General features: G+C 37.6%; 1 protein-coding gene across 1 annotated transcript; it reads right to left on the bottom strand.

Annotated features, from left to right (window-relative positions):
- Positions 1 to 14020: 14020 nt before the first annotated feature.
- Positions 14021 to 114573, bottom strand: FCHO2 (FCH and mu domain containing endocytic adaptor 2). Its single transcript, XM_059834235.1, has 26 exons — positions 114542 to 114573; positions 102463 to 102554; positions 97140 to 97214; positions 95682 to 95823; positions 95440 to 95592; positions 91192 to 91296; positions 84854 to 84952; positions 83630 to 83726; positions 60467 to 60511; positions 58581 to 58653; positions 54205 to 54229; positions 45498 to 45564; positions 42830 to 43014; positions 42218 to 42229; positions 41780 to 41804; positions 41004 to 41046; positions 40096 to 40190; positions 34222 to 34325; positions 32066 to 32195; positions 27403 to 27514; positions 26628 to 26783; positions 24319 to 24451; positions 21363 to 21562; positions 19105 to 19169; positions 16439 to 16603; positions 14021 to 16204 (listed from the first exon to the last, which is right to left on the bottom strand). The coding sequence occupies exons 1-26, from the start codon at positions 114569 to 114571 to the stop codon at positions 16182 to 16184; spliced, it is 2451 nt and encodes an 816-aa protein (XP_059690218.1). The 5' UTR covers positions 114572 to 114573; the 3' UTR covers positions 14021 to 16181.
- Positions 114574 to 126112: the final 11539 nt, after the last annotated feature.

Genomic DNA, 126112 nt, shown 5'->3' on the forward strand with positions numbered 1-126112 from the left:
TGGTAGCTGGTGAGGTGTGAGGGAAACGATTTGGGTTTATGTGAGTCAAAATGAGAGGAGCCAGAACAGGGATGAAAGGTGGAGTGATGCCTAGGAAATAGATGGCAGGAGGAAAACAGAGTGGATTGAAGTCTTGCTTGATAGGGAGGTGGTTTGGTTAGACAATGAGATCGGGGGAAAATGGGATGCGTAGGTTTTTGGAGGGGATCTGGATTTGCGTAGAGAACTAGGGAAAACTTGGAATTGGATGAAGAACCAAAGATGAAGAAAATACATGTGGGGTGTAGGAAGGAGCTTGTGATAGGGTAGAAGGCTTCAAGCTTTCCAGAGTTGTAGATTCCTGGATGTTAGTGACCCTTTGCTGTCTTGACTGTTTTATGTCCCAACTTGGCTACCACTGACTGGAAGGTGGGCCTCAGTTGTAAAACACTCAGATACTGCTGTGAAGAGTCTCACGGTAAGGAGAGATTGGGAAGTGGATTCCGGTATTCTGTGAAGAGTGAAGTGTTTCAATGAAAAAAAACCCCTGGGAATTAAAAAAAAAATCTGAATAGAACAAAAGAGGATGAGCACTGTTTGTTATGAACACAAGCTGAAGCTGAAGTCTTGCAAAGAGTGAAAGAGTATCAAAATGTATAATCAGACTATTTTATAATGTGTGACAACAGTGACACAAGGAGATTTAATTATGTTTATATGGCAATTTTCTAATATCTGATTCTGGTTCTGTTGTTCTTCCAACATAGAGCTTTAATAATTTAAAAAAAAAATGGTGCTCATTTCTGTATGTAGTATTTTGTCAGACTAAGCTTTCTTCAGTTGTCCCATACCATTAAATGATCGGACCACTGCTGTGATATGTTCTCTCTTTTCCTGTTACGTAAGTACTTTTTTCCTTTTATGTAAATACTTCTTGTACCAAAACTAACATGCCTTAAGAATTTCACCTTTTTAAAAAAAAAAAAAGTCAATCTTGACAAAAGTTAACAGGCTTGTTGGCTAGCATCTACATGCAAATGATTTCTTTCCAAAGTTTGTCATCAGCTTTTCCCCTCCATAGACCACTTGGGTTTCTCATAGTGTTGGACTTCAGCTTTTGACACCAATGATGAAAGAAGGGATTTCGGGCATATCATTCTTCAGTTCATGAGACTTAGCCTGGTGTGAGTTTTCAGTGGATTAAGTGTATGTTGATTCCTGTCATATGACTACAGTCATAAAACTGTAATCTTGTGCCATATCTTGTGATTTAAGATAAGAATTATTTTTTTAACTCTTTTTTTTTTTTAACTTTTAACATAGTAACTGTTTAACTATGAGTAATGCCTATTTTAATTCCGGACCCTGAATGGTAATAAGTGGCAAAAATGGAGCTAAAGTGTTTTTTGCCATACAGGAAAGTACTGAGAGAGTTGTTTGTGTTAAGTCTGTATATAGTTGTATGACAGTGTTTTTTGGATGTTGAGGCTAATAGAGAAAATAAAGTGTTTTAGACACTGGCATAGAAAGCAGTCCTAGAGCTATGGAAAGCTACAATACATTCGCACTTGAAGTATGACAGAGAACCAGAACTACCAGAAAGTCATTGATTTTGAAATTATTTCTGTAGTCTCAGTCAGTAACACCTGTGAATACACTGACAAGAAGATTGCCATTTGGGATGATGAGCAGAGAAAAATAGTTGTTCATACTTTATTGGTTGGGAATTAGTCAAGGCCGTTTTGATGGAAGCCACTACTTAATAGCAATAATCTGATGAAATATAAATGAAAATTACTAACTTTGCAATTGTCTCTTTTTTTTTTTTTTAATTAGCAAACATGCTTATAAATGGCAAAGCCATTTGTGTGGTTTGGATTGTTTGCCTAATGATGATGGTCTCTAGAAATGAGGTCACAAGTGCAGTAAGGCAGACTAAAATGCTGGTTACTTCCAGGATAAAATTCCACTGTGCAGAAGAGATATTAATCTGTTATGAACAATATGAGACTGGTCAATAAAATCACAGCTGTTAAGAGTAATTTTTCCCTTTTGAGATTAGACATGCGAAATACTGGATGTGCTGAGATTGTGCTTCAGTTCGAAACACTAAATGTGATCTGCAGAACCTGTTCAGATGTTTGAAAACACAGTGAGAGAATGAATCTAGGCTGTCCTAACCTGTGCTGATGAGAATGTAACCACTAGAGAAATATTTAGTGTTTATAATTCACAGCACACTTGGAAGCTTTTCCGTTCAGTTTTTCTGAAATTGTACAAGATCCTTGAGTCAAGGCTAGTGCTACTTGCTTTGTTTCAGTGAGAGCTGACCTTTTATTAGCGTACTTTGAAGCAAGAGCTGCTGAAGAACGCATGGAGATAACCTGTAGTAAATTTTACTTTATAAATTGCAAATTGCTTGCTGTGATGGTGTGGACCAAATGAGATGATGGCACAGAAGACAAGAGTGATTCAATTCTCCAACTCCCATTAAGTTCTGTACAGCCAGTTCACAGCAAGCACGTGGTAAGCATAGAAACTGCAAAGCTCAGTTGAATAGCTAGCAACTGTGTGTTTTGGTTTAATTTCTGGTAGACTCAAAAGAGTTATACTTAGAAATACGAGGATATAAAAATATTTGTTTTATTAGAATTGTCAACTCATAGGCTCAGAAATGACAGGGGCATTGCTGCCAACATTCAGTAAGCTTTTGAACCAAACTTAATTAACCCTGAAATAGTTCTTCTTTGCAGTTTGGCAGATAGCTACAAAAGAACCACAGAAAAGGGTATTGTGCTGGCTGTACTGGGAGGGTGAACTAGGCATTGACCCCCTCCCCACCACACAGCAGCCTACTGGGTCTGTGGCATTGTGCTCGTGCTGTGTACCCTAGTGACGTGTGAAGATCCCTCCTCCAGGAGGAACTGAGAAAGACCCAATAACAAAACCAAGATGACTGCTCTCTTCACGGCTGGGCATGCCAGGGGTGTTCATGACTTGGCTGGCGGTCACTGCCTCCTCTTCATAAATCTTACTTTCCATCCTTGCCTCCTGCCCCTCTAAAAAGTATGTGAACGCAACAGTCTCCTTCAGTATTCCTGTTAGTAAATCATAGAATCATAGAATAGTTCGGGTTGGAAGGGACTTTTAAAGGTCATCCAGTCCAATCCCCATACAATGAGCAGGGACATCTTCCACTAGATGAGGTTGCTCAGAGCCCTGTCCAACCTGACCTTGAATGTTTCCAGGGATGGGGCATCTACCACCTCTCTGGGCAGCCTGGTCCAGTGTTTCACCACCCTCATGGTGAAAAATTTCTTCCATATATCTGCTGTGAATCTAACCCGTTTTAGTTTAAAACTGTTACCCCTTGTCCTATTGCAACAGGACCTACTAAAAAGTCTGTCCCATCTTTCTTATAAGCCCCCTTTGAGTACTAAAAGGAAATTAAGATGTTTAGAGAGAAGTGATTAAAATTAATAAAATTCAAAGAGGTTATGCATTAACCCTAATAAAAATCAAATAGCTTTGTTTTGGCCAGGAGAGGTAGACTCATATCTCACATCTGCATCTTAATTTGTTGGGTTTGCTTATCATGCTTGCATTTGATTTTTAAGAGAAAGGCAGGGCAGATACTTCAGCTGGTGGTGTGGGTAACCCTTGGCCTGTTGCACTGCACCATAATGGCACTGGTATCAGGAAATGATGGTAAGCCCTGTGAGTGGTCCTATGTGTTGCACCCATCAGTATAGGGGGCTGCAGCAGATACCGCTTCCCTGGTTGAAGGCTGTGCTGCCTCTCACAGTCAGGAATTGAAGCCTGGAGGAGGGCAGCTTGGTTGTGCTGAGGAAGGAAACAAAGAGGGGTGCAAAGCAGAATGCAAAGCTCTTCCATTTATAGTCTTCAAGTGCACACAGAGACCCAGTCTGGACTTGAAGAAACCTTTCCCTGTGTAAGCTGCATATTTCTAAAGCAGTCTTAAAAAAGCTGTAATTTTCTTTTAAGAGTTCATCATCAGTGCCTTTATTTAAATGGAACACAAGGCTAATAGGTTGGGTATGCACTTAACATCAGGAGAAAATGCACGTCGATGGTGTGTCATTGACTGAGTTAAATTAACTTTTAAATGTAAACGAGTAAGTGGCCTCAGTCCAGGAGAAAGGACTCCAAGGGCTGAGTGTTAATCTCTAGGCTACGAGGTCAGACTGCTTACTTTCTGTGACCTGGGAGTCTTGTATTTTGGTTTGCCAGAGGTCTGCATCCATGTGTTTCTGTCCTCCCATCCTGTTATATTTTCCAGAGCTGTAGGTGCTGGTTTTGTGTTTGCTCAAATTACAGCAAGAGTTTGAGTAGAAGAGAAACCTTGAACTTCTCAGACCAAGGGCAGGTCCCAGCTGGGAGGTTATGATCCATTTGGAAGTACACAATGAGATCTGCCATTTGAGGTTCACACTGCCGAAAGTGCTTGAGTTGAGTGGTCAAAATGAGCTGGTTTACATCTGTCTTAGTGAAAGGATCAATATTTAAATGAGAGAGATGGTGACACTATGTCATCAGTGTGTGGTATCAGAGCTAAGGATGCTGTACTTAGCCCTTTCGGATTGATACGTGTTGAATGTGAAATATCTCTTTTAAGGTTGTAGAGCAAAACCTTACCAGGTTGTGTGCCAAATGTTATTGGCTTGATAAATATTTTGAGCACTCCTTTAATTAATCTTCCTTGGTTAGTATTAATCAAAATTACCTTCTAAGTACAGATTTGGAAAATACTTTCTGTATCCAAATGTTCAAGTGGTGATGCATAGCTGGTCATATTGCACTTTGTTTCTTCTTCTGTCAGTAGAGCAATGAAATTATTAACCTTTTGACTAGACAAATTTATCTCTGTAACACATACCTGTACAGCTTTTTCGCTGGAGAACTATTTGCAAAGGTAAAATTTTGTGTTGTAGTATGAAAAGTGCAGGACTTACTGTTTGTAGTGTATTGGAGGCTCTCTGCGCATTTGACACGTTCCTTAGCTAAGACTAAATCATCTCTCAGACACAAAAAAATAGTGAATTTAATTTGATGTTGTGATTCTGCAACCTGAGGAAGGACAAACTTCCCAGACTATGAAAATTTTTTCCTGGGGGAGGGGAATAACAAGTCTTAATGAATTGTGATTGGTTCAGCAGTCTTTTTTTTTTTTTTTTTTTTTCTTAATACTTGTAATGAAATCTCATTTCTTTTTAGATGGAAGTTACCAGGCTATTAGATCAGCTTTTACTGCTTTTACCATAGTTGCCTGTACATTTTCTATCTAGATTCTCACTATTTCAGCATCTAATCAGTTCTTTCACTTTCTAAGCAACTTTTATGTTCTGAGCATCCTAGGTGATATTTAGCTTTGTTTTGATAGTTTCACTTATATAGGAGAAAATCCTCTTTGAATTCAGTTTCACTTCTCTCAAAGAGTGGGACTTGGATATATTTGAAAAGATAAACCTGGCCAACAGTGAACTGTGGTTGGGCAAAGTAATCAAGTTGTTCTTGCTGTTGAAGTAGCATGCCCCTGCTCTCACCCTGTAGCTGAAGTGGGTGCCATTTAGGTGCCTAGCGATCATGACAGCCAGGTAATTCAAGAAAAGATTTAGATGCTGCCAGAAGTGTAGCATGTGAGTGGGACTTGAGGGATATGCTATCTTTAGACTTATGAACAGTTTTTTCTCCAGCTCTTTACCGGACTACTCCTTTTTTAATCTAATCCTCAGTATTCAGAGACGCACTTTTAAGTAGAACATACAGAATATGTTGGAGGCACGTCAGTGCAGATTAAAAACCTACAGGTATTATTTTTCTGGTCCTTCAACAAAGAAGTTACAGACCTGGAAGGATTATTTATTGGAATTGCATTTAAGGTGGTTCCCAAGAATTGTTCAAACTTACAGCTTATAAAGCACTGCCATTTTCTAGTACAGCCTGTAAAGTGCAGGCGATGGAACATTTCTATATCACCTCCTCCTTAAATTAGAGCACGTCTTAAAAAGTTACACGGTCTTTGTTTTAAAATCAAGTAGCTAAAGAATCTAGCATAAGCCCTGTTAGTCATACCCAAGTTCAGTTCACCTTTCCCTTACAGTGCTGCTACTATATGTGGAGTGCTGTTTTTCTACCTGTGTTCCTGTCAGCTGTGATGAAGTCACTCCTTAGACTTTGATAGTATAAAATAGACTCAAACAGTGTCCTGTTCCACTCATTTTGCAAGTCCCAAGGCTTTTTTTTTTTCATACTCTCCATATTGGCTTTAGAGTAAGTTAAATGGAATAATATTAAGATTATTTTTAATGTCTCTACCTCTACATTTTACATTTTAGTGCATCTTGTTAAAAAACAAGAAACAAGGAGTGTTAGCTTAATCATGGCCAGTACTTTCACATATAACTATAAATGCAGTAGTTGGGTTTTTTTGTAGAGGGACCTTGCCTAAGCTGATTTTTTTGGTAACGTTTTGCTTGCTTTATCTATTTTGCCATTATAGAAGATGAGAATTCATTTCTGTGCAATCTCAAATTTTGTTCTCCTATATTGTGGAATTCTTCATCACAGAAGAAAGGCAGGTTACTGATTCTTCCGAGTGTTGCAAGTGCATGCCTGTACATGGATGTATCCAGGCACGGGAGCTGAAAGCCTTTCCCTAACTAATGGGACCTATGGGATGCTATTGCCACACACCTAAGCTACTTGTCCCCCAGTGTGAAAAGTGATTTAAGTGGCTGTTCGGCACCACAGGTGGTGGATTCTCTCAAACTCAGATTTTTCTTTCTTATTCAGGAAACTTGTAAACAGAGGTAATTTCTGAAAGCCTTGAGATGGAGAGAAAGGGAGAGGGTTAGGTTATGTGCCACAAAGAAGAATTTCTGAATATTGATAGTATCTTTTTTCTGACATATGGTCCATAGGCCTTTTTACACCATGAGTGACTCCAGGCAGGGAGTCACTGATAAGCCTTGGATTGTCTGGACAAAGATTCCAGAAACATAAGAAGAAAGTGACCAGGAGACTGCTCCACCAAGGTTTGTGTCTTCTCCGCATCGTACCTGACTATACTATAGTGTACAGAATTTAGATCAGCTTTGTGGGTAGAGCTCTTATTTAAGGGATAAGGATGTTTGACTTGGTCCCATAATATGTGTTTGAGTCGTATCAGACAGCTTAATTGTCTTTAAGGGTCGGGTAGGATCTGACATGGACACTAGGAAAAGATGGGTGGAGTCTGCAGAAAGATCCTTGGAGAAAGCAACAACAGAAATGTCCTCTATCCAAATAAAGAAAATCTAAGCATGTTAGTATACGGGGTAGAGAGTGTTGCTCCTGTTGTGGATGAACAGTATCTAGGACAGGATGTAGAGAGGGGTAGTTTGGACTAGGTGAAGCTCAGAAATTACCTTTCAGTAGGAACTTTAGATCAGTCTGCCTCCAGAACTCTTTTGTATAGGCAGATCTGTCACAATGGCCTGTGTCTTTTCCAGTCATTCTAGCTGAAGTAAAAGATGCCAGATATCAAGTTTTATTGAGGTGGAAAACAAAGGCTTACCTCACTATTCCATTGAGGTCAAGAAAGTAAAATCAAGCTTTCTTCAGGGAACTTGTTTCTTTGTTAGAAGAAAAATTCGAAGGAAGATGCTGAGAATGGAGCTTAAGTCGAGTGGGTGTGAGTAAAAGGAGGAAAAGAATAAGGTAGGAGTGATAGTTAAATAGATGTTCACAGAACTAATGGATGGTCCAGAAAGCCAATATAGTCTGGAGGAGGTTTTACTGGTAAATGGGGGAATGACTGGTTCCACAGAAATCACTCTGTTTTGGACCTTTTTGTTCTTAAAACTCTCATTTTAATATCTGAAGAGTTCATTAGTTTGGTAAGACTTTAGGTCTTTGCCCCTGCTTTGAGCAGGGGGAATGGCTAGATCATCTCCAGAGTTGCCTTCCAGCCTCAGCTCTTCCATGATCCTGTAAGATCTGTAGATTTTTTGAGCAGTTCTAGCCCTGGATGTCTTTTAAGAATAGTTCAGAGAAGTCCTTAGTTATCCCAAAGTGATAGGTTATTTGGTCCTTATTTATTTGATCCTCAAGTCTCTTCTTGCCATTTCGTGTGATGTTTAAGGGGTAAAAAGTGTTTATACATCACATCTAACTTATTTTTTTCCTCCTCCAGTCTTTTGTCATCTGCAAAACTTCAGGTTTTTTAGCATCAGGTAACTGGAGAAATATTAAATATTATGAAGTCTGAAGGAATCCACCAGAAATGTGCTTCAAGTTGATTCCCAGTTTAGTTATGTCTTAAGACTCATTTTTTAATCTATCATGTTATTGCATTGCTCTAGTTACAAACCAAAATGTTGCGTACTGCTAAATCAGGTATCTTACATAAATCTTTTTTTCTTTTGACCCTATTACTCTTATGATCCAGATTTTCAATGTAATCCTAAATTAGTTTAAGACCTCTATTCAGTTCATCCATGAGTGATACTAATTATCTTAACTCTATTTTAATTTTCTTCCCAAGTTCTATATTAGTTATTTGAATTGTCACCTTTTCTTTTCTTTTTTGTAATGGTGCAGCATTAGCTTTCTTCTGATCTTCCAATACTTTCCAGCATTTTAAGTCTCACTGAAATAAAAATTAATGCTCCATAGCATGGCTTATTTAGCTTCCTAAATTCTTGGATGTCGTTTATCTGATCTGCTGGTTTAAAAATATTTGGCTTTAGTAGATGGCGTGTTAATATCTCTCTTTAGATACTGTTGGATTGCAAAGTATTTTCACCATGTGACTACATAATCCAGATAGTCTTTAAGAAATGTGGCAAAATATTCATGGAACACTTTTTTCTTTCTCCCTGTTTTGTGTTCTTACTGATTCTAGCATTTCCAGCTCGTCTGGGTCCAGTAACACAGTGGAAGTGAAACATTTTTGTTGTTTTACAGAACAAACTCCTTTCTGTCACCCTCAGTTAAATCATCTACATGGACTTTCCTACCCCCTGTGTTTATTTGTTTTTCTTATCAATCTTTTACAGTTTATGACTTCAGGGTTTATAGCCACTATTAAGAGAAGTCTTCCATTGTGTCAGTGGAGCCAGCTGCTTTTAGTTCCCCTCTCTGGCTGTAGTTTAGTGAACAGCTGAGCCGGGCTGATGATGGGTTGCTGCCAAAAGGGGGAGATCTCATTCCCTGCCCCTTCCCTGCTCTTAGGCTGGGAATTCCTGTGCCCAGTGTTTGCCAGACCCTGCTGCAAGCTGGTTCCGTTGGCTTAATTTAGCATAAATATTTTCTTCTTTTTTTTTTTTTTTCCTGAGTTCCATGTATGTCTGGTTGGTGATGTACATTGACTCATAAACAGATGTGATGCATGCCAGAGCTGGTACAAGGTGTGGTGAGTGAAGATGGAGACCATGGCCTATGTCTTTTGGCAATATTGAACTGTTCAGCTGGCTCATCATGAAGCTGTAGCCTAAGCCAGTTTGGTTGGTTTTAATTAGCGTGGGCGTCTCAATCGTGGGATTATTGCTTTGTGAGCATCTAGAAAATCTAGAAGCTGACCTTTTGAAAAACCACCTGCCTGTACTATTTGAAGCTGATTATAAACAACAAATTCAATCAAGTAAGGGTGACGGTCCCGAAGGGCAAAGGGGTCCAGGAAGGCTGGACCTTCTTCAAGAAGGAAATCTTAAAGGTGCCAGGAGCAGGCAGTCCCTATGTACTGTAAGAAGAGCCAGCGGGGAAGACGACTGTCCTGGCTGAACAGGGAGCTTTTGCTGGGACTCAGGAAAAAAAGGAGAGTTTATCACCTTTGGAAGAAGGGGCAGGCGACTGAAGAAGAGTACAGGGAACTCGTTAGGTCATGCAGAGAGAGAATTAGAAAGGCAAAAGCCCAGCTAGAGCTCAATCTGGCCACGTCATAAGGGATAACAAAAAATGTTTCTATAAATACATTAACAACAAAAAGAGAGCCAAGGAGAATCTCCATCCTTTACTGGATGCAGGAGGGAACATTGTCACCAAGGATAAGGAAAAGGCTGAGGTACTTAATGCCTTCTTTGCCTCAGTCTTTATAGCCACACCAGGTATCCTCAGGGTATCCAGCTCCCTGAGCTGGAAGACAAGGATGGAGAGCAAAATAAACTCCCCATAATCCAGGAGGAAGCAGTTAACTACCTGCTGTGCCACCTGGACACTCATAAGTCTATGGGGCCTGATGGCATCCACCCAAGGGTACTGAGGGAGCTGGCGGAGGAGCTTGCCAAGCCACTCTCCATCATTTATCAATAGTCCTGGTTAATTGGGGAGGTCCCGGATGACTGGAGGCTTGTCCATGTGATGCCCATCTACAAGAAGGGCCGGAAGGAGGATCCGGGGAACTACAGGCCTGTCAGCCTGACCTCGGTGCTGGGGAAGATTATGGAGAGGTTCATCTTGAGGGTGCTCACAGGGCACGTGCAGGATAACCAAGGGATCAGGCCCAGCCAGCACGGGTTCATGAAAGGCAGGTCCTGCTCGACCAACCTGATCTCCTTCTATGACCAGGTGACCCGTCTAGTGCATGAGGGAAAGGCTGTGGATGTTGTCTGCCTGGACTTTAGTAAAGCCTTCCACACTGTTTCCCACAGCATTCTCCTGGAGAAGCTGGCGACTCGTGGCTCAGACAGGTGCACTCTTTGCTGGGTAAAAAACTGTCTGGATGGCCGAGCCCAGAGAATTGTGGTGAATGCAGTGAAATCCAGTTGGCGGCCGGTCACAAGCGGAGTCCCCCAGGGCTCAGTTTTGGGGCTGGTCTTGTTTAATATCTTTATCGATGATCTGGATGAGGGGATTGAGTGTTCCCTCAGCAAGTTTGCAGATGACACCAAGTTAGGTGGGAGTGTTGATCTGCTTGAGGGTAGGAATGCTCTGCAGAAGGATCTGGACAGGCTGGATCGATGGGCCGAGGCCTATTCTATGTGGTTCAACAAGGCCAGGTGCCGGGTCCTGCACTTTGGCCACAACAACCCCATGCAATGCTACAGGCTTGGGGACGAGTGGCTGGAAAGCTGCCCTGCAGAAAAGGACCTGGGGGTGTTGATTGACAGCCGGCTGAAGATGAGCCAGCAGTGTGCCCAGGTGGCCAAGAAGGCCAATGGCATCCTGGCCTGTATCAGAAATAGTGTGGCCAGCAGGAGTAGGGAAGTGATCGTGCCTCTGTACTCGGCGCTGGTGAGGCCGCACCTCGAATACTGAGTTCTGTTTTGGGCCCCTCACTACAAGAAGGACATTGAGGTGCTGGAGCGTGTCCAGAGAAGGGCGACGAAGCTGGTGAGGGGTCTGGAGCACAAGTCTGATGAGGAGCGGCTGAGGGAACTGGGGTTGTTTGTTGCAGAAGAGGAGGCTGAGGGGAGACCTCATCGCTCTCTACAACTACCTGAAAGGGGGTTGCAGAGAGGTGGGTGCTGGTCTCTTCTCCCAAGTGACTAGTGACAGGACAAGAGGAAACGGCCTCAAGTTGCACCAGGGGAGATTCAGACTGGATATTAGGAAAAATGTCTTTACTGAAGAGAGTGGTGAAACACTGGAATAAGCTGCCCAGGGAAGTGGTGGAGTCACCATCACTGGAGGTGTTCAAGGAATGTGTGGACGAGGCATTGTGGGACATGGTTTAATGGGCATGGTGGTGTTGGGTTGATGGTTGGACTTGATGATCTTACAGGTCTTTTCCAACCTTAGTGATTCTGTGACTTGCTTGTCACAAATACTGGGTTGTGCAGTCCAGCCAGGCAGCTTAAGATGAGGTATAACTTACGATTCTTTGCATTAGAGAGTGTTTCATTTAATTTCTTTCCACAACCTCTGTGCTCCAACCTCCAGTTTTGAGCTTAGTTTGAGGCACTATAAATGAATTGCCCATAATCTGCTCACAGCCAGCAAGCGTGGGAGCTTCTGCAGAGTTGGGGACCCTCCTAGAGGAAAGCAGCTGCTGTACAAAATGATCAGAGCACAGCATTTCTTAACTCAGGAGTGACAAGCCAAAGGGAGTCTCCAAGATTAGGTATGGCTGACAGCAGGTAACTCGAATGCTAACAGCATCTCTCTAATTCAAGGTCTAGGCAGACTGTAAGTAGCTCCAGTACGGTCCTTACCAGGAGTCCCATGTGTTTCTGATTTAAAAGTACATCTTGACTACAGCAAGGAGTTCTCTTGAATCTCAGTGCAGTGTGCTTTATTCTGGAAGGATAGCACCAGTTTATTCACTACAGAAATACTCTCACATTATTTTTAACATATTCCTTGCCTTGACCCGATTGCCCCAATTACCATAGTTGGGTAACAGAGGTGACAGTGGAGTGTGTACAAGATACTGGGAGTATTCTCTGTAGAGCCAGTGAAGTCTGGGGTGAACACTGAAAGACGTACCTGATGTGGTCTAACATTGATTTGAATCATTATTTGCAAACGTCTGGTTAGATCTGGTTGTGTATCTGTTGTAAACATACAATTCATGTGTGTCTTTAAATACAGCTAATGGCAGCAATAACAATAAAAAGCCCCTACCTTGCTGGGAGAGAGGTGAAGAAGGCAATTCCAAGAAAACAAAAGGTACACAGATACTAAGATGCCTATCTTAAGCTTACCAAACACACAACACTTGAAATGAAATGTAATCCTTTTTGGCACCATACAGGACCTTCCTTTCTAGTTAGATGGCAAAACCCACCGCACTTGTAACTCCCACACTGTTCCAGTTGATAATCAAGTATCTCAGCTCCTTCAAATCCCCTACATAAATATTATTTGGTAGTGGTAGAGGTAGTCATTTATCCCTGAAAAACTACCTGATCATGTACTTAGATAATCACAAACCTGCTTGAGCAGTATAAATCCAGTTTACAGTAGTTCTGAGTAGTATGTGGGCACTGGCTTACAGTAACAAAAGTCAAATGTTAACAGAAGTGCCAGAGCAGTGATCTCTGATACTTTAAGTTCAATGAATACTAGAAGAACTGAGCAGTGTTGTACCCTTTTTCATCGCTAACCAATAACTGAGGATGCTGGGGCAGTAGAATGGAAATGGCTGTGAGCTCTCCGTGCCATAGTCTGTTTGTTAGCCGTTGTTGATGATGGACTACTGGGCTAGATGGACCATTCGATCTGATGGTCGGGCACTTGCATTCTTCACTCCTGCCTTCCAGCAGAAGATAAGAATCAAGCCCTTGGACTATTGCTTTCCAGCATGACAAGAATGGTACTTACTGCAATGATACCCAGCCAGCTGAGAAAGTAAATTTAAGAAGTCATTACTTACTAAACTTCTACAGGCTATGGGGTTAGCAGGAAAGAAACAGATTTAAACCCATTTGTTCAGTTTCAACTTTTCTTTCTGTGCTCGCAGCTTAGAAGGACTATTCTCAGTCTGCTGAAGTAGTACTTAAATCATCTACTTTTTTGGACTGGTGGAACACAAGAAATCAGAAAGAATTACTTTAATCTTGCCACTGATTTTTTTTTTTCCTGTGCACTCAACAAAATACAGGCTTGTTAAGGAACATACAGCATTTGATAGCACTATTTACAGAGAGCAGCTCACGTCGACAAAGTTGAGATTTTTCTGATAGACATATCTGCAATTTTGCCTAATCTAAGTTATTAGTTAAGCATATCAATTTAGTAAAGGCATAAGCCATTGTAGACATCTCAGGCATTCCAGTTTAGTAAAGATGCAATTCTTTGCAGAAGTCACCTTTCCACCCACCTTCTCTGTGGTGTTTTTTAAATATATTAAAAAGTTTGTATATTAAATCTCTACCCACTATCAATTCAAAATCAATTAACGCTTTTAGAATTTTTAATACAGGCATGGTTTTGTTCTATCATTGCTTAGAAGCTCTGTGGGACTAACTGCAAAAGTATAGGCAATATAAATCAGTATTTAAATTATATATTACATGTTTATTATGGGTGCAAATTTTTTTAAAATTTACATTTTATGAAAAATCAGAAGTATTTACAATTTTTGTAAGATAAACTTGTATGCTCTAATTTACAGTCTGACGTAGTAACAATTCATAAAAATTCAGATCCTTTAGAGTTGTGTTTACAAATCAATTTTCTTAGGAGGCAGCTACAAAGGATATTGCTGTATACACAAGCAAGAACCAGCTTGCTACATATGTTTTTTTTTATGAGATAGCTACATGTACTTTTTACATTGTTTTTGAATTTCTTTACAAAAAGTCTATATAAACTTGTATGGCTTCAAAATTGTAACCTGCACCCAATGCAAATGTATGTATAATCACCTGAATGAAAGCTAGTTTAAAAGTGCTGAAACATAACTACTTCATTTAACTTAGAAATGAAATACTTGATTAAAAATAGCAATACAGTTTTGGGTTTTCATTAATAAAATAGTCATGTTAAACACAGTTTGATTGCAAAGCAGATTACAATTAAGACTCCAGTAAAAAGACTGTACCATTTTATGAGCTAGAAATTTACCATTCAATAAGATTAGAAAATTAAGAGCCAAATATACTCTTCCAATCAAATCTACAGTACAGTATGTGCTTAGTGCTAACAATGGAACTCTCATCTGCAAGAGTGTGTAGTTTACATTAGAGTTTATGTAGCCTCTACAAAGCTTAGTTTATTGTAAAGCTTCAGCAGTCCAATTAATTACTGGTTTTGCATGAATTAGTTCAAGCACATTTTATTGTTTTAATAGAGGATTTGAAATAGATATTCAAAATGGTCATATGAAATTTCCACGTTTAGGTTATTGAATTATTTTGCCCCAATACTTTTGATTTCGGCATTAAAAAAAAATATTTGAGAATAGAAATACATAGAAGATTTTCTAAATTAGTGACTTACTTTAAAAAATGTTATTAATGGGTCACTTCCCTGTGCTTAGACTGTGGCAAGCAGATTAGATGACAATACAAATGTTAAAATTGGTGGTTATAGAAAAAATTTAAACTAATACAAATGGCAGTACTTGTCATCCTGCTGCCAGAAAATATGCTTCTAAAATGCTATTCCTCCCAAAGTACTATGTTATACATTCATGTCACATAACCCCAAAAGCACTCAAAGTCCAAAGACTTGCAGTCTAAGTGAAGGAAAATGCTGTATGCTTTTAAAAGTTTGCTTATGCCATCTTCGGTAATTTTTCAAGATTCTCATCTTTGGTGACATTAAAGTTACCATCTCAAAGTTTCAAAGTCCTGGATGATGCATCTCCCTTTACTACAGCCGCATTTATTGCAATTACCCCATGAGGAAGTAATCCAGTATTTTAAACCTCTTAAAACAATCTCCAGTTTTTGCAAATCTGCCTTCTAAACAAATCCCAGTCAAAGGAATTTTTATCAAGTTGTGTGTATTATACAAACACCGTGCTTTCTTGATGAAGAGCCAAACTTTGAAAAAGGAAGTGAGGCACGTGAATAACAAATTGGATAGGCACAGGCTTTTTTCAAAGGCACAAATGTTATACAATTCATATAAAAATAAATTAAATCTACAGCATTAATTCAAACAATCACAACGCCCATAAAATTTACTACTGCAGAAGTAAATCTCTGCTGTCTTTTGCAATTTTGTAACACATTGCACTTAGGAAAAAAACCCCTATATAAAACAACTTACATGTTAATAACATATGATACATGGGCATCAAGTTACATTTCTTTTATACAGCTCTAACTCAGCTGGTTTTGTGGCATGAGTGGATAGAAGATCTACATGAGACTTTGCCTCTGCTTTCCTTAAAAACTGGCAACTAAATATCTGAAAAATGAGTATTACTTATGGAAAGCTCAAGTATTTCTTGCTCTCTTACATTTTTAGGTTTAATGTTTACAGTATAACGTACAATTTCATAACTTTCATTACAACCATGGGTTACTATTTTGAGTTCATCTATACAAAGTTACTACGATCTCAACCAATTTTCCCAAATATTGCAGTTGATCATTTACAGACAGTGTTGAAGTTAACTTCAGTGCTATTATAAAGTAATAAAAAGTTTGCAAAATGACTTTTAAAAGTGCATTTTCTGTTCTGTAGTTCAGCCTCAAAGAAGGTCAACATTTTGAAAAAATTAATGCATGTTAAAATAGTGTTTGAAAAATAGAGAGGGCAGAGTGAGCTTCTTGCACTCCTTTGATCCAATGACTTTCACAGGTACATCAGCAGTCTGCCATATACCGTCCTGAAAAATAAAGGTAGGTTTTTTGCCATCAGTAGATAAAACAGATTTTGTCAGTATTTTCCTGGGAGCAGTTTTGAGTAACTATGGAAAAAAAAAAAAAGCCTGTGAAACAGCTTTCAGCCATGTTTTAATGAAGAGTAACCATTTATGTATCACTTACTTAACAGTTTCATATTTTATAATTTATAGAATATATAATACTAATTTGAATATAGAAGCACGTCAGTGTCTTACCAGTGGCAAATCTCTTCTTAAGGAGGGAAAGCCGATAGCCAGTGCCTACGAGCTCTACATCTACTCCTGAAAGGGTGCTTCCTTCACTAATGAATTGCACTGCAAGTGTTGCTGGTTTACTGGGTCCTTCTGAAAGTTCAAATTTTGCCCTGAGGGATCCAGAACCTATAAAAATAACAAAACTGAAAAGCTGGTTGTTTTTCAAGAACAAGATAATCTCCCAAAATTTTTAGTAGTAAGAAGTGAAACTAACATGGTGACCTTTGAGATCTATTCCTAGCAGCAGTCCTACAGTCTTCAAGAGAGATGAGAGTAGAAGTCTGTTTTTTCCAATACTCTAAGACAATGACTAGTGAATAATTTAAAGGTAAACGGTATGCATTTCTGCAAGATTATATAGAATGTGTGTATCAGATAGCCTGGTGACCTCTTATTACTTGAAATATCTGATTGGTCCCTATAAACATCATTTATGCTTTGTGGTCTGTAAGTACTTAATACTACCTATCTCGTACGTAGTACTTTTCATTAGCAGATTTGAAAGTACGTCAGAATATTTAAATGCTGTCATGATCTGTCTGGATGAATGTATGTGAACAAAACCATTGTGAGAAATGCAGCTATACAGTAATTTACCCAGAGGAAATAAATTCTTATTTTTCTCACGAAGACAAGGTCTGATTAAATACTTTTCCCCACAAATTTCTGTTGCTTTCTAAGAGACAGTGGAGAAGTGTCATCACTTCGATGCTATTATAAAGCAGTGAGTTCAAAATTATTTTAAGTACATTTCTGTAGTCAATGCAAGGCATTTAAAAAACCCCACAGCATTGTTACTAGTCTCTTTTTCTAGTTCTTAAACAAGTCTTTTCTTGTTCTTGCAAAATATGCCGGGAAAAATTAGATTTAAATAATTAACAACGGAATAATGAAAGCCAAGTATTTTCACTTCTTTAAAACCACTTGCTATTCCTAGTCAATAGGAGCTGCTAAATGACGAGGACAGTGACTGAAATGTTACTGGGGTAAAAGCGGGAATTAATGAATGAAATTGTTCTATGCAATGGCTTGTTCTTGATAAATTTGGCTTAAGGTCCATTTCGTTTCTTCAGTAGGTCTGTCATAGTTTGAGTAAATTGGAACTTTTTTCCACTCTAAGTATGGAAACGCAGTATTCAAGTGCTTTGAAAGGTTGTTCTGTGTTTTATCTCTGTCTGCAATTGACAGCTCACATAATGTGTTGGACCATAAAAAAACCCCAAAACATTTTACCACCCTGTACACCAGAATAAAAAAGACTTCAAGACATTTGTCCTAATATTAACAGTGTTTGTGCAACTTCTCCCTTTGTTTCTGTAAGACCAGCATAGTATTACTTCCTCTTAAACACTGAATTGTGAGTACTATGTATTTATACTCAAAGAAAAGGGGAAAAAAGATGGTGGGAAAAGAAGGGAATATAGCAGAAGCAGTGGGATACGTGCAAGTCTGCTGAACACACACGAGACTCAATCCGCATCACTGGCAGTCCATTTTATGCTGCTCTGCAGGTGTACAGTAGCTCTTCATCTGTCTGCGTTTGTGTTTTAGTATCATTTTTTCTTTCAAAAGAAGCTCCACAGCTTGGAAAAGGGGAAAAAAAATGAAAAGAGGGCTATCCCTACGTAATCGTAATGGGAGACAGATGACAATGAACTGTGAGGTCAGTGAATGACCAGACTACAGCAACAACCTCTGTCAGGTAAAGTTACCTCTGATTTTGTTTGAATGATGATCACAACTTTGCAAGCCTTTGCAGGAATAGAAAAGGTCTTTCCTTTCCAGGCTTGTGGTTTGTATATGACACCAGTCATATTTACAAGGAAATCTGCGCTTTAAGAATTTTAGTGAAGGGCATTATGAACAGAGCTAAAGGCCTTTCCCTTAGACCACAAGTTCATTTCTCCACAGAGGCTTTGAGGATGAGATACCTCCCTTTGGCGCCCGTTTTTCTGCTTCAGAAAAATATTGCACCTGCAGAGGCTGCAAGGGCTGCAACATCAACTGGGCCTCAGGAAGGGGCAGCTGGGCAGAGGACAACTATTGGTACCTTGCAAAACGCTATATAAATTACCACTCTGAGCAGATGTGCACAGGTTTTTTTTTTTTCCTGGAGTTGTATATGGTCAAAACTAAGACCTTCAAAACATGGTCAAGAATCATCTACTGTTGAGTCTATCTCAGCACAGGACTTTTGGATCTTCTGCCCCCCCCCCCAGTTCTTCCAGTTAACTCTAATTTATTTCAGTTGTCAGTGTCTCAAAAGACACAGATATTAAACATATTTTCCTTTGAATAACTGCTCATTTCCAAACAGCATTGATGCAATAATTTCTTACCCAGTCTAAACTCTATTTTAGAGCTAATAACTGCTTTCAGGGGCTTCACTATTTTACTTTTGTAGCTAAATAATAGCTAAATAATAATAGCTAAATAATATAGCTTTATATTTTGGCATCTCAACGTTACTGGAATCTCTCAGGAGGAAATTAATTGAGAAGGTGAATAGGTAAACAGGATACAGCATGAGAAGATGTGTAAATGGGCATGGGGTCGTAGAGGCTAAAATGATCACCTTTTTACTGTTACAGTTTTTCAGTACTAGAAAACAAAAGAGTGCAACTTGCCTCCATTCTCAGACTTCTCTGAAATGCTAGATATTTTCCAATATGCTTTCATCTGGTCTGCATTCCTGTAAGAGAACAGTAGGTTAGTTATAAGCACCAGTTTTAGCATAGTATTGCCCTAGATTTACACTGGTATGTTACAGACATCTCTAAACAGAGGTTTATTAAAACACTTGATCATTTTAAGGTAAGTTTGTGTAAGACTATACAAAGCAAACAGGAAAAGAGAAGGGTGTGTCTGCCTTGCCCTAGAGTGGCAGAGCTCAGAAGTATGCACCATCTTTTTATACAGCTAACACTGCCTGTGCCCCAGCTCTGGTTCCATACCTCAAAACCCTCTGTAGTCTCAAAGGGTAAGGACAGGCCAAATGCCCTGGAAGTGGTTTGAAAGCTTTTGTGAGCATAAAGCAGTCTTTATGCTTCATCACGATGGTATGAGGGGGAGCAACGTTGATTGCGCTCCCCTATGTGAGACTCCTGGCAGCATGAATTTTATTCCACTTCTATTCTAGTAAAATTAGTGGGCGTAAGTGACACAGGGTTTAAGCTAACTTCTGATGCTGTAAAGGGGCAGAAAAGGGCACCAAGCACTGGAGTCTCAGCTGACAGGGCATTTCAACTCTGGGAGCAACTCTGCAGCAGTTCCACCAACGGAAGCCAACAACTTAAAGCTGTGAGCAGCAGGAAGTGCTGATTGATAGGTTTGAAATGGCTTCTGGCATTTGTGTAGCAGGAGTGAAACGCTTACACAAGAAGCATAGATGGTAGCAGTCACTTGCAGGAGGTCAATTTATGAAACATTTATTTTTAAAAAACCAAAAACCCACCACACCAATCCACTAGACCAAACAGTTAGCACAACACAAATACTAGAGCTGCCTGGGACATGACTATATATTTTTTTTTTTGGTCAGCTTTCCAGGCTCAAAATTCTGGCTTTGGGTAGTTGCCTATGTGAAAGAGAGAGAATCTAGGCTCAAGTCCCTTAATCTGATGAATTTGTAATGAAACTGCCACTAAGATTTGAGTCTTAGCTAACACTGGGTGTGTTCTGGGTGGGTGTTCCTGCTGTCACTCAGGCTTCATTACAGCGGGGTTTGTGGAAGAAGCCTGGGCCTGGAGTTGTGCTTCACCAGACGTTCTGGTCACATTGTTCAGGTAGGATACTGAACCCGCCCTTGCTCAGAATAAGCTTAAGGTGACTTGGTTAGAAGTCTTGCTCCCTTGAAATACCAAGTCAAGAAAGATTCGGTCTTGCTAGGCTTTTTTCCACTGAAAATGGTCTTGTATTACTACTTTGTCCAATTAACGCATTTAAATGTATTGCCTCCAGAAACATCAGAACCTATCTAATAAATGCATCAGGTTTATTTATCTTCTGAACCTTGCTTTATAAGGTAAACTGATCTGTAAGTAACAAGGTTAACAAAGCCTGACTTCCTTCAACTTGGTGTTCTTTTCCTGCTTCACATTAAAAAGACCCTCTTGGAAATAAACAGTCCAGGAATTATGTTACAGCTGGGCAAGTACCTACGTGCTGCCAAACCACAGGCGCAGCCATTGAATTCTGCTCACCTGCTGCTCCAGGGATGTACTGCTCTGCCTAGTCCCACCACCCTCTTCTTTTTTTCACAAACTTGTAGAAACATAATTACCCGAGATCTGTGTCTCACTTTCAAGTGCTACTGTAAATGCAGGCTTAGAAGATGGTGGCAGGTAGCTGCTAGTCAGATAATAGTCTGCATGACGCTTGAAGTGAGAGACAACACTACCTGGCTTATGAAGAGCTCCTCAGTTACTGAGGTTTGTTTTAAAACCATTTCAATTAGAAGCTAATTTTAAGCTAGAAGAATCAAGAAATGTTTTTAAGAACTGCATTTCTTCTACTCGCTCTATATAATGCATATATATGGATATATTTATACCCACACGCAAAATGTTTTTTAACTCATTAAGAGGTTTTCGTTTCAAATTACTGTATTAAAAATGTCTATTCTGTCTACTGGCCAAAAGAAAGCAAATATTGGAAATTTCCTGAAGGTTTGTATTGTTACACAGCTGGAATGGGTGCATATTGTCTCAGTTTATGTGAATTGGCTGCACATGATCTGTTTCAGACCAGAAAATGTCCTAAACATCTAATACTACGCATTTTGTCAAGACAAAAAAAATTAGCTGTTTCTTCCACTGAAATTTTTCAGACTGTCAATGACACTAATGAATACTCGACATGAATCTGAAATAATAAAAAGTATTACCATTTTGCAGGTGGAAGTGATTGCATGTTTGTTACTCCTCCATCTACTGGTACCACAACCTGGACATTAGATAGCATACTAGGCACATTCATAGACTCTGGATTGTACTTATAATCCACTCTCACATCAGTAGTGCTAGCATTACATTTCCAGTAAGTTGCAAGATTCAAGGGAGTGGACCGGATGCCATTTGAAGATACCTGTAAAAGAATAAGCCATTGAAAGCAGCTCAATTAAGATATTCCCCTTTTGGGCAGAATTAGGGAATGATGGTAACGAACATAACTCTAAATCCTGACAAAAGGTAAGAGAACAATTGACCTCTGAGTCCTTAATCACAGAATTCTGAAGACTGTTGCAGCCTAAAATAATTTCTGTTCTTTTAAACTAAAATCATTAAAGAAAAGGTTTGAACTGCCTCTGGCCCACAAGGCTTCTTCCTGTTCTGGCTTCTGTAAGTCAAAACAGTTTTGTTCTAGTCTTGTGTTCTGCCTCAGACAAGAAGCATGCATGCTTGTGGCAAAATGACTACCTCCTTAGCAGTAGTGTCCATACCAATTCAGCTGCCCAAGCACCCAGCAGCAGAGGGCAATACCTGTCATTATGGGACAGACAGCCAGCAAAACAATTCTTACCTATTCAAAGCGTTATCTTCCTGCTGCAGGAGGGCTGGATGCTGCCACTTCTGCAGCTGAGCTTATGCTACTGCCCTGCTGCATCTCTACCACCTTCCTAGTCTACTTGAGGAATCTTCTACGTCCTGGTGCCCTCTTCTTGACTTTCCTTGGCAGCCCAGAACCTTTTCTATCTGCCAGGGCTTCTGCATGCCAATGCCTCATTTTTCCCTGACAGTAAAGGTCATAAATAGATAAAATTCTTCCACAGTACTCATTTCTGCAATGCAAAGAAACGTTTTGTTCCTTCCATCTTTCTCAGGAATTCTGTGTAGCTAACATGCTTTTTATAGATTCAGTATGCCAAGATTTTAAACTATATTGGTAAAATGTGGAAACTACAATGGTATTAATAGCTGGACTGACAGGTTCTTTTGTTTTTTGATGTAGACAGTTGTCTCAGGTGTTCAACCATTTCAATGCAGGTCTAGCAAATCTCTGTTCTGCCTTTGAGGTGAGTCTGTCTGTCTTGAATTTTCATGAAGATTTTTTTATGGACAGCCAGAACATCTGTTCACAGATTCACAGAATGGTTGAGGTTGCAAGGGACCTCCAGAGGTCATTTGGTCCAACTCCCCTGCTCAAGGAGGGCCACCTTGAGCCAGCTACCCAGGACCATGTCCAGATGGCTTTTGAGTATCTCCAAGGATGGAGACTCCACCATGCCTCTGGGCAACCTGTTCCATTGTTCAGTCACCCTCGCAGGAAAAAAGTGTTTCCTGATGTTCAGAGGCAACTTCCTGTGTTTCAGTTTGTGCCCATTGCCTCTGGTCCTGTCAGTGGGCACCACTGGAAAGTGCCTGGCCCCGTCCTCTTTACGACCTCCCTTCGGGTATTTGTATACATTGGTAAGATGTCCTCTGCGCCTTCCCTTCTCCAGGCTGAACAGTCCCAGCTCTCAGCATTTTCTCATGGGGGAGATGCTCCAGACCCTTCATCATCTTTGTGGGCCTTTACTGGACTCTCTCCAGTATGTCCATGTTTCTCTTGCAGTGGACAACCCAGAACTGGACACAGTACTCCAGGTGTGGCCTCACCAGTGCTGAGTAGAGGGGAAAGATCACCTCCCTTGAGCTACTAGCAATACTTTGCCTAATGCAGCCCAGGAGACCATTTGCTGCCTTTGCAGCAAGGGCACATTGTTGGCTCATGTTCAACACAGCGTCCCCGTGTTGGACACGGGGGGACCTCCGGGTCCTTTTCTGCCAAGCTGTTTTCCAGCTGGGTGGCTCCCAGCATGTATCAGTGCATGGGGTTGTTCCTCCCCAGGTGCACTTCCCTTTGTTGAACTTCACGAGGCTCCTGTCAGCCCATTTCTCCAGTCTGTCGAGGTACCTCTGGAGGACAGAATGACCCTCTGGTGGATCCAGAGGGTCCTCCCAGTTTGCTGTCATCAGTGAACTTGCTGAGAGTACACTCTGCCCCACCATCCAGATCATTAATGAAGATGTTAAACATGACTGTAAACTCAGTATTGACCCCTGGGGTATACTGCTAGTTACTGGCCTCCAACTAGACTTCATACCACTGACCATCACCTTCTGGGCCTGGCTGTTTGGTCAGTTTTCAGTCCACCTCAGTGTCTGCTCATCCAGCCTGTACTTCACCAGCTTCTCTATGAGGATGCTATTGGAGACATTTCAAAAGCCTTCCTGAAGTCTAAGTAGACAATATCCACTGCTCTCCCCTCATCCACCAGGCCAGTCATTTCATCACAGAAGTTCATCAATTTGGTCAAGTATGACTTTCCCTTGGTAAATCCATGCTGACTACTCCACATGACCTTCTTGTCTTTTTCGTGCCTGTAAATGGTTTCCAGGATGAGATGTTCCATTATACTGTGAGACATGAGAACATACGACGTTCTCCTATATTACAATTCATCACCTACAGCATCCAAAGCTTAAGCAATTACAAAATCAAAGACAGTACAACTACAAACTCAAACCCCCACCAAAACCCCTAAATTCAAGCAAAATTTGGCTTTGCTAAGAAATATCTAAAGAAGCAGTGTCTGAAGCTTGCACACGTGAACTGGAGTGAAGTGTGTGCAAGCTGAAACAGGTCATGAATTGAAGGGAATGACATGAAGCATAGTAAGAATGCACTAAGCCTGGGCAGAGCCTATGCACTGTAAACAATAACATACGCAGAATTGGTGTAGATGAGGGATGACAGTTCATCTACATGCTAGCAGGCAAAGAACAATTCCTTTAATTTCTGTATAGATATCAAATCTGCCAGAGTTCCTTAAAAATATCCATAGGGAAAAAAGTATTTACCTGATACTTTAAAACATCCACATTGTAATAGGATGCAGATGGATTCTGCTCTGATAATTTCTTGAGGTAGACAGTTACAGCTTGCATGTTCATCCAAAAATCCTTAGTACTGGAGTCACTTTGTGACTGATCACTAGAAAGAAAAAGAAAGGTAGAAGTCAGAAGGCAACACTGATTTTTATTATTTTGGATGTCTAAAAATTAAGATTAGATCTTCCCCCTTCACTATTTCAAGCAAGAATTTGCTCTACTGCTACACATAATTTTTCCTTCCTAAATATTAAAACAAATAACTGCTTGTTGCATCTGCTAAAAATTCTCCTTCCAGGCTGTGGAGCAGTGAGTATCCTCAACTGATGAGCTCCATCACAAGTTGGAGTTAATGCTGAATTTGTATTTTACATTTAATAAAACACTATTTTAATGCAATTACGTGCTGTTGAGGGTGTGTGGGAGGTGGGGATGAAAGTGGTATTTGAAAATGAACATTATCTAATTTGGAATAAATCCTAAAATCATAATTAGCTTTGGTTACGACATAGCTTTGCTAATGCACTGAATTAAGATTGGAGTGTGTTAACTGTATTTTCATATAATTAAGACTGGCGCCGTATGTGTTACTGTATTTTAATATATTTGTAAAGAGTGTAAGCTTTCAAAATATTTTCAATTAAAAGTGATTTTCAAATTATTATAAACAAATGTTTCTCAGATACTTACAGCTGCAATTCAATCTTAGTAACAATTTATTGTATCACTTCTATATGTAGGTAAGAGTGCACATGACTGCAGAAGCAAAATCCTGTTTAGGAGCTACTGGAGCATGGTCTTCTGCAGATCAAGAATATTTTCAGCTCTGGCTGCCTCAGGTTTATTTTGAATAAGGATGAAGCTTTTAAGAAAACTGATTCAGAACCAAAATTCAAATCACTTAATGTCTGTGGATACAGTGAGGAACTGCATACACTCCTAAGGAGGAGTGCAGAGTGTGCCTGCAGAGTGAAAGCTGACAAGGAGAACCTGAACACAGTAAATGGGACCGCAGTGGGTTGAATGTCCTAGAACAGTGACTTGCGTACCAGCAGCCTCTCTCCAATTTACTTAGAGTTTGGTTCTTAAGGCACTGTTGTGATTAATGAAATTTCCATTTTCAGTAAAATACATAGATAAACACTTACTTACCACTAAAGAGGCCTTCCACAATTTAAATAAATGAAACCAGTAGTAAAATCTTTCTGCTGCTCCACAACCAAGTGCAATTCAAATCAGAAATTCTGATATCACCACAAATATCACTCTCATTAAAAACTTTAATCTCTATAGGTACCAAGCAAATGATACCCTTTGCAGCATATGATGAGAAGTCAAATTATTACCATATGGGTTTAACTTCATAAATATCCATTACATGCATCCTTTCTAATAAGAGATGAAGTGTCACAGCACTCATACAAGAGTACCGGACATTTCCACTTTTTTGCAAAATACATTTTTTCAGTATAATTCACGCTGTCAGATACAGCTCTGCTAACATTTCAGTTATAAACTGTCATGTCAAAAAAAGATTAATTTTTTATAAATCGTTCATTACATTAAATATGAATGATCAAAATGAAATTAAATACAAAAGAATGAATGCATATGGTTTGATTCTTTATTTCAGTAATTTAAAAAATGTAGCATCTAAAAGCATTTAACTAATTTTCAAATAATTTCTCCAATAAATGAAAAAGAAACTACTCAGCTGAAATATCTCTGCTAAATATTTACAGCTTTTATAATTGTTTTTTTTTTTTAAAGATCTCCAAGTGCTGTGATTTCAACAATTATCCTACTCAGTCAACAGCCTTTTTTCTTAAGAATTCTCCCAAATATGCTGCTACACACCTGAGAGATACAGTTATGTAATGGATCTGATCTACTCTGGAAATAATACAGCTTAAAAATACACTAGTAAGTGACAAGTGAGATTAGGTGGAGCTCATACTCCTTGTTTTCCATTTCAGGCTACTGTTTCATCATTTAATCTTACCATTGTTACTACTGTATAGAGAAATCATTTATAAAATGCATGTAAAAACACAACTACATTTACGAACTATTTTTTATGACTCCTGTTATACTCAGCAGTCCAGTAATTACTGAGATTTTTAACAGTGGCAGTGGAGAGAACTGACCTGAACAAGATTAATTCAAGAAATTATGTATAAGCAAATCAATGAGACTGTAGAGAATTCTGATTTACATATACAACAACTCACATTTTACAAATCATGTAGTTTACTATTATATTAAAAAAAATACAAAACCTGTATACAAGTTGTGCATTTGGAAGAATCTGCTCTAGTTTGCTTGTGTTTTTTACCCTGAAGCAAAGCACTGCTGGAGATGGGTTGCTGGTGAAGACTTTAATAATCCCGCTTGGGAATGATACTGTCATGTCACCAGTAATCTTCACAATACATCTAGAAGAGAATGAAAACGTCAGTTTCATTGCAACTCATTAATCGCTTATTTTTAATGCTAATTTTAAAGCAATCACTGTACTTTCACAATCCGATGAACTGAATTAAAAACAGAAAATCAATTTCAAATGAGGCTAATGTGGCAATATGACAATATGCTATTGCTTTCAACTTGGAAGTCAGATGAAGTAAGTAAAGAAAATGTTTAGCTGGTTAAGCATACAGTAGTCTTGGTGGATTATTCTTCAGGCTTTGAAAACATGGCACAACTATGCTTAGGCAAGGCCTAAGTAGCATAGCAATGGATATGACAGAAGGAATGAGGTGCTTTTAGCTGCTCAAACTTACACGTAGCACCTACCTGACTATGATAAAAACCCTTCTCATTTTCAGTGTTCTCACTGAACACGTTTTTGTAAAGCAGACCTATATGAACTCCTAGCGGGATGCAGGCCAATACAGAGCAATAAGCCACTGTTGTCACTTAGACCAGGGAAAAAAACCCCTTTGAATCCCCCTTCTAATGCATATACATTTTCCCCCAAAACATTAAAAGTAAAACCAGTGTGTTTTCTTATTGTAACTTATTACATTCAAAACAATTCACTATTTAACTAACTTTGTGGGATCTGCTCCTTTAAAGTAGGCGTTAACAGATTCAGTAAGGGCTACTGCAACAGGCAAGGTGTCCTGGTTTCCAAGGCTGACAGGGCTGGGACCACGTGAAACACCTAGAATACATACAGTGTATAGGTTTAATTTTCAAAAAGCTTAGCAATAGATTTCAGAATGATTGACTACATCTGTAATTTTCACAAGAGGTTACCACCATCAAGGTCACAGTAGCATCTGAAGTATTACTTGAAAAGTGTGTAGAAAAATATGAACATAGTACAGTACAATTGCACCATCAAAACACTGCTTAGCAGCCTAAGAAAACAGGACTATCAGTATGACATCATGTAAATGGACAGACACAGGAAATACATGAGACAGAGGAACACTGCATTAAAGTGGCTACTGATGAAAGTGAAGTCAGCAGATCCAAAGGGAATTAGGCACTGACCAGAATACTAAAAAAAAAGAATCCCTACTGTATGCTTATTGTATGGAAAAAAGTACAATAAAATGGTCATGGAAAGGCAAAGAATTCACTTACAGTGTGCATGAACTTAAATGCAAATACATTAATACTACCTCACATAAGTGAACTGTTGAACATTCTTTTAAGTATTTCAGCCAACAAAGATTACAATTCCCCAGCAGAAACTGTTAGAGAAGCCTTCACAGATGCCTATGCCAACACAACACAGTTCCAATGCATAGCTATAAAAATCAACTCAGACCTCGATACTAAGGTTTTTTGAAATGCGTGTGTACAATTGATGAAATTGGTTGTTGTGGGATTTTACTTTTCACCAATTTTCTATATGTGTACTGAATATAAAAGACAACAGTGGAAGTTCTGTCTTTTTATTAATGCAGCAGCATAGTGGAGAGCATCTTACTAGTTTTTGTATCATGGCTGAAATGGCTTCTATCACATAGTATTATCTATCACAAGGAGGCACAATCTTTCTCATTTCATCAGCAAAATGAGAAATTTTTCTTTCGTACCATAAAGTAGAAACAAAATGCTTCCATATAATATTGCTCATGGCAAACTAATCCTATTTACTGTAAAACAGTGGCTGTGCCTTCTGAGCTCCTTCAGAAGCAAAAAGAAAGTTGGGACCTTGTTCTTTCTAATATCTCATATTAGACCTTAAATTCAGAGATAAGTGGAAGAAGTAGTAACAACAAGAGAGTAAAAAAGACAGGAGTTGGTCTAACTCTGCTACCTCATACCTCACTGTCCATCACGATTACTTCCCTAAGGTAGTAAAATGTTCAGAATACTTCTCAGCACTATGAAAAAAATCTTAGTGCAACATTTAGGCCTCCTTAGATCGAAAGTGACACTCTAGTCACAAGTGTTCAAACCCAGAAATTCTTAGATTAACGAAATATTATGATGCTGGCTACAAAACACTGCTTTATTTATTTTTTTCAGTATGAACAGTAGGTTGTTTGTATTTATTCTTTCAGACAGTGCATGGGTCATGTTTCCAAAGTTTTCTTTCCCCCCTGAAAACTACCAACAAAAGCTGTGATTCTGAACAGTCTCAGAAATCCAGAAATCATGATTTCAAGAAGCAACTGTGCAATAAAACAATGAGTTAACAACCACCAGAAATTCTCTTTGGTGAAATACTGAACTCCAGAAGTATTCTCCACCAAAGCCAAAACATGCACTCAATGGGTGTGCCACTACGGTTGCCAGGGTGTTTTACTGTCTTTTCCCCCCAATTTACTAAGGAACAACTAACAATTGCAGAGCACATAGGAGGTGATTACCCTGTATTAATTACACCAGATTGTGTAAATTATTTTTGAATCTTTTACTTATAATGGCCTTGTGTATATTTTTATATTGATATTTGAAAATCATGCAGAGTAACGCAAATACATAAATGATATTCCTATTGGTAAAAGACAAATACTGATTTCTTGACTGGAGTGAAATTTATTAGGAATAGTAACACTGTTTTTACTTTTTTTTGAGAACACCAAAGCAAATATGTATCTGTATATACATTTCTCTGAGATGTGTTTGAGGGACTACCAGTGAGATAGCTTCTCTCTCATCTGCTCTGCCCCCACTGTTCGTCACCCTTTTGACTCATAAAAATCTACGCGTTCCACTAAAAACCAATAAATGCAAACAAACACAACTGCTTAACCTAAGTCTGGAAGTCATCATTTTGTTGCCTTGCTGCTGAAAATACAATGCAATGCAGCGATATCCAGCTTCAGGGCCTTCCACGCCTGCTGCGAGCTCTCAGAGGTATGGGACGTCACAGAGCTACACCAAGGCAGCCTTGCTGCATTTCAGGCTGCAGCCCAGCTCAAGGCTCCACTTCTAGCTGGCTTTGATGCCCTGCCATTTGCCTCAGCCCCGACCACCATTAACAGCCCCTGAGCTGTGCTGACGCAAGAGCTAGTGACATAACCATGCAAACAGTTGCATTGACACTCAAGGAGGTTGCCAAATTGCAGAATAAAAGACTGCATCATTGGTCACAAAAAGGGCAAATAACCAAACCCGATCAAATAGTTTTAGTTCGGTTTAGGAACAAAGATTCAGACCATTATAATATCAGCTAAACGGCTGTCATGAAAATAAAATTTAGTTTGAAAAAAATTACCTGTATTATGTGTATCTTCAAAGATTTGTATTATATATAAATATAGAAACATTTTAACCTACTTGTCTTATGAAAATAAGGACTGTCAAAGTAAAAATGTATTCACTTTACTGCAAAGAAAGTAGTAATGACAAACCGAATAAGCAACACCAAGTTTCAGCTGGGGGGGGGGGGGCGGGGGGGATGGCGCAGAATAGACAGATGATTACATTATATAAAAGCAGTTATATCAAGTTTTGGTGTTTTCAGCAACATAAAACTCCTTAAGTAGTTGAGCTTTCAATCTACTTGTATCTGCCAGATACCAGAAATAGCTGGAGAAACTTGTTTCAAAAGAAATACCATTTTATTAGGTGTAGTGTATTAGGATGAGTATTTAACTCGTAAATCTGCTTTGAGTACAATACCTGGTGGTGTCTCACAAAGCTTTTCAACTGTAGGAAGATTTCCAATCAAAAGAGCATCCTCTATTACATTTAAATGAAAAAAAAATTGCAAGAAAACAAAGTATTTCAAGCAAAAAGAAATGTTAAAAAATTAATATATATAAAAATACGTCACAAATTAAAACAAGGCTAAAGCATAAAAGAAATATTCAATTATGCATGCCTTAAAGTTTGCTTGGAAAAAGATAATTAGAGTCAACTCTACATTATTCAGAACAAATGGGGTAAGGGAAACAGTGGATTGTGCAAAAGTCAAAAGAATACAGACAGTAGTGCAGAGTATATTCTCATGTCCCAAAGTCATTCAGCCGTCTGCACTGTCCTTCCCAGTTCTCCAGGACTATTTAATTCACACAGTGCAGATGCAACTGGCCTTGTTTATTTTTGCTAGGCCAGTTTAATAACCATGTCAAACCACAGCGTCAGCACACACCTCCTTACCTCCTCCCTCACCTCAAAATTTCACTCTGTCACTGTCTCCAACAACACACCCACTCAGAGCTGGGGCTATTGATGTTGCTGCCACCAACTTTTGGTTCCTTGGCACCAGTGCTGAGGCCTGAGGATGTATGCCTGGATGACTTTGGCAACCAAAATATCAGTTACCTTTCTGTGATGCTTCTCAGCATTTGGGAAACTGGTGGACACTGAACCGTAGCAGCTAAGGCTGGGCAGACCTTACTAGCTTTGATCCTGCACAGGGTGGAAACAGTTGCACTGCTTTCAGTGCTGAACTCCCACTAGAAGTTGTGCAGATGCTCTCCTGAGCTGCTGAGCCTGGGCAAGGAATCCTTGGCATCAGTAACATTCACAGATAACTGCGTGTTAACTCAAGAATTAGATTTAACTTGGGACTAAAGTGGTAATAGTGTATAGGAATGAAATACTTCAATTCTGCTAAAGAAACAAGTTAAAATGTCTTTAAAAAAACCAACAAACAAAACCCCCATAATAAGTCTCTTTTTAATCTGTTATAACCAAATATCAAAACTGAGGGACTTTCCTTTAAAAATATAAGAAAACCTTCTGAAATTAGTGGCTTTTCATCTTCACCGTTTTTGTTTGGTTGTTTGAACACCTCTGTTTAGCTTATATGCTTCATTAACTTGACAAAAAAAATGTGATAGTTTCATTTTTTTTAGAAACTGCAATCGCAGGATCACAAACAAAATAAAGAGAACATAAAAGAACTCAATTTTGTGAACATTTATATTAATTCAAATTTATCAGTATCCCAAAATATTTCTGCAACTATACAATAACATCTTCTGAACGAATACATGATAACACGTTGTGCTTGATGAATGGATATACAAGCATACCAAGTAAGAATTAATGGAATATTAATTTTGAAAACTATTGCCCTAAAAAACATGCCATAATTGGATCTATTGTCTAATCTAATTAAATCCACTGTCCTGTCTCTCAGACTCATTTAGAAACAGGTATTGCAACGGATGCTTGAAGTCCCTAGACTGAACTCACATACAGAACAACTAACTCCAACAAATGGTTTTCCTAACATGTGGGAACTAGTGGCAGAATAATTCTATTTCTAAAATAAGTTAAAATTGTTACTTTAACTTACCAACTGTAGGTGTGTTTGCTGCACTGAGGGAAGCAGAAGAGGATATTGAGGAAATGCTCTCTGCACGTGCCAAGGGAGCTGCAGGAGGTGGACTTGAGTTAGAGGTCAAAGGAGGGCTGAATGGCCTAGGCTGAACAAAAGAGATTACAAGCGTATTACACAAAGTGGTCTTAAAGAGATGAAAAAAAAGACTGTAAATAGAAGAGTATTTCATTTCATGCCCCAAACAATTTCATAGTCTTTCTTAACACAGTTCTGTTAATGCTTTGTCTATCCTAGTTTTTAGCATAAAACGGAGAACCCACATTTTCAATTGGAATCAATTCCATAATTTCATAGATTATCATTATTAATTTTTTGCCTAGGTAGTTAAGTCTAATTTGTTTGATTAACTAGCAGTTTGTCAATAATTGTGCTATAACACAGTAGCAGAACCTAAGCCTTCAGCCCTGTGTGTGTGTGTGCAGCAAATGTGGATTTACAGAGCTAAAGGAGAGCTACTAACAAACTGGAAGTGAGTCCAGCAGAGGGCAACTAAAATAGTTGGGACTGGAGCACATGAGAGAGAGAAGAGAGGCTGAAGGACCTGGGTTTGTTCAGCCTGGAGAACAGAAGCCTAAGGAGGGATCTACTGGCAGACTTTTACTAGCTAAAAGGGGGTACAAAGAAGGCAGAGTCAGGCTCTTCTCAGAGATGCAAGAGCTACAGCAAAGGAAATTCCAGCTGAACTTAGGGAAAAAATTCCTTCTTGTAACCTTGTGGTTAAATCCTGCGACAGGTTGCCAAAAGAGATTCTATGATCTCCCTCTCTGAAGATTTTCAAAACTCAGCATGTCCCTGAGCAACCTGATGCAATTTTGAAGTTGGCCCTTCTTTGAGCAGGAAGTTGGCCTAGAGAACTGCAGAACTCCCTTCCAACCTAAATCTCTGGATGGTTTTAGGATTCACTTAACTGTTAAAGTATTAAACTAACTAATGATCATTTTGGGATTAACTATCTAAAAGGTCCTGGAACCCCTGAAGCATTTATTTTGGCTGGGTAACTGTGGGTTTTTTGTTTTTGTTTTGGGTGGGGTTTTTTTTTGTTTTTTTTGTTTTTTTTTTTTTAATTTGGTTCTACCACATTTGTTGCTGGGTATGTGGCTTTTATACAGACTGGGAATTGCAGGAGTTGATATATAATGAAGACAACGGACAATCTTCCACTTGTATCCAGATAATAGCCAATTTCTAAAACAACAGTATAAAATGTATGTAGCTTTGTGCAGAATCATACTTTATAGCAGAACAGCACCAGCTAAATTCTTCTCTTTGATTATGATGACATGAAAAACAGATTCCTTGGTCTAAGAGCAATTACTACAAATTTATATATAATTTACTACAAATTTATTTATAAGACCAGAATTTTGTCCATAACAAGAATATGGTGAAAATATCTTTCTACTTTGAAAGACAGTAAGAGGATCTTACCACGGTAACATTTTTCCAAGTCAAAAAGTCAAATGAAACCCAAAGAATCCTAAGTTCACAGAAGAGATCAAGCATGGCTTGGTTTGATATGCTGTCTGGGTATTTGCATTCTTTGCCACATTCCTTAATGGCAGGTGGACCTGCACTGCAGGCAGTGAGCAGAGGTGCAGACAGGGTGTAACCTCTCACTATCATGATGGACAGCCGCTGCAATCTGCCACCTCCCTTCTCCACCAACCAGCACCTCTTGTGTCAACACATGACTGATAAAGATCTACTTAATACCATTCATTCCTCAAAGCTTTGGTGACATCCCTAGATCAACCTAGATCCCTAGATCAAGTTGTTAATAACTTCAGTAGTATTTCACATTTTGAAAACTTCAATCTCATACACATGCTATCATATCATTATCAAATTATTGATTTGTTCAATTAAAAACATTCAGCCAATGCAAAGATTATGTTTTGGACCTTTTTAGTTTTGTTAAGAATTGTTTTGTTATGGTAATATAGTTATCACGAACAACTTCCATGCCTGTCTGGCAATGGTGAAAATCTGCTTATGTGATTCCTTGAACATTGGCTGACAAGTAACTCCACGGTAACAGTGTAAATGAATGGTATATCTGAAATAAAATTACAATGGAGAATTAAAAAAAAATTAAAAAATTCTATACATACTATTTCAGTAATCCCACTAAGTTTTCCAGTAGACAGCTTTGGTCTTGAAGCAGGCCTTGGAGGGGGTACAATGGTGCCTACAGAAAGAGGAGTTGTGGGCCTTGCTGGAAGAAAGCAAATTTAAGGAAGTAAATATCAGAAAGGTCACACTGATCATAAATACATACTCACTTGAATAGAATAACTGGAAGTTATGTTTCTATTAAGAGTTCCTATTTTACAAGCTCCATTTTGTAAGATTTACCGCTAATCATAAATGCTTTTAAAATAGGGCCATGTGATATCCCAAAAAGTGACTCTAAAAATGGCATCATGGGCTTTCTCATTGCTCTCAAATGACTTTATACCAACTATTCTTGGAGGTTTGTACATAAAAAGATGGTTTTACCCAAGTTTCCTTTTGTGTATAATCTGTATGGATTCAGAATACAGGATGGTCTTTCAAGTCTTACCATAAATGGAAAATTCAGTGGAAATTCATATTTGGTCCTGGCTGACAATGGCATAACTCTGTTTACACCAAATTTTGCCCACTGAAATCCCATTTACTTCAATAAGTATACACCAGTGTAACAGATAAATTACTCTGCTGATTTTAAGAACGCACTAACTCCTTATTATCTCTTAGCTGAGCTATCAGGAGTAAAAAGCAGGTGAAAAAAAATAATGCCCCCATGTCCTTGTAAACCTAACAGAAACAACAGATGGTGACAGCAGTACAAAGATGCCACTTTTACAAAGTCACTTTTCTGATTAGAGCAAATAGAACTGTATTTCAAAATAAATGTTAGATGCCACCCAATGAGTACACCAGATCTAAAATTAACCTTAAAGTAGACTGAAATCCTAATATACGCCTATGTTGTTGCAGCACATCCTATTATCTCCCTCAGATTATTGTGTATAGTTCTTTCTTAATTAAATCAGTTAATGTTATTTAGTACGGAATTTTCTCAGGCATTCAGCATAACTGCTGTTGTTTAAGTACGGGAGTTTCATCACTGACTTGGGAAGAAAGAAATTAAGCTAATACTGACCACATCCACCTTAAGAGTTGCAAACTCAAATGTCCTCAGATAAATTAACTTCTCAAGTATCAGTCATTCCTTTAAAATTCTTATTATGCCCCAAGATGACAGTGCATGCTAAACACTGAGTAGCCTGCTGCAGTACCACAGGCATTCAGTGAGTTATGGCACACTTGCCCCAATGCAGTTTTCCTTTGCACTCTTAGTATGTAGCATTACTGTGATATCATCCATGCTTCAAAATACTGGGTGTTAAAAAGGAACAGTTTTAATTCCAATTTATTTAACTACATTTAATCTGAAAATATCTATACAAAGCTATTTAGGAATGGAATTTTTGCAAATTCAATCACTTAATCTTTGAGATCTCACTGCTATGTGACATCCCACAAAAATAAATTCCTATTTCTAGAAAAGCAAAGCTCTTAATAGTTAAGAGAAAGCAATGCCTTTAACTGAATAATTTGAATTTTTCTTCTTATTTCAAGCTCAATATTTACTACATTGTCCTAACTTTCAAGGAAGTTGGTGCTAACAAGCAGTTTAGTACATTCTAAGTAAGAAGATGAGTTAATTTTAACATCAGGTGAGCAATAAGAACAAAAAGAAAAAATGAGTCCAAATCTTGCTTTTTGGAGTCAGTTATTAGCAAAAAGCAATACACAATGCATGCTTGCCATACCCTTATTTGTATAAGAACAAGAAGACACTAAACTATAGTCCAGTAGTGCTGAAGATGATGTGGAAGAAATTTCAACAGCCGTGCCAGTTTCTTCAATGAATAATTGTTCATGGCATATAGTTTTATTGAAAAGGTCACTTTGATCCTCAGAAGCACAGCTGTTGGAAGAATTCCCAAGCAAAGCAGACGAGGCAAGGCAGGCATTTTCAGTTTTTAAATACAATCTTTGGGGTTCCTTCTTGTCTGCGCTTGTGTGTCTAATTGTAAGATGTTCATCAGCAAAGGAAATCCAGTCACTCTGAGACCGTGAAACACAGGATAAAGTACTGGTACTCCCTGACGGCGCTGCTGTAACACCAGATTTGCACAAAGTGCTAATAGTAAAGTCTGGTGAGGATGGGCTTTTAGACCCAGAATCTGTCTGGTGTCCAAGCAAAGACTGAGATACTCTACACCCAGGCAAGTCAGTGGTAGATGAAGAGGAGCTCCTGTTGTGCTCTTTTAGTGTAGCTGAAGGTAAAGGGAAGAATTGAAACTAGGACGAACAATGAAAAGATGAAAATTTCAATATTCAAAAAAGTATTCAAAATCCACTGCATGAGGATTACTAGCCAGCATCAAAAATAACTGCTCTACTAGGCTAAAAATCCCACCACTTACAAATAAAAGAAAAAAACCCTCACTACATATTGCATGTACTTCTTTCATACTGCCAACCATGTCACTTTCCATTTTTTAAGTAAGCCAGAAAGTAATTTATTTTGGTTTTCTCCATTTAAGGCCCTACTTCTCATGACTTTACTTATTCCTCTCTTTCTCTCGGTTGTACTTTAACTCCCTCTCATCTTTGCCTTTTTCTTCTTGTGTCCTATTCCATTTTTGTTTCCTTCTGTTTTCATTTCTTTCAAAGTTATTTAATCAAACATAACCTCTCATGTTCCTTCCACACATTTTTATCCTCTTACCCTTAACATTTGTAATGGAAAGGCCCAACATAATGGCTGGCCTGTGAATGAACAAAGACAATGCAGCCATGAGACCCTGTTTGATATTCTTCTGTCTGCATCAACCACTATCTAATCAGTAACTATATGTATGAGGCATCATCCACCCCAGTTTATTTCTTCTCTCATCCTATAGTCTTCAGGCTGCTGGAAAACAGGAGTTTTCCACAAGGATTCCCTGCACTTGGCTGTTGCTTGTTGCAGTAGATGACAACAAAAGCAGAAAATGCAAGGTTAGTCAATTCTCAACATCTTGCAGACTGGCAAAGCTAGGAGCAACAGCAGAGTGACATACAGAATGAAAGAAGAGAGCAACACATTTAAAAGTTCAGATCAAAAGAATAGGTGTCCTCTCTACAGTGGTCCTTTTGCCATGAACAAGTACATTCTCTAAGCCCACATAAACAGAGTTTTAACATAGCTTTCCTTTTCTAACAGATATTTTAAATATAATTCAAAGTCTTTAAAATACTACTATAAATCTAGTCAAAAAACCATGTGGAAATGTTCAAAACTATTTTAAAAATACATATGGATGACAATGAGAAAAATAAAAAGAAGCATCTTTACAATATCAATAGCTGGCTAAAAGACGTCTGTTGTGTTTGTTAAGTTAGCTTAAACTTCTAATAAAGCAGGATTATTCATGGATGACCAAAGTTTACTTCCATGCTGCATAAACCACTGTCTGCTCAAATACCATGGTAGTTTAAGCGTTCAGTGGTTAACACAGAATTACGAAACAGTATCTAAAGAAATGTTTTAACAGTAAAAAGAAGAAAGTAACCTGTCCTGTGGGACATGCTACATCATGATATGCAGATATGCTGTATACAAAACAACTGTAAATGTAATTTAAGTTTTGGATTGAGATTTTCAAACGCTTTAAGCATCAGCTTACCTGTATTAACCTTTAAGTTGAAGATATACCACTGATTTCAAGGAAAATACAATCAGATCAAAGTTGTGTATTTTTTAAAGTCTTTAGAACTAAGCTGCAGGTTAGTGAGCATCGGAGCTTGATTTAAACAACAATATGGCCTACATCAATCCAGTGGGGTTTTTTCCCCAAATGTATTAGTAATTTGTTATACTTCAGAACACTCACTTTCTACTTAACTCCACAGATCATTTCACAAGTGTAAGTATCTTAGTTAACTCCTGGAACAACAATCATTTGAATAATTATTTAGCAGATAAAGTTTGCCAAGGCACAGATATCTTATATGTAAAATTGACTTATGCCCACAGGACACTATATTCCACCAACTTAAATGAAATGTAGGGCTCTGTGCATACGCCTTTTTTCGGTATGAGGGCTCAAGTAGATGACTCCCCCGCAGATATGGCTACAGAGGATTTTATGGATCCCAATCACCTGTCACTACTCATCAGAGAGAGACTACTTTCTCCACAGTCCTGCTGCCAGGATGGGCTGTATGAACATTTCCTAACCTGCTCTGACTTCCCATCCAGACGTAGCAATAAACAATTGGATACAGTAACAACCACCAGCACAACAAATCAAGCATCCTCTCCCTTCCTCTACAGACTCCAACACCAGATCAAAGCTAGCAAAACAGATTATTTTGAGAGAGCACGACTTCTTTTTTGTCATATTCCAGTACTATTTATCTATGTATAATTTATCCTTAAATATGTCAAAAATTTGGATCCACTAGCCAATAATCTGGACTGGTTACCTAAGTGAGGAAGAGACAATGTAATGATTTCCGCAAGCTAGATTTGTTAAAAACCATCACTTTTTGAACATGAATTTGTAGTTCCACTTAAAACCCAAAGGGTTACATAGCAACGCTGGTTGCTGCTAAAGGGACATTACTAAGGCCAAGAAGAATTAACACTACTTGTGCAGAATTCCCCTATTGATACATGTACTCTTCTCCTTACTGTTCTTCAATCTGTATGCTCAAGCACAGAGGAAAACAGCTAGAAAGCCATAATTGTGAACAAAGAAGTGAGGTCTATTATATTTTTTGGAATATGAATACCTTGCTAAAAGAAACAGTGAACACTTCCTTTCTCAGACATGTAGGAGGAGAAAAGTCTCTACATTAAGACAGCAGGGGGTGGAAAATAGATATGCAGTAGGTAGATTGAGAAGAACTATGGGAACAGCGTATCTGCTACTGTTAGTAAATAGATTCTGCTTTAAATCCCCTGAGATAATCAACATAAATAAGAAATAATCTAAATAAATACTTACAGTAAGCAGGTCCTAACACAGCCATAATATCTGCTTTTGTTTCAGCCTCTCCTTCCTTTTTCTGAACTAGTTTCTCAACATCTCCTTTTCTCAGCCTCTTCAACACTTATACCCACTTGTATGCTATTTTGCCTCCTTCTCTTTCACTGCCTTTTGAATGTAACAATCAATATTGACTATCTTTGTGATTCCCCCTCCCCCCCCCCTCCAAAGACCAGGTTTCAGGAAAGCCTGACACTGTCCTGTCCACACTAATATCCTCCAGAATCCTGCACCCCAAAATCCCACGCAACATCTGCCTTCCCCTTGCCCCTCCCATATTCCTCAGCCCACTCTTTTCCTCCCAATACCCCTGGTCTCAGGTGGTGCCAGGAACTCCCCCTTAATTCTGCTCTCAGTCCTGTCATTTTTATTCGTCTCCCCTTGGATTATGCCTGCACGACTCCTAACCGAATCATGGTTTCCTATAGCAAACAGGTTCCTCACAGCAAAGCTCTGCGGTGCCTTTGTACTACATAGCTCAATGGACTGTCCTGGAAAGAAGAAACCTATCTCTATTCACAGTGCAAGCTCAGCTTGTCTCACAGTTGCTGCAACAACCTCCATTTAATCTCCCAGCCCAGGCAGGTGAAAAAATAGGATTATATTCTAGATGGTGATAATTTTTTGGAAACTGAGAGAAGGTGATAAAAAAAGGCAGAAGCAAGACAGAATTTTCCTAAGGTTTCTAGTGTTCCCTCTTCCCCCTTGCTCCCTAGCTTGAAAGCCTGATATACTGCACCCTCAGCTGTGTATTACTTATAAGACAGTATACCACTTTACAGAATTCTTTCATTTCAATACTCAAAGCACATCCCCTTGCAAGAACTTAAAAAGCAACAACAGAACATCCTGAAATATAGAGAAAATATTTTCTACTATCAAATATTTTACCTGAGGAGGATGAGGATGCCAAGGAAGCTGAAGAGGAAGATTCAAGAGAACTACTGAAGAGTGGATCCCATACCAGGAGGTCACTGTTCCCCTTTCTATATTAAGAGTTACAATTGGAATATAAACAAAAGATGTATATACTCATAAAAATCAAACTACAACTTCAGTAGTAGTTTGATAATATAATAACTATAATAATATGATAAATACATTTGATAAATTCTTCTTTATTAGTCACTCTTTGTATCTAAAAATAGAAAGTACTTACAAATTGCAGGTCAAGAAACTGATTTACATAATGACATTATCTGAACTGGCACCTTGGTGCAAGTTTGTTTGTGGACATACTTCATAATGTCAGTTAAATGACTGTCATTTTCAAGGAGATGTACATCTTCAAATCCATTTATTTCAGTATATAATGAATACGTGGACGAGGTGCTTAGGGACATGGTTTGGTTTAGTGGTGGACTTAGCAGGGTTAGGTTTACAGTTGGACTTGTGGATCTTAAAGGTCTTTTCCAACCTAAACGATTCTATGATTCTATGATATACTGAACATATAAGCAATGTATACAGACCTGTCCAAATCTGGGGCTTGTAATCTTAAACACTTTACCATGGAACACTATAGCATAAAAACTAAACCTGTCTTATTTAAAACCTGAGATTTTAATAAAAACCAGTATTTTGTAATCATGTAATTATAAATATCACCTGAGACACACCACAATGAAACAAATGCATTAGAAGGGGAAAAAAATTAATAGAAATCTCCATTTTTGCATAATTACTCCTTAACTTATCAGCAGTCAGCTGGTATTTCCAATGAATTTCTGAGTATCAGATATAAGTAAGACCAAATTCCCACAAAAGTGCATTTGATAGAATTTTAAATTTGAACTTACTCATTAGTTGGAGCAGAAAGCTTTGATTTTGTTAACTCTTCACCTAAGCAAAAGACACAGTATTATTACCAAAGCTGTGACACTCTAAAATAAAAATTTCAGCTTCAACATAAAAAGATAGTAAATATTAACACTTGCAGTTCAAAACTAATTATGAATTATTAAAACAGAAAAGAGAAAATGCATTATTTCTGATAATATAAATTCAGATATTCCTGAAATACCTTCTAATAGGATAGGACTACACAAAGCAATGCATTTCAAGAGGAAGTGTTGTTCACTTGAAGTGTCTTCCTTAAATTATACTGTTTACATCAATATTATTCTTCAGCAAATCTGGCTTGGTTTCCCACTGAAAAAAAACCCTACAGGATAGAGACTAATGCTCTGTCCTCTATCTCCATGGCCAGGTTTTATGTGTTTGACTATAAAACAGAGAGAGTGTGCTTTGCTGGTTTGTGGATCATACTAAACTTCATTGGGTGGAAGGGTTTTAAGAACTTGCACAGGAGTCTTTTCCATGGGGTCCCCCCCTTTGGCTCTTGGATGTGTTCCTCATCACTGTCACAGACAGCCTTATCTGTTTCCCAGAATAGGGAACAGCTGCGCATATAGAAAAAGAAGAGGTACCTAGAACTGACAGGATAAGTATTTTTTTCTATTTAAAATACAGATACTTAAGAAGTTTATTTCTTCAACAATTAAAAACCCTCCTATTTTCATGCTATGTTAAAAAACGTACGTAAACAGACTAAAAGTTAAAGATTCACACTTACTGGATGAATTTCGATTCATTTGTCCCTGAAACAAGAAAAAAAAAAAAAAGGAATAAATTCTTCTACTAACTGTCAAATAAAACGCTTACTAGTCCCCCCGTTCTTATTTCCACTCAAGTTTCTATGAGATCATTTGCTTTCAATGCCAGGCAAAACATTCTGAGCTTGCAGAAGACCAGAACATGAGCCAGAACAAAGCAACCAGTGCACATCTGCCACACCAGTAAGAAAAGGCAGGAACGAACACTGTAGAGCTGACAAAGGGAGCAGTATTACTAAATCCCTTTACAGGCTGGGGCAGTAAAATTAAACAGTTTATATATCACATGGTATATATGAAAAGAAACATTCCTAAGGTTTTGCCAGTAACTCCCCTCACATACTACAGTTACTTGTTTTCAATCTAAAAAAGTGAATAAAAAGCCATTTTGTACTTACAGGACTGTATCTCTGCTTTCAAAGTGTGCGGAAATAAAGAGAAAAATAATCATTATTATTTTAATATGTTATGCACAATATTTTCCTTAAAATCAGAGCTGTTCTTATTCTGATCTGAATATTGTACTAGCATACTTTAATACTATTTATTTGTACTATCATCTCATGGTATAAAGCTTCATTCTGTGGATTGGCAGGATACATCAATAAAGCTGCACTGTAAATGTTCAACATGTATCCACATTATATGATCAGTTTTAAAGGTTTGTTATCAAATTTATTATCAAATACTAATTAGTAAACTATGTTAAAAGCCATGCTCAGCTAACTCCACAATGTAGTCAAATGTCTTGTGGTGGCAACAGCAGAAAGACAAGGACCAAGCACTCCCAAGACTCAAAGGAAAGTTAAAATCTGAGAAGGAAGAATTACTTAATGTTACACTGCAATAAAGTGTACCAAAGTGTATCAAAGATGACCTAAAGCACAAGGAAAAAAGAATGAACTCGAACCTGTAATAATTTCTGAACAGTAAAATATATGTTTACACTAAAGGTTGTTTACCACTTTTCTCTTCTATGCATTAAAAGTACAAGGAACAAAGCAACTTACAGATATTGCTGGAGAAAGAGTGATGTTCCCTATAGATACTTTCAATTCATCCAAGGAAGGCATGGTATATTGAGAGCTATTATTTGGCTGGACAGGTTTTATTTCTACATGGAACCTCCTGGGTTCATCATCTTCAGAGTCAGAATCACTGGATGAATAGAAATGGTTCTCTTTGGTATGTTTTTCTCCGTTAAGGTGGAAATACTTCAAATTCTTCTGCTTAATCCATTTCATAATCATGGTCTACAAAATGCTTATATTAAGTGAACGCCACAGATAAACAATGCTGCCTAACCTCTTTGTGCACTTCCACAGACACTTCAAGTATACCCACAGTCCAAAATTCACAACTCAGAGTTAAAATTCAGTTTTTATATTCCATTTATATTCATAATGGTATTCTGTTCTGAAAGGCACTATGTCATGTAACTAAAAAATTGCATCTGTCATATAACTGAACAACTGTATATTTGAAGGCATCAGGATAAATTACAGATTCTACATTAGCAACACTTCTGCACATTAAATTTAGGAGTTGTAAGACTCAATCAGGGATTCTTGTTGAAATCCTTTTAAACCAAGTGAAGGAAAGCCCTAGCCTTTTTAATTAGCAGTGAAATGCCCATGGTACCTGTACCAAGCGTTAACAGTAGAGGAAGCAGCAGCAGCAGCCACCATTACTTGCCCCTTTTGCAGAGTGGCACTGAAAATTTTGCAGGAAAGGATGCCAGTTACACAGAAGGCTGCAGAGTAAACTGAACAACGTCATCTGCTTAAAGCACTGTCATCCTTGGCAAAGAAAGGAATTACAGTAACAACTCAGCCCTCAAAATAATCAAAATACACAGATGAATTTAGCAGTGGGTCTTTATATGCATAGGAGCTGCACTGAACAAAAGCTCTGAAAGGCCTATGCTAAGTCTTAAAAGATGCATGTTTTGACAAGAAAGAATTTGAAAATTTGCCTCTACCTAGGGGGAGCATATATATTCTATACCTCACTTCTGTTATTTTCACTTGGAAACATGCCAGCCATTGGCATTAAATCTCTTCAAACTATTCTCTGACAAAGATTAAAACCTGAATCCTAAAGACATTCCAAATGCACTCCAACTGAAAGAATCCCTGAGTCGTGGTGAGGAAGAAGTCAAATGTCATCATCTTACAGACTGTCTGTCCCCCAGAATGGATCATATCTAGAAAAGAAAGTTTCAAATACAAGTAATTTTTCATCTCATCAAAAGATCTCTTGTCTTGAAAGTTACCACCAAGTTTCAAGATTCACCTCCCAGGAATCAGGCAGCTCTTGTAAAATGCTTTTCCAACACTTAAGACTGGACTTACTGACTGCTGTTATGGTAAAACAATGTCCTCCAACAAATCACCTCAAAAGTTCCCAGCAACAGAACAAATATCCACTCTTGGAGGCTAAGGGAGAAAAAGAGGAAGGGAACTGATGACTTCCTGAATCTGGTCAAGATTTTCAGAAGCTGAAGTACTACCTGGCTGACAGGGATTGTAAATCATTGAGCTTTTTCACTGAATGTATGGCTTTTTCTATTGTTTCACAATAAAAAGGGTAATACAGAAAAGGATGTCCAGACAAATCATTTACAAAGCATGAATGTTGTTCACTCCTCTCTCCCTTTCATAAATGTATGCAAAGCATGAAATAATGCCCCTCTCAGAACTGGATAAAAGTCTTTCACGTTTATATCGATTTTGTAAATAGGAGATAACACGAACTGCTTTTATTGGTACAGGAATCCTCACTGGGGCAACAGAGGCGTATTTTGCAAAGCTGATGAAAACAGAGAAGCTATGATGATTGATTGGACCACTTTAAGGTGCTGTTAACTGTTTAAAAGTTTTCACAATTCAAAGTAATTGCAAAGTGTAAGTTTACATTTTATCTGCAGTACCCAGAGAATTCAGTGAATACATTTCCAAAAATGAGCTATCTTGCTAACATATTAGGTTTGCTTAGATCTGCAGCAATTATTCCCATCTCTTAAGTAGAGCTTCCCTCTGTTTCTGATGGGAGGGAAAAAGAGGACAAGAATTTTTTTCCTTCAAAGGAAGAGCAGAGAAAAATCACAAGCCTCCACAAAAAATGACTCATAACAAAAATCTGTTCTGCATATCAAAGCTATTATAAAAAGACAGTAATAAGCTAGAAGCACCAATTAGAAACAGCATGTGGTGTAATGACTTCATTAAGTAACAGAAATTCTATTTCTAGACTGCTGGAGCTCCCGATCTTTTTAATGGTGTTATAAAAAAGCAGGAGAGTGCAGGTATAGAACAGATAACCACTCCGTATGCTTAAAAAAGTTTACAGACTTTACTTTAAACTCTCTGAGAGCTTTTCAAGGAGAAAGATCTGCATGGTCACCTTAAAGCTTTTCTTCAGGCTTTGTTTTATTTTGTTCTTTTACTGTCAGACAACAACCATATTTTTAAACATCTGATCTAATCTTTAACATTTGCACACACACAAAATCTAAGATAGACAAAATTTTACACATTTTGCAAAAGCTATGAACATAAGAATACAAGGTTGCAACATAAGCATGAATGTCATCATCTTCCTTTACTTAACACTTTAATCAGTACTTCCTCTCTCCAAAGAATTGTAATAACATCAAATAACTTGGCACAGTAATACTAAAAAGGATATCCTGTGTTGCTTCTGGTTTAATGCTGTATCCTTCATCATCTACATCAGGAATGTTCTAAAAACAACAACAGAAACGATGATATTAACAAATAAGTAAAAAACCATGTTGTTCTTACATCAGACTGAATTTTATATAATTGACAATTAAAATTTGATTACGACAACTCATAAAAGTAATTGTTATTCACCATTAATTATTACAGTTATCTCAAGTTATGATCTGTAGTTCAGAACGAGCGTGACAAGGTACCTCAGGAACAGAATACAACAAAACAACCTCCAAATTTCCCGTGAAAACTGGGAAGTTTGAATGCATCTGCTTTTACTGGTACTCTATCAAAAAGGTCAGAAACCAACAGAAGGATCTTAGCTTTACTATTAAGTGTTAAATAAGCCTACCATTCTCTCATCCCTAAATATTTTCCCAATTTCTACTTCTAATTCTCTCAGTTAAGTCACTGGAGGCTCTGATGGTGCAGGAGCAAAACCCTTCCTAAGTACTAGTCAATACTTTAACATGTGAGTAAAAGCATTTCAGGTTACACAGGCTGCAACTTCCTCTCCCCCCCCCCGAAAAGGCAGCAAGCCTGCACTGTTGCTTTAGCAAAGAATATTGACATTAATTAAAAGACGTGGATGAAACTTAAATCTAAGTGCTCAAAATTGGGTTCCAAAGTTTTTCTTTACACATCTCCAGCACCATCCTGGATTTTCAAAGCTAATAAGCATCTGGGAACTTCAGACTAGTTCTCTTTTCCAGTTCTTGCAGGCAATTAGATATAAATTGAAGAGTATTATGTTAAAATCATTCAGCATGCTTAGCTAAGCACTTGGTTTCCTAAAAAAGCTTTGGGGCAGAGAGAAACAAGTCTCTAATGTACGAAACTAAATTTTAAAAATGTGCAAAAACCCACACTCGTGTATATTATATATAAAGGGGTAAACTTGGATACACAGATACTTTCCCCACTCAGAACAGAAAAGCCCACTCATGACTTCGCATGCAGTTAGTCTATGTGAACTGCTCAGACGCCTCAGTAAGTTTATTACAAAAAACCACAATTCAAGTGCCTTCAAAATGTAGTGATTTCACCAGTTACAAATTTCTTATAAAAATGACAAGATTCATCTAAAAAAGTGATTTATTCTAGTGTACCCATCAGTTTATTCTACCGGAAGGTAAGTACTGGGAGGCAGTTTGAGTAATAGATATATATACAGTATGGCCAAAATATACCTTGCTGTTATAAGCCACAAGATGTAATAAAATGACTTACACTGAAGACTTTAAGTGGACTAGTAAGGAACCACTTGACTTCACCTAAAATTTGAAGCCAAATTTAAAGAGATATTCACTTTTAATAGCTTTTGAATTCCAAAGGAAGATAAACATTAGAATGTTTATCTGAATTTCTTTTACAGGTACCACAAATGGGATGTCTGATATTTTACTAAGAAAGATTCTCCTCTGTACAGCGCTCTAAGTCTAGGCCTTCTGAATTAAATGGAATTAATTTAAACACAGATCAAACTTTCTGCTACAGAGTAAGAAATACAATCCTATATAGGAGATGTAATACTGTACCCAATTAAATAGTGCATTAAACTAAGGCCAAAAAATAATCCTTAAGCTCAAATCTTAAAATATGGAACATATAGATGCAATTTCTTGAAATAATTGTAAGATCTGGACTTCACTGCTATTTGATTAAAAAAAAAAAAGAAGAAAAAGAACTGAACAACAAAAAAAAAAGTAATAAGAGTGGGATCACACGGTCCAGTACCTTAGCTCTACTTGCTCAAATCAGGGTTCTTAGCTACGCTTGACCTCAGGCTGACCTTGTTTATATATCAAAAAACACTAATGAAACTTGACATCAAAGTAAACAGAACAAAAACATACAGCTAGAGGCTAGGTACATTTTCCTACAATACTACAACTTCTGAATTCTGAAATTATTTTAGTTGTCATACTAGGCAATTTTCAATAGATCAGGATCATACATGGTTAAGATGAATTGAAAACCAACACAAATCTTTAAATATACAACATTTGGTTTTTCTTCCAGCTGGGCCATATATGTAAAGGATATTATTACTGGGCACACACATCATGCACAACATAGCTGGCAAATCTGGTTATTTTGATATAAAATTGTGAAAGAATTTGCAGAAGTTATTTTCATTGCATTATTTTTAATTTACTGAATAACCTCTAGGATAAAGTAAATCCTTAGAAAGCACTAAAATCTTAAAATTCTTAAAGCATTAAATTTCTTTCTTAATATTTTCATGTTAATTATTTCTCATCTTGCAAAGATATTTGAATCATCTATTCCTCAGCAATGGCACTTTACTATGTAGCCTGTGTTCATAACTTTAGACAAGAAGTCAAAGTTAATACATACGTAACAGAGATGGATGCTGTACAGCTTAAGTTCTGAACTAAAAAATGCCTTGCTTCCTTTTTAGCAGGCCTACATTACCACTTTTTTCTAACACTGTGCAGAAAACTTAATTTGTAATTGTTTTTTTTCCTATTTCTAAAATTTAAATAGATGTAATTTAAAACATCTGACTCTACACAGTGTGTACAGATTCAGAAATAATCTGCTTTATATTTCCAGCTTTGTCAATGATTCAGATTGATCTTGTACCAATGTATGATCATTCTTAAAACACATTCTGCTTTCATTAATGAAATATTGAATTAACATTTGTGTGTAAGCCAACAGAAGAAAAGAGTAGAAGAGACACTTGATGTACCTTTGTATTGACAAAGACAAATTGTGTCACATACAAACAAAATGATACTTTAAAATCTTACTTACAAGTTAAGTAGTAATTTCAAAACATTGTTTTCAATATTTTGAATGGTTGAACAGGTAAACAGTTCTGCTTTCTGAAACATCAGAATTTTATTTAATAATCCACTTTTTGTAACAGTGGTAGAGGACACAGCCTTTTGACAGATACACATATTCACAAATCTGATGTTAATGAAGGCATTTACATTTACCTGACTAATTGTTACTCCCTTCTCCACACTGCTACAGTTACAGAACTATATGTTATGTCATGGATAACAGTGCGTCTTTTAAGTATCAGGCATACAAGACAGACAAGACCTGATTTACCTACCACGCAGATCAGAGGAGAAAAACACAACCTTCATGCATACATGTGTCATTTTTGAACTTCAACACAGAGGAAGAAGAACTTTGCAAACTTTGGGTTTCTGTAAGAAGTAGTTATTAATACGATGCGGATGAAAGTCTGGTCTAGCCCCCTACGCAAACATGTTACTTGTAGTCTCTGCAGTAAAAAAAAAGCCCAGTATGGATATGAATTGAACTCTACGGAAGTAACTGGAAAGGTGGACTTCCTTGGAAGAAGGTTTCACATTCTCAGAGGTTCTATTAAACAATTAAACATATAGCTATAAAAACCACAGAGTTTTATCTGTGTTTGCAGATGTAATACAACACATTACTAATTAAGGTATTATATGGTTTTAAATACACATTAAAAATCTAGGGCCTATAACTCTGTCTTTGCATTAGTATGTTTTATGAACTTTCTGGGGTGAATAATTTTTTAAAGAAATAAAACACAATGACATAATAAATAACAAAGTAAAACTGCCTATACAAAAAGCATAAGGACTAAGCATTCTATTGCCAAAATTTATTTTTTGAGTTTTGGTGAATACTTTGTCTCAGTTTCCTTGCTCTGTCCCATCTGTCATCAAAAAGCAACGGGAGAACCCACACCTTTACCATGTCATCTGCTTGAGGGTAGGAAGGCTCTGCAGAGGGATCTGGACAGGCTGGATCGATGGGCCCAGGCCAACCGGATGAAGTTCAACAAGGCCAAGTGCCGGGTTCTGCACTTTGGCCACAACAACCCCATGCAACGCTACAGGCTTGGGGACAAGTGGCTGGAAAGCTGCCCCGCAGGAAAGGACCTGGGGGTGTTGATTGACAGCCGGCTGAAGATGAGCCAGCAGTGTGCCCAGGTGGCCAAGAAGGCCAACAGCATCCTGGCTTGTATCAGAAATAGTGTGGCCAGCAGGAGTAGGGAGGTGATCGTGCCCCTGTACTCGGCACTGGTGAGGCCACATCTTGAATCCTGTGTTCTGTTTTGGGCCCCTCACTACAAGAAGGACATTGAGGTGCTGGAGCGTGTCCCGAGAAGGGCGATGAAGCTGGTGAGGGGTCTGGAGCACAAGTCTGATGAGGAGCGGCTGAGGGAACTGGCGTTGTTCAGCCTGGAGAAGAGGAGGCTGAGGGGAGACCTCATCGCTCTCTACAACTTCCTGAAAGGAGGCTGCAGAGAGGTGGGTGTTGGTCTCTTCTCCCAAGTGACGAGTGACAGGACAAGAGGAAATGGCCTCAAGTTGCACCAGGGGAGGTTCAGGCTGGATATTAGGAAAAAATTTTTTACTGAGAGAGTGGTGAAACACTGGAATAAGCTGCCCAGGGAGGTGGTGGAGTCACTATCACTGGAGGTGTTCAAGGAATGTGTGGACGAGGCATTGTGGGACATGGTTTAATGGGCATGGTGGTGTTAGTTGATGGTTGGACTTGATGATCTTACAGGTCTTTTCCAATGTTAGAGATTCTGTGGTTAGTTCCCCTGGGCTACATACAAAGGACAAGAGAAAAACATGTGGAGTTTATTGCAGTCTAGCTACTTCATTTGGCCTTTCCTCAGCAACTTAGCACTGCTTACAGGTTGGTCATCGGTCAAGAAGCAAAGAACCTTTGCTACCCTTCAGCTTGACTTCTATTTTCTCTTGTCCTGGGATATCTACAGTGATTATAAGAGTTCCTTATCAGTTTTCCTCAGGGTCTGTTTCAAGATACAGTGCAGCTGAACAGCTCACTCTTTCTTTTTCTGCCAGATCAACTTTCTACCACTTTATTGAATTGGACTGACTTCCTGTAATCCAGATGAGGACTGAAACGAACTCAAAGTAAGCAGTTGAAGCTCATAGCTTGGAACGAGAAAAAAGAGCATCTCCACTTTTGACATATTTGAGACATAAATTTGACTGAGGTATAGCCTTAGGTTAAAACAGAGCTATTACAGATTATCAGCCTCCTCTGCTTAGGGCTCCTTTTAACCCAAAAGACATGGAAGAAGAGAGTAGTCAGTCAGTTTCTTCCACTGCCAAAGATGCAGAAAGAAAAACAGGTATTCAAAGTGCCCGTCTCGTGCTATGACTACAAAGCCTCATACCCTCCCATCAATGGCAGCTATTCAAAACATGTCAGAACTAAACATTACAAAATGCAAATAAAGAAAAACATTCGAATTTCACTAAATACAAGGTTACACTTGTGTTCCACTAAGGAACGTGTGGACGATGCATTGTGGAACATGGTTTAATGGGTATGGTGGTGTTAGTTGATGGTTGGACTTAATGATCTTACAAGTCTTTTCCAACCTTAGTGATTCTGTGATTCTGTGTAATAAGAGTTTGATGGTTCCAAATTTAATCAGTCTCCAGCAATAAAAATGGTGTATAATTCTATACAGCCATAATTATGCTACACTCATATGGAAAGAGGTTAATGAGAAGTTTTGGATGCCTCGATATATTTGTTTGCATTCCAGTTTCCTATGAAAAAAGGTTTCAGCATTATGTTCTATGCATCTGTGGCTCCCTTCTTAATTACTTTTGAACTTACTGGACAATTTCAAATGGATTTGACAGACAGAACAGAGGACTCAAAGATAATTACATTGCTACAGTCTTTATGAAAATAGGCAGTCAAGTAGAAGAAGGAGAACTACAAGTATCCCAACCAAGGGAATGGCTGCAATCCAAATTCAGATCTTACTGGACACAAGTGGAACCTTGTAAATGCTTCCCCAAAAGAAAAGTTTCTACTAGAGTTCATATCTTCCTATAGACCATCACTAGAGACATGGCAAACCCATGGGAAACAAGACAAATAGTTCTGCCTTTAGAAAAACTTTCTAGGTAATAAACACATACAAAGCCAGACATCAGTTGCTGTCTCTTTCTAGTCTACACACAGTTAACTGTCTACTTTTCTTAATCATCAAGGCTTAGCTTAATGCAAGTTACATGTGTAGACTGACATATGACAACACAGGAATTTTGAATCTCATAACATACTGTCATCTATATTTAAACAGAGACTGCTTATTGAAGTGGTCAACCTTTTTAACAAATACCAGTTCTCAGTTCACAGCTGCCTTCCTACTCATGAGCACACAAAAGCTTCTTATAGCAGTTACAAAAAATTATTGATAGGAATTAACAATTTACTCAAATGCATCACATTTTGCAATACATATAATCTGGCACCTACAAAAATGATAAGCATATGTGGATGGCTTGCACAGATAAATTTGAGAACTTCCATTTTGGTACAAAAGAAATTTTTTAGGACCTTCTCACTGTTTTGTTTTCTGGAAACAGGCAATACAAGTTCGAATACACTGCATTATATATTTTGAAGTAGTGAGAAGGCCCTAATGGTATTGACTACATGCTGTATGTTCAAAGATCCACAATATCACGTAGAACTGGTAGATAAAAGTATTGAAGACAGTTCTTACTGGATCCTTAACTTCTAAAATTTCAATATATTTACCTCGGTGCTTAAAGTTATAAATAATTTAGAGTGGTTATCTCTTACATTCCTTTCACACAGTTAAAATTCTTGACAAATAAACAAAAGCCACCTTTTAAAAAAAGATCATGTTAATAATATAAAAGCCAGACAGAAATTTTCTGTGAGTGACCAAAGCTGCCCAAAATCATAATAGGGACACCTTAAATAAGTTGAATTTTCTGAGGGCTGGTCCTCAGTATTTTCTAGCAATCAAACACAAATGACAACTGCTTTTTTTTTCAATAATACTTTCCCAAGTTCAATTTCTTGAAATGTGTATTATTGCAAAGATCCATATAAAACAAATTCTCATGGAGATAACAATATAGATGGCTGTAACTATTTAGATCAAGTTTGAAAAACTAAATGGAAAGGAAATCTTAAAGTAAAAGACAAGAAAAATGAAAAACAATTGAAACATGACCTTCCAGAAGAGGACATCAACCTTAAAATGTAAAAGCACTCTGGGGCTCTTGTTTGTAAGGGGTGAAATAAATCTCATCTATGGTATGCTGCATCATTTTTGATGAGAATGGCAATAATGGCTTTTGCTATAAAAGCATTCTACCATTCAGAATAATACTGTAACTTGTAAAAAGCAAGAAGAAATGATAGACCAAATTTTTAATTCCAAATGCGTTCATAAAATGTTGGGCATTAAAAACAAAAAAGAGAATGCACCGAAAGTATTAGTTTTGTTGTTAGACACTATGAAAGTTAGGCCTTTTGTTTAACGAAATATAAAATTACATCTAGACTGAACAATTAACTTAGATGATCATATGGTGTGCCTCATGCAGCCAGAAAGAATGTCAGACACATTTACAGTTGAATTTTTTTAACTAATTATTTTTTAAAAAATGTAGAGACCAAAATAAGCAAAGAAGAAAATAAACATTGCAAGTCAAACCCACTTGTGGTTCACTTCAGTGACTCAACCTGAACTGTCAAAAGATATTATTTCCGTGAAAAGCCTCATAATTATAGGGATAATTCTAAAGTTACTTTACTTTAAATGTACCCAAGAAAAGAAATTTGCTCTAAATCAAGACTTTGCACAGGATAAAATAACTGTCTTGATGATGCTTACAAGGCTGTTCTTACACATATAGTTCCATTATGTGGCAAAATTTACTTTTCATTATTTAGAAGAATAGTTCTACTAGATTTTTTTAAACCAAGTTTCTCAAAAGAAGTTTTAATAGTAGGTACTAAAACTCCCAGATATTAAATGTAAAGAAGAAAATCCACAAAATAGGTGAACTTGGAAACTTAAATTGTTTAATATAATTGGCATCTAAATAAATAAACTGAAAAACAAATTAGCCTACAGAAAATCTCTTAAATTATTTTGTAAATTATTCCCTACTATAGCTATAGGGAGCTGCAATCGTTGTTACATATAATTCAAGACAAAAGACACATTTAAATAAAAAGACTCAATTAAGGAAATAAAATAGCATTAACATACCAATTTAATTTTTAACTGTCAGTTATTTGCATTTAATAAATAAAATTGTAAGACGTATCACAGATCAAACTGACAGCAATGAAAAACAGGCCATTAATAAAGTACATCTAAAGATACTGCATTTAAAGCCATATTTTAAAAAGTATAGTCCTATACTCTATTGCCAGTGATAAAGCAGAATGCCATTGATATTAGAAGGATTTCTCAAAGGAAACAGTAGTAAGCAGAGGAATATAATCTTACTCAGAATCTATTAGCCAAGCAATTTAAAATATTAACTTGAAAAATAAAGTAGCAAAAACTTGCACTAAAAACACCTTGTTTAAAACCTAAAATTATTAGGAAATATAAATGTACTACTGACACATATTTGTATATATTGCTAAAGACTATGTACTGAGCAAAATTAACACTTCAACTATGTTATCAAAATACTAAACCCTCTATCAGATAAATAACACATTGCGGGGACTGTATGTAAGTTAAGTTTCATCAGATCGTTAATTTTCATCAGATTGTAGTGCTTGACAATATTAGCATATGCATTTGTTTTGGAAATAAGTCTACTTACAACTGAGTCTGCATCTGGACACTCCCTATTAAAAAAAATAAAGAAAATACACAATTATAAAATGCACAAATTATTTTATTCATACAGTTCTGGTACTTCCTTTAATATTTTCAATCAATTTGAAACATTGCATTTGACCCTTTTGCCTCTCAGACTCTGTTAAAATTTTCACTATAGATAATCCACATTCAGCTGAATGAGATTTAAATAAAAGCTGAAAGTTTATGCTCAAAACACCGCAGAAGAAAAACTCAAAAGAAATGCTGAAAAAGCAAACTCACATCATAGTGGAAAAAAAAATTATTAAAAAATCAAGGGAAGCCAGGAGTATCACGCTATATCTTGGATGAATATACTTTAAGAGTCAGGTCTCTGTGGGTGATGTGCACAGTAAGTAGAAGTCACCAATCCTAATGAAATAGTCCACATGCAACTGCAAAACATTTTGGACAATAACCAGTTCCCAAACAAATTAAGATTATTCTTAGAGGAATTCAGAGCTTCCTTCTTTTGGAATTTCATTCTTAGTCTGTGTTTGTCAAGCACAGCTGCAGTCAAGCACTAGAAGATGCCAGAAAAAAATAACAGAGTATCCTCCTAATAAGAACTTTAAAAAAAAAGTCAAAAGCAGAAAGGCAGTGATTGCAAGTGCATTATTCTCAAGTGTTACATTTTTCCAACATAATTTTGATTTAAGCCATAATTTTTAAAAAAATGAATGACACTGATTCTCTCTGATGTCTGCAAAAAGCAGAAGCAATTACATTTGCAGAATCCAGGAATACTTGAGTAGCATATAAGTTCTCCCTAATTTGCATCCTGAGAAATAAAGCTATGCCAGTGAAACTGAACAACAGTGTTTCTATAAAATCAAACTGAACATTCTAAACATGCACTTATAGAAAAAAGAGGGAAAAAAATCAAATTTACTCCAATCTAAATAATCTTCTCTGAAAGGCTAAATGGGTTAAATGTAAAAAGTACAGTGTCTTCAAAAACAGGTACGAAAACTTGCTAACATGGAAGCATTTATATGAAATTCAGTACAGCCTGTTAAGGAATTGACAGTGACATGAAGGATCCTGTCTCCTCTGAAAGGCCTCCCATAAAAGAAAACACACATGACCAAGTTTCTAATTTACTTACGTCTTACCTCCCTCTGCTGGCTAAACTGAATTCATAGCAATTTAAAGAGCTATTTTAATAGCTGTTTCACAGCTTGAAGAGCCAAGGTATTAGACTTCTCTTGAAAGATATAACAAACAGATTTTCTGACATGTGGTTTTAAAAAGAGCCTGTACTCAAAGAAGTCAGTCTGAAGCCCACAAAAGTTAAGAAATGTGGAAGATGTGAGGCAAACTACAATGCAAGTAATTCAGCCCATGATGAAGATTTTCAAAATTAGAGAGCTAATAGACCTCAAAAAGTAATGGCAGATCTGGTATCATTCAGAGGAGCACCAACAACACCTCCCAGGATCCGTTCTCAAGATACAAAGGAAAACTCAAGTTTGCAAATGCTGGTGAAGTTGAAAATGAGGACATCAGGTTTTACACAGATGTGCCTTTACAACACTAGATGCATGAGCTTTCTTTTAAGGTTAAAGAACTAGGTCATGCTTCTAGTGTAAGGTAACATTTCGGCAAATGGGGATTCTGTAAGGGAATTTAAGGATTGTAGATAAAAACTAAAACAACCAAATCATGCAAAGCAGCGGTTAGAAAAAGAAGTGAAATACTTGACTGACCTGCATAGCAACATATAATAGAATACACTGTGTACAGTATTTCCCTGTGTAAAACCATTACTAGACACAACATCCAGTTTAGGTGTCAACACTTTAAAAACTGTATTGATAAACTGAAAAGCATACAAACCATGAGAGTTGTTTTAGATGTTGAAAGCCTGCCCTAGACAAACTAACAAGCTTACAGCCTAATTTAACAAGAGATTAAGAAAGGACTTGACCTCTATGGGCAGAGAAGTTTCTGATGATACAGAGTTTTATCATATACAGCCTATAAGAGGATCATCAGCTGAAGATGAAATCAGACAAAACTTAGACTAGCAATAGTTTTTTTTTTAAAGAGATCATAAATAACTATTGGAATATTTTACTTCAGCACACAATGAATCCTCTGTTGTTTATCTGTGATGTTCTATTTTATTTGGAAGTTATGGATTAATGCAAGAATCTCTGTAAAAGACTATGGCATGTGTTACATAAGAGGTCAATATCATGCCATCATATTTTTTTCTTTCTGACCTCAGAATCTATTCATTTTTGTATTGTGTGTAAATATAGAAACAAAGTAATATAAACCAAATTTCAGTCCAACTTGTTGAAAGCAAGGCAAATTCTTTTCCAACTTCAGAGTACCTAAGCTGATTTATATTTTCTGATGATATCATTGTGCCTTAAAAACAAATTTTTTTTCTAGAAAGAGGCACTGATATTATCTTTCAACGTTAAATAATTCTTTGTAACAAAATAGTATTCTCAGATTACTGCTGACCAAAATCACACTATATACAACAGTTCTCTCACCATTTACTCCAGCTTAATAAAGCTGTCTTTGGGAAAGAGCAGCTTTTAGAAAAGTATTCACATACTACAGTGGATAAGCATATAAAGGCAGAAAGTGTTTCACATAGTGTAGAGGCCAGTTTTCAGCCGTCAGTGCCTAGGAAAATTTTCTTTCTTTTACAGGTCAAAGAAAAACATGATCTCTTAGTAAGGATACACTGAGTCATACACCTGGGAAGAGGTAATTTGGAGCTTCCAGGTCTTTACTGGCTCCAGAAAACTAAAGAGCCCTAAACCTTTGCTGGGGCCAGATTACGTTTCATCATCTGCCAAGGAATGGCTGTAAGGAGATGCCTGGTTTGCAAGGAGGCTTATAACATACATGACAAGAGATTAGCTTGAGTAATAACCCATGTGGTGGAAAAATAATTATTTTCTTGGACAAGAAAAGCTGACAGCTACAGAATTCAATCATACAACAGTACTCAATACTATCAAAATCACTACTTTGCAATTAAGTAAATGCAATACACAAAAGACAAATGATCGAACATACTTTTTTTGCTGCTATTTGATACTGCAACAGTTTTGCATTACAAAAAAACCGTGTAGTAAATAACTTTCCAGAAAGAATGGATTACTTTTATAAAGGGCACTAAAGCTGTTTAAAACATGAATATCATCAAATATTTATAATATTTTAAACTAAAACTTCATCAGAAAAAATAATTCTTTGTAACAAAATAGTATTCTCAGATTACTGCTGACCAAAATCACACTATATACAACAGTTCTCTCACCATTTACTCCAGCTTAATAAAGTACAGAAGAGAGGATGGGGGAAAGACTAAATCACAGAAAGATCACAAATATAGAGGAATGACTTAAAAAAACAACACCTTGGAGCCATAAATGCATCATGACAGAGAGAAGAAAAAGCATGGTTTAGAAGTGTATCACTATTAAACACCAAAAGAAAAATACCTACACTTTGTATGTGTATATAATTAGCACCTGCCGTTCTTAGGTCATTAATTTTTCAGCATTATATTAAAAACTAAGGCTGGTGAAGTATTTCTTAAAAGTAATTTTTAAAAGTATGTATGCACATGTTGCCTCTGAGAACACTTCCATATTGCTAAGTTTGTCCAATTGCAAGCTATTTTCTGTTAAATCAAATACTTCTATTGAGAAAACACATCTAGAAATTATGAAAAAAATACACTGGAATATAGTGGCCATAACTACTAATAGATAGACTATGACTAATCCATCTAAGAACTTTTATTCAAACTCACTTTCTGGAGACTTTTAACTCCTGGGAGACAGATCACATGCAATGAATATGGCAAAGGGTATACCTGGGACATCAGTTACGAGTTAGAATGATGGTCTTTCAGAAATGAGTGTGCATATGATGTACTGAAAAAACAAAGATTTTTCTGTCCTTTGATACTGTACACAAGTTTTTCTAATAAAAGAATAACTGAAGCTTCACTTCTGCAAACATAGGCATCCAGTACTTTTTCCATATACTGAGCTATTATTTCATTAGGAGTACACATGGAATCACATTATCTACAATGTTCAAATGTAGAACAAGGGAGAACCGCTTACCTGTGCACAGGAAGTAATGAAACATGAGTAGACTACTACGAATACATTTATGTTATTTCCTTAAAATCCTTAGTTACAAAAATTTTAAATAGCTGTGATGTTTTTATATTCATAGCATTCCTCTAAACTACTGTTGCAAACGCATTTTTTTGTTAAACATCAGCTAATGTTTATCCCCATACTTTCACTAGTTTTCATACAAGACAAGGCTTCAAGATGGAAATATACTTACACAGATTCAGTATCTTTTTCTTTTTTCATTATTCCTGATAAACCAAAAGGCTTCCTCTTCCGTGGTTTTATGCCTATGGAACAAACACTTTTCATTTAAAGATCAAAGAGATAAGTACATATTTAGCAATGTCAAAGATAGGTGCATACCAATGCCAATACATTTTAAATACTGCCACAAGTGATACAAAAATCTAACAGTGGAGATAGGTATGGAGCCAAAGTAAGGGAAAATTATTCCAATTTGTTGTTGAGTAACATACCAATCAAAAAAATAAATTAAAATACGGTTCAACACATGTAACATAAGTCCTTATAAGACTTATTTGCATTGTACATCCAACTCTCCAAGCTGGGTATGCAGACTGTCACTTTTTTTTTTTTTTAATAGAAAATGGCTGTACTGTCAGTTTTGAGGAAAGGGACCCTGCTCACAGAAACCCAACAGGAGCTATTGCTTTCACTGATCCTGAATAGCCAATGCACTTGGATCAGAAACTGAACCCTGCCTCTCCCAGCTACTGCAGTTCAACATCCTGTTGTTATTTCCCTCCGTGTTCCTGGTAGCTGCAAGCCCCTGTCTTTCCTAAGAAGTAGCATCTTGGTCCTGTAAAAAAAGAGAACGTCTCTTGGTTTCCCAGCTGATGCTGAGTTCATGATTTCCCAGTGCTGTAGCCAGCTCTAAGGCTGGCTCTCACTGAGTCTGGAACCATGCCTCCCCTCTGTCATCTCTTCCCCATTTTTAGGGCTAGATACATATAGCTATAGTACAGAAAAAAGTTTGCTTTCGTACCTGTTTAATGTACTAAAATTAAAATACATTTAAATATTCCATCGGACTTGCTGTCACGTCTGCTTCTCTCCCCAATTTTTGCTAAAGCAAAGCAGACTGCCAAACAAAATGACTAAGTGCAAGCATCTGATCCAACTAGCCTACAATTTTGTTTTGATGTGTGATACTATTGACAGCATTCTTTTGAGTAAAACAGTGGAAATAATTTGGTTTCCAAAATTTAACAACTGACAATTCAAGCACATGATTAAAAAAACCATTCTATTCCTCTTTACAGAAATATATTACACAGCATATAAGGAATCTCTCCACTCTTAGAAATTTTCACTCATAATAACAACTCAACTCAAAACTTTTCAAATCAGGTAGCTGTAAACTCAGCCATATCTTATATTCTAATAGAGACAGAATTTGCTCCAAAATTACTTTTAAATGCTAGCTTGGTCCTTATTTTCTTTCTATGCCTTATGCAGCCCAAAACAATGACAAATGGAGTATGAGATTAGTTTCTGCACATGGATCCTCTCTGCTTCAGTCAAAACAGATTTTAAGTCTCAGCTGCAATCTTGGCAACTTAAAAGTTGTCGGCTGCTATAGCTATACTGTCAACTCCTTCTGTCCCAAAAGTAAATACATAGCTTATGAAAATAAAGCAGTTCTCAACTACTTAAAACAATCCCCTAAGCAAAATAAGCTACGCCAACAAAGAAAGGCTTTGTGACCATAACACTGCATTAGACTTGGTATAACTAACATGGTAACAATGGAAAGAGCCTGGGCCATGTTTTGACACTTGTAAATTAAGTTACAGCACAGTCATAAGTGAATCAAATCCAAGCCTCTGCAAAGACAGGGTCTTAGCCAAAGTGTATTTATAAGAAACATTAAAATTCTCTGACCTTTGTGCATTAGGCTTATAAAGTATCACAGGTCATATTTTCATTGAAGTTTCTTTCTCAAAAGGAAAACTGCTTTTTAGTCTACTGGAGTACTTTAAAGTTACACAGATTCACACACTGAATACCCTTCACTCCACAGTTTCAGGTCCTTAGCCACAGCATTCTTATGTAAATAACTATGCTACAACAACTCACCTTCAACTGCACTGGATGTATTACATTCTTCAAATTCAATAGGGCCTTAAAGAATTGACAATGAAAATAAACATTAGGTAAAATTTAATCTAAAGTATTTTAACGACTGTTAATATTTCCTGAAAATACTAGATAATCTAATTATAAATTTAGGTGGTAACTGAAAAGCACAATTAACCTGCCAATGGTCAAACAGATTGCAAAATCATACATATACAGCAAATCATTAAATATTTTCAGTCTTTCATACTGAAAAATTAAAATACTAGTGCACACTGACTAAATACAATTCAATTGCCTATGTTATTACAACCACATGAAACATCTCTAATTGGTGTCCTCTTCTCATTCGAAATTGCATCTATAATATAGTGCCAGTGTAAAGTTTTTGATTTATTTTCTTCTAATGAACAAGAGCTATATATAAAGAAAAATTGAAAAGGAAAAAAGCACAGCTATAGCTCTAATTTTGACATTCACATTTTTGCTAACTCTGTATTGTTAGTTCTTCTGTTTCTTCTTCATAGCCAATTACCTAGACAGTTAACAGTGGGTGGCATAGCAATAAAGAAGATAAAAAAAACTTTAAGAAAATCATTAAGACTAAACAGGACAAAAAAGCAGAGAACACTAGTAAAGTGCTGTATCTAAATAAATTCATTATGATGGATTTCTATTACAGTTGACACAAAGTAACAGCCAATTGTCATTGCAAGGTGAAGTCCTAACCTTCATTCCTTCTAATCAGGCCAGGTCTAGAATTTATTTAACCCCACTATGAGCCATTTTAGGGAGCAAATGTGCAGAAAAAACAGTGATTTTCCATAGGACCTTGTTCAGGGAATGGCAGAATCACACCAACACTTGTGCAAGTGCAAAGAAAACAGAGAGCACGTGCAGGTGGGCAGCATTACTTTCAACCCATACTAAGAATGAGCCCTTTGGCCCCTGTTTGAAACAGTACCTTGCAACTGCATTCACAGAAGAAAAAACAAAGTTTAGCATACCAGCACTGTGACACACGGGTTATTACTTATCTTTCTGTAATCATTTTGAGGGAGTGCACAGAAGTTTATATATAGGCGCATTACAGGTAAGATAGAGGGGAAAAAATTTCCATTAAAACCAACTGGAAGTAAAGCGACTGTGGAAACCTCAAATACAGAAACTACTTTCATTTCTGCCCCCAAACACATCTGCTAGTAAGTGCTCTGATTTATTTATCTTTATTAAGAAATTATGATTATTTGTGAGCATCCACCATAAAACGAAGAGCTTTTTTGGGTGTTTTCACATAAAATAAAAGGTCTACTTGAAAGCATTTTCCAGGATTTTCACTTGTACTCTTTCAAAAATGAGTATGTCAACTCTTAGTCTTAAAATAAATAGCTGAGATAAACAAATCTCAGATACAAGAAACATGGAGACTATAAGCTTCAGTTTGATTTTAAATAGTACACCATAGCAAATCATTGTGCTGCAATTAGAGATGCCACAACGAAAGTAAAAAATAATTTAGCTGGGAGTTAGCATTGTAAATTACACAACTGGGATTAATTTGTATTTGACTCATGCAGTTAAGTACCTCAAATGGTTCTACTTGTAATGTAACCCCCAGTATGCATATTTAACTCTTGCAGTGCAAAATTATGTTCAACTTAATATAAATGCTACATTTTGATAGCATTTCTCAAAACTGCAAATGGAAAAAATCTATGCTTATGTCAAACAAATAGAAAGACAATTGAGAAGCTGACCGATGTTAAGCAAATTAAATTATTTTAGACATATTAGATAAAATCTACCAGATATTTTCTTTGAAATTTGCAGACTTCTGATTATTTTCTTTAAAAATACAGGTGTGCTCAAAGTAAGGACTTGTATTTCTTGTAATTAAGCCCGAGTCTGCAAAATTTTCCCTGCCAGTAAAAAAAGATCTGCATGCTTATAAAACTAGCAGCAGGATGAGAATCTGGGACTAGAACCCATCAATATCCCATTTATCATAATGTAATGGTTTGGCGTCCAAATCATAGAATCATAGAATGATAGAATGGTTTGGATTGAAAGGGACATTAAAGATCATCTAGTTCCACCCCCTCTGCCATAAGCAGGGACTCCTTCCACTAGACCAGGTTGCTCAAAGAGCCATCCAACAACTTCTCTGGGCAACCTGTTCCAGTGCCTCACCACCCTCATAGTGAAGAACTTCTTCCTTATATCTAATCTAAATCTACCCTCTTTCAGTTTAAAGCCATTACTCCTTGTCCTATCACTACATGCCCTTGTAAAAAGTCCCTCTCAAGCTTTCTTGTAGGCCCCCTTCAGGTACTGAAAGGCTGCTGCTATAAGCACGCCCCGGAGCCTTCTCTTCTCCAAGCTGAACAACCCCAACTCTCTCAGCCTGCCCTCATAGGAGAGGTGTTCCAGCCCCCTGATCATTTTCGTGGCCCTTCTCTGGACTTGCTCCAGCAGGTCCATGTCCTTCTTATGTTAGGGGCCCCAGAGCTGAATGCAGTACTCCAGGTGGGGTCTCATGAGAGTAGAGTAGAAGGGGAGAATCACCTCCCTTGACCTGCTGGCCACGCTTCTTTTGATGCAGCCCAGGATACAGTTGGCTTTCTGGGCTGCAAGCACACATTGGCGGGTCACATGAGCTTCTCATCAACCAACACCCCCAAGTCCTTCTCCTCAGGGCTGCTCTCAATCCATTCTGCGCCCAGCCTGTATGTGTGCTTGGGATTTTTCTGACCCATGTGCAGGACCTTGCACTTGGCCTTGTTGAACTTCATGAGGTTCACACGGGCCCACCTCTCAAGCCTGTCCAGTTCCCTCTGGATAGCATCCCTTCCCTCCAGCGTGTTGACCGTACCACGCAGCGTGGTGTCGTCGGCAAACTTGCTGAGAGTGCACTCAATTGTATTGTCCACGTTGCCAACAAAGATGTTAAACAGCACGGGTTCCAATACCAAGCCCTGAGGAACGCCACTTGTCACTGGTCTCCACTTGGACATCGAGCTGTTGACCGCAACTCTTTGAGCGCAACCATCCAGCCAATTCCTTATCCACCGAGTGGTCCATCTGTCAAATCCATGTCTCTCCAATTTAGATGGAGGATGAAGAGACAAAGATTTAGAGACAAATGAAGCTCTTGAGAGCAGAATATCAAAAGACCAATCTCAAAGGGCAGTCTTAACTGCCCTTTAAATTTCAATTATTGAATAATTTAAAATGCAAGTGTAATTATTCAGTATAACAAGACGAAATACAAATTCCTAACAGCTCTCTCATTCTACTAAATATTGTAGACACATGGGCATTTTAAGCTGGTCTTCCAATCCCCTCTCCTTTGCTCTCTACTAAATTCACAGTAAACCAAAGTCAGCATGCTCAACAAATCAGCAAATCTGGGTAGGTCACAAAATAAAAACCAGCAAAAAAATCCAAAAAAACGGATTTAGAGAACTGTAGATGTCTACATCCCCACACTGATTTCATCAACATTTTATTTTAGGAATTTAAACTCTATTGTTCAAAATATATTGAGCAAGAAACCCAGAAAAATACCATAAAACATAGAAGCTGAAGAACAAATCCATTACTTCTTCAGCACTACACTTCAGACAATACATTTTTCATCGCTTTGCTAAGGATTCAACTGCTTCTGTTTCTTGCTTCTATATATACTACCATTTGGCCAGGAAAAAAAACCCCAAAAGCCAAGCCAACCACCAACAATCATCCCCAAAACAAAAACAGAAGGAAAAAACTGTAAACAACAGACTTACACATATTTTTAGAGAGAAACAATACCAAAGCTTTTTCAAAATACCATCTTTTTTTTTTTACCCTTTCCAGCTACCGCGACTGATCCTCAGACTTTGAAGACTTTTACACTGATGATTAAAATAAATATTCAAGGCTCAAGTAAAACTCATCCTTATTTCAGATCAGTATCTTTTACTTTCACTTCTAACACAAGCAGAAAGCAAAGATTTTTCTTGAACAACACCTCAAGTTCCTGTATTTTGCCCATAACACTTACCTAACACTTACCTTTGAAGGTGTGGTTTTTTACAGCTTGATAAACTTTATTTGAAGAGACAAACATTCATGCTTAGTACAGAAACACACAGATACGAAGACCACATTATAATTTTCAATTAGATTTTACAAAAGCTGGTTTACCCTCCAAAAAATTCTCTTCACTCTTGCAATAGTGTGTTCTTTTCTCATAGGGAAGACTATACAATGCAATAGGAAAAAATCCCAGCTACTGAAGAATTGCCTGAGATAGTGATGAGATGGAAGCTGCACAAAAAATTTCAGTAACCAGGTCCCACTTTTCTACTAAGGTCTATGAAGTTAACTTGGAAATTTTAAATACCCTTTCTTCTTAATGATACCTATTAGCTTATTTCATGCTTCACCAAAATGGACAGAGTTATCATAAGAGTCCCTTTTCCCCACAACTGCTCTCTTTCTGTTCCCTGCATCTACTAGCTGCTTTACTGCAGGAAAGATGAATAACAATCAGGAAAACAGCATTTTCTTACAACAAATTGTGTGAATCAGTTACAATTCAAAAGCATCTTTTGATCCCAACTTACTTTTCTTACTTAACTCAAATTTCTATAGGGCCCTTCATCCTTTGGAATCTCAGAAGTTCAAGATGACAGTGGCTGTCCCTAATGAATCCACAAACATTAAAAAATTAAGTTCACCATCTTCCTCCAATGCCGAAAGATGCTTGCTGGTTTTGTAAAGTTTGTATTTGACCCGCCCCCACCAATATAACACGTGTTGCATTATTTGCTTGCAGCAGAGGCAAATTCATACATTTTGCCGTTATGAGTGGAGCAGAGTGAAAGTTGTATCAGTTTTTAATTTTCTTAGAGCTTTGTTCTGTAACTTCAGATCTCCCAACAGTGCTGCTTCCTATATGCCTGCTGCAAAGAGCATCATGTTTTGCCTGGGGAGTAGTATTTTAAAACCAAAATAACATTACAGAAATAGACATTTTCTGTGGCACTCTATGCTGAACCAATTTAGAAAACAGGATAGCTGTGATGAGCTTTTGGAAACCCACATAACAGCTGAAGTCTCCTGTGGGCAGATGTCTTTGTGCCCAAAGAGGTAATAATACTGTAGCCCAGCCTGAAGTGTGTACTGTGACCACATTGTCTCCTGCTAGAACCAGCTGCAGTTTCCTAGCCAGCCAAAAGGCCTTAGGCACGCATATTGCTGTGGGAGCATAGCAACAATAAGGAATTCGGATGCTTTCTTAAGAAGTTCCCCTGCATTGTCCCCTGTACTTGTGTATATGCGTGGTAGTGCATTCCTTCCCCCCCGCCTCTTTTCCCCGGGTCGCCTCTTTTCCCCGGGTCATTCTCAGGAATTCCAGCTAGGCCTTGGCCTTTGTGCAATGAGTTGGGCAGTTAAGCATCCCTTGACTGTACCAGGAACTCTTGCATGGCTAAGGAGGGGAGCAGCACTGACTGTACCAGGCATTCCTGTTACCCAACTCAAGGTAGCTACCAAGAGCGGGAATAATCAGTCATTCCCTGACAGCCTTGGAACATCCCTTACCTGGACCGTAGCCCAAGTGGAACAGTACCAGTGTTACTGGAATTCCAGTAACTTTCCGATAACTTGCTGATGACTAAAGCCAATCATCTTACGAACCTATAAACAGCGGTCCCAAGTGAGACCCTTTGAGCTCTCCTGCACCACAGCAGGCTGTGACCAGCATCTCCCTCTGAGTGGGACGCCTCTCAGAGTTTCACGAACTCTCCAGTTTGTGAAATCTGGAGGACCGCTGCCAAAAGCTGGCGACAGGACCTGAGCTGAAACCCTCTCCTCCTCGAGGCTCAACCCTCACCTGTTGGAGAAATGCTGAGACATTTGAAGTGAGTATTTCACGGAACTCAAGGAGAAATTTTAACAGGTATACCTTTATCTCTCTCTCTCTCTCTCTCTCTCTCTCATTGTATCTGTGTGTGAGAATCAATTTGAGTACTCAATAGCAAGCATAATACTATCATTCCAAATCTGTAATCAAGCCACTGTTGTGATTGTAGTAGGTTCTATTAACTCACTTTGCAAATGTTAAACTAATCCATGCTTAAGGGTTGCTAAGATTTTATGATTTACCTTAAACTGTGAATGAACCTTAGATTGCTACTAAATACATAATAATCCTTCAGATATAAGCCGTTGACCAAGTTTGAGACTATGATTAGACCTAGCCGCACCTAGATTCCTCTCTGAGAAGGAGCTTAGAAAGCAAGGGGGTCTATTCTGAACCTTGCGACTCAACGGGAGGGTCTGCCCTACTCTTTGTGTTTCTTCCACTAAACAGTTGTCCAAGTCTGGGACTAGGAGTGGACCCAGCTGGTCTGTTCTGAACCTCGTGACTCAATGGGAGGATTTCTTTGTCCCTTGTACCCTTCCTTTCCTTTAGACATGAACCATTGACCAAGTCTGAGACTAAGTGTGGATTCAGCCACACCTAAACTCCTCTTTGAGAAGTTTAGAAAGCAAGGGGGTCCGTTCTGAACCTTGTGTCACAATGGGATGGTCCTTTCTACCCTTTTCTTTCTCTGGTCTCTCTGTATAAACCATTCTAATTTGATCCTAATTCAATTTTCCCTTTGTACGTTTTGGTAAGTAATAGAATGAACCTTGCCATCAAATTCTGTTAAATCACATTTTTATAAACTTCTGTTAAAATCACTTTTGCCAATATCCTTGACAGTGATTCTTTAAGCGGCCTAAACCACTCATTAGTGACAAAATGGAAACAAAAGCATCTGCACTATCACTGCAAAAAACCCTCAAAAAGCTTTCTTCTCTGAACCACCATAACATCTGTCTTTCTGATTCCTGATTCCTTAATCATTAGACAATATAGTCAAAAACTCCCAGTGGCTTGGTGTTAATGGAGATTGCCATACAGATGTAATACAAAGATGCAAGTCAAAGCGTGCAAACTCATGTGCTGATATCGCAGTAACTTTTGTAACGACACGAAGATTTTAAGGTGGATGCACTACCTCTTCTCTATGAGGCAGAAAAGTTTTCTTAACAGACTTGTGACCAGTGATTGAAGTATAGACAAAAGCTTAACATCAACAAGGACTTCAGCTCAAAATCTGTAAGATTATAATGGCCAAAATTTCTGAAGCAAGTACACAGAATCACTGTCTGTTGTAACATCCAAAGAAAGAAAAGCAGTTGCTTCACATTTAAGAACCATTGCTGATGTTGGGGACTGAAGTCATTCCCTGAAGCAGTCTCTAGAGTCCCTGCCACATAGTAGCCCAAAGCACCAAAAAGGACCACCTGGTGCTCCAGCACCATTGAGGTGCTGGAGCGTGTCCAGAGAAGGGTGACGAAGCTGGTGAGGGGTCTGGAGCACAAGGCTTATGAAGAGCGGCTGAGGGAGCTGGGGTTGTTCAGTCTGCAGAAGAGGAGGCTGAGGGGAGACCTCATCGCTCTCTACAATTACCTGAAAGGAAGCTGCAGAGAGGTGGGTGTTGGTCTCTTCTCGCAAGTGACTAGTGATAGAACAAGAGGAAATGGCCTCAAGTTGCGCCAGGGAAGGTTTAGATTGGATATTAGGAAAAATTTCTTTACTGAGAGAGTGGTGAAACACTGGAATAAACTGCCCAGGGAGGTGGCGGAGTCACCATCACTGGAGGTGTTCAAGGAACGTGTGGACGAGGCATTGTGGGACATGGTTTAAATGGGCATGGTGGTGTTGGCTGATGTTTGGACTTGATGATCTTACAGGTCTTTTCCAACCTTAGTGATACTGTGATCTAGATGTTGTCATACTGCAATAATGACAACGATAATGATATTCTGCAGTACTACAGTCAAAGCATTATTTCCTTTGTTCTTTTTCTTGTAACAAGTCAAGACAACAATGTGAATTGAGAAGGAAGCCTGTTCTCAAGCATTCATATGAACACAAAATAAAAGCAAATACTAGAACTAAAGGAGCACTGTAAAAATCAAAAATACATTTTAAGATGGTTATCAGAGTAAGTAAAAAATTACAGCTGAAATTAGTCCAACCCTTGCAAAAGTCTCTGAATTAATGTTCTGTTGGGTTAAGCACGGATAGTTTCAGGCTCAGGATAACTTTTTTACAGTCTGGTCTACCTGTTGTTACATTGATCCATAGAATGGTAACTATGGCTTAAGCATTTCAAATACCTGTACATAGACTTGAAAGTATTTGTTATTGTAAACACACAGAACAGAAAAAAATAATACAGTGCATAAATGAAGGTGAGCCTTTATAACTGAAAAGAGATATTGAGTATCTAGTGGGATTTCAGTCACTTAAGGATACATACCTAGCTATCAGGATGCTAATGGGAATTTAGTATTCTACAAAGGGAGCAGGCATCAAAAATCAGTAAGCTCCTTTAATTGCATGTAAACATTCCCACCAAGTGTCATTCTAAAGCATTTTCCAAGGCAAGCTGCTGCAGCTCACAGCATTCTACCACCTGGGACAGATACAGACACAGGCAAATGGATGATGGTTTAACAGACACATGACATGGAAGCAGACAGCTGCTATTTGACAAGAGAGTGAAGCAAATAAATCAGGATGTGATCAGTTCTTAGATTCTTGAAAATGAGAAAGCTTTGGTTTGCTAGAACAGAAAAGGCAAAAGGTGATTTGAATAAACGGAAATTTTAATTTTAATTAATCTAATAACTTACAATAAGTGACACTGGCATAAATTAAGCACCAGCGAGCCTGCAGCTCAGGGTGCATCTCCTAGACTGTTCAGAAAATACATGTACTGTTTGTCTTGTTACAAGAGGCATGTGAGTATGTCGGCTTTCATGACACTAAGAGACAAAGTGGATGGCTAGCAATAAGGAGATACTGATCTTACTCAAAGATGAATGAAGAAAATGTAATTGCACTGTAAAATATATTACAGTACCTACTACAGATTTAGCCCACGTCTATAGGAACAGTATTTTCAGAGTATACGCAAGGCAACTACAGAAGAGAGTTTATAAAAACAACCTTACACCTGCTACTTAATTTATCTACAAAGTGAAACTAATTATCTTGAAGACAGTCAAGTTTGTTGTCAACTGCCTTGAAAAGAGTTGCAAAACCTATCTCCACAAAACCCTAGAGGTAGGTTTTCTAACCTATCTGTACACCTCTTACACAAACCCTCTGTGAGGGAGACATTGGGATAATGTTTTGCTAAGGTCAAAACAATAAAATAATTTGCACTTTCCTCAATAGAGGGGAAAAAAGAAGTTTTATTGTTTGGATTCTTAAACAAACAAGGCAAATACAAAAGCCAGCTACTACTAGGAAGGAAAACATAATATTATATCATACCCTGAAAAAGAGCCCCCAGTAAGTATATCAATGAACTGGAAAATCCTGCAGAGCTAAAAAGGTAAACAAATCAAGAAGTCAACAAATCAACTAAAAACTGCTTTACGTTTGCATTCGCTTTTGGAAACTGCCTCCCTTCTAGTTTAAGGGGGCTATGCATGACAGAAAGAAATGTTAATCCACCCAAGCATATATTTTTATTAACTGCATTTAATTTTCAATAACTGGAAACACTGAGACACTCAATAAAAACCCCTGCCCTTCCCCCCATCCTGAGGAATCAGTTTACACACACACATGCACACGTATAAACATTAACATATCTGTTTCAAGCAAAAGCTTTAAAAAGAACTCTGTAAATCTGTACTTGGAGTTACAAATACAGTAACAAACCATATTCTTGTTTTTGATAAAAACAAAAGTTTGTCTCTTTGAGTGTAAATCATGCATGAAAGGAGGACAATTTTTTTTAAACTGCATATGCTTCACATGCTGCTTCAAATGGCAAAGCTTTGCGTGCCTGGCTCAGTGCCAGTTGACAGCTCAGCTGGATATCAATGCACATTCTGACCCCCCTTGCAGTGTGTCACTTCTGAATTGTTTCCGCAGTAGAAAGTTTATTCAACCTCTCTCTCAAATTCAGTGGACCGACCATCATTCTGCTATTTAATCATAGCAGAACAGGTTATTTTTCTGACAGCACTAAAGCCAGACAGCAATTCCTAATGAACAGCTTGATACAAGTGGAATTTCAACTGTTTTAGCCTCAATTAATTCTGCTGTCAAAACAAATGACTGCTTTTAGTGTTTAGATGTTAAGCTGCATCACAAAGGTCAATTTTGTATGTACACAAACATATAAGCAATCTTTTTCTTGCTATCATCTGATCCTGTGACATGTTTATCAAAAAAATTCAAGCTTTCAAATTTAGATGCCAGGAAGGCAAAATGTATTTTCTCAGCGTTACTGTTTCTAACACTAACTTCTCATTTTTATTGCCTGTCCAAAAAAGAGAAGTTATTTTATAAAAAGATGAGGAGAATTTTATTTTTCCCTGGAAAAGGACTTCTTATTCTAGATTTTAAAAAAGAATAAACAAACCCCAGTTCAAGCATAGCTTACTTGTAGGAATGCAGACTAAAGATGAATGGCTGTTACCATCTTTGAGGTAAATAACATATTTGTGATACATTTATCATGCCAGTACCAGACTGCTGCCAGCAAACGTTAGTTTGCGGATTCTGTCAGCTCTACTTTGCCAAAAAGAGGATAAGGGACAGAAAATACAACTGGCCTGTTAACAGGCCAATCTGAGGGAAAATATTGAAATAATACTGGTAAAACTGTACCCTTTAATTGAATTCTACAAATAGATAGTTCCACCACAATAATCACTGAATTTCTGACTAATCTTTTTTACATCCTCAGGATTATCTATCAGCCTAGCTGATATATAGCCTCTAGAGATGCTTAAGACTTGACCAAATCCTCCTTTTTTTTAAAATTCATGTTGAAAAAACTATAGCATTGTGATAGTACTCCTTTTGAAAAAGAAAAGATAGACATAATAGTGGCAGCACAGTAACTACAATTATCAGTAGCAATATATGTAGCAGTTGCAAGGAAATTATTTTTTAGGTGAAGAAATTAACATACAAGGAGAGCATTTACTAAACAAGCAATCGTTTCTAATGCTGATTCCGCTACCAGGTTTCCAGCCCTCCACTCAGTTCACCGATCAAAGGAAACATTATTCATCTCAGGCTCTTCTGGTACTGTGGGTATAAGCTCCATTCATACAGCAAGCACACTACTCTCAAGGGGCAGTATTTCCATGTGCTTTACAGAGCAAAACCAAAGCAGAAAAGGATCATAATTTGACTAGCTTTAAAATAATTATTATCAACTAAGATATTCATCAGCAGCAAGGACAGATAAGCTTTTTTTTACTCTAAACTAAAAAGGTGGCAAACATCTTCAGTTACAATGAAAATATTTTTTATTGCTCAGATAACACATGAATTTTCAACAAGAAACATTAAACACATGCCCAAGGCAATGTTTCAAGTTAAAGATCCAACTAGCCTGCAACACCTGAATATGGAAACAAACGCTGTTAGTTTCAGCCACGATTTATGAAAGCATGAGGTCTGTGAGCAGCAAAATTAATGCCAGCTAAGAGACCAATCTGCAGAATGCTATGTTCCCCAAGTCCCATCCTTCACACCGCTCCCAGCCCCTTTTCTCATCCTTTTCTACTCTTCTCCTGCTTTATACTTCAGCTTCACCCCATATTTCCTTTCTGGCTGCATAAACAACAGGATGTGAGATGCAGCTGTTTTTGAATTGTCCACAGTCTAAGTGGCTGGCCAACATACACACATATATACAAACACACATTCAGCTGCCTGCTGACTCTCCAAATGAGTAACTTACATCATTACAACTGCCTTTCCCTTACATAGCATGACTAGTTTGGGTCCTTCTTCTCTACCCAGCTCCTCATTTTTATAAAGGCTTTGAAACCTCTACCTTTCCATCAAATTGTGTTGAAAGTAGCAAAGTCTTGTGAAAGCTATATGGGTGTGTGGGGAAAAATACTAAGCAGCAATAGAACTGCATAGGCCTAGTCTATAAATACAAGTATCTGTAACAAATGGCTCTGCCTGACTGCATGGTGTGTGATTCACCTGCTGAAGGCAAACCATGCAAGTATGCAGTGATGAAAGAAATGCATAGACACATTCAAGCAGTTTTCTTCTTAAAGAAGAGTCAGCTAAGATTTCTGAACACTAGACATTGTAAATATGTTAAATTATAGTCCTCATCTTTAAAGACTTGTGGAATAATTGCTGGAAGTAACTTAGGAATTAAATTTATATTAAAGGTACAGCATTGAAGAAGTCTTCAGGGTGGAGTGTGGTGAACATGCAAGGAATCCATCCCACAGAAGTTCCCTAGGCAACCTTAGATGTTGGCAACACCAGGGGAGCTTGGTGTGCTGACTCTAAGAGAAACTACACGGAGGGTGGAGCGGAGTGAAGACACTGTGGCCAGGCTCTGCGATAAGACAGGAACTGGAAGGTACTATGGAACTGACAAGCTGCATATTTACTACCCTGAGCTGCGTATTTACCACCCTGAGCCAACGGTCTGTCATTTTTTGACAAAATACTATCCTTTGGGTGAACTTTGCTCATTATAATCTCATTATAATACCAGAAAACACACCTCCATTCCAAAGCTACCCACCTCCAAGGTGCGACCACCCCTCACTGAGCTTGCGCTCTGAATTTTTCTTAGTCTATACCTTTGAAAGTAAAACGAGAAATTGGTACACCAATTATAATAGAGGTATGTACGACTAGAGTCACTCAAGCTCTACCTGTAAGGACAAATAATATAAAAATGGCGTAAGAGAGGAAGGATGCCAGGGAAGATACCATCGCAGACCACCTCTGACACCTGCGATCTGTCGACGGGCTGAGCCTCTCCTCCCCCCCACAGGGATGCTTTTGGGTAAGATTTGAACACTTGGTTATACCGAGTGCTTCCTCGGGAAACTTAGAAATATCTATAGAGCTGCTTTATAACTTAATGCGTTTGTAGCCAGGCTATATTACTCATATTCTTGGTATTTACACATGCTTCGCAAGCAGTAATTTTATCACCGGCAATCCAAAAGAACTTGTGTATCTGTCGCTTCAATAAATTGCACTATTCACTGATCTAGCCGTGAGAGTTCTCATTGAACGCCACCAAATCCCTTAAGTGTGGCCATGCTAGTTCATGGAACGTGACTAGACTGAAAATGTATGGTGTTACGAGTGTATCCGTAATCCTGACAGTTCAATACATTGAACGCGATTGGACTTGTAACACAGAGAATTGGGCATCACTCAGAATCTAAGCCCAGCTTGCCCCCAGCCCCTCTGATATCTGAGGACAAGCTGGAACGCAAGGGGGTTTATTGTCTGCCAAATTGCCTTGCCCTTTAACGTGACACGACTGCTTCAAAGAATCATGTCTTTGTAACAGTCACACACTGAATCTGTAAACCAAGAGGGGTATGGTTTCTTACTGAAGTTCTGAACTTAAACCCATGAAATTGTCAGAGGTTAAGACGTTTAATAGGACCCCTTTCCTAAAGGGAAAAAAGAGGATAATACATTTTCTAGCACCCAGAATTTTTCAGACAGAAAAATCTTTTTTGAGTTAGACACAATCCTGTCCATGGGAACACTTTCCTGCTTTGTAGTGCTTTGAAAGTGTTTTCCTATATACTTGTACAGAAGATTCATTTTGTGGGGAAAGAAAGAAAAGTATACGTGCTTAACCACCTCTCCACTGCAATTGTAAAACAGGAAGTATTAACTAGCGTATGACAGTTTCCACACATGCGCCATCAATGAGCAAAGAAAGCCAAAGTGAAATTCTTCCTGGTGTGCTTTTTCTACACCTTATGGTGAGTATGAGACATTTCTTTGTGGGGGGAGAAAGTTGAAACCGCAGGAATAATGTTGAGAGACATGTTATTAAGGATTACCACAAAATCTCCCTTCTCCACATTTATGCCCAAAGAGCTACTTGGAGCCCAAGACAGTGTAAGCTTGACCTTGAAATATGTCTCAGCATTTAAAGATATAAAATATGCATACTATTATCCATTATTATCCATAATAGTATCCAAGTCAGTGGTTGTAAAGAGGACAAATGTATGTGACAAGACGCCAATTTTCCACTCCTGTGTGTTCTTCCTGAACCAGGCTATCAAAAATGATACAGAACTCCACAATCCTCTAAAGGATTGTATCAGCTATGACATTAGAACAGAGAGGGACTGTGTGAAACTAAATTCCCAAGGCTTAGGAAGAAGTTTAATGATAGCAACACCATTTCTTGTACTTTTTTTCTAGATATCCCCTTTCCTCCGAAAAGGCCAACCAATAGAGAAAACTCTTCAAAACAAACCCAATTCAACATTAAATAAAGAATTTAAATTACAAGCACTATTAATAAAAGTTAGGAATTTGAAATTTTATTGTTATAGTTAAACCTGGGCTTAAGTCTGTGCAGCTAGCTCAATTAGCTACTGCTTAGATATTCTCATTTTTCCTACCCTCATACTTTTCAGGCAACAGGTCAAGGGGTACCCCACTGTACCTTACATTGCCAAAATGCAGATAAATCAATATCCATCATTTAAAATGGAATTACAGAAACAGAAGGCCACCCAGGTGGTCTATAATGATTAACACAACAATAAAAACATAATGAAGACAAAGCAGAAAAGATCCTGCACTTCCTGAGAACCACCATGGACACACAAGGTGAAATACAAGTCAAGTGAGAATTCATTTTCAAATGCCAGAAGAAATATGTGTGTTCAAGAAAGAGTCTGACATACAGAACTAGTTGACCAGACAGTGAATTCAATGCAGTTGTCCAATGATAGGTTGTCCTGGTATAATGTACTATCATGCTGCAGTATTGTTGTCAATGAAATTATGAGTTAATTAGAAGCAGGATCCTGTGCAACACAACTTAGTGACCACTAATACTAGATAGACTATTACATGCACAGTTTAGAATTCATTTCAATTTTATTAGAAGACTATTAGACAAGATAGGTGGTTTTGAGTTTGTTTTTAAGTCCAACTTCAGCTTCCTGTGTTTGCTTCCCTAGTTGAAAAAACACAGTTTTTCTCAAAGACCTTGTCTTACAACACTCAAGCCTGACACACTGCTCTTCTCTAACACTGCAGTCTACTAAGAATTAACTACATGTACAGATGTTTATAAATAGGTTTCCAAACCTTTCCAGATTTCAGAAAGTTTCATTTCTTGTAAGCTTTTTCTTCTGATAGAAAAAAAAACAGAGGAAGAATACACTTCTTCCTTCTAATTTTGCTAAGTGCACTTCCTGTGAAAATTCCATGTTTGAAGAGGCCATTTAGTTAATGGCCTAGTTAATTCTGGCCGAAGAACATTTCCTATCTTAAGAGAAAAATATGCCTCCAATAAATAAATTTAACCCCCCAAACCTTTCACGCAATATTAATTCCGTATAAGGTTATGCTACTTTATGTAACTGAAGTATAGGTCTTATTTACTTTACTAGCATAAAACTCATCTCAGTATGTTATTTCTATTCTCAGGTGTTTAAAAGCTCTTCAATATTTTTCTTACTATCGTAGAAGCATCTATCCTGCATACTACTGCATTTTCTGATGACTATCACCTAATTAATATCTTTTTCCTACTTAAGTTACTGAAATGGACATTGCTTTGCTCCCACAGCCCCAAAAAATTATTTGCTTCAGGCTGTTTTTGTTTGTAGCAAGAAAATTCAAGAGCACCCAATAGTACTTCATCTTACTGAGTGTCCAAGGTAATTCAAAACCCAGCTTTTGCCCTGTTGTATCTACAGATGTTGTCTAAGGTATTTTCATCAATGCTACTAATCTTCCACTTGCATTAAAGAGACTTCTTGAACAAAACTTGTACAGTTATAACTCTTCAGACCATTAAAAATAAATAAATCACAATCTAAAACAAATTTGCAACTTAGGTATATGTAATTATTAAAAATCTATGCTGGGACATGAGACTTCCTAAAGATGAGACAGCTTTGGCAAGTTTGTTGTTTATGAGGGGACCGAATTTTTGCAGGCAAAATAAAATAGACATCTAGGACAGGAATTAAGACACATTTGTTGGTACAGCTCTTGAGTTTGCACTTCCTCATTGAAAACAGAGATCTACAGAACAGGACCCTTAAATACTTACCTGATTCAAGCCCAGCTTCTCACAAAAATCCTCAAAGACATCCCCACTTAATTTCTTCCATTAACTTCTGAAATATAGCAATGGTCTGTCTTCCTTTACAAAGAATACTTTTCTGAATCCTTTGGATACTGTGTGTTGATAAACTAAACTCATTCCTCAGTCAGCCTTCTGTGTAGAATTATGTGTGGGCACAGGCTTTGAGGAACTGTGACACTTCAGGCTATTTATGCACCTAATCACAGTGTTGCAGCACTAAAACATTCACAATATTTACAGAAAATATAAAGAAAATAATTTATAAGAACATAAATACCTGCTATGTTACACTTCCTTGTGGAAAACGAGCTCAAAGATGTCATGCAGAGCTGTTCAAAAACTAGTATTAACCATTTTCAGTGTTTATTTCTATCGACTTTGTTGCTGTTTAGTGTCCTAGAAAAGCATTTTTATAAATGCTATAAACTGTTACGTTATCAAACAAACCCATGGAAAAATAAATGCCACACCCAGCACTGTTTCAAGTCTTTCTCTCAAAGCAGAGTTCATTATTCAAGCACATAAAACGCTAGTAGCTTTAATCAAAGGAAGCTTTAATACTCCATGGCCCTTGTTTTGCCTCTCATTCTCTGGGAAAGTACTAACTTGTTTCTAAAATTTCTTATGAGTAATACAGTTATTCTTAACCCTTTTTTTTCTACTTTATCCTGTTTATCTTGTACATTTCTTCATTAGATAGAAAATGTAGTTTAACACAACACACTAACTAAATAGAAATATTAACAGGTAGTGAGCACAACTGTGCATTTACGGTATTTGCACTAGCTATTTGCACTAGCTTTCCAGTTGTGCTGCAACTCACTTTAATGCTCTTGCATTCACTTTGGAAGGAACACATAAGGAGTATGTTCCATAGGCATACAGAACTAAAATGCCAACATAAGTAATTAGAAAAGACCTGACAGCACGTCATAAATTCACACCAAACTTCCCAGTACCGCCCCCACCGCCAACAGACAGCCACATAAAACATTATTTTAATCAAATGATCAATAATTCAGTTGAGTTCACTGAATCAGAAATCAGCTGAATTAAAGCCTACGTAAAATGGGGTTTTTAAATGTTCACTAAATTAAAGCTTTAATGCTTTATGATGCTGGCAGCATTAATGAACTTGTAAAGAATCCAGATTAAACTGCTTTGCTTGCCACCCAAATAGTAAACATTACAGTTTATCAACAGTTTTGCAGCCTGTGAAAAGTCCACACTGCTTTCAGCAGGAGTGCCATACCTAAAAAACCTGCTATTTTTTAAGACTTCAAAATACAAAATGTGTTAGCTCTCCAGAAACAGAGCTCCCAAATGTGTTTCCTCAGAATAGATAAGGATCACCAGCACATTGCCAAGGATGCCAGGATATTTTTTTCTGATATGCGCTACCTTGGGAGGCAGTGGAGATGTTGGTATTATAGCTGTCCTAAGTCACTGATAAATTTCTCAACTCTAGACTACTTGATAGCCTTCCCAGGAAGAATTTCAAAACGATAAAAAAAAGAAATCCTGAATTCATGTCTCCATTTGACATTCATGACCTTAAACTTTCCCATGACTGGAGTTACCAGGAGCCCTGAGACAATTTTTTCTGTATGGGCAAATAAAGCAAAATAGGTTTCAGCAGCTCCAAAAAGCAACAGAACATACATTTTTTTAACCAGCATTACTGATCACTTACTGACCAAATTGCCAATTTCTAGATTTGGTGGAGGGAGGAAATGGAGTAGGAATTTTACATCTGTCCCTTTTCTAAATGTTTTTATCTGTGGAAGCACCATTTGATTAAAAGAACTTACACTATTATTCCTAATGTCTAAAAGGACAAGGGGGACAAAAATCAAATGCTTTACCATATGTGCAGGAGCCAGTGACGGCTGATCAACAGCAATCATGGATAATAAACATTGTAAAGTACTTTTGTTATCATTTAATCCAAAGAGCTGATGGATTGCAGGCACTAATTTGACAATGTTTTTAAAAAAAATACAAACTTATTCTAGCCCCTCCATAAAGTTCAAATTAATTGGATGGATAATGAAAGGAGACAAGAAGTATTTTTATGGGCTTGTGTCTTCCACAGCCCAAATTCTAGATGTTTTACTAGTACACTTAGAAGACAACTTGCATGTGACTATTCCTCTTTGCCAGATCTTCTCTGCCTACTTGTGTGTTGCAGTTGCAAATCTTGTTCTGGCTTATTCAGATTGTGAAAGATGGATCAAGCTAGCAGAAAACCAATGAAATGATAGGTAAAAGATGACCCAGCGCCTCTCTCACACTGAATAATGGCACAGTGTATGTAGTAATTGCCACCTGCAGATCATTGTTTTATTGGAGGGCTAAGGAGCCAGCAAGGATTTTGGCTTTCCATTTTTTGTCTATATTACAATATAAATTTTTATTTCGTCTTTATTCAAGTTTTAAGAAAAAATGCAAAAATAAGAGGAACAACTTAATAGATTACCAACAGCCACTAACAATGACACCAGAACAAATTAATGAAAACAAAGCATCTAGATTTGGCTTTTGCTCCTGCTTTTTTGGACAGTGCAGCACAGCTGAGTCTTCTCATCTGCCCTTCGAAGTACCTTCTGGATAAACTGTGTAGTGGACAAAAACTAAATACAGGGACAAACACATATAGTTAGTTCCCCACATATGAGAAGAGGGCACAGTAATTCAGTAGCTAAAAATTAAAAATCATTCATGACCAACTACAGCTATATAGGTATTCACTAATCTCTTCAAACACATAAGATACTATCTTGCCAATTTCAGACATAAGATCTAGGAAGAACAGGAGCTCGTACTTCCTAGCAGTTTCTATTTCATGAGGCATCAATTTTTCATACTGGAACAAACCATTTTAATAGATTATTAGAAGATTAAGTAAATAAAGCTAGAAATCATCAATTTTCTATATCTATCATTATAATCTGGAATAGGAATAGACATATCTCCGTTATTGATTTAACATATATTTTGGGTGGAAGAAAAGCAGACATTTTCTGCCATGCAATAAATGAATTTTCCAAGGAACATGGAGCAATAGCCTATCACAAACAGAAAGCTGATTCATCAGAAGTGGCCAACAAATTTTGATGAACACTGCAGGATCATGTGAGTGACAAAAGCATCTTCCAACCTATGGTATCAAACCTGCTATTAGACCTAACAGCAGGAACATATCATAGAACAGTTTGGGTCAGAAGGGACCTTTAAAGGTCATCTAGTCCAACCCCCATACAATAAGCAGGGACATCTTCCACTAGGATCAGGTTGCTCAGAGCCCCGTCCAACCTGACCTTGAATGTTTCCAGGCATGGGGCACCTACCACCTCTCTGGGCAACCTGCTCCAGTGTTTCACCACCCTCATCGTAAAAAATTTCTTCCTTCTACCTAGTCTGAATGTACCCTCTTTTAGTTTAAAACCATTAACCCTTGTCCTATCGCTCAGACCCTACTAAATGTCTCTCTCATGCTTTCTTATAATCCTCCTTTAAAAGGTTGAAGCCACAAGAAATGTCCCTGGAGCCTTCCCACCTCCAGGCTGAAAAATCCCAACTCTCTCAGCCTTTCTTCATAAAGAAGGCGTTCAAGCCCTCTGATCATTTTCATGGCCTTCCTCTGGACCTGCTCCAACAGGTCCATGTCCTTCTTGTACTGGGGGCCCAGAGCTGGACACAGTACTCCAGGTGGACTCTCATGAGGGCGGAGTAGACGGGGAAAAATCACCTCCCTCAACTTGTTGGCCACGATTCTTTTGATGCAGCCCAGGATATGGTTGGCCTTCTGGGCTGCGAGTGTACATTGCTGGTTCACATCCAGCTTCTCATCCACCAGTACCCCTAAGTCCTTCTCTGCAGGGGTGCTCTCAATCTTTAATCCCCCAGCCAGTATTGATACCGGGGGCTGCCCCAACCTATGTGCAGGACCTTGCACTTGGCCTTGTTGAACCTCGTGAGGGTCACATGGGCCCACTTCTCAAGCTTGTCCAGGTCCCCCTGAATGTTAAAAATGGTTCAGAGTGCACATTAAATTCTGACCTGAAACCTTACTGGTTATTGCAGTTCCTGCCAGCTCTTTTTCTGTTTTCCAATGTTTTACATTAAGTGATTATTTTTTTTTCAGTTAAAATTAGAACATTTGCAACTGGATGTATGCGCCTATTTTTTTTTTACACTGAGTAGAAGTAGGAAAACAAATAAGGTAAACAAGTTCCTAAATACTGTATTACTAAAAACTGTAAACTAAAAACTAAACTAAAATTTAAAAAAATATTTAAAGTAAATTCAGTAAGAAGTAGGTGATCAAGCTGACTAGATAAGTTATTTAGGTAGCAGTTAAAAAAGAACCATTATAAAACAGTCCATAAATGAAATTAAAAAATCCTCAGAAAGCATTACTGCTTGAAACAAACGTTATGTGTACTAGAAAAACTGCAGAAGCCCCTGTATATTATGACTTCAGGTGACAGAAATTAGCCACCAGAGGGAGCTCATATAATCTGGTACAAAGGACATCACTGGACAAAGAGAAATTCGAGACATCCAGATGAGAGTTTAAGAAGATAATTGCCTGCATCTAGAAAACTTTACTGTAAATTGTTTATAGTCCATGCAATAGAACAACCCTCCTCAGTACTTCATTTCAGAGTCATTCTTATTTTTACAGATATAAATAAAAGGAAGTGAACTCTGCTATGAAGAACTATAACTATAGCTAGGATATACTGAAATAAACTAAAATACTTTGTTATGCATTACCTTTTTAGTTTATTTTGTTCTCAAAATTCAGTATTTTAGAAAGCGGCCCACCATCTAACTTAATATACTAGCCCACAAATAATATGGAAAGGAGAAGGCCTACATAGTACTTGGGGATTTTAAAGTACTTCCTTCAAACAGATTTAGGACTGGAATTTTAAGCAACGGTGACAACCATAAGACTTTTTTTCTACATCTGCAAGTCAGTATCATTTTTACACTGAATATTTAGATTTATCCGAGGACCCATCTCCTTCTCCAGCCTAATTAATAAATACATCATACACAGAAAGACTTCCAACATTTGCTCCATGAGTTAAAATACCTTTCTATTAAGAACTGTTCTCAAATACAGAAAAGTATTATTTTAATCAAGAAAAAGCAGTCCTTACCACACTGGATATTTCCATTTCATTCCTAGAAGGCTGATACCCCACTTAGCCTTCCAAATCTTTGTAACTGTCAAAGCTATGGGGTTCTAAGCTAATAAAATGAATATAACAGAAACAGTAACCATAATTAACATCACTAGCAGTCTGTGTTTCTAGTCTATCTTTGACACCTCACAACTTCTTCTGAGTTTGTATTCTTTTACTGCTGAATCCACCTGTGCTTTCTCTCTGCATCATGACTGCTTTACAAAGTTGATATCAATACAGTAATTTAACACTGTAAAAGAAAATTCAAGGTGCATACATTTCCACACTAAACAGACTATTTTTCCTTAGAATACTTTGCTATTACAAGAGTTGAAGAAATGAAATTTGCTAAGGCAAAAGCTTTGATTTTGCCCCTAAGAATACAAACGGGATTTGAAGAACTCTGTAAAGCAGCAAATAAGTACCGAGTGTGTATAACTTCTCCCACTAAATTAAAAAGTGAAGTGTTACTTTTTTTGTAACTACTATGTTGTCTAGCAAAAATCCACACTGATAACATGGATGACGTGAAGTGCACAGTGCTCTAGGATACGTTAGCAAGGGTCTTTGTAACCCAGGGAGTCAGAATCCTAAATGCAAGATGGAGATCCCTAGCCATGACATCTCAGCAATAGCTAATCAAAGAGGTTTGGACACCGAATTTTCATGTGTCTTTGTCCTGATTTCAGACCAACTGAACTTGAACCCCTGAAGTTCATACTTCTTGTTTTTTAATCTTTAGTGAAAAATTGCAAAATAAACAGGAAACATTTGAAAATTATTCCATATACAATCTTACCTCAGCCCACTTGGATATCAGCATTAGGAGTCACAGAAAGAATATGCAACAACGTTAAAAACACCTCACAGAGGCATTGTAAAATACCTAGTAACCATATTTAACAATTTAATATAAATTCTCATGATCTACTCTGTTATATACATCCTTGCTCTGAAAAAAATCTTTGTGCTTCTATACTAGAAAACAGAAATGCTAGTCAGGACTCCCAATGCTGAAGAAAATAAAAAACAGTACTACCAAATTCCTGTATTCACACACTTAGTGACTGTGTACTCACGCTCAAACATTTAAGTGAACTCTACTTTTCCTATAATACTAGATACACAGTACTGTGAGATTGTCTTTTTATGCCAGTCCAGGAAAGTCTTATACACCGCACCCAATAAGCAGTACTTTCAGAACGTACTACTGAATTTGCTGCTTAGTGAAGAACAATCTACATACAATCTATTAAAATGCATAATTTTGTAAGCTAACCAAATAAACTCATGCAGCTGTTCCAAGAGTTTGATAAGCAGCTTTACAGACATCTGTTCTGAATATATGCATAAATTCATATTAAATAAAGTTTTAAAATATAATGTATGCAGAAACACATAGCAGACAACACACAGTCTGTGCAAGGAACTTCACTTTCTTGACAAATTTCACTGATGTACCAAGGAAGAGTATAGTTCAAAAGCTTCCTTGACGGTCTACACAGAGGGACTCAGAGCTAGAAATTGCCATGCTTTATTGAACACAAATACTACATGCACATAATAAATTGTGGGTTAATCGACTTCTACGAATCATTTCATATCAAAGCTAATGAATTCTGAGAATTTGAAGTTGTAAGTACATTGAAAATATAACACATTAACAAATAGGGGTTTGACCTTTTATTAGGAGCGGAAATCTAGTTTTAAAATTAACATTACCTACTCTGTTATTTTTAATCTCTTACCAGGTCTTTCCTTGCCAGTTCCTTTTGACTCAGCAAACTTCTGTATTAAACTCTCAACTGTAGTATTTGTCATGTTATTAATAAACTCTTCGTGCACCTTCAAAAAAACCACACCACACACAAAAGGAATTTAAAAACCGGTAATTGAAACAATGCAATTAACTTTAAAAAGTGGTTTTCTCTAGAGTTAGGGTTCAAAGTATTTCCTTCTAAAATATATTAAAGACTTCCAGAAATCAACAGGCATTGTATCAAGGAAATCCTTTCTTTGCTTTAGTAGTAGCAAGTGTGTGTACAATACAGATACAAATTAGGAATGAAAGAATACAGCTTAATGACGGGTCTAGGATTTACTTCCATTTCTTCCATCTAAACGACTTGTTTATACACAATTTTCTGAATTTGTCAACAACATGTCCCATGACAATGTCAGGAAGACAAGCAGTCCCTTAAGCCAGCACCAGTTAAGGGTGTGAACTGTTACGACTGTATTATCACAGATCCCACCTGCTTGAGTAAAAGCATTACTGTTGTAATGTTTTTGGTCTGAGAAAGGAACAACCTTAAGAAGTTGTTAAGAAGTTTTTCCAACAAGGCAGTATGTATATGCTTTAGAAATAAACAGCATCAGCCTTGTGATCATCATTCACTGCAGAATACCTAAAAACTGAGGAAAATAGCAACTCAAATTAAGGGTACGCAAATAAAACTACACTTCAAAACATCTAAAAATGGAGGACTACTTATAAGGTTTATTAATTAAATCAACTTACATCTAAAGAAAAGATACTATAAAAACTTCTGTTACTGAAGATCTTTTGCACATAAACCCCAAAGTGTATAAAAGATTTGGAAACTTTTCAGAGTGATATGATTTCAAGTTTTACTCAAAGAAAAGCACAAGTATCCCAATTATCTGTGAAATGAGTGCTAACTTAATATCTAGGGAACAGAGCTTTGAAATACACTAAAATTTCTTTGAATTGTCAAAACATTTTGGTTTCTGTTAAGACAAAATTTATTCAGACTTATTCTCCAAAATTTGCGGTACTGAACATATAAATGCAACAGGAAGCCATAAATATTTGAGCTTATGTTGACTTCACCATCATTTGAATCATGTGATCTTGTAATTACCACAAACACAGTAAGAAATGTTCCATTTAATAGTTAAGAAAAATATGTAGCATAATCCAAACAAACAAATGATAATACAAAAATTACCTCTCCTATTTGTAAATGAATTTCTTTTATGGTATTTGACAATGATTCTATAATCTCTTTCATACGAAGAAGGTGCGTTTCTTCAATGTCTTGAAATTTCTGTAAAGCAATTAATCATAATGAAGATATTTCTTGAAACATTAAACCTTAAATTTTAATAATTAAATACACTAAATGGAAAAAAAAAAAAAATTTTTTCTTTTCAGATCTTGATCACGGTACTCACAGCGTTTAAGAAAGGAAGGTGCAGAATTCACAGTTACGAAATAATGTACTTTAAAATATAATATAACCTTTTAGAGCCATTATCCAATTTTTTTTACTTACTCTTTAAACTTTGATCTATCCTGATTTTTCAAAAAATCTGACCTATTTCTACCAAAAGAAAATAGGGTTAGAGGGTGTTTAAAAAAAAAAATCTCTTTTCTCCATTACTAAAGAGTCTTGTTTTTTCATCTAAACCCAGAAATCTTACTTCTGGATCTGTCTTGTGCTTCCTTCTTAGCACCCTCTCCTCCTGCTTACAATATACACATGCTTTCTCTTTTCCTAGTTAAATCTATATCCTTTGCTTCTTTAAAAATTATTTGTTTGATCTTTAAACTCACCGGATATTAATCTTTGCAGTTTGTTCCATTTTACCCAGACTTCCAGCTGACAGCCATTTTAAAATCACTTCCAGCATTTTCAATGACTCCTTCCTAGCCAAAGATCAGAACTAAAAATGTCCTCATCCTCTCCAACAGTCAACCATAATTGTCTTGAAATCTTTGTTTACTCCTGCTCTCTCCTAGTTCTCTTCCTATTTCTGTAACTGCCCTTTCAAGTGTGTCCAAACTTTGGAGCACCACTTAATCCTCTCTCCAATTTGTACAGGGTTCTCTGAAGACCATCTCTCCACATTTCACACCTCCTGTTACTCTGATTCACAAACACAACTCCATACAGACAAGTCGAATATCTCTAACTTCTAAACTGTCAGTCTTTCTTTTGCCATTCTTACATACCTTTCTAGCCATCACTCAAGCAGATTAAAATTATTTTTTTTCCTCCAGCAGCTTTCCTCTTAATTACAGAGGATATGGTCATCCTCTGTAGCCTGCTCTATGATGTTACTTCTTTTACTGAGTGCCTTATTATATAAACTATATTATTTTGCTTTCAAAACTATCTATGGTCCATCTCTGTACTATCTGTTCTCAGTTACTATCAGGGTGTCAACACACGTACACAACGTGTCCTTCCAACGTGTGCCTGTTTCCAGTAGCTAATTTTTACCTAAACACAAAGTAAACTTTCGAGATTATGCCAATGATGCTTCCTTCAAGTTTGGTTTGAGCATCCCATGAAACTGCAAAACAGAGGTACCAGTCTCTTAAATTCTTCTCTATAATGCACATCAAAACAGTTGGCCATTCAGAGATTTTTCTGTCTCTTATGTAAGTGAAAGCATCCCCCTCCCCCAATTGTTTCCTTATTTCTTGTTTATTGTTTTATACTTAAGATTTAAAGTCTTTGAAGTAGATCCATCTTGGCTTTGTACAGTACATAGTACAAAGAGGTTCTGATCAAAGAATAAAGCTAGGTACCATAATACAACCACATCATTCATATCACAGATATAATAATTAACCAAATTGTTTACTTTCACTTTTGAAAGATGAGTGCATTTTAAAAAGATGTACTGAAATGAATCTGTAATGTTAACGACCCAAAAAATGCAAGCCACTTCCTAGTGTTTTAAGCTTCAACACAAATGAAAAATCATCATCAATAGGATCTTTAGCTGTCCAACTCAGTATACACAGTTTAAGTAAGCATTATTCCTTTTTATAAACCTGTATGTTTTCCTGTAAGTTTTACAATGTTTTTAAAAAATGAATTATTACTTATTCTTGAACTTCATTTATACACAGACTGCTCAACAGCAAAATGATCCAAACTCAACTCTACTCAGTTCTAGGTAATACAGAAGACCTTTAAAGAATAATTTAGCAATTTCAGCTATTTGATCCTTTCCAATAATTGACTGTGCTACATGATTTTAAAAAAAGCTTCTAGCAAGGCGAATAATCTGGCAAATAAGACATCATGTTTTCTTAGCAACTGCATAACAATTGCGTAATAAAACTATAGCTTTACTCAGAAAAATCTTTCAACATGAGGAATTTCTGTCAAATCTGATTTCTAAACAACAGTGAACTATATTTTCCTACTTCTTTAATCACAATAAAACCGTCCATGTTTATGGCAGCAAAAATCATAACTTGCAATTCAAGATGAGGAAGATTGTATGTTTCAAACTTCAACCTCAAAATCATGTATCACAAGTCACGTCACTTTGATAACTGCAGATAAGATAATAAATGACAAAAAAGGAAAAATACACAAAATATATGCAACAAGATTGGTGGAGTATAACTAAGAAAAGAGGACAACTAAGTGAGGACATTACTACATGATTACCTAGAATAATGCCACAGCAATTCAAGATGTTTGTCCTCAGAAAAATAGTGTGTATACAGTATAAGACAGATTTAAGCTAAGCCAACTGATTTTACACTGAAACAGCTGAGAATGCTCACACTTCTCATTGATTTTGTTTTCAGAACTAGTGTATTTCAAGTGAAATGTACTCTAAATTAACATAATGTAGGGTGTGCTTCATATAGAAGTGGGCTTCCACACATTCATGTGTGTTGTTATTTTTCCTATCACATCATCTTTAAAGTAACCCTCCAGCAACCAAACTAGATGCAGCTACACCATTATACTTAAAACAAATTCCACAGATAGGACTTATACTGGCAGAATGGCAATTTTCATTTCCAGTGTGGACAGGTGTGGAAAGTTTCCAGGTGTCCATTATCACATTAAGTGAAAATTTAAAATTCAAGTTGCAGTTAAGGAACTAAGGACATTTAGATGAGTATGGTTTGTAGTAAGAGGTAACTGTACCACTTTTGTATTGGGGAAAAAACCCAAACTAAACCAAAAAGATCCTAAATGCCTCTCTCCCCCAACCCTCCCCCCAAAAAACCCAACAAAAAACAAAAGCAGCCCAAAAGCATGGTCAGGTTTTTCCAGCTGTAACATCTGATATGGTATAAAGATTTTTTTTTCTCTATATATATCTCAACCTGGTTTAAATACATAATACCTACCTATTAACACGAATAAGGAAGCTGAACAAAGAACAACTTGATGTTCTGTCTCTAGATACAGAATAAGCTGTTACTTTTCTCATTCTTTTGTTGTAGTGGATTGTTCAAATGGATTATTATTTTTTTTAGTACATAATGAAAAGCCCAGCTAGTTTGCTTGCTGAAAACCCCTACATTTTCCTTCACTAATTCACTGACAATAAAATCCATTTCAAATACTCTTTATGTTTATCTTCCGTCAGTTCTGAACCAGAACTCCTTTTCATTACTCACAGCTTTCTTGCTCACTGGACATAAGTTTACAGTGTAATTTAGCAAGGCCAGCTCATTAAAGTAATATTTGTTAATTTTTTTCTTATTGTTTCAGAAAGCAGTAAGTCAACTGCTATAAACACAGTCTCTTTCTTGTAAGGTAAGGAATAGAGATCAGACAGCTTTTGTGAGGTAGATAAAGGTTTAAAGCAACCTGACTGAACTTGCTCTGCAGTGGATCAGAAGCATTCACAGGATCTATTTCGGTTGGGGTTCAGTAACTTCCAGGGCAAGGTAAATAATAAACAGTGCCAGAACTTCTTAATCCAGAAGAGCCACACTTGCATGTGACTTGAGACAAATAAATGGAATAGTTTGGTATTTTTTCTGGTATAACTTGATTTCTTTGTAGCAAAATGTGGGGTCTATAGTAAAAGTCAGGCTGCACTACAATTTATATAAACAACACCATGACGGAGTTACTGGAATGCTTGCTGAGCAAATACAGTAGTTACATTAACAGGAACACTACAAAAAAGTTACCATTTTGGGTAGCAGCAGTATGTGTTCAAACTCAGCTTGATTCCACCTAGTCTTATTTCTGGTAACTCTCCAGGAGGAATGTTACACTTCAATAATTCTTTTGTTGATATATTATATTATATTTGTTTCCAATAATTGTTTTAAGATAGATATTAGTTAAGTTTAAAAAGGTTGCCTAGTCCCAAAATTCTCAACTGATTGTAATCATACATGCCAATTCCAATCCTAAGCCCAGTCAAATTGCCTAGGGATAACTGATATACAAATATTTTAAGTTACAGTGAGCAATACACAATGCTAAGTCAACAGATGTAAATGTGTAAGTAAGGTGGACACATATGCAAGTGAGTCCAGGCCAGTGTCACACATTAAACCAGATTAAAGATGGAATTCTCTGCTCTTGGTACCACATTGCCTCTGCCTTTGTGCCAACACAAATGCTTGTGCGATCTCTTAAAAAAACAGACCACAGGTCTCTTCTGGGTTAAAGCCAACCCTCCCTCATACATTAGTTTTAGCTGGATTAGTTCTATAAGGTAGTTCCTCGCACAAATAGTTGATAAAGGGAGAAGCATGGAAATAAGACAACTGCTACTTTTAACAGCAATACTAACTTAAAACATATATTGAAAACACAGCTTCACACATCAGAGATGAGAGAGAAGTACAACAGACCTTGTGGCCTAGACCATTGTACCCATGAACTTTCTTGTTGAACTTTTTTGTTTTTCATAAAACCTTTTTATACCACTGAATAATTGCAATCATCACTGTTTTACACTCCACAGTAAAAAAAGAAACCAAAACATTTAAAAGTCACAGATTTTTTTAAAAGGAGAGAAAAATAATGTACATAACCTAATTCAACTCAAACTGAAAAGAAAAGCGTAAGGAGTACAGCTCCTTTAACCAGAACCGAGTCAGGATACTGCACAAAAAGATGCCTTCTGCAAACTCTTCAAGGAAAGATTTTCAAGACTCCTAATGTAACAGTTGTGTTAAAGCACAATTTTGTAGTAGCATGCCTGAGCACTTTGTTGCAAATGCCTGGACTGGGGAGTGGGAGGGAAGAGTTCTGGTATGTGATATATGTGGTATCCTTTCTCTAACAGCTGTGTTGAGTATCTATTCAGAGATGAACTGGATCAAATTCTAATGAAGTTCTCAAAGTAGGAGAGCAGTTTACAGTTTAAGACAGGGCAGCTTTTTACTTGTCAGCCTACGCAATCCGCATGCTGTGAAATCTTAACTTCCAAGGAGTTAAGGAAAACCCTAATGCTTTCCCACTTATTCATTAAAAATACAAGTATGACTGAATCTCCCTAATAATTCCATCTATGCCTAAAAATTAATCTAAAAACTAATGAAAAAGGCAAAGAATTTTCAACCAAAAAGAAAATGCCTATCTTGTAAAAGGTTTAATAAACCAAGAAACATATACAAATAAATATGCCAACCAGTCCTCAACTAACTATAACTACTAAAAGCAGAAATGATGAAGTTTGCTTTTTGAAATCGGGGGCAGTGGAAAAGAGTCTGCTATCAATAGATTTGAAAAAGAAACTTTAAAACATAACAAGAAGCAGCATATGCTGCTTGACAGAATCACAGAATCACTAAGGTTGGAAAAGACCTGTAAGATCATCGAGTCCAACCATCAACTAACACCACCATGCCCACTAAAACATGTCCCACAATGCCACGTCCACACGTTCCTTGAACACCTCCAGTGATGGTGACTCCACCACTTCCCTGGGCAGCTTATTCCAGTGTTTCACCACTCTCTCAGTTAAGAAATTTTTCCTAATATCCAGCCTGAACCTCCCCTGGCGCAACTTGAGGCCATTTCCTCTTGTCCTGGAATATCCACTGGAACACAGATTAAAAGTCTTTAAAAAAAACCCAGAAACTTGAACAGATGTAAGGGCTTTTCACAATCTCAGGTAAATCCTGGGAAGACACTTTAACAAGCCGTAACTAAAGTGTTTTGCCGGAATGATAATGAAAAAAACATGATAGATCCCAGTATTAAAAAACTTCTGTGAATGAGTTCTGGGTGTCCAGCAGTTCACAGATTTCCCGCATGATCACAATGCATCTACAATACTTCCAGAAGTTAATTTTGTTTTCTTCCTAAAAATTTCTTTCTAGAGTACCAGTGTTCAACTGTGCCATTCAAGGACAGTGCCATCACAACATAGATGGTTAGTGTTTGCCCTTCAAACATACTAGTTCTGACATTATTGTTCATATAAATTTCCAAAGGAGATCATTTTATCTTGAATCAATTTTTCTAAAGCTTTGATTTCAAATGTCTTCAGAGACAAAACAGCAAGTATTAATGTATTTTAAAGGTAATTAATTTAATATAACACTTACCTGTGCAGTTTCTGTCATTTTCTGTTCAAAATCAGTTTTAAATGCAGCATATTTCTCCACATATAGTTTATAGGTGTCTGTAGCTTTTTTTGATTTAACTGCTGCCTGTAGATCAGTACAAACAAGTGTCAGATGTCACACACACCATCTGATCCAAGGTTTTTAAAGGCACTATTAAAAGAAAGCCTAGGCTGGTCTATAAAAAATATTCAGGGGCACATCAAAACAGTGAAGTGTCATAACAAAATCTCACCACCAAATAACTCAGATTCAAGCCATGGAGATTTCTATTTAAAGCTATACATAAATCACATAAAAAGGTAACAAAGCAATTACCTCATTTAAATCCCTTCCCCTTATCAACAATAACTAATTTATAATGCACTTATTTTGAAATCAAATTTGTATCGCTGAAGTTAACTAATTAGCTCTTGTCAAATATTTGGAACTGCAAGAGTAAAACAAGAAGAAAGCAGGGTTGGAATACAGAGCAAACAGTTATTTGTGCAATTCTGAAAGAGTCAATCATGAAAAAAACCAAGAAGGCACAGTTGTCTGTTAGAAATGAAGGAAGACATTCAAAAGTACAGGCATTACATCAATGGAAATTTTAAGATTAAGAGATATTTGAAAGTGAAGTTAATGCAGAACATACTGATGAACAGATTTATGCAGCTCAGAGTTGTTTACAATAGTCCTTTTTGGCTTTATAATTTACTGATTTTTTTTTTTCATTATTTGTTGCTAATAAACCAAAATCATCTTTCTGGAAGTTTAATATTCTTAAAAGACAAAACAAAATACAGGAGAATCCCAATATTACATGAAGAACAAAACTGAACTAAGTGATTGTTTGTGGTAAAGTTTTTTTCAAAGTTTACAGCATGACACACATGAAATGGAGTGTTTTCAAACATTTGATATTCTTGCTATTTCCAAGTTAAAAGCTAATGAAATTAAAAATTGTCTTGAACACCAGCTTTTTTCTAGCTTCTTTGCTCAATGTGCCTACTTTATCTCATTGAAATTTCCCATCAGTTGTAACTCAAAAGTATTCCTGAATTGTTAATAACATCAGTAAAGACAGCTGTGTATTTACTACCTGTTCTAGTTATGAATAGCTCTCCTCCCCTCTTTCAAATTAATTTCATCTGTTCCACAGTAAAAACAGAAACTATTTTTCACTTGCAATGACTTGTGAAGTTGACCACTATCTGTAACTTTCAAATTAATTAATACAAAGATGCCGTCTGGAAAGAGTGAGTTACATTCTGCAATTTCCAAGAGAAAAATAACTGAAAATCATGAGCAACATTGTTCACCTGTGAAAACATCAACCAGGACTTCAAAGGAAGAGGGACCAAAACTGCAGTTCCATTTTTCCAGTTACAAAGAAACCTTAAGCAGATCTTAGTCACGTAGTCTTCTAAACCCAGCATAACAGAGCCTGAAAATACTTCACTATATGAAAAATATGGATCTTTCAGGCATTAAAAGGAGAGCACGACAGGTTGTATCAAACCCATCAGTTACTTGTCCTGAATTTTACTTCATCTCACTCTTGCACATTCACACAGGGGAATTATCAAGAAGAAAACAGTCCTATCTTTTTTCCCAAATGCTATTTACTATGCTGAAACTACAAGGTGCTCTATGATGAACACCTTGTTTTAAAAATAATTACCACTGCTTTGCAATTAGATTATTCCAAACTTTACCATTGAAAAGGAAGGAAATGCCAAGTTAAGACTTCAGAAATAAGGTTTTTTGTAAAGCATTATGTACTTGAACCCCATATGCATGGGATTTTGACAAAACCAAAGCATTTCCTGTCTCTTGTAATCATGTTTAACGATGAGCAGAATCTGAGTGTTATGTGCTGAAGAGCATCTACAAAAACCAACTACTCAGCAGGACAGACAAAATGACAAAACATGTGAACACTGTATGATTAACCAGTAATCTCTTCTGAAAACAGGATGTGTCTATCCTCAGGTGCAGAAATTGCTAGAACTCTATTTAGCAGATTTACAGTAACTGAAAGAATAAAGATCAGTCAAGAATTTTTTGTCAAGTCACTATAAATAGAGAAGTTCACATGTCAGACAACAACAGGAAATTATTACCCAAGTTAACACTAACTTTCAGCTGCAAGGAAAATTGCAAGGTCTCAGATATCTCCTTAGACTCTTCAATAAAGTATTTCTCCAAATATTTGGCTTTGTGATGAGCTCTTAACATATTGGTTCAGATCCCCTGCTTTCTGATAAAATATTTATTCTGCAATTTTGACAGAAAACATTTTTCATGTTGTGCTAAAAGTAATAAATCTTATTATTTGCCAAATGAAAAATAAATTAATACAATCTTTGTCACCATGTTTCTGAAATTACAAGAGTAAATTTGAATAAAGACATAAGTGAAGAGATGTGACGGTCAGTTACTTGCTTTCACTGGAAACATTTTTAAAGTACTTGCTGAGCATTCAACTACGGCCTAATTGTTCAAAGTATCTAGGAAAGATGCATAGAACAGTAAAAAATGGCCTTCATCCTGTAGTGCTTCCTCTTTCTCCCTTCTCATGTAGATATCAGTCAGACTGAACATTTTTTTGTTTCCAACTGAACAAGGACAATGTTACGTCTTAAAAACAAGCCTTCCATCAAATAAACTTTTCCTACTGAAAAGTTTCAATCTATTTACAAGAATACAGAAAAATTATACTTTGAATAGACTGGCAGAAAAACATCTGTCAACCCACATATTTCTGATTCATGTCTAGAATCCAGTACTGACTGTCATTTGGCAGAAGCTAGGAAAAAAGCTAGATTTATATCAAAGATAAAACAATCAGAACATGGTCAACAGGATCACTTTTGTCATCAGTGAAAAGACAATAACCAACTCTATCTGGTCCATCAAGATAGCATTAAAAAAGGCACTAAGACCATCCTAACAATAACAGAGTCCTACACAATCAGGTAACTGAAATGGAAATAGGCAGAGGTATCAAGATTTAAAAAGAGAAGACATAGTTAGAGACAGGGAAACATGACCTCTTTCCTCTACTACTTAGTTTCCTGAAACCAGGAAAAAGTTACAGTGGTGGCAGCAGGTCAAGGGAGGTGATCTTTCCCCTCTACTCAGCACTGGTGAGGCCACACCTGGAGTACCGTGTCCAGTTCTGGGTTGTCCACTGCAATAGAAACATGGACATACCGGAGAAAGTCCAGTAAAGGCCCACAAAGATGATGAAGGGTCTGGAGCATCTCCCCCATGAGGAAAGGCTGAGAGAGCTGGGACTGTTCAGCCTGGAAAAGGGAAGGCTCAGGGAGGATCTTATCAACAGATCTAAATACCTGAAGGGAGGATGTAAAGAGGACGGAGCCAGGCACTTTCCAGTGGTGCCCAGTGATAGGACCAGAGGCAATGGGCACAAACTGAAACACAGGAGGTTTTCTCTGAACATCAGGAAACAGTTTTTTCCTGTGAGGGTGACTGAACAATGGAACAGGTTGCCCAGAGGCATGGTGGAGTCTCCATCCTTGGAGATATTAAAAAACCATCTGGTCATGGTACTGGGCAGCTGGCTCAAGGTGGCCCTGCTTGAGCAGGGGAGTTGGACCAGATAACCTCTGGAGGTGCTTTCCAACTTCAGCCGTTTTGTGATTCTGTGAATGGATCAAACTCCCCCAAGACAGAAGGACAGTACTAAATAGAACATCAAGATACTCATCCCTTGGGTTTTTGGTCCATGAAATTGGAACCTTTTAAATTACCACTGAAAGGAATGCTAACTTGTTTTTCTTCTCAATGGAACAGACTTCAAATACTTGTGCAATTAGCTATTTTGTCTCACTGAAGGGACAACACAAAATCTCCTACTTCTTAATTCAACAGCAAGGGCATTAAGTGTTTGCATATTTACCTTAGGAAATTTATCCAAAACCGTAACAGATGCTGAAACAATTATATGCAATTTCTGTAAAAGCCACTAAACAAAGTTATCATATGATTCAGTTTTTTACCAAATAAAGAATTAGAACTGCAGTGCAGTTAGAACAGACAAGGAAGTAAGCGTAAACAGAACATAACTAGGTATTCAGAATGTCATGCACATTATGAAATAGCCACAACTACTACTTTTAACTACTTTTAGCCCTTTCTGAGCATTTCACTTACTAATACAAGCTGAACATGTTACTGATTGACAACACAATTAATTAAAGTAAGATGTCACAGAACTACCTTATCAACTTCCCTCTGTGCTGCTCCTTCCTTTTTCAAACGTTCTTGTTCAACACACTTTGCATTGTAGTTTTCCTTTGATTTCTGTAAGGCCTGAGTGATACTTTGAATATTTTGCACTGCTTCCAATGTTCCTGAAACATCTTCTTTAGTCTGCCAAATATCACATAATTGTCAAAACCAAACAATTTTAATTTTAATGTTACAAGTCATTGGACACGCATAAGAAAAAAATTAATAACCTTTTTATAAGCTTTGATTTGTTCATCTCCATACTTGTGAACTTCTTTTATTAGCTCTTGTAATCGCCGCACAAGATCCAAGTGACAGCTTGCTAGTTTTTCTGTTGAGGTTTTGAAAACATCCCAAACTGGTGCAAATGTCCTAAATTAAGGAAAATAATATGCAATGTTCATCTGGATTTTTTTCTGTTAGCTGGCTATGATTTTTTTTTTTTAAATAGTGCTAAAGTATAATTGATAAGTTTACAGAAGTTCAGTTCTGTTCCTGGAACTGAAACAAGCAAAATCCCCAACAACTGTTGTAAATTCTTATTAAATATGTCTCAAATGTACTTGGAATCCTATCTACTAGTCTTACCTGTATTGATTCTAATGACTAAAACACAGCAAAGCTCACTTAATCTTCTCTATCATCAGCACACAATAATGACAAGTGATATTCCTAAAGATGACGCAAGAACAGCTCAAAATAATTTAGCATGTAGAAGTATTTTTACATGTATATTTGAATAGTGCAAACAAATCAGAAAGTACTTCGTTAGTTAAGTTTCTAGTTGTCTTACACCATTACAGCCACAAGATGCAGGAAAAAATATTGGCAAAGATGGCCTGCCACTAAAAGGGATTTACTGATTAACAGAGATTAACCGTATGGCAAAGGAAGGTGGGGGATAGGTCATTCCTCAGATTCCGATTTCTGTACTGAACGGACTTCTCCTGCTATTCTAAAGATACGCTCCTACCTCAGTTTCCTGGTTAATGCTGCTGAAAAATCAATAGTATACATAGCCTTTAAAGCACTGATATTCAAACTAACATGCAGATACAGAACCACTGAAGAGCAGCAACAACTGGTATCCACTGATGAAAGCTCCCCACATTTCTACCTGTGATTAGTACAAATAAAAACTCTAGCCTCATCTAAGGAGTCTGAGTTGTTGGCATAATCTTTCTAATGAAAAAACATCCACTAATCATTCCAGTTGTTAAAAACATATCCCGTGTATAAAAATGTAATGAAACTATGGAATAAATATATTGAAAAGTCTCATTTGTAACATCTCTGAGGACAGAGGAAACACTCCAGAAGGCAGAAATAATAGAAATAAATAAACTTACTGCCACATTTCCAGACCATATGTTCTCCCTTCAGAATTTTACCATAGACTTGGGAGCACACAGTAGAAAGTGACATTCTTTATTATGTCTGAAAAGAACTCAACCTTCAACAGAGGAACAGACAGCTCCTCCTTCCTTGGTTTTGGTTTTTTAACTGTACTGTCTTTCTGGTTTTGTTATAGCTGCATGATATTTTGCATGGTTGCTGAAGAACTGACAATCATTTTTAAGGTAGCAAAGTTATGCTACCTTCATCATTATCAATAAAATATTCGGAATCAAACTTTATTCTTAACATGTATGCAGTTAATTATTTCTCTCTTACGTACACTTACTTACCCAAGTTGTGTGTAGTTGCTTGCTGATTTGGCTAGTTTTGTCATTGACCTTGAATATGCCTCCTCTATTGTAGCCCTGTGAAAGAAAGCCATCAAAAGCATAACTGAAATTTTGAACATATTTGAAAACAGATGAATATGCATTCTAAAGGTGCAAAGCAGAGGACTTTTTACTTTAGCTGAAAGTGACTCCATTTTAATGACTCCTCAAGAACTATATGAAAAAATCACAGAAGTATATTTGAAAAAAATAAATCTAAGAAACCTGTGGCAGAATGTTGCAGGGAACAGAAACAAGTAAAAGCCATGGACTCACGACTTGACAACGATTCCTTCCTTCCTATACTCTCTGCTGTTGCCCTCTGCCTTTAACATTCCTTAGTAACAGTCAGAACACAGCAACATAACAATCACCCACCTAGCACTGCCTAAACACCAGAGATTTACAGAACAACAAAATCAAATATATTTGTAACGAAAACATTACAATAAACAAAATGAATGCTTACTGAGCAATCACATTAAATAAAACGGGGGTTTGTCTAGTCTTTTTGTAGGGGGGGAGTTGTGGGGTCTTTTTGTTTAAGTTCTTTGCATAGTGATATTTGAGTTTGGAAAACAGTAAATAACATGCAATGAAAACTATTGTGTTCTACTGTTTATACGCATTTTTAAAGAATGTTATCTCAATACATTCTGATTTATTTTGGATAACCTCTTCTGTATATAAAGTTTCATTACATTTTCCTGCACTCAAACCCACAATTATACTTGTCTTTTGAAGACTCAAAATCCAAGGGTCTGCATAGATTTCCTCCTTAGAGCCTCTGCTGGGGCAATTGCCATAGAACAGCAGTCACACAGAGTGTATCACAGCAGTGACTCCCTGCAAGTCCTTCCCCCATCAATCTTCCTCACCTTCCTATTACTAAAGTAAAGATACACACTATTTTAATTTTCCACCCTAAGTCGATATTCAACATGTAGTGTCAACTTAGATTTAGAAGCATCCTGGATTTAAATACTGTAACTGCCTTTTCTTGAAAATGCAAAAGCTTGAAGCAATTTCTTTCCTGCTGTGTAATACCTTTATATTCAGGGGCAAAAAGAGAAAAAAAGGGAGATGAATTCACCTCTCTCTCAAGTTATACCATGACAATAACCACTTATTGCTGAGGCAGAGGTTTTTATTTCTTCTTCACAACAACACTTCCCAAGCAAAAAGAATTTTCTTATGACAATAGGAAACAACGTAGCAGTAATCACCCGAATCAGAGGGGCATGTATTTAAACCTACTGAACTTCCAAAATGACTATCCAGTGAGTTGGACAATCAATTTGGAGAAGGGTATTAAACTGTAAAACGTCGTAACTCAGTCACATTTTAAGTCTCACCTACAAACAACTGCAAAGTTATTCACCATAAAAAAAGTCAAATAACTTTATCCTCCTTCCACATACGTAAGTATTTTTGATGATATGAAAAAGTTTAAGTTTCCAAGGTTTGGAATTCTTGCTCACCGCACAGCAACAAGCACATATGCACAGACACACAGAACAGACTCTGATGTTTTGTTAATTACCATGATGAACAATATACTTTGATTAATTATCAATAGCTTCTATCAAAGTTTTCTAGATTTGACAGCTCAGTGCCTTTCTTTTTTTCCTTTTTTTTTAAACACAAGATTTCTGACAAAAATCCACACCTGTTTTCTTTGGGCCAGTTTACAGCATACTTACCTGAGCAACCTCCAGAAAACTGGAGTTCCGCAATTTACCACACATTATCAACGATCAACAGTTACAAAGGCTAACAACCAAAAGATGCTGTTAGTGACCAGTTGGGCATGTATAGCTACATTTGTCCTATCGACTGACTTCCCAGAGCACTCAAACATGCTGGTAACACACTATGGATGCCTCAGTAAATTGATTTTCACCTATTTGAAAAACTTGTCTCTGCTTGGGATCTGTTGAACATTTAGAAGTTATATGGGAATATATGCACTGCCAGTTTCTTCTGATCGACGAGATTCTTTTTATGATGCTTACAAGCAAGTGGTGGAGAAAAATGTTTGAAAGACTTCTGGACAAAAGCCAACACAATAGCTATTCAGTTCCTAGCTAAGCACAGTGGTTTCTTACATGTAAACAGTTTAGGCGTTAAATACACACAAACATAAGACCATTCACCTACAAAATCTTCCCAGTATTTAAAGAAAAAAAACCTGGGGGGGCAGCCCAACCTTCTTATATTTCATGTCTTTAAAAACAAAATTTCTACATGCTTTATCAAGAAGAACAAATATATCTATCTTTCAGCAGATAGCTAGATAACCTACCCCACCCAATATTTACCAACATTGAGCATATTGCCTGCCACAAAATTCACTTTTTCAGATAACGTTTCTGAACCACAGATCCAACTGTCTCTCAGTTCTTTTAGTACTTGACCATTAACAAATAGTCAAAAACAAAAATAAAAAAGTGAAACAACACTATTGAAAATTGAATTGGTACTGACTAACTGAACACAGCCAAGGAGGAAACCTTCTGCTCCTTCTATGGATATCCAGTTGGAACAGCAGATACAGTACAGAAATATTATGTTTTTATAAATGAACACATTTCAAACATTTTCGTTTTTTTCACAGAAAACGACTTTGCAATTTCAGAAGGTTCTTAGAGAAGTTTTGAAATAAAAATCTTTAAAAAAATCCTTAAGCCCATTATAATAAAACCCCAACATTTTCCCACATCCTATACAATTTTTCTTTTTTCATTACTATTTCTAAGACTGGAGAAAAGGGAACAATAGACTCTTCCCCAATTAGGCTGCACACAACCAAAACACTATTCTGAACAGCGCCAAGTAACAGAGACTGGCTTCATACAGACGTGCCCTTTGTGCCCTAAGCAGTTTGCACATCCAAATACACTCAACCATCTTTCCTCTCTCTTTTAGATCACTCCATAAAAAAAGCAAATTCTGTGGCTAGTCTGGAGAACCCAGCAACCCTGACTGACCAGGTGACTACTGTCAAACAGCACACACAAAGGTTAAGTCCTCTAACTTGTTAAAAGTATTACCACCAACTCAGACCTGTCTCCTCTACCTATCCAGCAGTTTTCACTCTCCTTTATCTCCACTTGTGAAAAAAATGGCCCATATGTTCAAAAGGAATGGAATGACAGATGTGAAAAAAATTCAAATGTATGTACGTTTACTTTTCATAGGGAACACTTCAGAAAATCAGGAACAGAAAAGTGAGGGTATACAAACACTGGATCTAGGAGGCTCATAATAAATGTTGTTCATCCACTTACATATTTCTAGCAGAAAACAGTACTGCAAAACAATATTCAGACTATACTCTGTGGAGGAAGGAGGGGAACAGATAATTGTGTACATCATCTCTTAATTTCTTTGCAATAAACAAAGATGCAAAATAGAACATGGTCAAGACAATTAGACTGTTGTAAAATACTGTTGAAGTACTGCCCAATTAAATTTCTTTTGAGATCAAGAGTTTGACCCATGTGAATAAATGTGTACTACTGAACCATATTTATTTCCTGGGAAATCGACTGACATCCCACAGTAACTTCACAACAGGAGTGAAGGGTGTCACTGCGTAGATATGGACACTTGTAAACATTTTTACTAAAGTGAGGACATGAAATATTTAATGTCCATCTATTTCTTTGAAACTACAAACTATACGCCACAAATTAACGCTAGCTTACACTGAGACTGATCAGTGATGCACCCCTCATTTGAAAAGAAGTACCTATTTGGCATTCAACTGCTTTTTTAATGGCAGCCTGGCATACTGAGATGCATCAATAAAGCAGAGCTGAAGAAAACACAATGAAACAGGTAAGATACCAGGTTTAATAACCTGATGGGAGGTCACTGAAAAGGACTGAACTTACTGCTACTGGTCTACATCACTCACAGACATTTTCCAACCCCAGAGCAAGTTGTTCTTAAGGAACTATATCGAAGACTTGTCAAATAAATTAAAATGTAGCACTAAGATTCTAGTGAATCTTGATGTGTTAATGAGAACTGAAATTTTTCACATATTTCACCAAAAATGCTGTAAGAGGGCTGCATATCTCTTTGGCACATCCTGATCCACGCATAAGAACTGAAAATACATTTCTTGATCTCTCATTGAGGATAAAATGCCCATGTGGACCCTCATTTATTCCTACATGGTCATTAATCTTTAGTCTTAAATGTTATTTAAACTTGTTTAACTGGGAATAAAATAATTGTCTCTTTCTTGACAAATCACAAGAATTAATTAGCAGAAACTTCAGCTGAAACATTTTTAATATGTGAAGAAGGGTCCAAATATCTTATTTATTGATTGAAAAGGCACATCTCATTTAAATTTAATTTGAAGGAGCTGCTAAAGTGAAAAAATCTAGACCACCACATTCTTTTTACTAGGAATTCTATGTAGAATGAACTGTCAAGTTTTATTTATGTCACTATAATAAAACAAAGAACCCAATACACATATAGCATCAAGTTATTTTTTGGACAGCTTTTACTGCAAGAAACCTTTGCTGAAACAGGTCCTCAGTAAGCCTCCTCCAAGTTTTTTCCATGTCTCATCTGGTGTCAGTAACTGAATTAAGACAAAACTCTGAAGCAGAAGTATAATCAATTTTGTCCAGAATGGAAATTCTTATGTGCAATGTAGCAGCAGCAGTCTTCTTTCACACAGAAGAAATAAAAACAGCACTAGGTTATCTGTTTTGGAAGTTGTCACATCTGGAGATTTCAGTTCTGTCGCTTCCATCCCATAGAGAAGAACCCGTGTTATTTTCTGCATATTATTTTCTTGTCTATACCTATCACTCCCTTTTCTTCAACAAACCTAGTTTCTCAATTTTTAATATCATACTAGCAGTTGTTAATACTCTAATTGTACATCTATGGTCAAAAACTTTGTCAGACTGGTAACTTCTGGTACTTTAAATTATTGCTTTTCTTTCAAACATGATGAAAAATTTGGATTAATTTAAATAAACTGCTGGACTCCTAATGTGACACTTCTAGCTTTTTACTCTTGTTTTTTAATTCAAACATGAAAAATCAGAAGCTTGTTATTAATTGATGCTTAAGAGTCACTACTCAGTTCTAAGTGAACGGAATAAACCTAGATATTCTTGTAGAATATAAGAGATATTTTAAAATGTTAGTTGCCTTTTACATATTTTGAATGTTACTGGTTAACATAATAACACACAAAAACGACAAACAGTATATTGAAGAGCTAGGATTACCAAGGATGAATACTTACCTTTCTCTTATGAAGTCTGCTAAGTCTTTTGTTGACAAATGTCCATGTTTCATGTTGTGATAGAGGACATCAAAGCCATTGTTCCTTTCCCCCTAAAGATTAATAAAAAGAAAGTAGTACTATGAAACACAACATGCTAAAGCAATTACAGAACAAAGTATAGAACCTATGCATTTTAATAACTGATGAAGTTCCATAAAGTGAATGATTTCCAACGCTTCAGCTTTTTACCAATTACTGTTAGTTCCCTTCAATCCCCTATACGTAAAACAAACTAAAATCACCTCAGCAGCTACTACTACCCTGCGAATGACAACTCTTCTATTACATATTTCCAGGCTATATTCAAAGCCATTTCTTTTCTAGATTTCTACAGGTCTTGTATTCTTTCACTTCCCATCTTATTAAACACATGCTTAATGTTGTACTCTCTCTTCATTCTCTCATATCTTTCATTATTTTCCATGAACTAAAATTCACACTTTGGGATCACTGGATATCCTGCCTCCGCAGATCTTCACACTTCATCTATCTTCCTCTGTTTTTTGTAAAATTGGTTAAAAAAAAAAAAAATTAATCACTAATCTCTTCCTTCTCACAGGTAACTTCCCTTTGTCTATTCTTAAGTTTAGTTTTTAAGACTTGTATTTTCCAGGTGAGACGTACCTCACCATTAAAACTGACACACTGCCTTAAACACTGATTAATAAACTCAGCCAGCTTATCACCTCTGGCACTATGGTGAACTTCCCCCAGACAGGAGAAAGCAACAATAGAAATGAAAGGAAGGCGAGGCAAGGCATGGCATAATAGCACTGCTACTACAAAAGTTTTCCTGTCAAACGATCCATTCCCCTCCTCCCTTCCAAAAGCTTCAGATCCATAATGCTGCTGCTATAGAAGACACAGAAACACGCCCTCAGGAAAACTGCATGCGCATTCAGAGTGGAAGGGAAAGAAGGATGGGAAGCAGAATCCTGGACTTTTCACAACAGCACTTCTACATCTCCAGCAAGAGGAGCCTGAGGATTTGGACATACACCCCTCCGAACAGTTCCGTCCTTTTTGTTCTGGAAAAATTTGTTTGTGCAGCCATAAGGCGCACCCAATCAGGGAAATTATACAGCTGAAAAATAAAGCTGGCAAATAAAAATAAAGATCAGTGATCCAGATCACCACGAGGACACGAAGAGCTGCATTGCTCAGCAGAAGAGGCGGGAGCAAGGAGGATAAGGCAGGCAGGAATCTGCCAGCTTAAGTAAGTGGAAGCAGCCACGGGTGGATGGAAGAACTTCGCAGCAGCCGCGGTAGTAGGCCCACTTCTGTGAAGTGTTAACTGTACTACATAAAACATCAGCATTATCAATAATATAGCAAGTTGCCTTATATCACACCACACATAGACGCATAAATTTACAAATAACAGATGACTGAAGGCAATTTGATTCATATTAATAGCCAGGATTACTTGTTTTACTTCTTCCAAGCACTGGGGAAACAAAACCAGGCAAATGAAAAGAAAAACCACCTATAAAATCACAGTTCCTAAAGTCGCACGAATCTGTAACCTGAAAAAGTTTATCAAAATGCAAATCAGCTTAGTATAAGTGCAATTACAGAAAGGTCTGTAAAAAGTACAAACAGAACTAAGTTGAATACATGAAAATACAGCAAAATCTAAAAGGACCATCTGCCAGGCAAGGCTTTTTTAAGTTTGAAAAATAAAAGGATGAGAACACCAATTATTAGGAAATGTAACTTATCGTTTTAAAAGTTGTCTTACTCCTTCAAGTACCAGCCTAAACAGCTTGACTCCCCTTTCACTCCTATCTAACCATTTCTCCTTGTAGTTTGAAGCCGACTATAATTTTGACCATCGGTGTACTAATAGGTAGCTTATTAACTTTCTGTATTTCCTCAATATAAACCCTAGAATGCCACTGCGTTACATAAACACCAGATAACTCTACAGTTAAGACCTCACCAATAATTTCAATTTGAATACAAAATAAAATTCTTATTTAACTACTCCAAAGTTGTTACTATACCCAAATTTGGAGATAAATATTTAACAAGTAAGTGTTAGGCACTTCTTCCAGAAAAACTGGAAATGTTCTTTCCCTTTGCCTTAAGGTGTCTCTTCGAGCTAAACCAACACATTGATCAAAATATGCTGAACACAGACTGCTTCTGAACTTTTAAAAGCAACTTTTCCTAATGGGAGCTTTAACAGGGACTTTTCTATACTGGAGCTCCACAAATTTCCTGCCACTTTAGAAATACAGGAAGGGTAGCACAGCCATGACCCAGCCCCTGGCTTCAGCCTTCCTCACAGCTGATAATCTATCAGAAATGTAACTTTGCAAGCCTTTAGAGACTAGAATGAGCCAAAGCAACTAATTCCCATCATCATCTTGTTCCCTAACTGTAACTGAAGGTTACTGCAAAGGAACTCATTTTTCCACTTAAATGAAGTTTTCTAATCAGTTCTACTCTTGTTCTTGACTTCACATGGGAAGCTCAACACAGAAACAGAACAGATACTTTCCTCAATGAAAAAAGTCTCCTGAAAGCCACGTCTTTCATATGTTATTAGTAGTTATCAGAGGCTAAGAGGCCATGTGAAAAATATATTAAGGTCTAAAAAAAGCAGCAAGTCCAAAGCAGACTCCTAGATTTGAGGGCCTATGTGGTTTAAGCTTGGCACAACTAAAAGACATGTTTTCACCTGCAAATATAATGCCAAGTGTAGCCTATCTTACCAGTACCAGGGTCTGCCTATAAGCGCAAACATCTAGACTTCAGAACTGTTGTATAATCTACATGATCAAGAGTTCTGATAATTAACCTGATGACAATTCTATAAATTATATTCTTTCTACTCATGTTTGGAGACATATGTGTACCTATGTCAAATTAAGTGTGGCATCTCAGTGCAGAGAGCAGACATTTTTCTGCTTAGGAAAAGCTATACGGCCTATCCACAACTCCTTCATTCAGTAGTTCTTTTCATGAAGAGTAACTCAAATAATTCATACAATGAGCATCAGAGTTAAGGCTCTGTATTTAGGATAAAGACAGAGATGTATGCTGTGGCTAAGAGGAAAAGTAGTTCAATTTACAAAGTATGTATCCTCTTATGTGCACATACGACATTGACACTTTTTATTTTTTGGTTGTTTTTCCTCAACACTGCCCCTTCCCACACACATTGTATAAAATCCTGTACGTGGAAATTGTGTAGCTAGCCAATTTTTCTTCATTAAGTGTTTTTACCTGCTCCTTCCTTATGTCAACCATAGTAGCTGTGATCACTGAAAGCCTAGTACCGGCCTACTTAAAAATAAATAAATGTAGCACATAGCAGAGGGAACTGATGAGACCTTCCACTCCCTTTCAGAAGCAATTACCGTCCACTGCTATGACAGACAGACAGTGACGTCAGATGTAGATTCTTCTAGAAGTTGCATCTTGGAGAAAGAGGAACCTCTGTTGTCACATAACATCAGGTTCTATGCAAGAGACTTCCAGATCAGTTTGAAAGCCCATTCTGAATGTGATTTCACAGGTAAAACACCATCTATTGAGGATGATTCTGTCATTAACTCAACAGAAAACAACTGTGAAACTGTGAGAATAAAAAAAAAAAAATTAAGTGGTCCCCTCTCCATATGGGCTCCATTTAATTACTTCATTAGCAGTTTTCTCCTTCTTCCCTAGAGATGACAAAGCTCTTTTCAGAGGCTGGTGGTGTTCTTGATGTTTCCCATTTTACACTGCTGCAAGAGAGCTTTCTTGTGTATATAGTATAGATATCTCCTGACAAGCCACAAGAGGAAACAAGACTTCAAATACAAGTAAACAGTTCACTTAAATAAGCCTACAATGAGGCATTACTGCCCAACTTTGCATACAAAATAAATTAAGTCACAGAAAGTGAGGGCAGGCAGTCCTTCCATTTCCCTTCACCAAGAACTAACTGCAATGATTTTCTCATGGAAATGAAAGTAACCCTGTCAGCAAATGTGAAATCAGAATTCAGCATTTCCATGACTTGTGCATAACAGGAAACAGATTACAGGAACTCTGTTTTACTGAACTACTTAATGGACTTCGAAAACTTTTATATGCAACAAGCAAATTTATTCTTAAAGATGATTCTGAATTTAAACCTACATTTGATAAAGTAGCCAGGAATTTCTAGGCAATCTGCAGCACTATTTATTTCCTACATTTCTAATCAAATTGTATGAGTGCAAGCTCTGTTTACTTTGGACTAAAACTGTTCAACATTAACGTCTATTAGTGTAAAACGTTAATACTCTCTCTTACTCTACTTGAATTGAAATTGGCCAGAGATGTCAAAAACTGCAAGAAAGGGTTCTTCAGGTATGTAAACAACAAGCAGAAACAAAAGGAAAATACTGGCCCGCTGTTGAACAGGAGAGGTGAATTAGTCACCAACAACGCTGAAAAGGCAGAGGTTCTCAACACTTTCTTCACCTCTGTCTTTACCAGCACGGTTGGGCCCCAGGCCTTGGGAACAAAAATCCAGGTTGATGCAAACACAGACCCACTGTCAGTGAAGGAAGAGTTGGTATGTGAACTATTAGAAGTGCTTGACCACTACACATCGATGGGCCCTGACAATATCCACCCGAGGGTGTTAAGAGAGCTGACGTCGCTGTGAGGCCATTCTCCATACCCTTTGAGAAGCTGTGGAGACTGAGGGATGTCCCAGAAGACTGGAAGAAGGCTAATGGTCACCCCTATCTATAAGAAGGGCTTAAAGGAGGAGCCAGGAAATTATAGGCCCAACGGTCTTACTTCAGTCCCTGGGAAAGTTATGGAATGGATCCTCCTGGGGGCTATCACAAGTCAAATGAAGCACGTGGTTGGGAAGAGCCAGCACAGATTCACCAAGGGCAAATTGTGCTTGACAAACCTGATCGCCTTCTACGACAAAGTAAGCTGCTCAGTTCATCATAGAATCACAGAATCACTAAGGTTGGAAAAGACCTGTAAGATCATCGAGTTCAACCATCAACTAACAACTAACAATGTCGGGCAAGCGATGGACATTGCCTACCTGGATTTCTCGAAGGCTTTCAATATGGTTTCCCACAGCCTCCTCTTAGAGAAAGTGATGTGCTACAGTCTAGACAAGTTGTCTGTGCAGTGGGTGGGGAACTGGCTGAGAGGCCACACCCAGAGGGTGGTGGTAAATATCTCCTTTTCCCACTGGCAACCTGTCACAAGTGGGGTCCCCCAGGGATCGATATTGGGCCCAACACTGTTTAATATCTTCATAAGTGATCTGGATGGTGGGATCAAATGTACCCTGGTGAAGTTTGCCGATGATACCAAACTAAGTGGGGAAGTGGATGCTTCGGAAGGTAGAGGAACCCTGCAGGAAGACCTGGATGGGCTGGAAGAGTGGGCTAACAAGAACCTTAGGAAGTTTAACAAGGACAAGTGTAAGGTCTTGCACCTGGGAATACATAATCCAGGAGTGCAGCACAGGCTGGGATCTACCCAGCTGGGCAGCAGCTCTGTGGAAAGGGACCTGGGGGTCCTGGTGGGCAGCAAGCTCAATGTGAGTGAACAGTATGCTGCTGCAGCAAAGAAAGCTAACGGGATGCTGGGTTGCATCAACAAGGGCGTCATCAGCAGAGATAAAGAAGTCATTATCCCACTCCACTCAGTGGGACTTGATGCTTGTCAGGCCACACCTGGAATACTGTGTTCAGTTTTGGTCCCTGCTATGCAAAAAAGATGTGGACAGGCTGGAGAGGGTCCAGAGCAGGGCCCCAAAGGTGATCAAAGGACTGGGAAGCCTGCCATCTGAGGAAAGGCTGGGAGAACTGGGTTTGTTCAGCCTTGAGAAAAAAAAGCTTAGGGGAGACCTTATCACCACGTTCCAGTATTTAAAGGGTGGCTACAAAGAAGATGGAGACTCCCTTTTTACAAGGAGTCACATGGAGAAGACGAGGGGTAATGGGTGCAACTTACTCCTGGGGAGATTCCAGCTGCACACAAGAGAATTCTTCACAATGAGAACAATCAGCCATTTGAATAATCTCCCCATGGAAGTGGTGGCTTCCTCAACATCGGACACTTTTAAGATTCAGCTGGACAGGGTGCTGGGCCATCTTGTCTAGACCGTGCTTTTGCCAAGAAGGGTTGGACCAGATGATCCTTGAGGTCCCTTCCAACCTGGTACTCTACAATTCTAGCACTATCTTTTTACCCAGCATAAACAAATGTTTCTAGATGATTAAGGTGATTCTAAAGTTCCCATGACTGGTCAGATGCATACTACTTGTTTAGCTACTGTGAGAAGCAAGAAAAGGACAGTTGCATATACTGTTTTCACAGCAAAAGTAAGCAAATGAGATAATAAAAGGCACATGCAGTTCTTAAGCACATTTTGATTTTGGTCAAACTTTAGAGGCTTGATGAGAGTAGTTCAGACAAAGTTTGACATTTTCTAACTAAGTTCAGCAAGTAAAGAAACATCTGACAATAAGTAAATCACTGTCATTTCAAACTATGCTTTTAGAACATGCATTAGCAGTGGTTAAGCATGCACGATCATTCCTTCAACCGTTTAAACACGACCACATCACCAAGAAGAAATGGAACAGACTGAGAATACTGCATTTTTGTTTATAAACTATTTAAGTCATAACCTGCCTAATCCTCTTTTTAAAGTAGCCTACCAAACCCACAACTTATTCTCCAGGAAACAGGCAGACAAATATTCAAACGGCAACATTTGGAAGTGGTACTCTAACTTAATTACAGAATTTTTTTTTAACCATAAAAAAGTTTAGGTCCCTAATTTACTTCAAATTGTCATAAAATGAAAACTGGATAATCTCCAAATTAAGCTTCCAAATCCTAGTTAAATCTTGCAACTGCCTTTGGCAAACATGATATTTCAATGAAATATGACCAACATCCCCTCACCTTATTAGATAAGCCTAGAAAAGAATGAATGTGGGAAATAGAATCACTTCAATTTTTGGGGCAAGAATAGAAAAATTTATATCCTTTGCCTCTTCTTTTGGTTAGGTCCAGAAAAGCTGTCCTACAGCTAGTTTTACACTTAAATTACTGCTCATGCTCCTCTGTCAGATACAAGTATGGAAAAGCCACACGCCTGATGAACAGATTATGCACGCAAGAAACCTAATACAGATAAATCATAATGGCATCAAAGTCTTTTTGATTAAAAAAAAAAATTATCAAGAAAATTCCAGAGTTGCACCAATATGCTAAGTAATAACTATAGAAAATCCACTAATGGGGGGTGGGGGAGCACAACTCCCTCATATAGGTGAAATTCAGTATTTGCTGAAACTAGATACAACTGTTCAGCAAGTACAAGATTTGATTTATGCAGCTTAAAAGATATCTTATATTAACAACTAATGTACAAATTTTAGTGCAACAGAACAATGGAACAATAGAGACTGGGTATTCATTCCCGTAATTCTAAAATGAAAGATCCAAATATTAACCAAAACCAATCTTTTCTTTACCCACAAACTGAGAAAGGCATATAATATTCATTATGGTTTGTCCATTTGCATGGTCGACTTCTTTTCATTCACTTATGAAGGACTAACACTTTAAAGAAACAAAGCAATAGAAATCCTCCTAACTCCAGGGATATGTGACCTCATTTTAGATGCTCTAAAAAACATTGTTGTAATTTTCTTTAAACTGTTATTTATTGTTGCAGTTTCAAATAAGTAACATGTGTTTCATCCTTTCCACCTAGACAATTATTTAATTTAATGGGCCCCGTATACATGAAAATAAACCTGTGATCAATATTATGGTGTTACATTTTTGAAAGCTAGCTATCAATTAATTTCAATTTCTGAGTGTCTGAAAGAGCTACAGAAAATTGAGAGCATCAAAAAATGGGAAAAAGCAGTCACCTGATGTTTACACAGGCAACATCTCTTCTTCAGTTCTGCAAGTTTTGAGAAGTTTGAACACAAAAGCAACCTGGCAATTTCAATGTCCTTCTTCCAGCTTCAATAAATTAAATAAAGATCAGCTCCAGAGAAGCTCTACGCTTATGAGGAAGGACAGGTATTTTCCTCTATATCTGGATACTTAAAAATATTTTTTTAACAAAAAGATGGAAAGTTGCCAACTCATGCTAGATGTACACACGCAGAGGGAGGAGACTAAGCAAACATTGCACAACAGCTCTCCTGAAACTGAGCATCCAACTGTGTGCCAAGCAGAGGAGTAGCACTTCGTAAACATATGAATGGAACTCCAGATGGAAGCGTGACAAGTCTCAGTGTCACTCATATCGTATAAGTGCGTAAGATAATACGTCTTACACTTACTAGAGCAAGCCTCTTCACAAAGCTAAGATTATTAACTCTGGATACCGCCAGCCCTTACATGTTACAAAAAGCTCTTGAAAAGAAAGGAATCTTCCTCACAGCCATTCTCAAAAGCTACAGGTAATACAAGTAATTAAAAAGATAAAATAAAAGGAATTCATCAAAGCCAATTTAAACACAATTTTTATATCCCAGAACTTCCAGAGTTACCAAGCACAGCATTATACAGAGACCAGTTGCAGCTATACATAGAACTTCCAACAGTTCAATCAAATTAATTTAAAACAATTAACAAATAAACACTGACTGGCTTAGAAGTGGCTTATTTTTGTTGACTTGACATAGTTTAATAGAGTTAACAAAAGTATCACCTGCACCAGTCAGTTTAAATACAACGTCAAAGCTTATACAATGCTTCCTAAGCAGTGCTAAGGAAACAGTATGTCAATGGTAACAAATGCTTTTTATTCTACTGTACCACTACGAGCGTACTCAAAGTGACAAAACGTAGCTATGGATAATGGAAATAACTTAGGAAAGTGTTCCCTTTAAATTACATCATTGTGTTGATGTAGCACATACATAGCAGCAAGCACCCAGTATTTTATGACAACATCCTAATTAGGAGTTGGGAATGTTTGGCCACGTGACTTGAATGCCTGAAACTCAGTCATAAGAATCAAAACCATTTATAGCCTGTACTGGTAGTTCATAATTTTTGATACCACAAAAAAGTAACAGTATCCTACCGACTTTGAAAACTGCTGCTCTAGAGTGCTGTGTTCTATTAGTGGATCCCTACATTTTTCAAGTGATAGTAAAATTTTTCAAGTGACAGAACAGGTCTCTGTACTTCAACTTTACACATCGTGAAAATAGTCTTGTTCATTTCTCAGTGACCTCTTAGAAGCAGTCAACAGATGGCAGGCCCATAAAACATCCATTTTTCTTACATACTCTAAAGAAAAGGAAAAAAATGCAACTACTCAAACATTTTTAAAAGCAGTACAAGATGAAAGTCTGATGATAAGCTTCAAGACTATTACAGTAAAGAAGCTAAGATTTGTTTTGTTTACATGAGCACTTTTAGGAAGTTCTTAAAAGACAGCAGCCTAAATAGTCTGTAAAAAATTGATACACATTCACATACATGTCACTCCCCTTTTCTGGAAAAAATCAGTTAAGTCCCTCAATGTTCTGATGTCTTTTCCTATCAGTTACAACAAATTACCAAATCAGGAGAGAGCATCCTACAGCTCAAGATCCAGACTTCCATTTCCAATGCATAATTTCAGCTGCAAATTCATGACAGCACGTACATCAAACAATTAACTATTAATTACATTTTGGATTCATTTTCACATCAACGCTTTAGAAAGTATAGTTACCCTATTCCACAGGTGACAAAAACATTTTGCCTGGTGTTACCTAGACGGCCAAAGCAAAAGCAAGAAATAGAAGACAATTCTTCTAAAGTTCTACACAATACCACCTTTCTTCCTACGTATGGATTTCTCTTTGTTATTTTTAGTCAGTGTGCATTCAGTGCATTTTAACAGCAATCCTCTAATTTCCATCTTAACTTTCTCAGCACATTTCAAAGCATATCTAGATTGTATCCCAAGCCTTCCAAAGCACTGCAGTAACAGTTCTGAACAATAATCTATTCTGAAAAGTTAGTAGAAATAAAGCCTAATGATTCAAAATGCACAAACCTAAAATTCGTGCTTGGTTCTGAGGATATATAGAAACTCAATCCTTTCTGACTTTAAAAATCCATCATATTCAGACACTACAGTTAACCTTGAAAGGTATTTACCCACAACGGCAAAGAAGGAGCAGTCCCCGTTCCTTTTTATTTCACTTCTACACAAAATAAAACCCTGTCCGTGGTATTACAAAGGTTTCTTAGTCAAGTTTTGCAAGTTTAAGACCCCGTCTAATGTCTTTGTCATCACTGCAAGACAAACAAGAAGAATACACTTGTTGTCCTACTTTGTGTCATTTTTGGAGGTAGGAGAAAAACCTGCACCAACAGAAGAAAACCTCCTTCTGGCACTCATTGCTGACCCACACAAGGAGTTTTGCCAACAGAGCTATAAGGCAGAGACTTTGTAGAGCAGAAAGACAGAATGGGAAGTTTGGATAGATGCCTACTACCTCATATTTCCTGGTAGCACTTGTGAAGACACAGACAGGGAAACAATGTATGGGAATGGCCCACTGCCTTCACTGATTTAACACAAATATTGACTTACTAACAAAATAAAATACAACTGATCAGACAAACAGTTAAATGAACACACTGTAGTACGTAACACAGTTTAAATAGAAAAGTGTTTGATTTCAGTTGATACAGCTAAATAAAAACCTTCTATTTTACTTTAATCTTAGGAGATAGTAACTTCTCCAAGGAAAATGTGACATTTTATATTAAGTGTTATTTTTATGAAAGATAAGAAATTCTCACATACTAGTTTAATACTGATCTCCCACACTGAAGCTTCAAATTAAGCAGATTTGTATACCAAGAGACCAAATCTAATATCTTGTTTCACTAAATTTTAATATTCTATTGAAAGCAAAACTTAAAGATTCAAAATAAAACACAATGCTGCAAACAAAACATGAAAGCTGGCTTGAGCTATGCTTTATATTCAAGAATAGTATATCATATTTGTGAAATTAGTGTTCCCTAAACGTTAAGGATGACTGCTGCTTACGCAGAAAAAGCAGACATTTTTTGTTTCAGTCTCAACAATTAACGATTTATATGTTTCCCCTATTAGTTGGTAGAGACGCACATTAAAAATTAAACACGCAGCAAAGAAGTAGCAACATTGTAAACAGCCTGATGATTACAAGAACACTTACTTTAACGTTTCAGACCAGCTATAGTCACAATGAAACAAGTTTTGTTTCATGCGAGGCTCAAAAATAATCCAAATCCATATTTTAATTTTTCCTCCATATTTATTTACCCGCTTAAAGACATATATATCCGTGCAGGGAGGACTAATAAACTGTGTTTCTAAAACAGACTGGAAAGCCTGCAGTTTTCCCAGCTGGCTGCTGTTCAGGCTGTACCTTCTGACATGCAGAGGGACCAGTTATCAGTACAAAAGCATAAAGCTCCGAGGGGTGCAGCTTCGCGTTTGCATGATATAACTGTTGTTACAGTTGGTGCTATTCCCCCGAACAACTGCACTGTTTGGGAGGCCTGACGAAGAGAGATGGGACTGCAGCCCAAGCCACATCCACGCACCACGGTGCCTGCGAGAGCGAGACCCCCAAGCACGGGGTCTCCCGCTCGTGTCCGCGCATCCCCTGGCCCAGCGGCCCCACGGCCACCAGCAACCCCTCTCCCCAGCGGAACCCGCGCACCGCGCGCGGTGGAGGGCCAGGCAGGGGCAGGTGGTCCCCCAGCCGAGGGCAGCGGCGGCGCAAGCAGGTACCCCGCTTCCCCCACGGCCCAGCCCGGCCGAGGCGAGCCGTGGCGGGCGCAGGGGACGGCCGCGAGGTGGAGGGGACGGCGGCCACCATCCCCCCGCCGCGCCCCTCGCGGCAAGGCCCCGGCCCAGTCCCGGGGGTGGCGTAGGAGCCGAGGCTGCTCCCGCGGAGGGGACCCCGGCTGCACCGTGCTGTCCCGTGCCCTGCCCGTTCCACCCGCGGCGCGGCGGAACCGGCCCGCGGCGCTTCCCTACCCAGAAGCTCTCCGCGAAGTACGCCATCATCACCCCGCCGCCGCCCCGGCCACCGGTGAGCCCAGCCCCGGCCGCCTCAGCTGCCGAGACGCGACGGAGGAAACGGGCGCCGCCGCGACGCGCCACCCTTCCCGTTACGGTGCAACCGCCTCCTTCCACACCGCTCCGCCACCCCCGGCCCTGCGCATGCGCCCAGCCACCGCCGGCCGCCCAGGCTCCTGCGCAGGCGCGTAGCCTGTCCCTCCCTCCCGCCCCCGGCTGGTGGGGCATGCGCTGAGAGATGGCGCCGCCGCAGCAGCCGTAGGGGCGGCGCGGCCTTGTCGCGGGGGGGCCTGTGCCGCACCCCGCACCCGCGCCTGCTGCCTCCTCATACGCGGCCGGGCGGAGACCCGCCACCCGCCGCCGGCGGGCAGGGCACGGCGCTTCTACCGCAGCACACGCACGGTCCAGCAACTCCAGTCCACGGCGAAGGGCGGGGTGCCATCTCGTGAGTGAAGGAACCCTCAGCTGTAGAAATACGAACATAGTTGCAGAGGGCAGACTCAGAAATCTCGAGTAAAAACCCCTCAAACGTATTCAGTAACCTCTAGGGAACAGCTACAGTGAGTGCTGCAATGCACGGAGGAGAAGAGAGGCATGGTGTTTGAAGTGGCTTTGCATCCAGGCATCGTCCCAGCCAAGTAGCAGAAGATCCTCCAAAGCAGGTTGTGACTAGTGCTGCTGTGAACTTTGCTGATAAAGCCTAGCGTACCCTCCCAGCTGCCTCCTTTCACGGGATTTTACAGTTCTAGTGGCATGCTCTTAAGAACGATGCACTTCATTTAAAGCCAAAGAGTCTGGAGAAACTGTTTACTTCAAACCTTCAGCTCCTTCAATGACAGTTCGGTTTCCAGACCCTTCATTCTCTTGATGCAGATTATTAGCTAGAGTGGGTGATGCTGATTGCTGGACAAGACCACAGAGCCACTCAAGGGGCCAGTCTGTACCTGGAGTGCTGCTTTTCAGTGGGAGTATCTTAATACATTCCTCATGGCAGAGTCAGCACCACTGGGCTCTTTCTGGGACCCCAAAGAGTTCCTGCTCCACCTTAATGAGACGATTCATTGCCCAAGACAGCAGTTAGGTTTTCATTAATGACTAAAAATAGAGGGCCAGGTCTAAGCAATGATGTGAGGGGCTGCAGCTTTATGCTTTCATCAGCACAAAACTTTATCCAAGCTACAAAAAGTAAGAAGCTGATATTCTATGCTTAGTATTCAAGGTCCCCCTCACCCCCCTCATGGAAACCCTATCAGCTCTGGTTTGAAAATCTCACCTGCGTCCACTTTTGGCCTTTGTTCTCTGAAGATATTAGGGAAGGCATAGAGCAGAACATTCAAGTCATCCTAAGAACCTGATGAATTCAACAACTTACATAAAATTTATGCTTATTGAAGACTTCCATGAAAGCCAAATGGTTAGGAAAAATGTAGTTAAGAAGTTTACAGAGCTATAGGACTTCATTAGGCAAAAAAAAATACTAGTTAGGGCAAACAAGACAGCCAAATCCCTATTATTCATATCAATATAAGTCAGTGTCATTCATTCTGCATTACAAAATTTCAGCTACCTTTACCAAAGATACTTTCATGGAAGCTGAACAGTATCATTCTGAACAGGTATTACAGTCATTGATGACTGGCTGTAGCTTTAGCCCATCACTTTCTTTAGCTCCGTGGTAAGTTTAGGAGTGAGTTTCTTTCTAGCAATGTTCTCCCAAAGTTTGCTAAGTTGTCAATGCCAAAACAGAGGAAACTTCTGGATCCGTTTCATAATCAAAATTTCTTAAAAGTCCCAAGACTGTTAGATCTGGATCTCTGTCTCTTGATAATAGTAGTAAGCATGTGTACCGTAATTCTAAACAGTAACAACATGCTATAGGACTATGTTTAAGAAAAACTATATGCATCTGCTTACTTGATACAAGTAAGCAGTCTGCATTATGATCTGAAGAAAGGTATGAACATAGTACTTTTTGCAGCGTTCATTACTGTCTGTAAGGATGTACAGCAGGGCAAACAGTGAGATAAAAGCTGCATGATCAGAGCTGAAGGTTTTTATTCCATAGAAGATAGAAAAATACCTTTCACAGGGACAGATACTGTGCTATGATGGAAGGACAGTCAGGTTCACTTCTACATTTCATAGAAAAAGTTCCCCTTTTCCACATTTTCAAAGCTATGTAGTAATCCCTTATCTACTCCTACATCAAGACATGAAGCAACTGCTGCAGTGCTGCAGCAATCTACCATCACACAAATATCAAACCCATCCTCAGGTTTTCAACAACAGCTTTCCACAAAAATTTGAGTGAAATGCAAAATCTTAGACCTGAACCTTAAGGCATCCTACAGCATAGATACAGTTACATAGAAAGCCACTTCGATAGGGATGATGATCAGGATAGTTACATTCTTAAGGCACACTGGAATTCTCCACAATAAAATTAATTTCTTAGGAGTGAACTTTCTCTTTAATTCCATATACCATCACAAAATGAGCTCTACCAGCAACAAAGGGCAGTTCTTAAACTTTACCATCCCACATGCTGCATGCCAATCTTGTCACTTACATTCTCTTTCAAGTAGTGCATACTGAAAAATCCTTACTAAGGATAGTCATATTATGCATGTTTCTTCTTTGGAGACTGGCCTGGGTAAGAAAATCCTAGATTACTCATTACCTTGCTTTACATGCTGCTGGATATTATGTAGTGAGCATGACTGAAGAATCAGTCCATGTGCTAGGTCAGTGCCATGGCAATACCCAGCTGGTGTTTCTACAGTTTTTCAGTCATGCTTCTTGCACAATACCCGGCAGCAGGTATTAGCAGATACCAGCACTCTGTATCTTGCATTTGAATTTAAAATTCAGTGTAAAGAAGCATATGGAGGTGTGATGGGGAGGTGATTTTATGTGCTGGGTTGGTGATTTTATGTGCTGGGTCAATATCCAGCCAGTTTATTAAGGTCATTCTAGAAGGTGACAGACTCTGAGCTGACAAGCACACGAGATCTTGAGGTTAAGAGACCAGCTAAATACAGTACTTAAAGGCAGAGATTGATGCTCAGTCATACTCAAAACGAATTGTTAGACATATTAGGAAAGGAACAGAGAACCTCATCCAGTTTGTAAACCTGTGTGTGTGGGCACCTGCACCATGAATGCTGTCCACAGTATCGTTACCCCTTATCCTAAAAAAAACCTCCCGCCCCATCCCCACCTCAATAATACACCCACCACCACAAACCAAAAAAAAACCCAGAAGACCCAAGATAAAAGCAAAAAAAAAGAATCCAAGGTGTGGGAACTAACATCTACCAAGTAAACCAGGATTCTTCAGGCTGGAAAAGAGATGACCGAGAAAGAATACGATATAGAGAACTCATGAGTAGTAAAAGACGAGATGAGTTAGTGATGAAAAATACATCTTAATGAAAGCACAAGCAGAGAATTCAGTCAAGCTAGAAGGAACGGGAAGCTGGACAAGGTTTCTAGGCTTCTCTAGACAGAGAAATCCATAATGGATTACTAAATACAAAGACAATATCACTTATTCGGGAACTCCCTGATCTGCAAGTTAGTGAAGCCTGTCAGAATACTTCGCAATAGTATCATATATAGTACTTTAATCTTATCCTCTTCCCTAGGTATTTGTTATCAAGCACAGGTTACTGGCTTAGGTAGACTCTTTGTTTGTCCCAGTACAATTGTTCTTTTGTTCTCCTGGTGTAATGGGGGTAGACAGAAAGGAACGTTATTTTGATAGCCATAACTACACAGTGAGTCCTGTATAATAAAAAAAACAGTCCCATTGCATATTCTCGGCAGCTTTCATGGGAGATCCAAGTAGTTTTCTGTATTACTAGCTTTTTAGTAGAGAGTTAAAGCAATTCCTCTCCCACTTTTGCTGTCTACATGAGAGTAAGGTTAAGAACCGCAACAATGAACCTCACAGGAAAGGTATGAAGAACTGCAGAGACTTCTTGGCTATACTAGTTAACAGTTCTATTTTATGAATATAACCCTAATTTTTGAAAAATGATGCCATTTGGCATTAATGTGGATTGCATACATGTGAAAGGATGTATTTAGCTCCAACTTCCCCTCTCAGAAAAGCATCCCTGATTCCGCAGTTTGCTCTCTGCATCTCAATTTACCTATCCTCCAATATTTCCAGCTCCTGCTTTTATAAATTTTCAACAATCAGTTCTTTTAAAGGGTATACATCATCTGAGATGTGGCATTATATACACTAAGTTGTTACTTAAAAGAACTTGTCAAATATGATACTAAAGATGCAGTGCGTCTAGACTACAGACATTAATATGATTGAAAAATAAAGTTTGTATATTGTATTTTTACCTGTAGTAACTAAGTTAATTTGCCTTATGTCTAAGCCATTTGAAAATGGCTTATGAACGCTAGGTAAAATAACTGCATTCAATTATTAGTAAAACCCTTGATACATTGGCCTACAACTGGATGTGCTAATTTTTTAAGATGAAAAAAAGAAAAAAGACTCCAAATTACTGCAAAAAATAATTCAGATTATTACATTACTTAATGTCATAATGAACTGCCGAAGAGCCAGTTGATATTTAAAGTTCTTTATAAATTAAAAATTGTTAAGAAACTGATTCAGGTAAAATATATAATCTAACATTGCACTTTATTTTTAAAGAGAAGCTAAATGGCTCCACCTCCATTTGCTTCTTTTATATACCAGTTACATATTTCATACACCAGATTGAGGATATGCTTTGAAAAATGCTTTTTCTTTCTTTACTGTCCCTGTTAAAAGAACTACACAATGAATCTTCATAGGTAAACAGGAATTTTTACTGCCAATTGAGGTATGTTCTGAAAGATTATGAGCACCAGAAGGAGGTATAAAAGCCCGGAGCTGTTTACCAATGTGGTGCAGAACAAAAGATGGGGAAAAGGAAGACAGAATGAATTGTTAGGTAAGTCCCTTTCAAGAGTCATTTAACTTTGGTAAGTGCTGTCAGGTTACCTTGTAGGATTTAAAAAAACCACCAGGAGTATGTTCTAACCAAGCAATTGTATCTGAATACCTGCAGATGTTACCCAGAAGTTTAATAATTCACTTGCTTACGACCTACACATTACCTTCATGACTAGACATTTATTGCAGCCTTTTTGTACAAAAAGTGTAATGAAATCCTATAGACAGAAGTTAAAGCTAGAAAAGCTTAGGAACAAAAATCTGGCTAGGAGAAGGAGATTACAAAGTTAGCAGCAAATATAGCGAACTTGATATAATTTGTTCAAAGGGTGTTGGGAATTCTCCAACACAATCTTAAGACAGGCTAGGCCCTTTTCTGAAACATATACACAAACTCAAAACTGCTGTCTGATGAGAGATCCCTGGTGAGATTATGGCCTACATTACACTTCTGGGTAGGATGGATATTTCTAACACTTTTTCTGAGTATAAGATAAAAGAATACTTGTGCATAGAGTTATAGATAGCCACATTTATTACAGTAAGAGATCAACTGAATTTTTTTTAACTTGGTGCAATACCTCATCGAAGTTCTTTCAAAGCTAGTAATGATTTCTGTTCTGTTCTGTTGAACATTTACAGCAAGTTTTAATGACACTGTTTTCAACATCCCTGGAATGATTTATTCCATTAGGCTGCATCATCTGACTCACTAAATACTTAAATGCACACTTACATTGATCTAGTCACCAAGCTTGATCGCATTCCATTCATTACTTCAATTACTTAAAATTATGAACCCAACAGCATTGTTTCACAGTGAGTCACTTGGTGCCAATACTCCACCTTTATTACTCTTCTGCTCTATTGCTACCAAAAGCCTGCTTCATCAAATCAACCTTCAATCAAATGTAAGGCTTAGAAAGTGTTAAGTGAACATTAGTAGTGACAGACTGAAATAGTTTAATGGTTGTATTCCATTTTGGACTTTTTCTAGTCACGTTTCAGCCCTGCATGAAAAATTCTGGGAGATTTCTAATATATTCAGCAGGTGCCTTACTACAGAAACACCATACTGAGCTTTTTCATCTATAGTCTATGTAAGATCGGGAAATAACATGATAAATTATTACACTGTAATACTGTCTTTATGCTGTTGATGTATCAGTATATTTGACATTGCATGCATTTTTTAGGCACTTACCTGCAAACGTGTCAATCAATGAACTTGGAGCAGCTTCTTATTTGCAGTCAGCTAGTAAAAATAACCTAAATGAAAGAAGACTGAAATATTTAAAGCATTTGAATTCAATGAAAAGCAAACACATCTGAAGTGTTTAGAACAGCAAGCTCTGATTGTATAACTTCACTTAGTACCAAAGTGCTCCATAGTACCTACCACACAAGCAAAATGCGGTGTCCGGATCACAGAGATCTCTGCTCTGGTTATAACATATGACAGAAACAGAAAAGGTAACTGGTGGTAGAAGGGTCTGAAGCTAAGCTAATAAGGTTACACGGTATCTCAGGAAAGTATTCTTAGTACAGCATAGTGGAATAAATGGTGTTTGTGTTTAATAATGAAAAAGAAAGATATTAGTCTGGACAGACTTTTAGCTATCTAGCTAAGAAGCAGCTATTTGAAATATTGTGAAAGGGGTAAAATGATTTGGTTATACGGGTACTTAATTAGGATTGCACATTAAAAATCAGAATGGCAGTATGAACAGGATGAGCAGTGAATGGTTTGCATTTGGGCAGAAGTCATGCTATGCGAAAATAATTCTTACCTTTGATTCTTCACAACATCCATAGATACACACACTAGTGCTTACTAATGGCAGCTTGAGAGGCTGGAAGACAGACATGAACTTCATAGTGTCCTTATCACCTTGATAAAACTCTTAAAGCCCAAGTGCTTATGAAGATGCGCACTTGTATTAGCAATGATTTAGAGGGCCTGCTGTCTCCACACGTCAAGTAACATCCTGTTATTTGTGCCAAATTTGAAATTAAGATACTGAGGTTTGCTTTTTTTAAAAAGTAATAAAAGTAGCCAAGATGCCTATGGTTCTTAATTAGACAAGCCAAACTCGTGAGTTGTTACGTTGGGCAATTATTTGCCCAACAACCCTCTCAAACACTGCCATTTTATGGACTGAGAAACAGTTACATAGATGAGTGAATGCCTGCAACAAACGAGAGCTGTGGTCCAAGATTCCAGCTATCTTCCATCTGGTTTTGGCCCAAAGACGACAATAGTTTTGGTGTGTAAAGCCTTCAGTAAGGATGATGGGGATAAACAAAACTAATACTAGCTACATCTTCCTGTGGCAGAGTACTGGAGAAAGTGATGCAGCTGTCTTACTCCCTTATGCTAAGGTATGCAAAGAATTAAAGAAAAGGAATACTTGAATTCTTACTTTGTCATGTGATTAATCTGTTCTTCCAAAGTATTTCCAAAGCTAGAAGGAAAAGGTGCACATATTTACATGCCTGGGGTTATTTTGGACATGGTTCCAAAATGTTTATTTGAGCATACATTTCAGAATGAAAAATGTATATGCAAGACAATGACCATCAATGCATTAAGGAGAAAAAAAACCCCACCATGTAAGATGACTCAAAATTCCCTTTTGAGATAATGATTAAATTAAAGGAAGAGACTGAAAGATGCCTTGTGTCAAGATGCAGTTCTGGGAAGAAAAGTATCGCCTCAGGATTTAGTTGTAAAAGAGTTCGCATTTTTTTTGGTTGTTAGTTTTAAAGCAAATCCTTCTTTTTTTTAATAGTCTAACTCACTACGAGTTTTCAAACTACGGAACCCTTCAGTTTGTGTGTCTGCAAGCCACAGAATCCCTTCAACAAGTCACCTTGAATGTAAAGCTTAAAGATAGCTTGAGAAAACTGCAAATTAAGTATGTCCTACATGTAAGGGCATTCCTTGACAATCATTTCAAGGTAAAAGGACTGGCAAATGAACATCGCTTCTCATTGTGTACAGTACTTTATCAGAGAAACAAAATTCAATTTGGCATTTGTATTAAGCAATGGGGGTGCTGAGTGAAATAATGGAAAATTACAGAATATTGGTATCAGTTGTATTAATACTGCAGTAGTTATGCATCCAGATTAACCTGTATGCGGTAAACACAGGGGAAGACTTTAAGTTCCCCTGGATAAATAGAGGAAACTTACGACTGACTATTTTGCCAAGGGCCAGTAAAAAAAGGAAAAATGGGTAAAACTGTCAGCATAACAGTTTGACATGTTTTATTTCCATATTTTAAATATAAATTAAGATTCAACAAAAATTATTTATACCTGAAGCTACAAAATAAATACCTCAATTTTCACTTTCATAATTCAAATGAAAGTCTGGCAAAAAAGAATTGGTGTCACAAAAAAACCCTGAAAAACTGTACGGTTCAAAATTAATTATTTATATGCCCTCAATTACACATATATGCATTAATACATGTGCAGCATAATTGCATCTGTTTTCCTTAAAAAGTGGACTGATTATTGGAAACAACCTCATCTTAAGTCTGCCATTATTCAGATTAACATTTGTGTGTCTTTTGGGAGGTTTCGATGGTATATACTGCTCATTTTATGCAAAACAAGGGTATATGCCTCTGAAAGAAATGCACTTTACATATTAATACTTTATATAAGCAGTATGTTTCCTTGTGAGTCATTCTGGGGTAGCAAAAGCTACCAACATCTACTCTGTGAGCACTTTACATAAATAATTTTACACACACAGTATTCCTACTGAAATGCTTTGTCATTCATGTACATCTTTAAATTAGATGTAAAAGTTTTTTTTTTTTTAAAGAAATAGAATGACCTATGTTGGAAGTACAATCCTTTGCACTGTTGCAATCTGACCACGAACTTAGTCAGCTAGTACTTACTCACCTCTTGTTTGTATATACAGGTAGTAATTAACCTCAGACTCACAATTAGAGGCCACAGCTTAAGATCAGGATCTAACTTGATAGTGGGAGACTTGAACAAAACATCTGGCTGACAGCAGTCATAGGTACCCCACAACATAAGGGGAGTGGGGAGGACTACTTGAAATAAAACAGAAAGAAAATTTCCCCCCACCCCTCCCGAACAGCCACTGGTGCACTCAGCCAACAGGAACTGATCTCTCTGCTCATCAGCTTGGTCTCTGCACACCTACACTGCTGTTAACAGCTGTTCCATGGCCTTCTCCTCTTTCTGGAGGCAGAAATCAGTCCTTCGTTAAGCAGACTTTCAGCTGAGTATGCAGCAATTAATTTCTACTATAAATTTTGTTATAGTAAGTAGTTGTATCATGACAATGCATTTTGCTGAATTCAATCATAACACTATAGAAGCTATCTGTACTACATAAGTAATTGTCTAAATGCTATTGACCAACTGTTAAATACTGGAAGTGAACATAGATCCCATTGGTGGATTTTGTCCAGAAAGCTACTACTGTTAGTTTCGTACCTTCATTTTGAGACTCCTATATCAGGAAGTTACATAAACAGAAGGGCAGATCTTTAAATAGTTTGTATTATCACAGTCCCATAAAAGCTAGGTAAAATTAGACTAAGACCACTGCAAGTTTTGGTTCAAGGTCTTGAACAATTTTAATTTATTTTTAGTTTACTCCTTTATTTATTCACATTATTGATAGCACAAGCAATGAGAATGATTTTTTTTTTTCCTTTCCTACTTGGTCAGACTTAGCAAGCATCAGCTGTTTCAAACTAAAATACAGTCAATGTACCAATTCTCAGTAGTGAAGCAGTTACCAGTATCACCCAACAGGTATTAATTTCAGTTCACTTAAACCTCCTATTTCTGCATTGATCTGCCCTCAAGCAGCATGAAGCATCTAAGCTGAACTGACCTTAACTTACCCAAAGATAATTTTCTTTCACATAAAATGAAAATCCTTATTCAAGAGACTCCAGAACTTACATGTGTGAACCAGAAGAGTGCAATACTGAGTCAGGCAAAACATAAATTAAACATGAAATTTTCATCTTTCATTAAAAATTGGAATGCAACATCTATATTTAAACAACTTTATTAACATAGTCAAGCAGTGATTAACATTCACATCTATTATGTCACATCATACAAATGTAAATACAAAATTACTACAGTACAATATATATTCTCTGCATGATCCAAAATATTTGGTGGCCCCAAAAACTCTTTAAAATTCAGCAGCTTATCAAAAATTAAAACCATATTCTATTTAAAATGAAGTTCTGTTAGCACATAGGCAGACTTCAAGAAGTATCACTCAAATTAGTACAGTTTGAGAGGTTGCAGGAGGATATGTTTGAAGGAAACATTCCAACATTGTGGCAGATACAGAAACATCAGATTTAAAGCTTTCAAGCAAAACTCATACAACCTAAGTTGTCAGCAGAAAGATCCAGTTATCTTTCATATTAAACTGTTTTGTATACTGCATCCAATTAAAAATTTTACAAGTTTCTAGTATTAGTAAGTCAGACAACATACAACATAACTACCTATCTCTTCCCATGAAAAAAGATAGTATTACACTGGAGATCTCAACAGCCAAATGAACCTGCTTATACCAATCTTTTTTTCTAATTGCTGTCCTCGCAAAAAACACCCAAGCCTTCTCAATTTTGTTGCTCACCCGAAGGAAGGAAATAGATACCTAAGGCGAAAGTAGCACAACAGAACCAGCTTATAGAATAATGATACTATACTACAAGTGCTGAATTCTTCGAGATGTGAATTTGGCTTACTTAAAGTATACTGTACCACCACACAGGCATTCATCTGATAGAGCCATTTTAAACTTCCCCCATATAAGTACATTCAAGTGAGTAAGTATCATTATTTTAGCAGAATATACTCTACAAGGCCAGCAACAAGAGTACTCGCCTCAGTTTCCCATTTAAAATAATAATCTAAAACTGGCTTGCTCCAACCATTAAGTGCAAAGAGGAAGCATCAGTGGCAGACAAAACCCAGTTTCTACTGGAGAAGAATACCTAGACGACTGATGGATGCAAGTCATTCTGGAGAATGCATAGGTGAGTGAAATACACGGCTACTGATCAAGCTTTGTTTATTCAAGATGAGGTTATGGGAAATACTTATGTAGTATATAACAAATACGTAAGCAAACTACATCAGCATCTATCTGAGATAACTGCAAGATGTTTTGCCATTTACAGCAGTCATTTTCACTGTAGAGGTTAACCTTTATCTAAGCAAAAAGTTACTCTTTAGACCCTACATAGAAGCTTTATGCGTCTATCATCCTCATGAGAGAGATAGTATTGAAGCAATTAGTGTTAAGTTGAAACTTCCTTCTTTGACAAAATCTGAAACAAACAATTTCCAATATGATGTTGCATTTAAAGCATTCTTCAAGAAATATTTCAGTTGTTTGAATATGGATGCATTCTCCTCAAGGGAAGAATGTTTTTGCACCGTATCTGTTAATACATTCAATATGAATAAAATAGGTGAAGCAAAAGTCATTATTGTCCCACAGTAGAAGGTTAATTTAGAGTAAGTTT

Source organism: Gavia stellata, chromosome Z (assembly GCF_030936135.1).
Source record: "Gavia stellata isolate bGavSte3 chromosome Z, bGavSte3.hap2, whole genome shotgun sequence".
Classification (NCBI taxonomy): Eukaryota; Metazoa; Chordata; class Aves; order Gaviiformes; family Gaviidae; genus Gavia; species Gavia stellata.

What these genes read in the sequence shown, in the direction of transcription:
- FCHO2 (XM_059834235.1), bottom strand. Translation starts at nt 114,571, where the DNA reads ATGATGGCGTACTTCGCGGAGAGCTTCTGG. An exon ending in AAAGGAGCAGATCCCACAAA is followed by an intron (nt 26,784 to 27,402) that starts GTTAGTTAAATA and finishes ATTCTCTTCTAG; the next exon opens with ATGTATTGTGAAGATTACTG. An exon ending in AATGCACAACTTGTATACAG is followed by an intron (nt 24,452 to 26,627) that starts GTTTTGTATTTT and finishes TTTTCTTTCTAG; the next exon opens with TGATCAGTCACAAAGTGACT.